The 144,179-nt window shown below is 35.9% G+C and overlaps 1 protein-coding gene and 1 long non-coding RNA gene across 4 annotated transcripts; one reads left to right on the forward strand and one right to left on the reverse strand.

The window, feature by feature from the left end:
• Window positions 1-47,599: 47,599 nt before the first annotated feature.
• On the reverse strand, window positions 47,600-110,494 carry PCDH10 (protocadherin 10). Of its 3 annotated transcripts, none has more exons than XM_058721374.1 (5): window positions 107,424-110,494; window positions 105,789-105,847; window positions 105,131-105,237; window positions 96,674-96,979; window positions 47,600-48,099 (listed from the first exon to the last, which is right to left on the reverse strand). In XM_058721374.1, exons 1-5 carry the CDS (start codon window positions 110,052-110,054, stop codon window positions 48,032-48,034), a joined length of 3,171 nt encoding a protein of 1,056 aa, XP_058577357.1. In that variant the 5' UTR covers window positions 110,055-110,494; the 3' UTR covers window positions 47,600-48,031. The 3 variants fall into 3 exon arrangements, with proteins under 3 accessions (XP_058577357.1, XP_058577360.1, XP_058577359.1); XM_058721377.1 differs by lacking the exon at window positions 47,600-48,099 and adding an exon at window positions 65,575-70,066; XM_058721376.1 differs by lacking the exon at window positions 47,600-48,099 and adding an exon at window positions 90,783-91,059.
• Window positions 110,495-112,067: 1,573 nt separating this feature from the next.
• On the forward strand, window positions 112,068-113,218 carry LOC131507073 (uncharacterized). The gene is made up of 3 exons (XR_009259304.1): window positions 112,068-112,172; window positions 112,463-112,554; window positions 112,984-113,218. It is a non-coding gene; the product is annotated as an uncharacterized LOC131507073 (long non-coding RNA).
• The last annotated feature ends 30,961 nt before the right edge of the window (window positions 113,219-144,179 follow it).

Genomic DNA, 144,179 nt, shown 5'->3' on the forward strand with positions numbered 1-144,179 from the left:
CATTCCGCTTGTTTACCGGAGTCAGGTCCATAATAGGCATTGGACTTTGAACTGAACTTAGAATCGAGCCAACATCAACTTGTTATGTGTAGAGGAAAATAAAATATGTGATGAAAACTTTAGTGAAGATATTACTGACCCTCATATCTTGTTTTGGCCTTGGCCTTCATACATTGCCTATACAGACGTATGTAGGATATTTAATTATCCGTATGCTCTAAAAAATGTTTATCAGCTATCTAAATTGTATTAAATGTGTACTGTCATGTCCCCATATACATTTCATTTATAGATCATTTTACTTTCAAAACCCAAGCTCCTTATGACAAGAAAAAAAAAAAAAAGCAATATTACTTAGGGTATCGACTTTGGAATTATTGCCTCCATGCTCTTAGCTCCAAAAATGATTATTAATTTTGATCAAGTTTACCTCCACAATTACTTTCAATGTTATGCAATTTTCTTCATATCTGTTGCTATCTTATTCTGACCACATTCCCAGCTGTGTTACAGCAACAGCCTCAAACTGCTCTCCCTAGATCCAGTACTTATCTCAAAACTACCCGTCAATCCTTCCTTCCCCCGTCACCAAAACCCCAAACTATAAACTCCAAGCCTAACCACACCAATCTCTTGTTTATACTTTTACAATGTTCCGATTTCAATCCAAACTTTTGAACATGATTTGCAAGTTTTTCATGATCAAGAACCAGTTTTACATGCAAAGTACATTTACTGAATTATTTTCGGTGCCATTAAAGTGCCACGTTCATTCTGTTCTAACTCACCTCTTTACCTTTGAGAAGACGGTTTTCTTTCCTGGAAATATTTTTCCACCACACTCACTAACTTTTCTCTGAGCTACATGATTCATCTATCAGTTTAAGTTTTCCTTCCCTGAGATTGCCTTTGCTGACCCCCAGAACACTCAGTTTTGAAGATTTCATGTGTGAATTTATGCAACCTTAGGACCAAGTCCCTGCCCTGTAAGGGAAGTTGTCCTGTTCTGTGTATTCTTATTGACTTGTTACTTTTTTCTGGGAGAGTTTTTAGCACGGAGTGAATACTCAATGTCCCTTTTGAGAGAAAAGAAGGAATAAAAAAAGGGAGGGAAGAAAGGAGGCAGAAAGGGAGGAAAGGAGGAAGGGAGGAAACAAATGGTTAAAGCAAGAAGAAAAGTAAGAGAGCAATTTTTTTAATTAAATAAGAAGTACTTATTTATCAATTAATAATTATAATTATTAAATTAGTACTTATTTAATTCATCAACCTAATGAAATAAATATATTTTACTTTTATTTAATATGGTATTATAAGAATGACCATCAATGGCATTTTTCAATATGTGAAAATTATAAGCAAGTTTTTACTTTTTTTAGATTGTCCTAACCATGATGTGTTCAACCAATTCATTGGAAGAGAAAAAAAAAAGAAAAGAAAAAGAAAGCTATTCCAGGTGATAAAATTACAATTTTAAGAGAAAAACAGAAAACAGTCTATTAGATACCTTTTTACTTAGTAACACTACAACTTTTTAGCATTTTAAAACTTTGTTATTTTAAGTGTGATAATTAGGTATTTAATTGAGCAGAGCTGACAAAATATTAAAACGTAATATATTTGCTCATTTGTTCAGTACTTTTACTAATTCAATGAGATTCATACTCAGATTAGTAACTTACACTTCTGCGTGATTCATTATAACAGAACACTATTTAATTTGAAAGTCTCTGAGATAAAGTGATGATACTCTGTATAAACATGTAAGATAAATTATCTTGCTAATATCAAACTTAGAAGATGTTAGACTGAGAACATAAGACACAAAGTATGGAAAAGATACAAGCAGAAAATACTAAGTTCGGTTGTGATTTATAAGAGAAAAAATTCCAGCAATATCCTTATTCCAACTTGTTTTCAAATGCAGATACTAGGTCTGTGGTTTGAAGTGTTTAATTCTTTTTTTTTTAAGTTTATTTATTACTTGGAAAGAGAGAGAGAGAGAGAGAGAGAGAAAGGGGGAGAGACAATGGGCAAGAGTGGTAGAGAGAGAGGGAGAGAGAGAGAGAATCCCAAGCAGGCTCTGAGCTGACAGCACAGTGCCTGACATGGGACTCAAACTCTGGAATCATGAGATCGTGACCTGAACTGAAACCATGAGTTGGGCACTTAACTGACTGAACCACCCAGGCGCCCCTGAGGTGACTAATTTTTTATTCACATAATAAATGTTGAATCTGCATAAAGGTGAAAAATATTTGAAATCAGTGCTTAGCAATTCTTTGTGACCAAATTATGAATTCAATTTGGAAAGAAAAACAGTATATAAATCTCTCACAAAATAGCACGTTAGCTAAACTGTCATTTGAAAATCATCATGGACACTGTGGGAATACTAATATAAATTTCAGAAAACTGGAGGTGTAATAGGAAAGACTTTTTTATTCAATTACAAGTGAAGTCAAACTAACTTGGTATGTTCTTAGATAAAAAGGGGGGAGGAATTTCACAGAATCGTTCTTCTCCCTCCCCCCACCCATCACTCCATGCATCTGTTCAGCTTTCTTTCTAGCCCTTGTCTTTCTCCCTGTCCTCCATGCTCTTTTTTTTTCCTCACTACTCTCTGCTGTCCCTGTTTCTGGAGATGTTCCTTCTTTTTTATGAAGACCAGCTTCTTCAACTTAACAGGGGCCAGGACTCCCGAAATTTCTAGCATCACACGTCTCTTTACTTTCGGAAAGGAAGTCTAAATCACTGCCTGAATGGAGGAGGGAATAAGGACTGCCTTAGCTTAGATCAAGTGCCTACTTCCAAGACAGAAAATTCTAAGGTAAAAGCTCTCATTTCAGCCACATGTTTAGGAGAATTTTCCGGATACAGGGGATGCTGCTTTTGTCAGCAAAACGGTAGATGGCATTTCACAAGGTGTGCAGGATTATATAGGAACAGAAAGAGGCAAAGATAAACCTATGACAGTTTTCTGAAAAAATATTTTCTGGAGGAGCATAATCATGTCAATATATCAAGGGAAGAACCAAGGCTATTTCTCTGTGAAGTGATCTAAAATTAACTAGAATTAGTCAATACATCCATTTAAAGCTTTTTATAAAAGCTACTTTCTTCTTGTTCTTTTTTCTACTGTCCAAACTCCTTTTGCCTGACAACAAACTATTATATTTTGGCAAATTTACTTTCTGGCATTCCTAGGGGAGTTGCACACAGTCAAACCGCAGAAGGGCATGTCTATCCCTATTCTAGGTTAGAGTGAAAGCAAATAAAAATGCTTGCCAGGGCACAATGCCTCACAAACCCATTTCTAGTTTGGGATTCAGCTCAAAGTAGAGGATATTTGGGCTGCTGGTTTGCCCACTTCTATTTCCAAGGTTTGTTTACATTTTATGACTCATGAAAACATCAACAGTCTCAGAGTACCTTAATTTTAGATCCACAAAAGTATTACCTTTTTCATTTCCACTTAATCAGCCTGCACTATCAATATGTACAACATTTCGTGGTTTTATAAATTTTCTAGATATTATGCGTACATTTTCTCAGCAAAGTTTTTTCTTAATCATTTCAATGGCTGCATCAGCCAGTTATATTTGTTTTCATTTTTGAAGAAAACAAAGAAGCACGGTTAAAGAACTTCCCCAAGTTCATATAACTAGGAAATATGAGTTTCACTCACAGCCATGACTGACAGTGTTGCCTGTGTTCTTAATACTTCAGCAACAATGACATCCAAATATTTCTTAAACACATTGTTATTGTTGCCTACTGCTGGCCTTATTACCTAATGTTTTCATATTTCGTTAAGTATATAGCCTATCTTAGGTCTTTCCTTAGTTCAGTCTATTCTTCAGGTCCTTGCCATATCAGATTTCTTCCACATTACGGTAAATGGCACTCACTCTCAAAAACCATCAAGACCAAATGGGATAATTTACATACCATTTTCTCGTACATTCCTGATGAGAAGTAGGCATCCAATGTAAGCATTAAGAGAAGGAACACTAGTTATTAATTGCAATCATAATCAAATCCAAACAACCCCCAATTCTACTCTACATTTAACTAAATGGACACCTATTTAAGGCCCCCCACTTTGAGTCTTTACATCTTTGTGCTGCCTGTTCTGTGTCACTCAGAAATCATTATTAGCTCTTAGCTCCTATGGATCTCCCATGAGTGGCCACCTGCTATCTAAGTTTTTCATATTTACCCTTTCTGCAGCTGTTTGGCCCATGTACTTGAGACGTGAGGTTAGGAATTGTGTAAAACTTTTTGTATACTGAACAGCATCTATCAATGGTCTTGGATATAAATACTCCAATAAAAACCTTACTTTCTCTTAGTTGTTCATAACCTTGTTTAACTAATAATAAGTAATTTCATAGCGGGATTAAAATATTCTCAAGTAGTAGTATTTTTGTTTGTTTTCCTGCTAAGATTTTACCACATACCTGCTCAGGGATTTTTTTTTTTTTTAATTACAAGAAGTGAAGGAGATTAATTCAACTGGGAGGAAGAGAAGGCTATGATGATATAGATGATGTCTATACCAGATATAAATAAAAAGTGGAACAGATACTTCCATTCATGTAAGGACAGACAGAAAATGTGGCAGGTGGGTAGTTTTGGGGAATTCATATAATGAGACAAGTATGTTCTGGTTGCTATCCTCTATGACAAAATCCTAGAGAGATGTTACATAATATGGGTAGCAAGGCAAGAGATTGTGCCCTGATTTGCTTTTGGGATTTTGGAGGTGACCACTAAGCAGGCATTCCCAAATGAAACCGGGGGGAGGAGGGGTATCTAAAACAAACTGAAAATGACATCATGACATAGCAGGCTGAGAGAGGAGCAGAATAGTACTCCAGGGGTCTTACAAATTCTACTCATCAGGAAAATCTTCCAATTTTCAGTATGCTTCGAGGCTGAGTTGAGATTCATGGGTCAGTCATGCAAGGGGAGAGGTGACCTTACACTGGAGGGTGATTATGAATGGACATCCCAAGCCAGACTCTCAGTGGAAGACATGGCTAAAACTCAGGAAGAGTCTGCTGAGTCTGTGTGATTACAACTGGGTTTGGCAGAGAGAAAGCACTGGGCACTTACCCAACAAAAGAATGGAAGATTTCATCAATGGTCATTTTGACAGATAAAAGTACAAGCAATTGGGAGACCACTCAAGCCAGCAACCTTGCAGCTGAGTCCAGTTCAAGGACAAAGAAAAAGCTCTGTCTTACGTTAAGGATTTTCCTCCTTTACCCAGGGTTTAAAGAAACTTTCGCACTCAAATCCCTTTTGGGACAGGAACAAGGAGAAGGAAATGGTTATAAGAAGACTGGTTAAAATAGAGAAAAACTGCCTCAAATAATAATAGATCAAAGATACCTTAACTGGAAAGTTTAAGAAGGACTTCATTTTTCTGCTGGTACCACACTGTTTTGACTACTACAGCTTACTAGTATATCTTGGAACCTGGAATCATGATAGCTACAGCTTTGTTGTTCTTTCTCTAGATCGTTTTTGCTCTTTGGGGGTCTTTTTAGGTCAGTACAAATTTCAGTATTATTTGTCCTAGTGATGGGAAACATGCTGTTGGCATTTGGATAAGGCTTGCACTCCATCTGTAGATTACTTTGGTAGTATGGGCATTGTAACAATATTAATTCTTTTAATCCATTTGTAAGTGTCATCTTCAAATTTTGAATCAATTTTTCATCGTGTTCAGAGTACAGGTCTTTCATCTCCTTGCTTAAGTTTATTTCTGGGTATTTTTTTAGGTGCAATTGTAGAAAAAATTGTTTTCTTAATTTCTCTTTCTGCTTCTTTGTTATCAACGTATAGGAACACAACTGATTTCTGGGTATTCATTTTGTATCCTGCAACTTAACTGATTTCATGTACTACCTCTGGTAGCTTTGGGAGTGAATGAATCATGGGACTCAGGCACAGCATAGGGAATATAGTCAATGATATTGTAACAGCGCGATATGGTGACAGACGGTAGGTCCGCTTGTGGCGGGATAGCACAGCATGTAGAGAAGCTGAATCACTACGTTGTACGTCAGAAACTAAAGTAATATTGTGTGTCAACTCTACTCAAATTAAAAAAAAAAATTAAATAGAAGAATTCCTTCATCCAGTAATCAGGAAAGAGAGGGATTCTTGAGATTAAGTTCAGAGAATGTATACAAAATAAAAGTATTTTTTTTTCCTTTGCATTTAAGTAAAGAGCACTAAATTTGGAAATCAGAGGCAGTTTAAATTCTATCTGTAACGGCTGGGTATTGAAGCATTTTTGTCAAAGGTTCTAATTCCAAGTTTGAGGGAAAAAACTGAACAGACCTTTCGGTGTATGTCTACTTCAATGTCTACTCACACTTATTGCTTTAGAAATAAAAACCTCTAAGCATTTTAACTGAACACATAGTCATTCAAAATAAATACTGCAGTTACTGACAACCTCCCTACCAGGGGATGTGACTAAGTTCAGGACAGTAAAATACGTGAATCGTTAAGTGATATCTTCTGGAAAAAAAAAAAAAAATGATTAGCCCTCAGTATAGTGGGAAACATGGTTATCACCAGTTACTATTTGGCTCCAATGGACGCTTAACTCTTCTTTTTACAAGCAATGAATGTCTTATAAATAATGTGCTAGAGTACAAAATAAGGAGTTTAAAGAAGCTTTATTAGAAATATCAATAAAAAATAAACGTAACAAGCTTGTCTGTATCAGATTAGTTTTGGAGCACAAATATTAAAGGCTAAAAAGAGACACAGTCATTTTTCCTTGCAACATGGAGAACGATCCAAATTATTTTAGAAATGTATGATGAAGTCCTTTCTGCGAGTGACTAACTGGATGAGGATATCATTGCCTAAGAAATGTGTATTTCACAAATTAATTCTTGTGTTTGAGAAAACTTAACTAGGATATTGTAGTCTGAGTACTCGTAGTCTGAGATTCCATTTACAAGATCAATTTCCCAGTCACCGTTAGAATCTAGAGGAGTGCTAATAGAATTCTATGAGTTAATATGTAATTTAAAAATGTTATAGTCACATTAAAAATGTAAAAAGAAATAGGTGCAATTAATTTAACAATATATTTTACTTAATCCAACACATCCAAAATATTATCATTTCGACATGAAATAAATATAAATTATAATGATATATTTTGTATCCTTTTTTTCATACTAAGATTTCAAAATATGGTTATGCTCACAGCACATCTTAATTTGAGCTCATTCCAGGTGCCCAATAATCACATGTGGCTATTAATGACTATCAGATTGGATGGTATCTTTCTAGACAATTATTTGGCTCCTTGCAGTTAATTTCTAATAATTGCAAAACATCTAACTTTACGAAGTTTTTCCTCTTTGTCATTATAGGTGGAAAATGCTCATCTGAATTATCAACTGTGTTCAATAAAAGCTCAAAGCAGACTATCAGTTTTCTTTATGCCTTCTTTTTTTTATTTTTAATTTATTTTTCATATTTATGTACTTTTGAGACAGAGAGAGCACAAGCAGGGGAGGGACAGAGAGAGAAGGAGACATAGAATCTGAAGCAGGCTCCAAGCTCTGAGCCGTCAGCACAGAGCCCGACATGGGGCTCGAACTCACAAGCCCTCCAAAGTGGGATGCTTAAACAACTGACCCACCCCGGTGCTACTCTATAAAGAGGAACCCTCTTGAAATAATGATGCAAGACCTGAAACAACTGAGTAAGAACACTGACGGATGGTGATACTATTATAGCATTTTTTTCATATATTGTCTTTTTTTTTTTTTTTTAGCATGGTTTGGAATAATTGATGAGTGACGAAATAAATCCAATGAGGATCACGGCAAAAATTTTCAAGACATGGCAAAAATAAGTTAAGAACCCATAATGTATCTAAAATTGATAAAAGGGTCCGGTAGACACATACAAGTAATTGCAAAATATGAATCTTATTCTACTATCAAAGAAAATGATGCTTTTTCCCCCCTCTGATCTTTAGGAGACCTCATAGAAAATAATAAAATATTAACCGTCATGAACAGTTAGAAGTGTTCAAACAAAAACTGAAACTATGTACAGTGCACACTAATAGTATATTGAAGACTAAAGATGTATGTTGCATACCACTGGCCATTTTGTCAGCGCATTCCTCTCTTGAACTGCCTACCATGTGATGTCGTTTCAGAAACTAGAGCGGTCATCTTGACCCCTGAGCACAAAGATCACACACTCAGAGTTATTAGAATGGTGAGATGAAAGAATCTGGTTACCAAACCAGAAGCTACCTCCTGGCTTTTTATTACTAATATTTGTTTTTACCATTTGGTGGTTGCCCTCAGTATGGCCCTCTTACAGAATGGTGAACAAATGAAGATTATGCCCATGTTTTTAAGGTTATTCTCCCAACCAAAGATACTTTCACATAGGGCAGTGATAAAGTGAATAGTAAATTACACTGAAAAACAAAAACAAACAAACAAAAAACCACCTGTCTTTTTTATTTAAAATATCTTTTACTTAACTTCCGTTGTTTTGTTGTTTGTACTTTGTACTTGTTTACCGAATGACCAGACAATTCAAATGTCAATCAGGGTTTCCTTCATTTTGAAGAATGCGTTGATGTCGCAATGATGAGATGTTATGAATAATAATTATCATGTAAAGTGAACTGTGTTGGAAAAATATTGTAAAATCCTGACGGATTTTTGAACAGATGAAAATTCTATTAGTATGTTTATTCCATCTCCAAATGGTGCTAGTTCATTCAAACAGGACTATAGCTGTTACAGTATGACTTTTAGCTTTTTTTTTTTTTTTTTTCTGCTTGCTTTCTTAAGTCTGGGCACTATGTTTGTATTATCTGTATTTGTTTCATGGTTGACTATGAATAAAACATCAGAAACTAAGTTATATGTCCAAGTAATACAAAATTGCCTTGACCTCTTTGTAAATATCATCAAATGTAGCAGAAAAACACATTTTCTTTATTTCCAAACTAGAGGGTGGTTTTTTTTGAAATGAATAGGTCAAAAAACAAATTGTACACATTTTAAAATATGAATATAGGAAACTACAAAGAAGGAAAGGAACATGTGGGTCAGGCTAATGATCTTTTGCTTATCACAACCTGACCAAAATCTATAAATGGTAAAATATATTTTAGGTTATTTCCTCTGCACCAACTTCCAGTATAGGAAAGCCTGCACAGAAATGTGATTTTAAACTACTGTTTTCTAAACACTCAGCCCAGTTTTCCTTTTGGTGTTCACACATCTAAGAAGATATATAAACACCGCGTTTATGACTACAGGGGCTTAGATGGAGAGAATGAGAATGACTAAGTCAGAAAAAAAAACAATGTTTTGGGTGAAACAAAAAAATACATGAACTTTTCTTAAAGAGAAAAAAAAAGTAACCACAAGCATCACGCATCATTCTTCAAAAGCATTTTTGTCTTAGTAACGTTTAGCGTGAAATAAGATTAAAGGTGAAATTTACAAATAAATGAAGGTCTTGAGAGTTCATGTCTTCATTATTCATCTCTAGTACCTGAAAAATACTTGCAACTTGTATTGTCCTTTTATTTTAAAAATAAACCTATTTGCGAGCAGACTCTAGTTTGAAATAATTTATTGGAAATTAAAGGCACAGCAACAAACACACAGAAGACAATAACCGCCTTCTGAATTCTACCCTGACCTTTACCTTTCAAAACAGTAACTCTCCAAAATTGCTGAAAGGTTAACTAATCTCTTAAAAGGTCACCTGTCTTTAAACTAGCTACAGTATATAAATGCTTTTCTGCTATCCTGGAGCAATTCATCAATAACTCATTAAAATAGCACTGTTTCTTTCTTAAAGTTTTTACTTTCCTGAAAGGCTATTTCCTCTTGGTCAATATAACATTTAACATATGTCATAATTTATGAAAATATGACTATATAAGACTATTATAGCTCAGTTTGTGTAATTAAAACTATTTATTGAGTACATAGTATATGCCAGATGCAGGTCTAGTTGCTAGCAAACGACAGCACAGAAAAAATCATAGAACAGAAGAAATGCTTGCTGCAATATCTGTTTATGTTTAGCGGGTATAATGAATATCAGCATGTGGTATTTAAGCCTAAATAATGTTTCATTAAACACTTTGAAAGATAATGCATTTGATATTATTGAATTGATTTAAACATTTTCAAAACTATTTTTTTTTCCTAACTTGAAAGGCTACAGTGTTTCTTTCTTAACATCTTTAATGTTAAATACAAATCACTGCAAAACTCATCCTTGGAGATCCAACTAGATGTTTAAACGTGATAAAAAAAAATCCCTGAAAGTTTAATGGGTTGAATAAGGTGACTATAGTAGTTGAAAGGGGTCTTTTAATTGGGGACAAAGATAGAATTCTAGAGTAATAACGCGGGATTTCTTTCTATGTTCTGCAATTTGATTTATATATATTTTTTGGTGTTGCTATTTAAGGGGATACAAAATATTTTTGTATAATTTTTGTTTATTATTTAAAAATTAATCTGACAAAAGTCCTTGTATAGGAATTAGGCTTAACCATTGCCCACTCATTAATCGAGGCCCGGTGTGCAATTCTCCTCAGGAAGACCATGCTATGCTTCATGAAGAAAGACCTACTTCTTTCAAAGAAGTAACAGTTTATCTGCCCTGTGGTTGAACAATTACGGTTAATAATAAACGTGCAAATGCAGTTTATAAATCCATCTTGCTTAAAAGTGTTCTCATTTTTGGCATTTATTAAATTCATATTTTTTAAGCTATGGCTCTGACATATATTATGTTTTTTCCCCAGCATAAAAAATTATAGAACAGAAAATGCATCAATAAATATCAGAGTGTACCAACTATAGTAAAGCCAAGAAGTGCTTTATGAAACTTGCGTTTCAATTATGTTTATTGCTGTGTCTCTATATATGTATTTATGTATACTTGGTTGCAGTGTAAATAGCTTTTCCTATGAAGTTTTTTCGTTATTTGAAAGACACTGAATTAGAACATTAAATCAGTCTTGAAAGCATCAATAAGAAATAATGTTTGATTTTCACAAATACTCATTAAGTCCACATCTCTTACTTTTCCTGAGAATAAGCCAAAAGTTATACCATTCATTAAATTGAAGGTATAGAAATTCACATTGATTTGAAAAGAGAATACAAAGTTGTGATTGGAGTTGTAAGAAAAGAGAAAAACAAATGGAAGTTATCGGAAGGCACTTACGTTCAGAAGGTACAAGTTCACTCACCAGTGCACCCAACTTAGCTAAATAACTGAGATAAACTTAAATAATACAGTTCATGCAGAAGGTCATTTACAATTTTAGCTATATTAGCTATCTAAGAACATTGTTTTAAACACAATTTTACATCCCTATGTTTTTAAAAATATATAGTCAGGCTTCTAATTCAATGAGGGAAATTGAAGCAGTCATTCCTTATCTTAGTGCTGTTATTGTTGCCTTTTAAACTATCTGAATGAAAGTCTGTTTTATTTACTTTATGTATTTACTTACTTTTGAACTCTCGCCTATAGGAGTGTCTTAGCTCCAATGTACTCCCTATGAGAAACTACTCTTTTCTTCTCCAAACTGAAGTACTGTCTCCTTTTGCAATGCCAGTCACTAATTAGAATGTCGTTCTGTTTTATTTTCTTGATAGTAATTTTGTCATTGGAATGACAGCACTTGATTATAGAAAACCAACAAAAACCATGAAAGGTTGGAAGTCCTTTTAATGTAAAGACTCTTTTTTTTTTTTTTTTTTAAGGTTTCTCTACAAAAGAACCTATGCAGAGAAAGCAGAGGACAGATCAGTACATTGCATTTCAGATAACCTTCCCAAGAGCCCTTAAACTCCAGCACATTCTATGTTTACCTTCACTGGAGGAAATGAAGGCAATTTATCTGGAGGAGGAGAAATAGGCTTCAGGCTTGCTTGAAGTCCTTTTCTATTAGCTCACCTCACCTATGTTTCAGTATTTTTTTCAACATTTTTTTTTATTTTTTTTTATTTTTGGGACAGAGAGAGACAGAGCATGAACGGGGGAGGGGCAGAGAGAGAGGGAGACACAGAATCGGAAACAGGCTCCAGGCTCCGAGCCATCTGCCCAGAGCCTGACGCGGGGCTCGAACTCACGGACCGCGAGATCGTGACCTGGCTGAAGTCGGACGCTTAACCGACTGCGCCACCCAGGCGCCCCTTTTTAAAATTTTTTTTTCAACATTTTTTTTTTGTTGTTTCAGTATTTTTACAGTACCACCTTTCCTTTCTTATCCTGACTTATCTTTCTAAAATGTTTCTTTTATTTTTCATAGCTATTGTTTTTACTATGATAAACTACATGCATGGCACTACCCAGGAAGGGAAGGGTATTACATTTAATTAAATAAATCTAAGCATTCTACATTTATTTGTGAACTGAAGGTCACTTCTCTTTTTTCCTTTGGGAAAGTAGGCAACTATCAATTGACTCACATGGACAGATGTATATTTGTTGTATCACTCCTTATTCTACTTATACCACTTGAGGATCATTATGGCCCTATAGTCATTCATGAAGTAATCTCGATTTATTGTGTTGTTTTCCTGCTCTAATTGTTAGTAGTGTGTGTGTGTGTGTTTATAAAAATATATATATATATATATATATATATATATATATATATGTGTGTGTGTGCATATATATGTATTATGTATATACATAATATGTACATATGTACATATGTGTATGCATATATATGTATTGTGTATATGTATAATGTGTCTGTGTATATATATATATATATATATACATATACACACACACACACACACACACACACATATATATATGTATATAACATACATACTGTGATTTTGATAAGTTTTTTGGTTTCTTATTAACAATATCTGTTAAGGGCGCCTTGGTGGCCAGTCAAGCATCCGAGTACGGCTCAGGTTATGATCTCACAGTTCATGAGTTCGAACCCCGCATCTGGCTCTGTGCTGACAGCTCGGAGTCTAGAGCCTGCTTCAGATGCTGTGTCTCTCTCTTTCTCTCCGCCCCTCCCCCACTCAAGCAGGAGCATGCACTCTTTCTCTCTCTCTCTCTCTCTGTCTCTCAAAAATAAATAAACATTTTAAAAAATTTTAAAAATATGTTAAGGCTTAGCTCTGAAATCTCAATGATATCCAGCACTTGTACTCACCCCGCACCATTTTGATACATGTGCCACTTGTTTCTCCCTTGAATTTTTTTGTCAGTTCCAAGTCTTCTTTCCTTAATCAGTGTTAGATGCATTTGCTTCTTCTTCTTCTTCTTCTTCTTCTTCTTCTTCTTCTTCTTCTTCTTATTTCTTTAGAGTATATTATACTTTTTTCATGTAACCCCTTAACTGAGGGCTTCTAGTCATTCTCTGTATTTTTCATTATTGCTAACAACTCATTTTCTGAGCTACTTTTGCTTTCGGTTGCACCTGATTCCTTTTCAATTTTTTTTTTTTTAACGTTTATTTATTTTTGAGACAGAAAGAGACAGAGGATGAACGGGGGCGGGGGAGGGGCAGAGAGAGAGGGAGACACAGAATCGGAAGCAGGCTCCAGGCTCCTAGCCATCAGCCCAGAGCCTGACGCGGGGCTCGAACCCACGGACGGCGAGATTGTGACCTGAGCTGAAATCGGACGCTTAACCGACTGAGCCACCCAGGCGCCCCTTGCATCAGATTCCTTTTCAGCAAGTCTGGTGTTATTTTTCTTTTTTTTTTCCTCATGGTCAAATATACATTTATCCCTCTCTTTGCAAATCGATGGATACATTTATTTTGTTTTCATTTTTCAATGACTTCCAAATATTCAATTGTTAGTATGAAGGGGTCACATAAATCTTGAAACATAGTTTCTAACCCTGCTCGCCTATCTCAGAGAGGGACATTTCTCACTCTCTTTTGGACCTAGAAGCCCCTTCCAAAGTCACACGTAATCCCATTAAAAGTATAAAGAATTACTTACAGGGTATTTAGTATAGGTTGTATTTCATAGTAAATTTTTGTTAAAGAATGGATTATAAAGTTCATTCTGGTTCATAATATAATACACTTTCAATAGTGATTTTTTATATTTAATAGTGGCACATTTTTATTTATGTAAATTTAAATTAAATTTATTTAAAGTGTAGATATATTATTAAGTTTGTAAATGGTACATTCTCTTGTATTTTGCCTTTGTGTGGAAAAAAAAGGTTTGCATGCTAATTTAATTTTACATCATGGTATCAAAATAGACAAAAGCCATCGTTATGCTTTGAATTACTTGTTTCCTAACAAATAAAAACTTAATTTATTTTTATAATTATATAGATAATTTTCCACTGAAAAAAATTAGAAAATGGCTTCAGGATGCTATTTGCTAACTCTTTTCCTCAACAAATTTTGAAAAATATTTTACAATTTTATGCACAGTGAAAAAAATCCACTTAGCAGAAATCATCATTTACTCTTACTTTGTAATACCAGTTTTTGACATACAGAAATATTTTTGTTTGATCATATGAATAAAAACTTGAGGTCTTTTGAAGTTTACCTTCAGGCAAATTTTTAAATTTTAAGATCTCTGTTTCTTAATATTGTAGTATTTCAACTTTAGTGTTTTTTTTTAATCTAATAGGCTATTATGGATATGAAATAAATAACACATAGAATTAACAGGGGAAATAAATTTAATGGACTAACACTCAGCACACCACATTGGTGAACAGCTTTTGCCTCAGTGATTATCAAAGTTAATGAGTGTAGCATCAGTTTTCTCAGCTGAAATTCACAGCTATACACGCTAACACAATACACACTTTTAAGCTCTCAAAAGATGGCATGAGGGATATAGTTATACAGTTAAATGTAAATAAAATGTTCTAAGTTGCTTGCATTGTGTGGGAAGTAGAGAAAGTGCCCTTACATTAGCCTTTAATAAGGTAAGGAGCCAACTTGTGGACTTTGAAGCAATATTGAAAAAGAACTACTAAAAGAGTATAATCAGCAAGCTAAAATACAATAATAATAATAATAATAATAATACTTGACTTTTCTGAAAAGAGCAAAAAGTGGGCTACATATTCCAATTAAAAGAGAAAGTCACCATAATGGATTGAACTGTATCTTTCCAAAATTCACACTGAAGTCTGAACCTTCAGGATCTCAGAATGTAACCTTATTTGGAAATAAGCTCTTTGCAGATATAATTAGTTACATTAAGATAAACTCAAACTCAATAAGGTGTGCCCCTAGTTCAATGACTGATGTCTTCATTGGACACAAAGACACACATACTTAAAAGAAAGCTAGTTGAAAATTGGAGACATATTCTCATAAGTCAACAACTACCAGATGCGAGGAGTTCTCTGGAACAGACTCTTCCCTAGTGCCATCAGAAGGAGGGAGCATGGTCCTGCTCACACATTGATCACAGACTTGTAGCCTCAAGAGTAATGAACAATACATTTCTGTCATATGAGCCACTCAGGTTCTGGCACTTTTTATGGCAGCATTTGCAAACTAAGTCAGAATTTTTGAAAAAGAAATCCAAATATATTGAATATATGTAGTTTACAAAATCTATATATTACAATATAAACATTAAATCTAAAAGCGGAAGGAAAGAAAAAGTTACACTATGTAAAAAACTAACCATTGAAACTAATGCGAATTACACAAGGTAAAGAAGGATGTTTCATGTAGTGTTGGAGCAAAGAGACATCCACAGGCAAGAAAAAAGAAAAGAGACACATTGAACTAAATCTCCTACTTTATACCAAAATTAACTTATAATAGACCACGTACTTAAAGTAAAATGCAAACCTGCAAACTTAAGTAAAAGAGACAAAAACTTCAGGATCTCAGGATAAACAAACAGGTCTTGGGCTCAACACCAAAGCACTAGCCATAAAAGCAAAAATTGCTAAATTTGATATCAACAAACATAAGAAAAGGAAAAGAGAAAAGAAAAGAAAGAGAAGAAAAGTGAAAAGAGAAGGAAAGGAAGGAAAGGAAAGGAAAAGAAGGAAAAGAAAAGAAAAGGAAAAACAAAAAAGAAAAAGACAAGACAAGAAAAAAGGAAAGGAAAGAAAAGAAACTAGGAAAGAAGGGAGAAAAAAAAGAATGAAAGAAAGAAAGAAAAAGAAAGAAAGAAAGGTTAAATACTTGCATACCACATAGCTGAGTAAAGATATCTAGATTATATAAAGCACTCTCAAAATTCAACAGTAAAAACAAAATCTATTTAATTAGAAATTATATTTTTAAAGTATTAATTAGACATGAGACATGAAGAGGAATTTCACTAAAGAGGAGATATAGTTGCCAAATAAGTGCATAAAAAGATATTCAATACCATTAGCCATTAGGAAAGTGGAAATTTAAACCAAAAGTACACATCTCTCAGAATAGCAAAAATAAAAAAATAATAATAATAAACGATAGTGTGGATACAGAGAAATTGTGTCATTCATATTTTTCTGCTTGGAATATAAAATGGTAAAGAAAATGGAAAAGAGTTTGGCAGTTTCTAAAAAAAGCGAAAGTTGCAACTACCATATAGACCAGGCATTGCACTCTTGGGAATTTAGGCCAGAAAAATAAATAAATAAAAAGTTGTGTTCACACAAACACCTACACATGAATGTTTATAACAACTTTATGTATGTTGCCCAAAACTGGAAACAACCAAGGTACTTTTCAGTGGGTGAATGGTTAAACAAACTGTGGTGTATTCACGCCATGTAATACTCTCAGAAATAATACTTCTAATGATACTTCTAACTATACGGATGAATCTACAGAGAATTATGCTTAGTGAAAAAAACCAATCCCAAAAAGCTCCATACTATATAAATCTGCATAACATTCTTGAAATAACAAAATTACAGAAATATAAAACAAGTTAGTAATAGGCTGGGGCCAAAAGATGAAAAGAGTCAAAACACAGAGAAGAGAATGTGGCCAGAAAAATTCAACATAAGACATCTTTGTAGTGATGGAAATGTTCTGTATCTTGATTATTAATGTCCATACCCTGGCTTTGATATTGTACTATGATTTTGCAAGATGTTTCCACTGGGGCAAACTAAATAAAGCGTCCATGGGCTATTCCTGTATAATTTCTTACAACTGCATATGAATATACAATTATTTCAAAATAAAAAGTTTAATTTAAAAAATTTACCCTTTATAGGAACATGGAAGAACATCACATAAGTAGGAAAACATCTAAGGAACAGGTATCTACAAATATAACAATAGAATGTTACTGAAGAAGACCTAAATAAAGAAAGGGTTAGGGGCGCGTGGGTGGCTGAGTTGGTTAAGCATCCAACTTCAGCTCAGGTCATGATCTTGCAGGTCGTGAGTTTGAGCCCCAACTCAGGCTCTGTGCTGACAACTCAGAGCCTGGAGCTTCCTTCAAATTCGGTGTCTCCCTCTCTCTCTCTGCTCTTCCCCCACTCTCACTCTGTCTCCGTCTCTCTCTCCCAAAAATCAATACACATTAAAATTTTTTTTAAAGGGTTATACTGTATTCATAAATTGGAAAACTTTATATTGTAAGGATGAAACTTTTCCAAATACTGATTTCTGGAATCAAAGCAAAGCTAATCAAACCTACAGCATTGTTTTCTGGTTTTGTTTTTTCTGGAATTTTAAATTTTTATTCTAAAATGTATGTGGAAATGAGGCTCCTGGGTGGCTCAGTGGGTTACGCTTCTGACTTCAGCTCAGGTAATGATTTCAAAGTCTCTGAGTTCGAGCCCAGCGTCGGGCTCTTCCCTGGCAGCTCAAAGACTGGGGCCTGCTTCAGATTCTGTGTCTCCCTCTCTCTCTGCCCCTCCCATGCTCATGCTCTGTCTCTCTAAAAAATAAATAAATATGAAAATTTTTTTAAAAATAATAGATTGCATGTGGAAATACAAAGGACAAAAGAATGGCCAAAATAATCTTTAAAAAAACTTACCTAATATTAATGGCATTGCTACCAGTTTTCAGGATACATTATGAAATTATAGTAATTAAGGCATATTAGAGTTGCCCAAGGAAAAACAAATTTGTATCAAAGATGCAACTCCAGTTTAGTGGAGAATACATGGTCTTCCCAAGAAATACGGTTGAGTCAACTGGTTATCTGTAAGAAAACAAAAACAAAAACAAAAACAAAAACAAAAACAAAAACAACTATATGTATGTATATATACATATATATGTGTATATATATATATATAAACTATATGTATGTATATATATGTGTGTGTGTGTGCGTATATATATATATATATATATATATATATATTCCTGGCACATACCTAATACAATACATTTCATGTAAATGAAATACAAGTAGACTTTAGATACAAATGGAAAAACCTAAGTAATAATGTTACTAAAATATATCATAATGGAGAAACAGGGTAACTACAAAAGAACATATTGATAAGCTAGGCTACATCACAAGTAACAACTTCTGCTCATCAAGAGTCACCTTATAGAAAATGACAAGACAAGCAACATGATGGAAAATGTTTTTTTCAATACATACCTCTGAAGAAATATGTGAAATCTTCTTTCACAACTTTTTATAAATAAGAAAATGGCGACCAGTCACATCTGAAAGGAAAGGTATAAGAATAAGACAGAATGTAGCATGCTCTACCCAGATCTGCTACTCATTTTGGGTAAATTATGCTTTCTCCATCTTTGAAGGGAATTTCAATTTTGGCTATGTTAGTGGGGTACTCTAGAAGGGTGCAGTGTGCTAACTGTTACAAGTGAGAGTCCTGTGCAGAGGCAGATATATACAGACATGCAAACCTAGATCCTGGATCTAAAGAATCAGATAGTAATAATTTATTTTTTTTTTACATCGAAAAGTAACAGTTGGAAAACTATTGGGAGTGACCTCTGTCAAACAGACCTTCTTAAACTTTTTTGGTAGGCAGTAACAACCACAAAGTAAGATCTAGCCCAGGTGTACGGTCCAATGTTGAGTAACCGATCAATTATTTTTGTACATTCTACTGGATTTAATTATAAAAATAATCACTTTAGTAGCAGTAATAATGTAAAGCAAACCATATAAGATATTATATATTCCAGCATTTATAAAAGAAAAGAATACAATTAAAATCAGAGAGTGTGCAAATAAAAGAACGTTCATATCTCTAACTTCATGTAATATAAAACAAAGCATGAAGTCTTTCTTTTTTTTTTCAATATATGAAATTTATTGTCAAATTGGTTTCCATACAACACCCAGTGCTCATCCCAAAAGGTGCCCTCCTCAATACCCATCACCCACCCGACCCTCCCTCCCACCCCCATCAACCCTCAGTTTGTTCTCAGTTTTTAAGAGTCTCTTATGCTTTGGCTCTCTCCTACTCTAACCTCTTTTTTTTTTTTTCCTTCCCCTCCTCCATGGGTTTCTGTTAAGTAAGCATGAAGTCTTTCTACCAGCCACTATAAATTAGATTGAGAGTCATGAAACACAAAGTCTTAACCTATAAGTTTTTCTTCCTGTTGGATGATACATAAAAATGTTGATTACAGTATAGGTCCTCTGATTTTAAAAAAATGCACTTTTCCTTGCAATGTTAGAGGAGCAGTCTTTGGAAACTTCTTTTCCTACTGAAGTATTTTCTAAATAGACATAAGATTTTTCAAAGTGGTGTTACCTTAACATCATCTTGTATTAGAAAACCTAAAATATACATGTAAATTAATTCATAGAGTGGTCTGCTCACTCTGAAACTTAAATCACTGCCTGGTAAAAATATAGACACTTCAGAAGGCACATTTACTCTTAAAAGCTACTGCCACATGTAAGTTAGCTCACTGTAGCAATAGTGTGCTAAATGGCACCCATTAATGTCTCATTACGTAGAAACCTATTTTAGAAGAGCTTCTAATCTCTTTCAGAACACATGCAAAAGACTCAGAAAATCTTCATTTTCAGTACTAACCACTAAGCAAAGTTGCCAAACTTAAGATAAGTACTCATTATCTCTGCAATCAATTTTTTAAAAGAAAGGAACTAATTGTCAGCTTTGTGGCCAAATCTTAACAGAGACGAACCATTGAATATTTTTAGAAACTTAGGGGTGATATATAAGCTCTCAATATAAATTTGTTCCTCACTCTTACTGTTAATTATTCCATAAAAAAGGAATATAAAATACATTTAGGGAACTCTATAAATCAAATATTGAATGAAATGACAAAGCTTATATTCACTTCTCTAAAGAAAAGGCACAGCAATGACCTTACAAGAGGCATTACACAGTCTTTTCTATAGTGTTACAAAGATGGAATTGGAACATGGATTATCTTCCATTATCTCCACTATCTACGCTTTCTTGGATACTCAACTTCTATACAGCAAACAATTTACCAGAGATAATTTTGATTTAATTTATTCAATATTCACTTGAAGGAAAGTGATCAAGTGCCTTCAGTTTTAATCAAGTTGCATTTGGTTGCAAAGAATAGATCGAATACTATCGTAAAATAATTCATGATAAAAAGATCATTTATCTCAGCTGCTTTTAAAATTCAAATAACTAATAACATCAAATATTTTTTTCTCTCATTTATTTGCCTAGTTTTGCCTGTCTTTGGTATTCTTTATTTCTTGGTTGTATTACTTTCTTCTTCAAATAGGCTGCATCTATTTTCTGGGAAGGGTAGACTCCCAGCAGCCCCCGTCTTAACATCCTTGTGAGGTAAAACCCTAAAAGAAAAGGAAACTACCTTTTCTAGCTACTACCTAAATGATAGTTCAGAAGAATCTAGACAATGGGATATTTGTCCTACTTTTAGACCAAAGCCTATACCCCAAGTCTAGGTTCAGTGAATGATAATCACACCAATACTACAGGAGATGGGAGAGAAATTCTCTAAAGAAAGCATAGTGGTTTTTTTTGTTTGTTTTTGTTTTTTGTTTGTAGACCAAAATGTGTGGGAAACCATGCTAAGCAGATAAAATGAACAAACAAATAAAAAGCACAGTCTACTACATCTTTCATATCCAAAGAATTTAAAATTTCTATTTGGCCTTCTATGAGATATATAAAGCTAATTTATTTTTCATATAGTGAAAGGTACTTATAATTTTATTTTGTTTTAGATAAATGATAATATGCAATCATAATAATCAAGTCGAGCACTTTTAAAAAACACACATTTGGCAAATTTCAGCATTTAAAAAATTATCATTTCTGTTTATGATTACCACATTATTTTATTAATTTAATATTAATTTTAAGAAGTATACGAAGAAATAAAATATTTCCCTTAACATTATCATTCAAAACTTCTTGGTGTACAAACCATGATACTTTGTATATACAAGGCCATGTCTGAGGTAGTGCATGCAATTTAGAGGGCCAAGATTTAGGAAATATGTGGGTAAATTAATTTTATTCAGAGGAGGCTGCTGATTTAAAAAAATGTTTAAAAATAATATTCTGTGAGAAATTTGAAGAACAGAAAAAGTAATTCCTAAATGTTAGAATCTTTAAGCATAAAAGTTTAAAAATATCTACAAATAGTTGAAGAATCTTTTGTTAGAAAAATATATTCACTGCAGTTCCAAAGGCCACTAGAAGAAATAAATGCAAGTTGCATTTATAGGTTGAATTTGACTCCAGCTATAGATTTTAGTAGCGTGACGAATAAAGAAAAATTAAATGAGGGTCTCTTGCAAACTACCTCTCATTCAAAATACTTTGTTTTTAATTTTTTTAATGTTTATTTATTTTTGAGACAATGTGCAAGACAGAGTTGCAAGAAGAAGAAGAAGCAGAGGGGCAGACAGAGGGAGACAGAGAATCTGAAGCCTACTCCAGGCTCCGAGCTGTCAGCCCAGGGCCAGATGCGGGGCTCGAACCCGTGAACCGTGGTGAGCTCATGACCTGAGCCGAAGTCAGATGCTTAACCCACTGAGCCACTGAAGTGCCCCTCATTCAAAATACTTAAACAGAGACAGAATGAGTGTTCTAAGAGCTAAAGGAAGACTTCAAGCAGTTAGAAGTTAGGAAAATAATGCCTGTATGGTTAATAATTCTTAAAAAAAAAAAAAAAAAACCGAGATGTGTTATTTCTATTTTTACCTTGTGTAGGTCACTGAAACTGAAATAAAATGAATGTTCATCTTGATCAGGAATGGAATAAATGATGAATATTTTATTTGTATTTTTTTATTTTATTTATTTATTTATTTATTTATTTATTATTATTTTTTTTTTAATTTAAATTGGTTTCCATACAACACCCAGTGCTAATGATGAATATTTTAGAAAGAATGCCAATTGGGGCGCCTGGGTGGCTCAGTCCGTTAAACATCCGACTTCAGCTCAGGTCACGATCTCTCGGTCCGTGATTTCGAGCCCCGCGTCGGGCTCTGGGCTGACAGCTCAGAACCTGGAGCCTGTTTCAGATTCTGTCTCCCTCTCTCTCTGCCCCTCGCCCGTTCATGCACTGTCTCTCTCTGTCTCAAAAATAAAATAAACGTTAAAAAAAAAAAAAGAATGCCAATTAATTATTGTATGTCTTAACCTTTTGACCTCATACATAGATATTTTTGAGAGTCAATTTTGTTTAAGGGAATAATGCCTGAATTACAATCAACCTGATTGATATATTATTGATGGCAGGAAATGATACTTATTGTAACTTTAGTAAAATGCTAAACGAATTAGTTTTCCCATGATATATAACAAATTATTAAAACATATTAAGTAACATGTTACACTAATAGTATGGTAGCATTACATTGTAGAATTATAAGAAGACACCAAAAAGGACCTAAAGGTAATGTCTAGATACAACTTATCTCACTGATGAGAAAACTGAGTCAGGTATAAGTTATTTATTTCAAGACACCGGTTAATAATTTATTCCCAATCAATGATAAATTCAAGTTTCTTCACGTTTTTAATGATCTCACATACTGCTACTCTTTACTGATCCGCTCACTTTGGGATTCTTGTTCTTTAGGACCGCATTTACAACATTATCAAGTTAGTGTTTCCTCCGGGAAAGTGTGGCCAACATGTAAGAGGTTTGGAGGACGCGACACGTTGGAAGCAGTTTTGGAAAATGAGGGATCCCTTTACAAAAATCAGCAACTAAGTCTCAGGTAATGAAACGTTGAAATTTGAGAGCTCAGGGTAATTTATTTTCTTCCTTAAATCCAACAGGGTCAAACACCGCTGAAACCAGCACTTCCACAGCCTTCGCTATTTTAGCCCCTGACCTCCCCAACCTGCACTTACTTTAGTGTTGTGGTCTCTCAACTAGCTAGCCTTCCTCATTGTCATCTTCCAGAGCACCTAATGCCGTGCCCAGTACATAATATAACCTGCTTTAAAATTACATGATTCTTGAGGCGCCTGGGTGGCTCAGTCGGTTGAGCGACCGACTTTGGCTCAGGTCACGATCTCACGGTTTGTGAGTTCGAGCCCCGTGTCAGGCTCTGTGCTGACAGCTCAGAACCTGGATGCTGCTTCTGATTCTGTGTCTCCCTCTCTCTCTGCTCCTCCCCCACTCGTGCTCTGTCTCTCTCTGTCTCAGAAATAAATAAACATTAAAAAAAATTAAAAAATAAATAACATTACATGATTCCATCTGCCAGTGATTCTCAAAGAATGGTCCAGGAATTCCCAGAGTCCCTGAGATATTTTCATGGGGTCCACAGTATCAACGCTCTTTTCATAAAAATAGAATTTGAAGAAGTTTATTGATATAGCTTCAGATTCTACATTGCCACATGTGGAAACAACCATCTGTCAAGTTTTAGTGTGGTATCAGAGAAAATACCTACAATTATCTGAAATACCCCTTCCTTTTCCAACTGTATATCTGTGTACTTTATACAGATGTTACTTATATTCTTTTTTTTTTTTTAATTTTTTAATGTTTTATTTATTCTTGAGAGAGAGAAAGAGCGAGCATGAGTGAGGGAGGGGCACAGCGAGAGAGGGACACAGAATCCAAAGCAGATTCCAGGTTCTGAGCTGTCAGCACAGAGCCCGACGTGGGGCTGGAACTCACAAGCTGTGAGATCATGACCTGAGCTGATGCTCAACCGACTGAGCCACCCAGATGCCCCTCTTTTTTTTTTCACATTCTTGAAAGCCTGGAAATGGGTCAAGCTTGATGTTTTAAAGACCACTGTAGCTGTTGCTCTGTGAAAAAGAGGAGAGTGTTAGAAAACATAGCTAGGCAATCAAAAGCTATATTAATAGGGCCTTTATACTTAAAAACTGATTTTAATTTGGATACAAAGAGAAACCAATGGACATTTTAAGTTAGGCTAGGACAAATAAGGTTTGGAAGGTAGTGATATGGTCCAAATCAAATTCTAAAGACTTCCAGTGACTAAGTGGAGGATGCAGTATAGTAAACAATGGAAGCAGGAGAAAAATTAGTATAACTTTGCAGAAATCTGGGAGTAAATTGGTGTGGCAAAGAAGTCATCCCAAAAGATATATTTTGAAAGCAGAGCTGATGCATTGACTATTGTATTGGATTTAGAAAATTCTTAATGTTTATTTATCTTTGAGAAAGAGGGGGAGACAGAGCAAGACCAGAGGAGGCACAGAGAGAGAGGGAGACACAGAATCCAAAGCAGGCTCCAGGCTCTGAGCCATCAGCACAGAGCTTGATGTGGGGCTCGAACCCACGAACTCTGAGATCATGTCGGACGCTCAACCCACTGAGCCTGCCAGATGCTCCTAGAATTCTAAGAAAATTAACAAAGAAAGACTTCCAGATATTTAACTTGTGAAAATGTGTGGACAACAGTTTCATTAACTGATATGAGAAAGATATGCATAGCGACAAGGGTTGGGAAAAAAATTTCCAGATCTTAGTTCTAAACACATTAAATTTAAGTTACATACTAGACTTCCAAGTGAAAATGGTAATAAGTTTGATAGTCAAATCTATAACTTTAGGGAAACCTGGAAGTCTGTACTGTCTCAGCTGTGCATCTATCTGTAACCTAACAGTGCCTGACCGATTGTATGTACTCTCAGAGTATTTGTTGACTAAATGATGCAACACCTAGTTCCCTTACTCTTAATCTTAACTCTTCATATAGTCTTCTAATTAACTCATTTATTATTAATTATCCTTCAAGCTTACACCTTATGAGGATGAATGATGACATAAATAAGAAATCTGAGCATTTCCCTTACTGAAAAGAAAGCTCCTTGAATAAATTCTTAGAGTGAAATATTTCATGTAAACTGAGATAGCGTTAATACTTACCAAACATATAACACCGCCGAATAACTAAGAAAACTTAAGTTCCTGGTGTTACCTGTCTTGTCATTGCTGTTTACCATCAGAAGCTCTGCCTATGAAGAACGTATGTATTTATTTATATGTTCATTTATTTCACTGATTTTGACAAATATTTATTGCTCCGTGCTCTCCACTAAACATTTCAGGTGGTCATATGGAAGAATAATGTCTCTGCCTTAGAGTCTAGGCACTGGGGTCTAGTCATATTCCAGAATTACAATCAATACCTTGCATCCAAGAGAATGGTATTCATAAGTCTAATGGAAGCAAGACGTGGGATGTTCTAGAGAGTTCCTGGGAGTTAGGAAACATTTTGTAATATTTTACATGAAACTAGTAACAGAGAGTTAGAAAGGGTAGTCCAGGCAAAGGGTACAGTGTATCTTCTAATTGGAATGTTATAGAAAATACTGTGGCAATATTTTAAACAATAAACTGAAAAGGTCAGCAGTAAAAGGAAGAGAAGGAGGTATGAAACTAGAGACAGGGAAAAGGATAAGAAAGCTATTTGAATAATCTAAGGGAACTCTCTGAACTAAGGCAATGACACTTTAGATAAAATATGGCTTCCAAATTTCAGACTTTGACATTTTGGTTGGCTAATACCATCATCTAAAGGTGTTAAGGAAAAAACAGGAGAGAGATCTTGAGACATCCATGTGGGGATGTCTAGAAGGATAGGAAGGTCTGGAGGAACACTGAAATTTAATCCATAGTGAATAGTTATATCAATGATCATTTAAGACATAAGTGTGACTATATTTACCCAGCAAGAGTAAAGACAGCCTCTACCAGAGGCAGAGTCCAAGAAAAGAAATGTAAAAATAAAGGAAAAAGGGCGTGTGTGTGTGTGTGTGTGTGTGTGTGTGTTGTGTGTGTGTGTGTGTGAAACTGAGTTGATATAGACAGAAATACACCTACAGAAGTAATAGGATGCAATGTCATGAAAACCAAGAGAGCAGTGTGTAATGAGAAGTGGAGACTTAATAATGCCAGAGGACACAATCATAAAATTGAAATGCAAAGCATTGAAATAAATTATGATATAGTGACGCAAGATGGAGGAAAACAATAGGGCATTTCTTCTGCCATCATGAACAATGGTCAAAGTTTTCATAGGAGAATATGTAGCTTTTTTGAACAATGTACTTCCAAAGAAAATTCTTTGAGGAAAGTTTGAAAGATAGTTAAAAGACTGCAAGATGTGGCACAGCAACAGATGATTTAAAAAAAGCCGAGGTCTTTAGTCTATAAGAAATAGGATTTAATGTAGTTTTCCCAGTAGTCCTTAGTTATATGAAGGGATCTTACATGGGATCTTCTCTGGAACATATCTGTGGGAATTAAGAAGTTAATACCAGAATAATATCTCACTGGGAAATGCCATACTCTAATTTGGAAGAAAGGAACAAGATTGTGACTAATGAAGTAAAAAAAAAAAAAAAAAATGTATTTGAATTTGTTTGGCTTTGGAAGAGGTAGGGGTCATAAAATTATAAAGATACATGTTATGACACCAAAGGGAATGCCAATGTTTAATTGAAGAAAATAAAGTCTTTTTTTTTTTTTAATTTTTTTTTTCAACGTTTTTTTTAATTTTTTTTTAGGACAGAGAGAGACAGAGCATGAACGGGGGAGGGGCAGAGAGAGAGGGAGACACAGAATCGGAAACAGGCTCCAGGCTCCGAGCCATCGGCCCAGAGCCCGACGCGGGGCTCGAACTCACGGACCGCGAGATCGTGACCTGGCTGAAGTCGGACGCTTAACCAACTGCGCCACCCAGGCGCCCCGAAGAAAATAAAGTCTTAATGAAGTAGTTTTATTTTCAGACTAATAAGTATGCATTAGGGTTTTGTTTGTTTGTTTGTTTGTTTGTTTGTTTGTTTTTGCCGACTACCCTAATGTAACATTTCATGAAGAGGAAACAGGTTTTGCTTCCAGTTATAAGAGAATATACTGTGTCACTTTTATCTTTTCTTGAAATTTGATGCAGTTTCATGTTTCTAGAATGAGCATCATAAGCACAGTAAATTTTTGCTTTTCATTTCCGATTGTTTGCAAACCTGGAAAATATTATACGTATTAGAATCATTATTTAATCTTTATTAGGTACTGAAACTTGCATACTCTGAAAGCATATGAAGATTGAAATTATACTTCCATGACAAAAGAAAGTACAAGCCTCATCAATTGCGTTTTTTAATTCAGGAAAATCATGTAGATCTAAATTATCCTGATAACTCCAAGTTTTAATATGTATTTTTTTGTGATCTCTTTAATATGAAAATGACAAGAAATACTCTCCTTGAATATATATGAAAACTATTTAGACCGTAAGTGGTATAATAGTATATTTTAGGAATATATGATTGACCTTTCATGACTAATGGTTGGTGATTTATTATTTTACCTCCCTTCCATAAAAATGGACTGTAAGACAGTGACAGACACTTAAAAGGAATCGAGGGTCTTTCTCCTGGCCAAATTTATGATAGACTTTACTATCCTTCCAAGAAAGAAAAGGATATCTTCAAGGATGGTCATCTTGGGCATAAATTTAGCCATTATTGATTATATTGTCCTCTAGTTGAAGTAACTAATCCTTCAGCTGATGGCAAATGGAAGTAAAATGGTCTGATTATTTCACTTTGAATTTTAAAAGGCACACAGTCAAGTTTAAACTTAGCCAGCTAAAAATAAAATAATGGAAAAAGGTGTTGTCAGCTAGCTGAATAAAAATAGAAATGTTTTCATTACTTCAAAAATAATGAAAATATATTTTAGTAAAGAAGAAAATCAACACTCCATTTCCCAGCATTATTTTGGAAACAGATCATAGGATGATAATGTAAGAAGACCAGATGGGAAACACAAGAAACAAGAATTAGACTTTCAAAATACTTCAGTATAAGGTACATGGGAACCTGGAAAATAACTCCATGCTTTATAAGTAATTTATTATTAATTACACAAAAATTTGCCAAGGACACTTTATATTAAGACTCACATGGAAAAAATTAAAGCATATATATATATATACATATATATATATATATGTATATATATTTGTGTATATATGTGTATGTTTATACAGTGTGTATATATGTGTGTGTACACATGTGTGTGTATTTTATATATATATATATATATAAAATACACACACATGTATATAAAATACACACACACACACTTTAAGCATATTTTGGTCTTAATTAAATGAAACATAAAACGAAAACCATTCAGTGGTTTTGCAGAATTTATTAAAATATCAAAAAAAAACCTTTGTGAATGTTGTAACACATAGTATGGGACTGAATGTAATCAACTGTAGCATATTATAAACTTTTCCACAACTAGTTCTCTACTTTGACTCTAAGAAAAATTACTGCTAATATTTTCCTCATTGGAATTTGTGCTTTATATTTGAAAAGAATTCAAAAGAACAGTTACAAAGAAAAAAATATACTACTTGATGTAAGGTGTAACGCTAGTTGCAATTTAGCATATTGCTTTTGAAAATAATAAGGTCAATCACTTCTTTTCAGTTTTATGATAAAAATTGCACACCACCCAAATTAGGGCTAATGCATCACATATTCAGTGTAGCATTTGTTTCAATAGGCCATTTACTCAAATTTCAGTGGCCACTTTTAAAAATCAGAGTCTGTAATTTCTTAATCAAATACTATTGAATAAAGTTATTTGTGAATTTTTCACAGCTGTGAAATATCAAATATGACCAGAACTCCACAGTTAAAAATAAACAGAAAATTTATGAAATTATTTTGATACTTAAGAACTGACATGCTGTATATATATATTTTTATATGACTTCTTTTGCCAAAGCAAAGCAAACTGAGACAACATACATAAAGAGGAATTATGGAATTGAAGCGATTGACAATTAAAATTAGGTTTCTATGGTTTCAAATGGCATGATTAATTCTAGAGAAATCTATGCTGAAAATAAAGAAGACCAGTCACGAGATGACTTTGACCTATTAACATAAGTTCCTGTGAATACAGGTTAAGTTATTTATAAATAAGAAAATCACAGAGCTCTTTCATATATTTATATAAAGCGTTACCCTTAATTCACTCATAGGAAAGAAAAAAAGAAACTTACTATTACCCTAGGACTGTGAAAGGTACTTAGAATAAAGAATTGTATAAAAAGTGGTTTCCTCATCTTAAAGTAACTGAGGATCCTGTGCAGCAGACAGATATTACAAGGTAGCCTTTGTACTTCTGAATCTGTCACTTCCACACCCTGTCCTTCTCACTTCTATCCAGCCACTGATAGCCTGCCTTTATTTTTCAGATGCACAAAAGACTTTCCATTTCAGGTGCTTGTGCTGAAGTTTCTATCTGCCTGGGGTGCCCGATGTGACCAGCTATTTCCCAAACTAAGGTCTTTGGAATTCACTAATAGTTGCCAACTCTGTATGCTTATCTCCTGTCTTTTTGCCTAAAATTTTACATGGAGGAAAAGATGATGCTTATTCCAAGCCAAGTATAATAAAAGCTGTATGCTTTCTTAATTTCCTGTCTATTAGGGCATATATATTCCCCAGTTGTAATACAATGTAGGCAAAAATCTGTTGGACACTACACTGGGAAATCTGTTGTTTCTCTAAAAACATACAACAAATGTAACTACTCCTTCTTTCTTTCTGCTTTGAAAAGAGGTGGGATAGATGGAAATGAAGAAGCTATTGGGTAACCATGAGGCAGCAAGCAGGAGGGAGAAAGCAACAAGCTAACAATAAGTATGTCTCTGGTTGCATAACTGAACCCTTAATCCCCTGTAGCAGAGGACTACTTCTAGAATTCCCAATGAGAAAAAAAAAAAAAATATTTTTTTTTTTCTCATTGGGAATTCTAGAAGTGTGTATTTATTTAGAAGTGTGTATTTATTTTTTTAAATAAATTTGTTTTATTTTTTAAAGTGTATTTATTTATTTTGAGAGAGAGAGAGAGAGAGAGAGAGAGAGAGAGAGAGAGAGAGAAAGAGAGCCAGCCCAGGCAGGAGAGCGGGGGGGGGAGAGAGAGAGAATCCTAAGCAGGCTCCACACTATGTTTAACTGACTGAGCCACCCAGGTGCCCTTATAATTTTTTTTTAATTTTTTTTTTTTTTTTTTTTTTTTTTTTTGAGAGAGAGAGCAGGGGAGGCGCAGAGAGAGAGAAGAAGAGAGAATCCCAAGCAGGCTCTACCCTGACAGCACTGAGCCTGATGTGGGGCTCTACCTCACAAACCATGAGATCATGACCTGAGCCAAAATCAAGAGTGGGACACTTAACTGCCTCAACCACCCACGCACCCCAAAACTATCTATTTATTTTTATGCTACTGTAGTTAAATGCCATTACTGACTGGTACAAAGCCCCAGTTCAAGTTCTCTGTTCAAACCATAGAGGATGTTCTCTAAAATTCCTTCCCCAACTAGTTATGTTTAAGTACCTGAACTTTTTTATTTACTTCCAAGCATGTATAATAACATGTGATTTTCTCATTTGTTTTATGTGTTCACTTGTTTGTTGTCTCTCTCCAACTCTGGATGGAATGGAATCTCCACGAAGGCAGGGACTTTGTCTTTTCCCGTACCCTTGTATTGTCAGCACTTGAACCTATCAGAGAGACAACACGGCGCAAGTGAAAACTGCCCGAATCTAGGAGACAGAGGAGAAATTGTGCATGTGCATGGAAAGGAGAAATATTCTAGGCAAGACAAACTAATTTGGGAAAAGACAAGGAAACTTGAAGTGGCAAGCAGTTCTTCCTGGGTGGAAGAGTGTGATTGAAAATAGTACAAGATGAGGTTGTAAGAGATGTCACGTGGGCAGGAGATTATCCCTCACCTGCTCTAACATGGGGACTCTCTGATGGAATTTAGTCAACAAGGAATGCGATAGTTATGCCTTTCCAACAGGTGAGTTTGATGCCTTGTGTCTTAGGGAAGAAATGAGGTTGCTACCAGTAAAAAAAAAAGAAGAAAAAAATTCTGCCACAGTGAGTTATGCAAAGAAGCTTCAATCAGGTTGAATATACTGGGATGGAAGAGGACAGGCGTATTAAGGAGACTTGGAGCTAGAAACTATGTTTTGGTGATGAATTATAAGAAAAAGTTAGTTTTGTATCGGTATTTCAGAAGAAGGAACACGTTAGGTATAACAATACAATTGATTTTATTCATCTTGATTATGAAGTGCCTGTAGAACAGTAAGGTGCCAGGATGTAATGATAATCAATAGGCGGTAGTTAACCTGGACTGGAACTAAGATAAACCATCACGTCTGAAGATGCATACAGGTATGAGTTTAAAAATGTGAACGTGGAGAGATACCTTTCACACAGAGCATGTAGAAAGAGACGATGGAAAGGCCAGAGGAGAACTTTGGAGAAAACCAATATTGGATGGAAAGGAGGAAGAAAAATGAGAGAAGTTATAGTTAAAAAAAAACAAAAACAAAAACAAAAAAAAAAACCTAAGAAAATCAGAAAAGAATAATTCTTCAGAATGCAATTAAAAGGACAGGTCGGCATCTGGTGAGATAATATTTTAATCTCTCCTCTTGGAGCACTAGAAGACTCTCTGTTACATTTAAAGTTTTTCTGCCGATATGAGTATACGTGCACAACTTTCTGCTCTTGTCAAAAGAGGAACAGAAAAAGAGGAAGGATCTCCATTAGTTGGACATCTCCCGACTGTGGTAAATGTGATAGGAGAACCAAATTCAATCTAATTTAGGAAATCATAAAATGTGCTGCTTCTGGCACACACATGTTCTGCACCATAGTATGCCTACGGGGTACAAATCAACAGCACGACTAAAGATGACTACCTCGTGCACAATAAATAGAATACATCTTGTCAGTGGATATAATTCCATCAGGAGCAAACCATCCATCCTTAACTTACCATTTCCAATTATTTTTAAAATCCGAAATGACAACTGGTAATAAATGTTACTGAGTCGGGAACAGTAGCACTCACTATTCTCTCAATGAGAGAAAAGACTCCTCTATTTAATGAGGGATATTTCTGACTTACAGTTACATGGTAACAGCTGAATTTGTGCCTCCATGCTACATGGCAACTCATGCACAAACGATGATTTAGTTTTGTCATCTTTTTTTTTTGTCCTTAAATTCTCTTGGCTACTAACTGTTTCTGCATTTATTCCCACAACAGAATTCTCCAACATTTCTGAAAAGGGGTTTCTTGTTTTTGTATGTCTCTGGGATAACTGTGTTCTTTGGTATGTTTGAATTTTTGCTGAAATTAAACTGCATTGAGAAAACTGCACGTCATGGGGTCGCCCACAAACAAAGTGCCCCTGAATGATCAGCACCTAAAGCAAGACCTGGAATTGTACCAGATCCTAATCCTTCCTTATGCCTCTTCAGATATTACTGAACAAACTATAACCATTACCCTGAATTCTAACATCATATATTATTTGGTCTTTTCTTGCACCCTATCTACACAGAATTTTACAACGTGTAGTCTTTTGTGTCATATTTTATTAGCATAACATTATGTTTGTGACATTTATCACATTATTATATGTAATTATAGATTATTCACTCTCATTGCTATATAATATTTCATTGTATACCTATAACTAAAATTTATTTAGCCATCTATTTTTGTTAGCCATTTGAATAGTTTTAGTTTGCTTTCTGTTTTCTTTTATGAGAGTTACCTGTTTGTTTCTTTTTTTTTTTTCCAGGTTTTGTTTTTTGTTTTAATTGTGTATTTGTATGTCTGAGTATATGTTTCCTACAAATAGAGCAGGATCTTAAAATATGTTTATGTTCTTTAGCAAATATTGCCCATATTTCCATACTGGATGAGAGTCCCCATTGCTCTAAATCTTGCCCCCAAATTTGTATTATCTGTTTTTCATTTTAGCCATTGCAGTGAATGTGTAATGTATCCCATTGTGGTCTTAACTTGCATTTATCTGATGACCAACATAGCACCATTTGTATGTTTACTGCATTTTGGTTATTTGGATTTTTTTCTTTTGTTAAATATCTGTTGAAATCTTTTACCCATATTTCCACTGGATTTATGTGTTTTCACTATAACTTTGTAAGAGTTCTTAACTTATTTAAAAGTCTTTTATTTGAATACATGTACTGTAAAATCTTCTCCGTTGTATGGGTTGTTTTTTCACTCTGTGTCGAATGTCAATTGAAGGTAGACATTCTTATTTTTAATGCAGTCCAAATTATTTTCACTCCTCATTAGGTCTGTTTAAAAAATCTTATCTACTTCAAAGTCACAAAGATACTACATGATATTTTCTTCTACAATACGACATCAATCTACAATTGATTTTTATGTATGATGCAAAGGAAGGGTATGTAGGCATGTGTGTGGTATATATGTGTATGTACATATATATGTGTGTGTGTGTATATTAGTTGTGCAACATAAATGGGTGAAATTCTAAAGCTGCAGATTATACAATTCTTTACCCTTAAATGTTAACCTTAACCCTCTGAAACTTTCTTACAATTTTAACAAGGAAAAAAAAATGTTGCAGTGAAAGCAGACCTTGCCATCCTAAAACCTACTACAGAGAGTTAATTACAATAGGACGCAGAAAATCACAAACTAAATCTGCATCTTCATCAGAAAGATCCAGGAGGGGTATACTCACACAGAGAACAGTGGGCCCTGGATGAAAGGAGACAGAAAGACTGGAAGGCAGAGTAGAGAGCTATATAATAGAGATATATTTACATATATTTCACAGGAAATCCAGCATACTATATAATGTAAACATTTTAATATGTTTCCCCTACAAAAATCTTTGGTAATTTTCTAATAATGTTCACTAAATAAAGAATATTTATTTTATCAATCTGCATTTGGCAGCTCTATTTCTTTCTTAAATCTTCGTACATATTCAGGTCGGCCTTGTATTATATATTCCATCATGTTTCATATTTGTTAGCCAAGAACATGTAGCCTAATGCAATGTCTGATAATAAAAAAAAGAGATATGAAATGACAAATATAATACCATATTTGCATAAAAGATTTCAGTAGTCTTCCTTATTAAACACATAATTTGGTCTACAATTCATTAGATGGCCCAGGATATTTTTATAGCAAGTAATGAAATATCAAAGTTGTATTGTTTAAATTCTGTGAGTCAAATGACATTGATGGCCTAAGTTATCTGTAATATACAAATACATAAAAGTCAAATAGATTCTCAAAAAAAAAAAAAATCTGCCTCTGAACAACCTGAGTTAACTATTAAAGGAATCAATGAATTTATCATTATCAGAGGTTTCTTTTGGCATTTTAAGTCCATAGATCAATTACCATTGATATTTAACTTGCTTTGATGGGAAAATAAAGTCAGCATTTGTAGCCCATATAATTTAATAAAAATTTCATTGGGGTATTCGTGTTTTGCTTCATTTCAGATTTGATTTCAGACTTGAAGAATGGTTTGTCTACTATGGAGCTCACAGCAAACCTCAAACCAGAGAATATGCTCAAAAAACATATTCCATAGTTATTAGGAAAGAATGCTACTGAGCACACTATCCTTGACTATACAGAAGATAGATTCTTCCTAGTGGCTGTATGCTTACATGTATATTGTAAACAAAATGATATGTTCATTCGTTTATATAGTTTAGAGAACTTTTTGCTCATTAAAGCTTCCTACTCCAAAGCAGTGGTGGTTTCTTGATAACGGCATTTTCCTGACTATGGCAGTGACAGAATTGATACACCTGCTGATCACGGACAAGACAGTGTTTCTCTTACAAACTTGCTCTTGCAATGTCGCATTAAAAGGGGTTCCTAAATTCTCACCCAAAGATCTCTTTTCCTTAACTCTACTTAGGATTATGTGAGACAGTTAATAATCTGTAATAAATTCCCTCCTGCTTAAAATAACTAGAGAGGATTTCTTTCTTTCTAATGTACTTTGACCAATAGTATGTGGTGCAAAAATTAAGTGTGTTGTAAATTGGTTAACACAGTGACTGGGATATAGTTTATGTACAACAAATGTTAGTATCATGATTATTGAGGAGTCCTTAAATATGTATGAGGTATAAGGTATAGCTAACTATACCTTGTATATTAAACTATAACTTGTAGATTAAACAAGCTTTTGAGCAAAGTTTAAAGGCAAAGAAAATTCCTGGGAATTTTAAGATACCTTTGGCTATCTTTTACAATCTTTCTTATTGTCAATTGCAATTTACAATAACCTGGGGATGTTGACCTTATTCTTATCTTCATAGATGAAAATTTTGATGCCATTCTGCCTCAGTTACAGTTCAGAGACTCTGTAAACCTCATTTGTGATTGCCTTTAAACAGAGTCTGGAACGTAAGATATACTTGAAGACCAAATGAAGGAATACAAGTCCTCTTTGGATGTCCTCTAAGCTTATCTAAGTATTTATTTCTAGGGAAAAAAAGGATATTATTCTGCTCCATCTGAAATGAAGAGAAGGTGAAACCTTCAGACCAGATGAAGACAATTTGGACAAGCTTAGCCAGTTTGCATCATAGTATTTTTCATGATTATGGAATACTCATGCAAGCAAAGGAACATTTGAATATGATGTTCTGAACTGCCAAAACTGCCTCACCCATCAATGAATCCCTGATCTTAGCCCAGGGCTGGTAGGGCGGCTCACTTGAAAATTATCCTTGTCACCATTAACACCATAGCAACCAAAAAAAATCTACCAGTTACTGCCACTTTATAGTTTGTCCATGTGACAGTGTTTGGGGAAATATATTACCAACTCAAATTTACCCAAGTAGGCTCTGAGAATCATTGAAATTACCCACTATTACACCAATAGAAAGTGGCAGAACCAAACATTGAACAGAGATTTTTCTAAAAGATCTCAGTGAGTGAATGAAAGAAACATCCTTCAGTATGAAATATCGTTCTCCCTCCCCCCATGGCAGTTCAGAGATGTTGCTACTACTTGCCTTCCCCAACTATCATTTTTATCAACTGAACACAATGCGGATTTACTGACCCCTCTACTTCTACAACTGAAGATATTGTGTCTCTTCAAGTTTCTTCTTTGCCTTAAAGAAAAAAAAAAAAAAAAACAGACCTACAGGAATTCCTTCTTGAAGCCATTTTTTTCTCTATGATTAAATGAAATAATTGTATTTATTTAAAAAATGGCATTGTATTAAATAAATAAATGTCAAAAAATAAGATAAAACTGGGGCACCTGGGTGGCTCAGTCGGTTGGGCGGCCGACTACAGCTCAGGTCATGATCTCGTGGTCTGTGAGTTCGAGCCCCACGTTGGGCTCTGTCCTGAGCACTCAGAGCTTGGAGCCTGCTTCCGATTCTGTGTCTCCCTGTCTCTCTGCCCTTCCCTGCTTGCTCTCTCTATGTCTCTCTAAAATAATAATAATAATAATAATAAACAATAAACAATTAAAAAAAAGATAAAACTAAAATGATAAAACAGATTCCATAAGAAAAAATGGCAAATATTTCATATATTTTGTTTTTGTAAACACTAAAATAAAACAAAAAAATAAAAATAGATAATGAACATTCTTTGAAAACTATTATATGTACAGTTGACAATTGACTTTTAAATAAGGTGGGGTAGGGGCGCCTGGGTGGCTCAGTTGGTTAAGCGTCTGACTTCAGCTCAGGTCATGATCTCACGGTCCGTGAGTTCGGCCCCGCGTCAGGCTCTGTGCTGACAGCTCAGAGCCTGGAGCCTGTTTCAGATTCTGTGTCTCCCTCTCTCTGACCCTCCCCTGTTCATGCTCTGTCTCTCTCTGTCTCAAAAAAATAAATAAACGTTAAAAAAAAAAAATTTAAATAAGGTGGGGTAGAGGGACCGAACTCCTACACACTTGAAAATCCACATGCAACTTTTGACTCCCTAAAAACTTAACTACTAATAGCCTACTGTTGGCCAGAAACCTTACTGATAACACAAAAAGTTGATTAACATGTATTTTGTATGTTTTATGTTTTATATACTGCATTCGTATAATGAAGTAAGCTGGAGAAAAAGAAATGTTGTTAAGAAAATCATAAAGAATAAAAAACACATTTACAGTACTATACTGTGTTTATTTTTTTTTATAATTTTTTTTAAACGTTTTTATTTATTTTTGAGACAGAGAGAGACAGAGCATGAACGGGGGAAGGTCACAGAGAGAGGGAGACACAGAATCTGAAACAGGCTCCAGGCTCTGAGCTGTCAGCACAGAGCCCTACGCGGGGCTCGAACTCACGGACTGTGAGATCGTGACCTGAGCCGAAGTCAGACACTCAACCGACCGAGCCACCCAGGCGCCCCTACTGTGTTTATTTTTAAAAATCCACGTATAAGTGGACCTGCTGTTCAAACCCAAGTTGTTCAGGGTCAGCTGTAAATATAATTGTGTCTGTAAAATTAAAGGAAACAGTTATTCAAAGAACTCATATCATTTCGTGAAGGCAATTAAGTCACACCGTGGAGATAGAGTTGGAAACCTATCCAGATATTCCTTCTGTTGCCAAAATAAACTTTCTCTGCTTTTATAACATTCTATGAAAAAAGTCACATTACTTCTCAGATTAATGCAGATCATCACCTGAATTGAACTGCTTCATTCATAAAGGCTTTTAACTCAGAATAAATATTTAAAGTATACTAAATATTGGACAAAGTGCTAAACTCCTAGGATGATAAAAATTAATTCTTTATAGTTCCTGATATTGATATCATTACTGCTAAGCCAAATGCTGGAAATAGAAAAATCTTTCCCAAATAGTTTTGATGAACATGGTTAAGAAAACTCAAAATGCCTTTTATTTCAATATTCTAAAAAGTCTAGGCTGTACTTCAATGACAATGTACAGATAAGATGGTAACGTATATATACATCAATAATAATAATAATAACTATTCATAAACAATTTAAAATCTATGGCTGTTATATTAAACTGGTCACTTTTTCAACATATTGCTTTAATGTATAAACATTACATTAACAAAATTGGAGCACTTGGGTGGCTCAGTTGGGTGAGCACCTGATCTGATTTCGGCTTAGATCATGATCCAAGGATCGTAGGATTGAGCCCCATGTTGGGCTCCACGCTCAGCATGAAGCCTGCTTAAGATTCTCTATCTCTCTCTCTCTCTCTCCCTCTGCCCCTTTCTCCCACTTGTGCTCTCTCTCTCAAATAAGTAAATTAATCAATTAATTAATTAATTAATTAAAGTGGTCTTTACCATAATACAAGATTTATGAAGAGCATACATACAGCTTATTACTAATAAGTGATAATAGAGATAAACTAGTCACACTTAGTATACTTTCCTTTGTTTTCTGTAATCTCTAAAACTAATCTCTATAAATAAATCATCCCCAATAAACTCTACATAGACTTACTCCATAATTTCTCACTTCATAACATATCTTTTTTTTTTTTTTAATGTTTATTTATTTTGAGAGAGAGACAGAGAGCGGGCAGGGGAGGGACAGAGAAAGAGGGAGACACAGAATCTGAAGCAGGCTCCAGTCTCTAAGCTGTCAGCACAGAGCCCAACATGGGGCTCAAACCCACGAACTGTGAGATCATGACCTGAGCCAAAATTGGTTGCTTAACCAACTGAGCCACCCAGGCGCCCCACTTCATAACATATCTTACTTAAACAATGCTTGTAAATTGTCTTCTTCATTCTTAAGCATTTTGCATGTGACTCTCAGATATATCTAGATTATAAACAACATAATGGCAAAAGTCATTCTTCGATTTATTTTCAAGTTACTTCTAGAAGAAGTGGAACAGAATCAAGTAAAAGAAGGGTAGACATTTATCTACAGCAGTAAAGATGTCACAGAATAATCAGCATTTGAATGATTAAGGAGTGAAGAATGAATTGGGGTTCCTTAGAAAAAGTGACTGAGACTGTTCCACACAAAATGAATATCAAATGCCCAGGGCAAAGAGATTGAGGGAGGTTTGTTCAACTAAGAAATACAACTCAGGGTTCCTAGACTAAAAATGTGACGCAAACTTAGGGAAAAGAAAGGTTGACTCACTGGTCAGAATATGCACTGAAGTTGTTTATGTTTTATCCAGTAAGTCAACGGTGTTAAAATATTTTAGAGGTAAAAATATTTTGAAATATTCTTTGGTATCCATGACATAAAATAGACAAAAGGGAACTGCCAATAGTTTCTGGATAACTTGCTGTAGCTTTTTTTTTTTTTTTAATGTTTATTTATTTTTGAGAGAGACAGAGACAGAATGTGAGTGGGTTAGGGGCAGAGAGAGAAGGAGACACAGAAGCAGAAGCAGGCTCCAGGTATACCTCAGAGATACTGTGGATTCAGTTCCAGGCCATAGCAATAAAACCAATACTGAAATAAATCAGGTCGAGTGAATTTTTTTGTTTTCCCAGTTTATATAAAAAGTTACATTTGCACTGTATTATAATCAATTAAGTGTATGATAGCTTTATATCTAAAAACAGGTACCTACCTTAATTTAAGAATACTTTATCACTAAAAATTACTCTCATCTGGGCTTTCAGCAAGCCACAATCTTTCTGTTGGTGGAGGGTCTTGCTTCGATGTTGATGGCTGCTGACTGAACAGGATGGTGCTTGCTGAAAGGTTGGGGTGGCCGTGGCAATTTCTGAAAATAAGACAACAGTGAGGTTTGCTGCATCTACTGATTCTTCCTTTCATGAATGATTTCTATCTGATAGCATTTTACCTGCAGAAACTTCTTCAAAATTGCAGTCAGTCCTCTCAAAGCTTGCTGTTGCTTTATCAGTGAAGTTTGTATAGTATTTTAAATCCTTTGCTGTCATTTCAACAACCTTCACATCATCTTCACCACTAGTGGTTTCCGTCAAGGAACCACTTTCTAATTCTAGTGCTTCTGCTATTTCCACACCTGCTCTTACTTTTCCCACCGAAGTCTCGAACTCCTCAACGTCATCCATGAGGGCTAGAATCCACTTCTTTCAAACTGTTGATATTGATATTTTGACCTCTTCCCATGAATCATTAATGTTCCTTGTGGCATCTAGAATCCCTGTTCGAAGACTTTTTCAATTTACTTCATCCAGATCCATCAAAGGAATTGCTATCTCTGGCAGTTATGTCCTAATGAAATATATTTCTTTTTTTTAAATTTTTTTTTCAACGTTTTTTATTTATTTTTGGGACAGAGAGAGACAGAGCATGAGCGGGGAGGGTCAGAGAGAGAGGGAGACACAGAATCAGAAACAGGCTCCGAGCCATCAGCCCAGAGCCCGACGCGGGGCTCGAACTCACAGACCGCAAGATCGTGACCTGGCTGAAGTCGGACGCTTAACCGACTGCGCCACCCAGGCGCCCCTGAAATGTATTTCTTAAATCATAAGACTTGAGAGTAGAAATTACTCCTTTGTCTGTGAGCTATAGAATAGACGTTGTGTTGCATGAATCTTGTTATACCTCTCCATCAGAGCTCTTGGATAATCAGACCCATTGTCAATGAGCAGTCATATTTTGAAAGGAATCTTTTTTTTTTTTTTCTGAGCAGTAGATTTCAACAGAGACTGAAAATATTCCGTAAACCATCTTATAAAAAGATGTGCTGTCATCCAGGCTTTGTTATTCCGTTGACAGAGCACAGGCAGAGTAGGTTTAGCATAATTCTGAAGGGCACTAGGATTTCCAGAATGATAAATGTGCATTGGCTTCCATTTAAGACACCATCTGCCTTAGCCCCTCGCAAGAGACTCACCCTATCCTTTAATGCTTTGAAACCAGGTATTGACTTCTCCCTTCTAGCTATGAAGGCCAAGGTGGTATCTTCTTCCAATAGAAGGATGTTTCATCTACACAGAAAATCTGTTGTTTAGTCATCCTTCTTACTTATCTTATCTAGATCTTCTAGACAACTTGCTGTAGCTTCTCTATCAGCTGCTTACCTCACACTTTTATGCTGTGGAGATAGCTTCTTTTCTTACACCTCATAAACCAATCTCTACTAGCTTCTACTGTTCTTCTGCAGCTTCCTCACCCCTCTCAGCCTTCATAGAGTTAAAAGAGTTAGGGCCTTGCTCTGGATTAGGCTTCGGTTAGAGGAAATGTTGTGGCTGGTTTGATCTTCTATTCAGACCGCTGAAATTTTCTCCATAATCAGCAATAAGGCTGTTTTGCTTTCTTATCATTCATGCGTTCATTGGAGAAGCACTTTTAATTTCCTCCGGGAACCTTTTCTTTGTATTCACATTCTGGGTAAGCGTGTGGCACAGGAGGCTTAGCTTTTGGCCCATCTCCGTTTTCAATAGGCCTTCTCACTAAACTTAATCATTTTAGCTATGGTTTAACGTGAAAACCACGTGACTCTTCCTTTCACTTGAACACTCAGCGGCTATTATAGGGTTAATAATTGGCTTAATTTCAGTATTTCAGGGAATAGGGAGAGGGAGAGGGGTGGGGGAATTACCAGTGGGTAGGTCAGTGAGAACACATATTTATTGACTCAATTTTCTGTTTTATCTGGGTACTGTCAATAGTGCCTCAAAATCGTAGCCTCAAAAATTACTGATCACACACACTGATTACATATCACCGTGACAAATATAATAATAACAAAAATGTTTGGAGGGCACCTGGGTGGCTCAGTCAGTTAAGCGTCTGGCTCTTGATTTCTGCTCAGGTCATGATCTCACAGTTCAAGAGATGGCGCCCTGCATTGGGCGCTGTGCTGACAGTAACAGAGCCTAATTGAGATTCTCTTTCTTCCTCTCTCTCTCTCTGTCTCTCTGCCTCATCCTCATGCACTCTCTCTCCCTCCCAAAATGAATAGAAACCATAAAACATTTTGAAATATTGGGAGAATTACTAAAATGTGACACAAAGACATGAAGTGAATAAATGCCATAAGAAAAATGGGACCCCAAGACTTGATGGGGTCCTTTGCCACAAATCTTCAATTTCTAAAATATGTACTTATCTGTGAAAGGCAATAAAGCGACTTATACCTGCTATTCCTTTAGTAAGAGGAGGCCTTGGCTCATTTAAGTTGGAAGTGAATCCACAAAATTTGTTAAGTGTGAACAGAAGAGCTGAAAAGCAAGGATTCTCAGAGACTAAATAGTGTTTGGCTCTAGCTTTGGAGAGTACCTTGATCACTTTTGTGGCAGAGGTAAATCAGCAGTACCAGGACAAATTCTGTAGGGTCCACAGTGAGGCTTTAATTTTCTGGTGTGTTGAGTTTGAGAAATCGGCGTGAGAAACATGAGGGTTTGAGGTGAAGGGACATCGGAGTGGTTGAGCTAGGATATACAGAGAGAAAGTGAGAAACCACACATATATCAATCCAGATGTTGTGTAAGTGTGTATTTTTAAGTTAGGGTAGCTTGGACATGTTTATATACCGAGGGACAAAGTTGAAATGTTACTGGAGAGGAGGAAAGAAAGGAAGAGATAATTGATGGAGCAAGATGTCTAAAGAGCAAGCAAGAAGAAATGGGATTAAAATCGTAAGTGAATGGATCAACCTTAAATTTAAGACTTAGTCTTGTTTCTCACTTGGATCATTGAATACACCCATGCATAGACCTTTCAGTTACCTGAGCCAAAGTACTCCTTTCCTCTTAAGCCAGTGTAGGTTGACATTCTGTCGCTTACAAGTCTTGACAAAGACAAACAGTGACAAAAATTTTCCTTTTAAGACGTAAGGATGGATGCAGATGATGTTGAGACCATGAGACATTTAGAAGAAGTTACAGGATCCTTTCTGATGGCCAAACTATTTCTCTAAATTAGGAGGCAAGCTCACCCCTGAAACGTATGGGTGAGACAGGCTTAGGGTTCAGGCTTGAGTAGAGTAGTGATGGTTTAACATTGAGCAGGGAAGGAATAGAAAATAGTATGAAATGAGATGGCATTGCAAAGCTTAGACTGTGTGATGCCTGATTCGAGGAAATTTAACTAACTATAGAAGGTATTGTCAGATTATCCAATTTGCTAAGAACCATTTTTCAGAAAAAAACCCACATTTTTATCAAATGTTATGTTAATTCTGATATCCCTTGGTTTTTGAATTGGAAATCTAGGTATCCTTACCCTATATCAACTCTTCAAACTTGAAAATGTAGTTACATGATCTGGTATTCCTGATAATTGCACACATCAAACATTAACTAGACAAATCATATTAGAAAGGCTTCCCATTAGAAAGGCTAAAAAAAACTATCATTTCCTCCAATGCTTATATTAATTCCCCTCTCTCCATTAAAGTGTGTTTTCGATTCCTTTTAATTAAGAATAAGTAATGAATACAATTTATCAGTGTCTTAAAAAGTTCCTGATGAGCCTTGATTTCATGCAAATCAATTACAAATAATTTGTTTTTAAACAAAAAACACTGTTTTTCACTGCATTTCTGAAGGATGATATACTTTTAGATCATCAGGTAAAATGTTTATTGCATTTTATATATTGTATAACATGCAGGTCTGTATTTATATGCGTGTGTATACATATGCACATACTTGGCTAAAAAGCATTAAACAGGACTTTTTTAAGTTGTAAGACTCCTGTGAGACTTTTTTTTTAAATTTTTTTTAACGTTTTATTTATTTTTGAGACAGAGAGAGACAGAGCATGAACAGGGGAGGGGCAGAGAGAGAGGGAGACACAGAATCGGAAGTAGGCTCCAGGCTCTGAGCCATCAGCCCAGAGCCCGACGCGGGGCTCGAACTCACGGACCAGGAGATCGTGACCTGAGCTGAAGTCGGACGCTTAACCAACTGAGCCACCTGCGCCCCAAGACTCCTGTGAGACTTTTAACATGGCAAGGTGAATTATAAATCTTTCAGCATGCAATGTCTACTTGAAAATTCCTGGGGCTCCTGGGTGGCTCAGTGGGTTAAGCATCTGACTTTTGATTTTGGCTCAGGTCATGACCTTACAGGTTTGTAAGTTCAAGCCCCACATCCGGTTCCATGCTGACAGTGCAGGGCTTGCTTGGAATCTCTCTGCCATCTTAAAAAATGAAAACCAAGATTCCTATACTGTTCCCTTTTCCCCCACTTTCAATGAAGCAAAACTAAGTTCATGTAACACGTTTTTGGAAATTTTAGACAAGGAGATCTCTAAATCCCGTTTTACTGCAGCATATTCTATGGAACTTTATACTATTTTGTTCATGTCCAGTATTGTGACCATGAAGTTCCTACCTCATTTTACACACACACACACACACACACACACACACACACACACGCATACAGGGTCTGTATGCATTGTAATTTAAAGATGTAGCAAAAGCATACAACCTACAATTTAAATCTGCTCATCTTTTTCCTCATTTCTAATACGTGTAATACACGCTTTGTTTAAACCACAAGGATACGTGGTTTAAATGTGAGAGAAATATATATATCTTAGTTTATATTTAAAATTTGGCATGTATCTATTTGGGGCATTTCTAATGAAACATAATATACTTAATTGCCTCATTTTATTTTTTCTTCTTTCCATATTATTTTTTTAAATTTTTTAAAAGGTTTATTATTTTTGAGAAAGAAAGAGCAAGCAGGGGAGAGGCAGAAAGGGAGGGAGATACAGAATCTAAAGCAGGCTCTAGGCTCTGAGTTGCTAGCACAGAGCCCGATGCGGGGCTCGAACTCACAGACCATGAGATCATGACCTGATCTGAAGTCAGACACTTAACCAACTTAACCACCCAGGTGCCCCATTCTTTCCATATTATTTAAGGTAGCTGATAGCAGGGGTCCATATGTCAGAAGTTATTTTTAAGTTTCAACACTCACTAGCCTTATAATTAAGAAATAATCAAGTTTACATGCTTCTCATAGTTTCATCATCTGTAAATTGATTAAAACTCTCATTTTTTGATATAAATGTGAAATGTTGTTTCATATAAATGCACAATACTTGTCACAGATGGAATATTTAAGAAATATTAGTTTTCATTATAACCTTAAAAGCATCATAGTTTTGATTTTAATGTGAGCCCTATAGGTTTACCTTGGTTTGTGCAACAATTTGGAATTGTAAAAAAATTCATGGTAGCAATAGTTTATCACCTTTATCAAGAAAAGATTATTTGTAACACCCACCAATATAACTTAGAATATAACTATTCTCCATCACTAATAACTAGAACCATTTTAGTAGGTCCTTCACGGGATTGACAGAGTTTTTTAGTTTGTTTTTTATGCTACCCCAGAACTTCTACTGAGCAAGGAGTTTCACATGAATTTCTGGAATGAGTATGCCCCCCACCCTGATCATAAAAGATTCTCTCTAGAAAATGAAGATTGTTTTCTTCTTTAAAAAAAAAATAATGTTTATTTTTATTTTTATTTTTGAGGGAGACAGAGAGAGAGGGAAGGAGAGAGAGATTGAGGGAGCGGGAGAGGAGCAGAGACAGAGGGAGACACAGAATCCGAAGCAGGCTCCAGGCTCTGAGTTGTCACCACAGAGCCTGATGCAGGGCTTGAACTCACAGACTGAGAGATCATGACCTGAGCCGAAGTAGGATGCCTAACGGACTGAGCCACCCAGGCACCCCGGGATTGTTTTTTCTTAAATTATTCCCAAGTCAATTTTGATTCATGACCCTAATTTAGATATGAGAACTGATTTGAGTCTCCAGATCAACTTCAGAAATTTACCTAGGTCACATGATTTTCAGCAGTAGACCTAGCAGAATCCAGTTTGAAATAATTTCAGAGGTATCCTGCTGCTGCTTACACACTGTGTATTTTCTACAGTATCAAAGCTAAGAGTGGTACTAATCTAATATATACATTAAGTATATACATTAAGTTACATGACATATATATATATATATACACACATATATTTTTTTTTAAATTATAGCGCCAAAGCTAATTAATGATTATGTTTTTCTCAACTACTGCTTGAGTTATCATTTCCTTTCATATATATTTTGCAGATTAATAAGTGGTAAGCTTTGCAAAATGCCAAACACAGTACAATTCCCTAGCTGTATTGAACACATAAATACTATATTCATCATCTACTCAATTCTGCTTGAATCAGTATTAGTATCAAAGTGTCTATTTTGTCCAAAGTTTTGCCCCACTCTTGTTCTGATTTCAATTACACTTAGTATCTCTGCACAAGCTAAAAACACCAGAGTTTAGGCGATTTTCATCTTCAATTTTAAGACATATTTCCCTTTACTGACAAAACCAGATGAGATGAATATTTCATTCTTCTGTTTGGATTATAATTTCAAGAGAGCATGTGCCCTTTAAGAAGAAAAAAAAAATCTTTATTCATGACTGATCCAAAGAACACTTCTAAGATGTACTTTTACTTAACGCAAAGCGGTTGGGATATTAAAAATGAGCAGTGCGTACTCTTTCAACATAAAGTTAGGGTTTTTAGAGTCTCCTCGTAAATAAACATAGTATTGATTTTCAGGTTTGGAACATAGAAAATGCACTGGTTTCCTTTTATGCTTTTATCTTCCCGCTAGCTGTAAGGAAGAGTGTGGGAGCTTTAAATCCTCTTGATGTGTCTGTCACTGGCACAATAAACTCCCCTCCTGTGAGGAAGAGACCCTTGTCTGTCACTGGATCTCTACGGAGGTGAAGATTGCCAAGTGGGTTTTCTGTCGACTTCCTAAAATGTAACCTCCTCATCTAGGCTGCCATCTCTAGCGTGACAGATTGGGTGGATGATTCCATCATCGCATCACACTATGTTTTACCATGTGGGGCCAGATGTCATCTTTGGGGAAGAGAGTTAAAGCTTTTGTCAGAGAGTATTTCTCTTGTTTCACTTAACATCTACTCACCTTTTGGTATTGAAAGAATAAAAAATACAAACTGATAACACTATCCCCAGGCAGAGTTTTCATGCTACCCAAAGCAGTCTTGGCAGTTATAAAGATCCTTCAATAATCTGTCAAAAACTGACATCACTGTGTAAAGAGCTGTTCATTTCTATATCTCATTTTGGATTGATGTACGTGCACTTTTATATCCTTCAGTTCGATATAACATTTGGCCTTTCATGTTCTCAGTTTAAGCTACAGGGAATTCAAAGCTATTTCAAAGCGTAATTATATCAATCTGCATATAAAAGGCTCTATGTCCTACAGAGGGTTCGATGGAAAAGCAAACTCTTTCAAAGAAGAAAATTAGAAGTAATTCCCACAACTAAAATTCACAAAAGTTAATACATTTTTCATCTGATGAGAACAGTTTTATTTTTTTTAAGCCAATAGAAGTCTAATCAAGAAAGTGATGGGGACTTTTGTGTGAGGTAGGGAGGAGACGAGGAAGAAAGGAGAGCAGAAAATTGGAGAGGAAGGCAAAGAAACGATGCATGTACATTATACATATTGTTCGATTATACACATCACATCAGAAAACATCAAGAATTCATATTGCTGTGGCAGACAATAGGATTCTCACTTCCATATTGTATTAGTTATCTATTGCCGCATAACAATATATTCCAAATTCAAATTCGTATGATTCAAAATTCTTAGTGCACTTTAACTGGGTGTCTCTGACTAAGGTCTCTTCTGGGACTGCACTCCAGATGTTGGCAGAAGCTCTGGTCTCCTTTGAAGATGCCGCCTGGGGAAGGGAGTCTGCTTCAGGGCTCACTCATGTGTTTGTTGAGAGGCCTTGATCTCGTGCCACGTGGGTGTCACCACAGAGCTGCCTCCAGATCTCTGCAAGCAATCCAAAAGAGAATGAGAGCGTGTATAAGAAGCTTCCCAAGATGGAAAACATAACCTTTTCATAACTTAACATCAGGACCGCATTCTGTTTCATAGAAGTGGGTTCCGTATCTCAACAAGCTTCAAGGGAAGGGGGGTACTCAAGCGTTTAATACCAGGATATGGAAATCACGATGGGCCATTCCAGGGGCTGCCTACCCTGTGTATGTACATCCATGTGAAGTTACTTTGGGCACTTTTTTTATATTACCAAAGACTTTTCAAAATAGAAGTCCTGTGAATATGGTTTCAACCTGAAAGTAAATGTGACTACACGAATTTATTTTTTCCAAATATTTGCTCTCCAAATATGATCTTAGTAGTTTTCAAATGTTTCATAACTTGAAAATCGCAAGTACAGTTGCTTCAATCTTTAAAGTGACCCTTTTTGATTTTTTTTTAAATCATAGCATAAGGAACATTTTTTTAAAAAACCTCCCAAACAAAATTCTGTAAATTCTGGAGCTAGCAAAATACTTAGCACCGAAGTTATGGAGCATATGGTTATCCTCGTCCCAAACAGTAAAATGCGTCTGTCTGTGCCAGCTCTTAATTACCGGCTCATTAACACTCAGGTGCCAATTGCTGGTGGCAAAGGCAATACCCAAATGGCCTAGTGTCTGTCATGCACAGTGTAATTACATTGACCTCAAGTCCTAAAGCTTGCAAGTTGCCTGATACTATTTGGACACTAATTTCAGGCACTATTCAAAGTAGAATGATATGGTAAACAAACCAATGTAATAAGAGAAAAGCACTATGAGGTTTCAAGTTATTTTTTTCATATGAAACTGTAAACTTAAAGACAGTCGACTGTTCTGTTACATACAAGGACACATAGGACATGTTTGGTTTTAACATTACTGATCTAAAATTTTGTTAGATCTCAAGATAATGATAAAGTTGTTACAAGCCAAAAGCGAAAACTAAGTTGTTGTAATGGTCACATTTGGGAAAATAGAAATTCCATATCATAGTTTATGATCTCATTTATTGATATGTAATGGGAGCATTATTTATATCTTACATTTAAATTATGAATTCCCAGGGGGGCCTGGGGGGCCCAATCGGTTAAGCGTCTGACTTCGACTCAGATAATGTTCTCACGGTTCATGAGTTCGAACCTCACGTTGGGCTCTGTGCTGACAGCTTAGAGCTGGAGCCTGCTTCGGATTCTGCGTCTCCCTCTCTCTCTGCCCCTCCCCACTCTCACTCTGTCTCTCTCCCTCAAAAATAAATAAACATTAAAAAAATTTAAATATTAATTTAAATGTGACCAAATGTAAAGCAAATCTATATAATCCTAGCAACCAATAAATATGTACTTCCAGCAAGAATTACACCATCTCTTAATAATCTAAGAGCAGATTTCTTCATCACTTTCTGTTTAAGACTTTGCTATTATGTGCAAAGCTTATTTTTAAGGTTCCAGTTGAAAAGAGAGAAGGGATGAATTCATGCACGAAACTTAACTTTTTATAAAACTTCACAGAAACGAAAAGAACATTTTATATGGAAAAATCTACAAGAACCGTTAAAAGACAAAAAAACAAAACAAAATAAAACAAAACACCCACCACCAACAACAACAGTGAGAAAACAACCGTAACAATATTTTGGAAGTTTGGAAGTGGACCACCAAAATGTTATCGACTCACTAGTTTTGAAAATGTTTAATTTTGAGCTGAAAGTTAAGAGTTTAAAGAAAAAAAATCTGATTTATCCCACAGAATATTCCAAAGTCTCAGGAATTAATAGAACAAATTAGTTCTGAAGTGGGAGTGAATATAAAAATAAAAAGAAGGATCAAAAATGTCATTGAGAGGCAATTAGACTCCCAGGTTTCCCTCATCCACTGTGCATAAGTAGGTGATCAATTATCCCCTCTGGTTAGAAGACAGGAGATTTATTCTCGAAGGAGGTTAAAACAGAGGTGTCTACATCAGAAGACAGCAGGTACAGTTTAATGTGAGATCATCATACCCAGAAAACTTAGGATTTTGAGTATTCCAGACATCTTTCCCCAATTAACTTTCAGAATGCATGTGCCCAGGCAGAAGACCCAAAAATACTTCCCTGAATATCTCTAACTAGCCTAAGAAGAAAAATACACTGAACATATTTACGCTGGGGTTTCCTTAACTAAATGATCCAGCAAGATCACCCTATAGACAAACATATTCAACAAGCTTTCCACGCAAAACAGTTTTACCTTCAGCAATTTTGAATACTGTTTTTTTTTTTAAATAATTTATTGTCAAGTTAGTTAACATATAGCATAGTCTTGGCTTCAGGAGTAGATTCCCGTGAATCATCACTTATGTACAATACCCAGTGCTCATCCCAACAAGTGCCCTCCTCAATGCCCATCAACCACTTTCCTTTCTCCCCCAACACCCATCACCCTCAGTTTGTTCTCTGTATTTAAGAGTCTCTTCTGTTTTGCCTCCCTCTCTGTTTGTAACTTATCTTCCTGCTCTTTTTTTTTTTTTATGTTTATTTATTTTTGAGAAAGAGAGTGAGCAGGGGAGGGGCAAAGAGAGAGGGAGACAAAGGATCTGAAGCGGGCTCTGTGCTGACGGCAGAAAGCCCCATGGGGGGCTCAAACCCAAGGACTGTGAAATTATCACCAGAAGCTCAACAGACTGAGCCACCCAGGAGCCCCTAGAGTACTGTTCTTAATTATGGGTACACAGCTAAGTGTAAATGTCACCAGACATCTGCAAAAAATCCCTACCATAATTCCTGGAAAGAGATATTATTCAGGGAAAATGAAATGCAATATAAACTATCATCACTATTTTCAGATGAATAAGAGAAAATATTGAATACATGAAAAGAGTTCAAAATACCTTAAAAAAGAATTTTGGGAAAACATGAAGAACTTTTATACTTAAAATAATAATAAAATAATGAAGTTAAAAACTCAGTAGAAGGTTGGAAGATAAACATAAGAAAATCACTGAGAAAGTAGATTAAAAAACTGTAGAAAGTAGGGAAGAAAACATGAAGAATATTGGTAGGTCAGTAAAGGAGGTTCTATATTCAAATAATAAAGGATAAAAAAGATGAGAAAAATGGAAGAAATGATGAAAGCAATAATTCAAAAAAAAAATCCAAAACTTGAAAGGCTTGGGTTTAAAGATTGAAGAAACTTAATAAGTGTCTGCAGTTCAGATGGAAACAGATCCACATCAAATTACATGATATTATGAAATTTCAGAACTTGATGACAAATAGACCCTCCCATAAGAATCCCATAGGAGGTGGGGGACCTATGTTCATAAAAAGTTTAGTTTAGTTTTACTTTGGAAAATGTTCTACTTTAAAAAACAATATAGAAAACCTTTCAAAGAATCAAAGCTTAATATCTGACAAATTTGGTTTGAATCTAGTGACCAAGACCTACATCCTTCAAGGGGTCTCAGGGATTTTGGTCCTCTGAAACAGCCTACTGTTCATTCTTGCAGTATGACCAAAATTAAGCCCAATATATGTGTTGTCTTGACATCTGGCATAACCAGGAAGACTTGAAATAACCTAACTCCAAGTTTCTCTCTCCATTCTGCTCCCAAAGATAATATTCCCTAGCAGGACAACCCTACTGGCCAAAGGGCTCAGGTGAAGCCTATCCTATCTCATCAGAATCAGGGAGCACCTTACCCTCTTGATGCTACAAAGACTTGCCTCCATGACCCCTGGTTGTTCACTCTGTTTCTGAGTGCAGCCCTGTGAGGCCTTGTGCAGGATCCTTCCTGCCACCTTCCACCCCAGGGTTGTGATTATATGAGACTAACAAATTGCTGTTGGTCTATTCTGTCCTATGTCAGGTGCTACATAGTCTCCAACTCCATTCTGGAGCAGAAATTTTCCCCTCACCAATGGAGTGATTAGGAGGCAAGTTAAACAACCCTAAACAAGATGATCCAACAATGACCCAGTCAGCTTGAATTAACTGCTCTTGGATAACTTAAATGGTTTCATGATACAGGGAAGGCTGCCTGGGACTAAACTGCTTGTTACTGGTGGACTTGCACTTCGGCCTACTGGACCCTGTGTTGTCTTTAGCAGGTATTTCCCTCCCTTTCCACCCCAAAATGCTCTTGTTCTAAAGAAGAGAATTGTGGTTAATTCCCTATACCTCAGCATGATGTTTTGTCAGTTTTAGTCTACATTTGGCAGGTGTCTCTAGGACCTCTGCCTGTAAAAGCAGTGATAACACAGCACCATACCTGGTCTTCTGGTTCTTCAGCTCTAATTACCAAGGAATAAGCTAGAGCTCTCTGGTCACTGGATCTAACTTGGGAATCATTACTAGCTGCTTGGACAGCCATCTGGACGTTACTGTGATTGCACACCATCAGAGGGATTCCAGGGATGGCTCATTATGTGGTTCGTGGAAAAGAAGGACATCACTACCCTACAGAAGATTAATCATGGGACCTAAGTCACTTAATAAGTCACTTAATAAGAGTCGTTCAGGCAATGGCAGCTACCTTGCCCATTTCTTGTGCTACTGTTTCCCATGCTGTTATCCCAAGTATTTTCCTGATCTCCAAGTATAGGTATACATGTCTGGCAACCCATGGACCAGGCACTGATGAAAAAAAAAAAAAAGGAAGAAGAAGAAGAAGAAGAAGAAGAAGAAGAAGAAGAAGAAGAAGAAGAAGAAGGAGAAGGAGAGGAGGAAGGAGAAGAAGAAGGGGAAGGGGAAAGAGCATTGGCTACCAGTTCCTCCCCAAACAATGGAGGAGGTAACACAACTGCCATCTCAATGAAAAGGCCCTACCAGGGATGCCTGGGTGGCTCAGTTAGGCATATGACTTTGGCTCAGGTCATGATCTCACAGTTTGTAGCATTGGGTCTGTGCTGATAGCTCAGAGCCTGGAGCCTGCTTTGGATTCTGTGTCTCCCTCACTTTCTGCCCCTCCCCTGTTTGTGCTCTGTCTCTTTCAAAAATAAATAAGCATTAAAAATTAAAAAAAAAAAATAAGACAAAAGTCCATAGACAATGTGCCTGGGCTTGTCTTAGTGCTGCTGGCTACTAGCATGCCAAAGGGCTAACTTTCTAATCATAGGGCTTGACTGCATGACTAGCACCATAGACAGGAGGATTTTACTAGAGGTGAACCCTGACCTTGGGAACATCGCTTAACCCTGGAAAAGGAGATAGCTGTCTACAGGAGTTGCTGGGCTGCCAGGTTTTTCTCCTCCCCTATGCAGAAGGTCTGCACCAGGTTGTAAGTTTCCTGTGGACTTCTGATAAAGGAAACTGCTCTCCTTGGCCTTGCACTATATACCATTAGAGTGGTAGTTCTTGGCCACACACTGAGCTCTTCTGAAAACGGTCTCTCACAGCCCCCTGCACATCTATTCCTCCATACCAAGCCAACCATTATGCCTTGGGTCGTGGAGCTAACATGCTCCATGCTTTGCACGGCTCACAAGCTTTGCACAGTTATCAAACCTTCCGTTCTACAAGCTGGAGTCAAATCTGACCCTCTGACATATCCCATCTGCAGGGTGGTGTAGCCCCACCTCTCCTCAGTTCCTTGACACATGACATGGTGGTAGAGGAGATCAACCCTCTCCTAGACCCCTTAGCCACATGGAGAGCCCCTTCAGAGCAATTGAGTGAAAAATTAAAGGGAGTTTATATACTTTATGGGCCATATTGCCACTCTTCTCATATATGATGGAACTTGGTGGAATGTTGCTGGGTTTCATTCTTTATTCAGGATGTCCTTGTAAAACAACAGGATCTAAGGGTCAGTCATACATCAGGTAGTCATCTTAGCACCACATACCCTGGACAGCAAATGGCTCCATACGTACATATTCATAAACTCTTGGTGTATTACATAAGAATTGCTTCCTTTGAGGTAAAGCACTCTGGGAACCGCTTGTCTAACAGAGACCCAAAATATAAATCAAGGTAACAGATGTCACTACCTATACTAAAGCCACAATTCAAGGCTTTGCCGGTATACTCTTCATCCCCTTTGGAACTTCAGAGATTATTGATAGTGGCCAAGGCATTCATTTCACTTCTCAAAACAGGCAATGTTGGACTCTTGAAGAAGACATTCAATACAACTTCCATGCCCTCTATAGACCTAATGGCCCCTTCAAAGAATTCCAAATAGAGCAAATAACCCCCCGTGATTGCCACAGATATGGTTTAGTCTCAATCCACATGCCATGGGGACATGCAGTCCCTGTACTAATGCCACCATCTTCCTTAATTTCTTTGATTGGTCATAAAGGGAAGACCTCTAAAGTTCCTGTTTTTGAAGGTCACCTCGCTATGTGGCCCTCTGTGTTGGGGGGCCCGTAGCTGATGTATTAAATTAAAAATATGCAGTTTATGATCTGCTGAATGAGGAGGCATAAGTCATCCATACACGTTTGGCAGATAGCTCCCTCAGCATCTGAGCTCCCACTTTGGGGAAGTAAAACCCAGGATTATTTTTTATCAATAACACAGTGTCAATACACTCACACAAAGGAAATAAAATCACAAGGTTTAGTAGTTACAAATCTCAGGGTGGGGGGCAAAGAGCTAGGGAAAAGGCAGTCCCCTGTCCCAGGCCATGAGTAAGGAGACAGAGAGCAGGGTAGTAAGCACCTGGAAGGTGGTTGGGGTGGAGATCACTAACTTTTCACTGGCTTGATTCTAAGTGGTTGTTCTAAAAGGTGCCCTGGGAAAAGCAAAGCAGGAACTTTTGACGGGAATCCTAAGCTCAGGTCCTTATCTAAATGTCCAGACTCTGGGTCTATGCAGGGTTATCATACTGTGGAATGCTTAGGCAGCAACTCAAAACAGTTCTTTTTCTCATCACACTGCCTCTTCCTCCAGGTCAAGTGCCTACTTCATGTGTTGGAGAGGTACTTCTCTTACCCAGAAATCTCAGTTCATCACCAAGATAAAAATTGATGTCAAGACATCGGGGAGTCAATTTGATATGAGGACTAAAATTAAAGCTCAATATTATGTGGTGCCTTGACACCTGGCCTATCTTAGAGTGCCTTGAATGGTCTAATCTTACCTCCCTCATTCCCCTCTGGAAAAGGAGATCCAAAGAGCCGAACAGCTCTGCTGGACAGAGGAACCAGGCCCAGTTCATTCTTAAGTAGTGAGGTTTCATTTCCCTGCTAGCTCCACTGAATTCTCCCTGGTCACATCCTCCAGCAGGAACCAGAGAGAATCCCTCCCTCTTGATACCAAAAGAAAGCCTGCCTCTCACGGCCCCTGGTAGTGTCGCCCTGTGTTTCGTGTGATATCCTTCTTCCCCAGCCTGTGAAAATACATGACTCATAAATTGTTGTCAATTTCATCTGTCTGTCCAGTGTCAGATGTTGTATGTTCTCTGTCCCCATAACTCTAGGATGGAAATCTCTTCCTCTCCAACAGGGTGAATAGTGGATGACTAAAACCACCCTTTACCTAATTTCTTCTTTTTCTTTCAGTATTTCACTAAATTAGTTGAAGTTAGTTGACGATGATTTTATAAAGTCCAGTTATTCAGACCTATTCTTGGTGAAGCAGCAGTTGCTATATGGGATTTCTCTGGGAGATGTACTCATATTTGTTTGACTTTAGTTTTGCTTATTCACTGCCAACATAGCATGTTGTTAAGAGGAATAAAAATGCATATGTTAAAACAACATTTTATTCTAAATATAAACCATAAAAGGACAGTCAAAACTGTCTAGTTCTTTAGGCCACATTTCATGGTGCCTTATACATGAGAACCATCCTTAGAAATGAGCATGTGGCATAGGGGGAGCATTGAAATTTAAAAATATGAAGTGGAGTTCTAGATGCTATAACTTATTTTTGTATTTTTTAAATATAGTTACTTCTAGGATTTCAAGTTAAAATAAGACACAGGGACTAGAAATGCAGCCTGGAACAGGTGAAGAATTCAGTCAAGAGATAGGGTTCAGGCGTTAAGTTCATGGTTATGCTCTGCCATCATCTGGTCTATATTGGTCTCATTTTCTTCATAAGTAGGTTAAGGACCAGAATATTTTCAAAGACTTGCTCTGCACTAAAAGCCTATTATTCTGTGGGGCCCACTTAAAAAGAAATAAAACATAGAAAATAACATTCATTGCTGATAGTAGTTGATGAATAAAGGTCAAGCACCACGAAGGTGTTTTGATTTAAAAAAAAAAATCTGCTGAAAATGTTAGTTGAACTTAGATGGAAAGGAAATATAAATAAATAGATTTTATGATTCGTATAACTTTATTTTTATTTATGTATCTTCCTCTTCATTATGTAGTATCATGCATGTGTCGCAAAAAGAGTGAGAGGGTTTTTGACTTAATCTGCATCCTTTTTAAATTAGTCAAGACCCCTTTTGGCATATACACTAGCCAAAGTTGCACAGGGAAAAAAAAGAAAACCTTTAAAAATATTTCTAATTTACATATTACATATGTATTACATATTACATATGTAATTATTTCTACATAAACATAATGAAAAAATTCAGGTTAGGAGACATAATTTAAATGATTCTAGTTATATTACTACATGGAGAATAAACTAGAATACAGTAGAGAGACTACTTTTGATATAAGGATAAAAATCTAAAATTTTATGGTATGTTTAAATATAACTCAGTTCAATTTCCACTTGGATAGCAAGCATAGCAAAAAATTGAATGATAAAAGGAAATTAGCAAACCCTGCTACAAATAAGATTACCTTCCTCACAAAGCTTTTACTTTCTTTTATGTTGCCTTATTTAAGTACAGCATGATCCACTCAGGTGCACACAAAACCCCCGTCATAGTTACTTCTCCCTCTCCTTCATCAGTCAGGGAGCAAGTATAATGTTTTCTGAAATGTCTCCCAGTTGTGTCCTTCTTCTTCCATTTTTACTAGTCCAGACTGAAAGTTAATTGTGCTCACTTGCTTCTTAGCTAAATATTTACAATAGATCTCTGTTATCCCAAATTCTTTTTTTTTCTGTTTTTTTTTTTTTTTTAATTTATTTTGAGAGAGAGAGAGAGAGAGAGAGAGAGAGCTGCATGAACAAGGAAGGGGCACAGGGAGAGAGAATCTAAGGCAGGGCCCATGCTCAGCACAGAGCCGGAGGTGGAGCTTAATCTTATGACGCTGGGATCGTGACCTGAAACAAAATCAGGAGTCAGTCGCTTAACCCACTGGCCCCCCTTGCCGCCCCATTTTTCTTGTTTTTAATGTTATGAATTATCTCATAACATTATCTAAATTAGTAATGCTTTTACATTATGTGCAGCATTTATTTTTATCTTTTCATTATTATTATATCTAATACTGGAATAGACTCTTCTAGAGTGCCAAAGGAAGTATTACATTTAAACTAAAACTGTGCTTCATATGTAAACTTTAAAAATACTAATAGGGGCGCCTGGGTGGCTCAGTTGGTTAAGCGTCCGACTTCGACTCAGGTCACGATCTTGCGGTCCCTGAGTTCGAGCCCCGCATCGGGCTCTGGGCTTATGGCTCGGAGCCTGGAGCCTGCTTCCGATTCTGTGTCTCCCTCTCTCTCTCTGCCCTTCCCCTGTTCATGCTCTGTCTCTCTCTGTCTCAAAAATAAATAAACGTTAATTTTTTTTTAAATAAAAATACTAATATACTTTGTTCACTTCACCCAACTGATGGGCGATTGAAAACACTCTTCCCACCTCAGCAGCAATACTCTTGACTAATAATCAGTGTTGTAAACTTGCCATGTAGCTTTATGAAATGTTATGCCAGTGTCACCTGATTCTGCATGATCTGTTCACAGTATTCCCAGTTTCTCCCCTGTACTGGTCCGTATAATTGCAAATGCATTTTCTTAAGATGATTGAGACACCTTTGAACCCAGTAATATTTGCACACATTGTCATGTAAATCCATACATCCTTGTCAGAGAAGCAAGGCACACAAAGCAAGCATCTACAGAGGCATCCCAATGAGATAGCTTGGTATTCTTAGATTTTAAAATAAAATTTATATATCCTTTCTGTGTTTTACTCCTTTCTAGGGTATACCAGGTCACTTCACCTCATTCTTTATTGTATTTTAACTAGAAATACTCAACCATCTTTTATTTTCATTACTTTTCTCCTTGTTTTAACTTATATATGTATACGACCACATGAGCTTTGAAAATCATAACTGCTTCTCAGTCTTTTAAAACTTACTGGAGAATGAAGGAAGACAATGGTTATATTCTCTTTCCTTCTTTTTGGCCTCACATTTCTTACTTTCTCTCTCTAACTCAACTTTACTTGGTACATTTTATTATAAACATTGTGTTGTTTCTTTGTGGTCTTTGTCACCCGGTATAAAATAAGGGTTCTTATCAGAGAGTGTCAAAAGAAATTGACTATTGATTGCTCACCAGTGGAAAAGCCCATGGTAGGAGCGCCTGGGTGGCTCGGTCGGTTGAGTGTCCGACTTTGGCTCAAGTCGTGATCTCGAGGTTCGTGAGTTCGAGCCCCGCATTGGTCTCTGTGCTGACAGTTCAGAGCCTGGAGTCTGCTTTGGATTCTGTGTCTCCCTCTCTCTTGCGCCATCCCTGCTCATAGTCTCTCTCTCTCCCTCTCTCTCTCTCTGTCTCTCAAAAAACAAATAAACATTAGAAAAAAATTAAAACAAACAAAAATAAAACCAGAAAAGTCCATGGTAGCTTGTTGAAGATCAACCAGGTTTTCTGATAGTCTAAATATTAATTAATAAAGGGGCACAGAATGTGTGTGTTTGCATATAGGATGATTCCCTTCATGTATTCCTCCATGAGTCTCCTTTGTGTTGCTTAATACCTCTCTCCATCACACACACACACACACATCAATTTTGAGAAAAATGTATTGCCAGAAAACCTTGAAGTTGGCCATTCTCTCCATTGTTAATTAGGAAACACAACTAAGAATATAAACACTCTCACACTATGAGGATACAATTCAGTTTCAGGCTTATGCAATTCACCACACCAACGCTTGTTTTCTTCGTTTTTTTCATGATTAAAAGAAGAGTCACTCACAATGATAAAGGGAAAAAGAGGATGGTGACTGTGTTCCAAATTAGATAATTGCAACATTCATTAAATGCTTCTTACGCCCAGGCAGACTGGTTGAGCAATGACCCAATGATTAGCAACTGCTCTCAAAGAAAAGTAAATATGTAAGATGAAACAAAACAAAAACTGTCTTCAATTACACAATATTCTCAATAGAAGTTTTTACATGGATTGATACATTTCTTTTAAAATAGAAATGCTCCCTCTGAGACATTTAGTCACAGATTAATATGAACTGGTTTATTTGATAAATTTAAAACCCTAGCTTTCAAAATAAGGAAATAAAAATTGCGATTGATTAACAGAGAAAAGCGGAAAATAAAATAATTTTGAACAACCCGAGGACAGCTCTAGAGAACCGGGTCTGCCGAGCTAAGAAATTATAAGTTCAACAAGTCTACAGTTAGAACCACCAGTGAAAAAATCCATTTGATAGAGCAGATACTAAGTACTGCAGATTTACAGGGCACCTCTTTAACTAATCCTGATGTAATCTTGATGTTTACAGGTCATGTTGTAGAAATGAAGAAAGACATTTCCAAGCTCGCCAGGTGCTTGCTTTCCAATAAGGACTATTTGAAAGGGGGAATTTCCCAACGAGTGAAGTTAGACCAACAAGCAGATCCCAGGCCCTCACCAGACCATGTCAGTTATCAGAAGGACAAACTGTTAATATTTATACTAACAGCAAGTATGTTTTGAGGGATGTTATGGAAACAAAAGGGTTTTCTTATGCTCTCTGAGACCCCAGTCAAAAACAGAGAAGTAAATGAACTATTATTTTACTTTCTGAAATTGCTCTCATCAATATTGAGGCCCACACTGAAAGGACTGAACCTGAATCTCAAGGAAATGCCCTGGCTGACTTTCCTGCACAGACAACAGCAACAGAATCTTAAAAGTTGTGGCTCAGGTGGTGGACTTTATTCTGCTTCGGCAAAAAATTAACCCTCATTGTCAGACTTTTTTGTCATCCTGATGTTCTTGGCACATGGTAATTGTTCCTGATTCAGAAAAATAATACTAATAATAAGATAGGCAAACAGTGGTTTAAATCAAACAGTTTGGGGCTATGGGAGACCCAAGATGATAGTTTATCCTGGCTCCCTAGTAAACCCCAACTTTGGGTTTTTGCACTCCTTTATCTGCCATGGTGCATTTAAGAGGACTCAAATTATGAATAGACATTGGTATAGCAACTTCTATACAATTGAGAAAACAGTTTACTACCAACATCTAACCTGTCAGATCCATAACACTGGAAAAACTATTTTTGTCCCAAGAGGCCTCAGACTTAATCCTTCTGGTCCTTTTCAGCACTGGCAGCTGGAATTTATTCAACTGCTACTTATTATGGGTTATTGATATGTATTTCTTATTTTATTTATGTTTCCACATGGTTTGGAGCCTCCCCCTGCCACAATGCTGATGCTCTCGCCATGGCAAAGAGATTATTAGAGACTGTGTTTCCCACTTGGGGCATACCTTCCACAATCTCCAGTGATCGAGGCACCCACCTCACTGGATAAATCATATGAGCCTTAATAAAAATCTTGCAGACTTCTTGGAATGATTGCTGTCCCTATTATCCTCAGTCATCAGGCAAGGTCGAGAAAACTAATAGGATCCTCAAACTCAAAATCTCTAAACTTGTTGGAACAACTGGGCTCCCTTGACCTAAGGTATTGCCTCTGGCCTTGCTGACTGCTCGCAGATCCCTTTCGGGAAACAAACTAACTCTACATGAGATAGTCACCAGTAGACCAATGTCTGTTGGTATACAACTTTCTGCTGATCCCTTGTTGTCATGATAGTATGACTCCTTACCAAAAGTATTTAATGCCTTATATTAATATATAATAATAAATATGTAAATAATGTCTTATTTAGTGTCTTATATACGATCATTATTTAACGTTTCTAAGTATCAACAGATTAAAGAAGACTTCCAAGTCTTGGGATCCAAGATCCCAATTCAAAAGATTCTGTTTGTTGGTCATTGTCTGAAGCCTAGTGACTGGGTATTCTGGAAACATCAACCTGAGCCCCACTGGAAAGAACATTACTGAGTCTTCTTGACCACTGACACTACTGCAAATCTAGAAGACACTGAGTCTAAGGTACACATCTCACAGCTAAAGAAGGCTTATCTGACATCTTGGCCTGTACAGACGCTGAAGACCCCCAAATCAAACTGACGAGGAATAGAAGCAGCTGACATGAGTGTAGGCTCCTTCCACCCAGGACACCAGATCCACATTTCATACTTTAACTGAACATGAAAGCTTTTTTTTCTTTTTCCTTCTCTTTCTTTTCTTTACTCTGACATTGGTCTGGAAAGATACACAACACCCCCATCCATATTTCTTACACCAATGCTAATGGGTGTGAACTCGTCAATCTTGGAAGTCTCTTATCAAGTTCCACTTTTATGATCAGAATATCCAGTGCCTTGTTTTTTTTCCCTTTCTCCAATTATAGCTGTATTTAGGCAGTTAGACCCATATACCTATGTAAATATTTGTACAATCCCACTCCCACATTGCCATGAGCATCTGGATCAGATCTGCCCACTAAGAGATCTCTTCAGCAGCACCCATCTTTGCAAGGCCTTTTTATTTCAGACAATGAGATTTACTTTCTGAATGTGCTGAGAACCTAGTTGAGCCCTGGGTTGAATGGGGCAAATGCATTAATCTCTGTAAACGAATCCATTAACAGAACCTCCTTAATGGGAATGGTTTGTGCCCTAATTGGCTTTGTCTTTGTCTATGATACTTATCATTCTTCTTGGACCTGAATACCTAGTTATGACTGGTACATAACTGGGCCATGCCTCTTGGGTTATCCAACTGTGCCTCTAATTTTCCACAAACTAAGATACTTCGTGAATTGACTCCCCTGAATTCACACCATCCAATTAGAAAGAACCTCTCAGGAGGCACTAGTGACTCAGGATTTGCTTCCTTTGGCAGGGCCATACTTCCTTGGCCAGGAGTAAATGTAAATGAGAATATGATGGGAAACCTCTCTCTAATTCTTGAAGATATTGTAGAATCTGATACTAAAACAATAGCTACCCAAGAAAAATTTTTAGACGTTTCTGACCAAGGTAGTTCTTAAGGACAAGATAGCTCTTGATTATCTTTTTTTTTAATTAAAATTTTTTTTTAATTTATTTTTGAGAAAGAGAGAGACAGAGCATGAGCAGGGGAGAGGCAGAGAGAGAGAGGGAGGGAGACAGACAGAATCTGAAGCAGGTTCCAGGTTCTGAGCTATCAGCACAGAGCCCGACACGGGGCTTGAACTCACAGACTGTGAGATCATGACCTGAACGGAAGTCAGATACCCAACCGACTGAGCCACCCAGGCGCCCCAGCCCTTGATTATCTTCAAGCTCAGCAAGAAGGTATCAGTGCTATGGCCAACACCAATGTGTTGTACCTGGATTAATACTTCTGTGGAAGTTGAAACCCAATTATATAAGATCATTGAGCAAGCCACTTGGCTTAAAAAGGTGACTCTTTTAGGGGGGTCTTTCTTTGACTTTTTTGATTTTGATTGGTTTGGGTTTGGGGGACCATGGCTCCAAAGTGCACGCCACACATTAAAAACTATCCTGCCTATTATAATTATAATAATCTCCCTAGTGCATTCTATTCTCTCAAAAGCTTTAAATGTATGTTCACAGCTGCTAGCCACCAAGAAAATGATCTCCCCAAGACTGGGATTTCAAAAAAAGAAGCAAAGAGAATGATGAATCTAAGGACTATGAACCTGGAACAGTGACCTATGGAAACCACACAAAGAAACAACAAAAGCTGAGATTGGTAGCCGAGAGGGGTGCTAATGCCTTCAATTTTGATGACATATCTCAGTCAAGCTGACAGTCTGATCTAAAGGAAGGAATTGTTAAAAAGGCAACCACACATCCAAAATGGAGTTGCTTCTGCTAGGCCCGCATTGCCAAACAGGGGCTTTATTCCTAACCTAATTGTAGTTTCAACCTTCCCCAGAAATGCAATCTTAGTCAGTCTGGAATTCTCTGCTCAGCACCAGTGAAGTAATCCACATAATAAGGCCCTGTTAGCCCCCAAAGGGAGGCGATCTTGCCTATCTTGCCTGAAATAGCCCTTTGTTTGGTTTATGAATCCCTTGTTCTGGATTTATGAAACCTTTCCCTTTCTGTAGCCCTTTGGAGCTCTTTTCTACTTGCTAGATGAGATGTCAGATTTCTGAATTGTTCGATAAAGCCAGTTAGAACTTTAAAATTTACTCAATTGAATTTTTGTTATTTAACACTGTCCAGACTCATTTTATGATATATCATATGCAAAAAAATATGATTCTGTCAATTATTCAGTAACTCCAACAAACATTTATTTGCATGGAAATAGAAAGTTATTCAAAAAGCACACTGGGGGTCAAGGGGAAATATCAGGTAAATATATCCTAGTGCAATCATACATATATATTTTTTTCAATAGTAGGGATAGAGGGCTATTTGAGAGTTGCAAAGGGGGGCGAGGGAAACGACTGGAGCTCAGCAGCTGTGAGTTTTACTTCCTGGACTCCATACCACCAATAAATAGAGAGGCAAAGGTGAACTGAGCTGATGAGTAGATACCAAAGGCAAGTTAACTTTCATCTTGCAATTTTGCAATCAGCGCTGCTTAAATACAACTCAGAAGCAGACTAGAGTTTTGAGAAAGGAATGATTTCCATTTGTTGCCTGTATTCCATACTTTTGAGCATCAAGAATAGCGACAAAGTGATGAAAAGCAATATTAATAATTAAATACACCACTTAATGTGCGTTAGCATTGTGCTATGCATTTCACACATGTCAGTTCACCTAATTCTCATAAGAATTTCACAGCTAAGTGTACTTCATATTTTACAAAAGTAAAGATCAAAATTCAGATGTGAGATAACTTTTTGAAAAGATCTCCCCTGACTTTCTATAGCATTAAAGAAATTTAAATTTGAAATAGTGATCATATGATGCGGTGCTTTTCAAACATTTGGGTAATGATTCACAGCGAGAAATATATTTCACATTGTGACCTATTTTACACATGTATCGGAAAAAAAATGTTTCACAAAGAACTATTTGTTTTTACCATGAGTGACGTGTTTTCATACTCTTCTACTCTACTTTTTTTCCTATTCTATTTACTTCTAGTTTTATTTTTATGTTATCGTCTTAATACACTGAATTACTCTTGTGACCCACTATTGGGTTTTGACCACAAATTTGATTACTTAATTATTTGACTGTTGAATTATTTAACATTTTCCTATAGTTTCTTTGGTTCTCAAAGCAAACTAGAATTTTCATGAAGGCAGATATTACTATGCCATTCCTACCTCTCCTCATTGTTGGACCTTAATAGAAGTGTGTAATTTAACAAAATTTAATTTTTACATCTGAAAATTCATAATCTTGGTTACATAGAAGAGTCCATGATATGATTCCCAAAAAGGGTAAAAGTAAGGGACAGGAGGGACAGGTCTAGGGGAACAAAGCAACTTGTAACTATCACTGTTAACATTCTCTTGAGAATCATTCCTGTATATTTTTATTAGTTTTTTTTCCACCATAGGGCTGGCTTTATTAGACATAAAGAGCAAGAGAAATACTTAGTCCTATCCCTATCCCTTGTTGCTTCATAAAATGAGTTTCTGTCCAGGTATGTGTAGTTTGAACTCAAGAAAATTGGTTACGTAAACCACACATTAGGTTACAAAGCACACTTTTCTTTTACCTTTTAGTTATTTCGGAATATAAATTTCTGTAAGGTTTGTCCAGATTATTGTTATCATTATTAAAAAACACTATACCTTAATTTATGTTTTCTTCTTGGAATATGATACCCATATGAATTTTATTTTTTTCTTATGTGTCCATTGATTTTAAATATGAAATAATTTGTGTCTAAAATTTTAGATAAAATATTTTCCTTTTATTGCTCGAAGACACTCATATCCTGTGTCAAACATCTACATTATTCCTTGTGGGCCCTTGGTATTACTACAAATCAAAAAACTTAAGAAGAAAATATAACAATAGGTGGAAAAACATATACATTTAAAACATTCATTGTGGGTCTCATGAGAATCATATAGAATTAAATGCCTACTTTCAAAAGTGTAAATATCGCAAAATCCTTTAAACCTAGCATATGTTTCTTCGAATGAGACTCAGTTTTGAACAGATGTCCCCTTAGACCTGTTATATTAAGACTGAATTTACTAAATCAGCATTAGTTGTTTTTAAACTTAGGGCCATATTTTGCCACTGATTTTTATTCAAAGCTCCCACGGGCGTCAGTGGAAGATCCATGCATGGAAAAATGGCATAATATGTATCCTAGTTTTATTTATTTCATGTGTATACAGCAGTATAAAATAATATATTACATTTACACTCATTTTACTTATGTATTATTATAGCATTCACAGTAACAAACACTATAGTTAAGATTTAAACTCATCTTTTGTTATAATACCCTGTTTTCACTCACAGATAACTGTCTTGAAAATGTGTTTAGAGCTGAAATTCCCTGCTTACTTTCAGCTCTATGATGTACGGATGTATTGGAAGTCTGAGTTCTATCGTTCAGAAGTTTTTGAGTCTCATGCGAGATTTTAATATTTGCAACATTAATGCAAAAATTGCACGCAACTCAAAAACGTCTGAAGTGCAAAACTTCAAACTAAGCATGTGACAAGTTTTCAAGAAATAAAAGTCATTTTTCTAATTTTACAAATACTTAAAAAATAACAGTGGTTAGAAATACATGCATGCACACTAAAGGTATTAGAATTTTAGTCATATTATTGCCTGCAATACTCTGGCGGCACCCATCTCCCAGCATTCTCATAGAATGCTATAATCTAAAACCTATGCCAAGTTTTAGAAGAAACAAAAATATTCTATTGAACAGTAGCTTCACAAATTACTGTATAAGGATTTTGTTCGACCTAGCAGAGGGATATTCCTTGAAGTGCTAACAATATATATAAAATAATTTTACTACTCCATGGCATAAAAAATATGGAATTTTGTCATTTTCTGTTTTTCCTTGTTAAAAAGGAACATAAAAAGGATGTTAAGTGCAAAGCCTTTACCACTACAAAATTAGAGTTTTGAAAAAGATAAAGAACCCAAGAAATTGCAATATGAAAAATATAAGATTTTCAGAAAAATTATCAAGTATACCAAGATTTTAAATGTTTTTGAGTTCCTCGGGTATTAAAAGCACACATAGAAATATGAGGGGGAGAAAGAAAACCACATGTAATGACAAATAACAGTGCTATGATCAGTCAGCACCGTAAGTAATTTTCTTTTTGCTGCTTAACATTTGCAACATTCTGAGTCAGTGGTTGTATTAAATATTAATTTTACTCCAGTAAACTATTTTTGTAAAGTTAAAACGGCATAATTAATAGACAGTTATTAAAGTTTATGTTGAGAATTGTGAGGATGTTTTTTCTTCCTCTTATTGAAGAAATAAGAAGGTTTCTACAGTACAGGAGATCCGGCGGCAAATTATAACACTATTAAGAAATGAAACAGGAGGAAATTAAAAGGAAACGGGAGTAATTAAAATATTTAAATCCTCTACTATAGTACTTAATTTGCAATGTTTGATAAAGGCATTGCATTTAATATCTTCAAAAAACAAAATATACATATTTCTCAATAGTTCCCAAGAAAGATGATACACTTAGAGTGATACCATTATATCTGTAATTATGATGTGATACTTAAATATTGATTTAAAATGATTTCACAAAATTATGTTTACAAGATAAGAATTAGAATTTTACACGTGGAGAAAATACTTCTAAAAATTGTCGTTTGACATACCTTTGAAACATTAAGACACTGTTTCCACAGGAAAATATTTTGACATTTTTACTACTTTAGAACGAACCGTGTTTATCAAGGAGTAAATGTCATGATCATTCGTTTCTGAAGTAATTTATTGATGAAATGTCATCTGATAATTTAGATAGTATTTTTGATATGTATGAAATTATGTAAGACTGGATATTAAGATGACTAGATTAAACAGGAAAACTATTCTAAAATTCCTTTTCATGGTAATCTAATACATGTTTTTTTGTAAACCTTTATTATTGATTGGTTGCATTTTTCTATTTTATAGTCCCCCTCTCATTGGTAGAAAACATCCTAGCCAAATAGCTAAAATTATATCATTACTCTCTGGTAACTTCTGATTTATTCTGGATACAATACATGATTAATAACTGTTTAGCATTTTAGCAAATTCTATCTTTCCCACAAATTGGGTAAAATTTTCTTGTTTTTGTTGTTTGCTTTTGTTGATTAATGATATAATTTAATAATTAGAATGTAAATTAGAGTAACTGTTACTATGATATATAAAAAACGAATGCGTAAATATATGGCATAAGAAGTTTGTTCAAGGGAGATGATATACGATGACATAAAAGTTTAAATAATTAAAGAAACCTTCTTAACATTGAATGAATGAATATAAACATAATACATGAAATGAATATAACCTTATTTTTAATGCATGTGATAAGGCAGATGGATGTGTGTTTTCCGCCATAATTGGAAAATGATGAATGAAAGGTTTTAATTAAAGCAGTGATTCAACAAGAAAATCATTTTCTTGTTTAAAAAGCAATTACAACAAACAGACATTTTTCCAGCTAAATTATATAGAAACATATCCTTATTAAAATAGTCTATCATTCAAAATCTTAATGAAGTAGCGCCAAAAGTTTGAGAAAATGTTACTGCTGCACTTTTGTGAACATATGTGCTTTTGTGTCATAGGCGATGGATTGGTTTTACGTATTTTTAAAGGGTCCCCAAAAGACTGGAATATTACACATACTTCAGTAGATAAAATGATTGGGATTACGACGTATTAATCTCTGTCATTTGATAAGTCAAATGAGTGATGCCAAGATATCACTCAAATCTACATATCAAGGTCCTCTGAAAATATGTATGCATTTTATTGTTAAATCGAAGGAAAATATTCCCATTTACATGACCATAAAACTAGGTGGGAAACATTTGTTATGTGTTAAGCTTTAGTCTGCTCTTTAATAACATAGCACAGCTCAAACTTTCACTGAATCCAGAAGATCAGTTAGCAGTTAAGGTAAATGTGTCAAAATTGATCTGTAATTTGGATTGGGCAAACATTTAGAAACGTTGAAGGCTTTCTTAGGAGGGAGCTTTGAGAATTCTGTTTTTTGCTAAGATTATCTCATATCCTCTGATTTTTCTCTCTTAATTTCTCTCTTAATTAAGCAATAAACAACAGCTGGTAAAAAGAAAACTATGTAAAAGAAAGGAAAATACATCTAAATGAATTTAATAATTAACTTCGTGGACATGAAAATAAAAGGCAAGCTTAACTTTTCAAGGCTGACTGAAAGAATTTTCTCATTAATAAAACACTGACTATATTTAAGCTATAAAATCTTCACATGTAAGATAATACTGAAACAATAATGTACCATATTTCTATCTCCAAATTTATTTAACTTATTTTAAATTTAGAGATCACTTATATCTTATAGTTACTCTTTACCAGTTCAGATACTTATATATCTCTATATGTTCATATAGAGTTATAAATAGATCTTATATTCATGTGTTAGTAAGAGTCACAAAACTATGTAAAACTATGTAAAATAAAATTCTGTGTGAGTTATACGGTTGAGGACTTCTTAAAATAGTAATCTCAATTACGTATTTTACACCACAAAATGTACAGACACCCAGTGTTTGTTTTTGTTTTTTTTCTAACAACAAATACAGGTGGATTTATAGATTCTTTATAAAAGCTTTAAATGATTCTAAATTCAAAGCCATAGAAATAGAATCGAAAGAATGTAGGTTGTTAGATATTCTGATATTACATATTCAGTGCTCTTCTGATAACATCGACAGCTATATCTTTGGCATTGAAAATTCAGTACAAGTTCTTGACAAAATTGTGTAGCTTAGAGCTTCATTTTCTTTTAAACAAGGAAAAACAGGGTTGTATAAGATGAAAATTGGGAGGAAACTATTAATGATTATTCTTTTCTTAGTAAGTTTATCTTTGGGACCCTGAATTACCTTCACTTTACTATATGATGTGGACTGTATGAATCCATTTAAAAACCAACTGAGTTGTACCACATTTTAGGAAAATTATATAATATAATATATATATTTTATATTTATTTAGAAGCTTTGAAATAGTACAGTAAACACTTTGCAACACGGTGTATAAACTACAGAATGTCTTTGATATTTTGTGGGTCTTCAGAATACAACATTTTTTATAACCCACAGGTGAAAAGAACATAATCACAATCTGTCTTGTAAAGTTGGAATAGTTTGGGGAACACTTGATCACACAAAAAGAATATAAAACAGTCAAGTTTAAAACAGTGATATTGCATTTATAATGCACAAATTTCCTTTATCTTTATGACTGGCTTCTCGTGGTGAATATAAACATGTAAAGGGCTCAGTGACATTTGGAGAGAGAAAGATATATAGTGCTGTAAACAGGCACACACTGATCGGAGAGGCAAAAGCAGTTGCCTCTAAAGTTTCTACAGTTCTGCACATTTCAACTCATTTCTCAGGCCTGCTGAGAGCAATTAGGTCCTATAATTGGCCACGATGACTCCGCCGGCAATCTAGTACTCGGTTACACACAACTAACTGATGGCCAAGATAATGAAGTTGAAAAGTTGATGCTTTTGTTGGTCGACTTTGTGCAAATCATGCTGCTTCAGGTAAATCCTGTAGAATTGACTAGCATATCCTTTTCCGTGCTGTGAAAAAGAAAGAAAAATACTCTAAGAAAAGGAGCCTGCGTTTGGGAGTTTAGAATTGCATGTTACTGGAAAAGAAACAAATACAACTGGAAATAAGTCGTCTCCCTATACCAGACCCACGTCGTGTCCACGTCTTTCACTGTTAACCTTGGTTTCTAACTGTCAAGTCAATCCGTTGCGTGGGTTTCTAAAAATGTCAATTTTGGTATTTTAGAAAATGAGTTTTGTGTGGGAAAGGTATGTTTTATATATCAAGCACCAATTATGTGGAGATTAAACTTTTGAAGTTACATACAGAACAATCCCCACTTCATTACTTATGCATGATCAGAGTAGAGAAAAAAAAAATGTGTGGCCTGTAAACATTCTAGAATGAGTCATTAGAATATCTACAAATAACTGGTTATATGTTTAATTGAAAAAATTCCAAATTATATATATTAAATCAACATATCATACAGAAACCTGTACTAGAAAATGTTGATGTAATTAAAAAGTTAAAAAATGCTTCACATTTTCTGGTTTTACTTTACTTCATCGTTTATATTATGTAAAAACCAAACCTTTTAATGTGTACAAAAATAATAATAAATTTATTCCCTAAAAGGAATCCGTTTTCTTATAAAAGGGTGACAGGAAAAAAGATATTGAATTTGTTCCAGTCTTACAAAATGTACTGAATTATGAGGTAGAATTTCCAAATCCAATCATTTAGATTTTATGATTTTAAGTATTTTATTTATTTATAATGATAACGGATATTTCTTCCTACCTTTCTATAATCTTTATATTAGGCAATGAGCACAATGAGAGCAGAAACTGCATTGGCTAAGTCAGCATCTGGCACGTAATAGATATATAATGAAAATGTGCAGAAAATAGTGTTCAATTGTGATAAAAAGCAATTCTTTTGTGTAAAATCGATTGTAATAATATATATACATATATAAATTAAAATATAATTAAAAATTAAGAATTACACTAAATGGCATAACTGGATTGTTTCAATCTGGTAAATAGTTGGCTTTTTTGTTTCTTTTGTTTGTTTTTTTTAACACAAACATAAGAACATACTAATAAGAATAATTTTTCTTCTGTGGTATTTCCATTTATTTCAAGTAGATTATCTAGTTAATATATTTTTCTTAACTTATTTCTCCAATTCTCACATTTATTTTTCCTTACAAATTCAGTTTCTGAACAAATCACCAAACGTTTCTTCCCTAGGTCACCATTTAGCAGACACATCAATTAAAATTGGAAAAGTCAGGCACCATAATTGACAGAAATAAAGTGAAAATGAATATTTACATGTCCCTGGTGGTAACTCATATTGAGCAATCAAAATATATATATATATTTGTAATATAATATCATGAATTATAAAACAAGTTAGCTACAACCCAGGATTATATGGTAGTTATTATAACTTACCTGGTCATAGTGCTATAGAGAATATTCTATTAAAGAAAATAGAAATTTTCCTCTTTTTAAGCAATCAAATCTTATTTTCCTATGTTCTTGAATTCGAATTCCCTGTTTCATGATAAGTGTGAATATATATAGTTTAAATATATTTTGTTTATACCAATCAGAATTTAAAATTCCTCAGTAAATTACAATAATTAAGCACCATGGAAATTCAGGTTTATAAAATGAATTTGAACAAATAATTGCAGGGGTCAAATAATTTACTGTCTAATCCAAATAATTGTGTGAGTAAAAGGAAGCACGGGACATAATCTTGTGCTTTCATGGATAACTCAGGACACATGAACATTCTGCAAATAATACTACTTTTCTCAAAATAAGGAGGGGATACTACTTACAGGATGAAACTTTTTTTTTCTTAAAATACTGATTTATAAGAAACAACTTTCTAGTAGTTTGAGGACAAAACAAACTCGTGTGACCTATCCACAACCCATAGAGTAATTTATTATGTGTAAAAATTAATATACCGAAAAGCACATCGCAGTATAATGCAGAAATTAGTCAACCTAACACATATTTAAATCAGTAAAATGTTTCTCATTAGGTTAAAAAATACTTATGGAGAAACCCTTTAGCATGGATACTACATGTTTATTTCATGTAGTCAAAAGACAAAAACAAATTGTTTTTACTGAAATAGTCCAGAATTTTAAGAACACAGAAGTTTAGCACACATTATACTTGATACCTTAAATTCCAACATAAATTTAAAATGCATATTTTAGTTACCTCTTAGGGTTACTTGTGTGCCGCTTTTATTTAAAGTGCACCTATTTCAAGTAGTTGTATGAATAATATAACCGTCTTTTATTAAATTACCACCTCCCACCTATCTGTTAAGTCAGGAATGCAAATCTGAATAGGACAAGTGTAAAGGCTGAGGTTGAAGGTCAGAACCAAGTAGGATGGGAAGGAAAGATTTCCTCTATTTCAGCATCAAATTTCCCAAATGTGAAGTAGTGCCAGATAAACTAGAGAAAATGAAATATTATTACTAAAGTTATAGTCACATACATTTTGTTTCAAGCCTTTTAAGAGCTGATTTTGAATACTGAATATTCATTGTCCTTGGGGGCTGTCTGGGTTAATGTTGGACCTGCAGCACACAAATATATATACATATATAAAAGCAATGTTACTACATTTTAGAGTCAGTGCCAAGGACAGTTATTCCACAGTGTTAACTATTATGGGTATGCATTTGCTGAAACATTTCAGGCTAGAGAGAATGGGTCAAATACGCTGAATCTCTATGCTTTATGATATATTCTACATATGTTTTGGAATTATGAAAGCGTACTTGATTTTTTTTTTTTTTTGCTTTTTCTGTTCACTTCACAAATGCATTTTTCCCCTAGTTATTCATCAGCATACATAAGGAGTTGGTCACTTGATATAGATGAAAGATTTTCTTTTCTGTCAAATCTAAAGTAAAGGCAAAGGACTGTTGGTATTCTTTTTATATCAATTTATTCATTCACTTCATTTATTCTTCAAAGTGAGTCATAAAAATCTTACATTTAAGACCTTTATATTATTTTCTGAACTATGGATGAAAAAATTACTCTTAATGGAAAAGAGATAATCAAATATCTCCTTTTTTATAATTTTGCATACATGTATGTATGCATATATTTAACATTATAGGTATGTATATATTTAACATATATGTTTTTAATGACACTTATGATGCATATTTTTCTTTGTAATTTTTTTTAAGTTTATTTATTTTTGACAGAAACAGAGTACGAGCATGACCTGGGGAGGGACAGAGAGAGAGAGGGAGACACAGAATCCGAAGCAGGCTCCAGGCTCTGAGCTGTCAGCACAGAGTCTGACACGGGGCTCAAACTCACAAACCGTGAGATCATGACCTGGGCTGAAGTCGGATGCTCAACCAGCTGAGCCACCCAGGCGCCCCGATGCATATTTTTTCTTTATATTGCGTCATCCTGTTATTGTCTTTGATCATCTGTAAAGTATATTAAACTTTGGGACATTTACAAATTCTGATTAATGACGTAAGAAGAATAACTATAAGCATGTATGCTGCAGAAATAATTGTAAAAATAAAAGTGCTGATAATCTATTTATACCATGAATAATATTATAATTTGCCTGCCGTAAAATAATTTAGTATAATATATTAAAATGAAAATTAAATAACTAGAATATTCACATTTCTATATTTGCATAACAGGAAGCAAGTTATCCTTTATACTTTATGACAGTATGAACCACAGAAGCTAAAGAAATATATAAACGTGTGAAGTGATCTAACCTACTTCTGTGACTGAAAGAAAGAACAGCCTTCAAATATCCCAAATGATTGAGACTCCACTGCAGTGAAAAACTTCCAGATACTGAGATCAGTAACCTACTCCAGAGCGCATTCAAAAGTTTAATGAGCCTCAAGGTCAGGACACTTCTTTGTAAGTAAAGTGAATCTAGCAGAGACAAGTTAAAGCCCATTACCCCTTCTAGAAGTCAAAAACACCTGCCCTCTGTGTCCTGAGTAAAAGCATACCATAAACTGAAAGATCGTTTAAAAGGAAGTCTCCATTAGAGATCTGTCCAGCTGAATAATCAATTCATTTACCTTTCCTCTATCTTATTCCTGAGATATTTTTGAGGATTCTCTTTAAAAATCTATTTTTTTTTCTGTTTAACAGTAAAGTCCAGAAATAAGCATAGTAGAGGTTACTATTAAAAGTGGGTCACTGCTTGATTGGTCTTTTATCTTCCCACTTGAACAGTATTATATTTGTTTTTATATTTTAAGATATAATCGTACATTGTCCATATTGTAAATGCTTTCCTTTTCACAAAAAAAAAATGACAAAAAGGTTTAAAATTGTAAGATCCATATAAGGCAAAAACTGATTAAATGTTATAATCATTATGAATTATAAAAAGCTTGAAAGCCTTCTGTTAATATAATATATATTGTCTTTTGTCTAATAGTACTAGCTTAGTGCAGCATAGTCTTGAGGTCTTACATTTATTTCGTAATATTCACAGCATCCTCGTGTTAAATTTCCTTTTTTCCTTTCATCAAACAGTATGCTCTTTATTTTAGGTTGACAGAGCTAAGAGATTATAGAATACATTTAGAAAACGAGAGTTCATCTGGAGAAAGTGGTTCCCGTATGTAAACTTGATTAGTTTTTTAGAAAGAAAAATTTATAAAATGAATGACTCAAACAAGCCTTCAGAACATTCATGGGAGAAATATGTATTAAATCCAAGTGTTTAGTTTAGTCTTTAGATTTATGTAATGTTTACAATGTAGTTTACAATTAATAAATGTTTATTAAAAGTTAAATTCATGGGTGTTCGCAGAGATAGGTAATTGGCAAGCGTAGTTTTGTGGTATAGAATTTTACACCAAGAATGAGCAAAATGGATCATTTCTGAGAGAAAACAAGCATGTTGAGCATATTCTTTTCAGAAATATTAAAAAGAAAACCATTGCCTGCCGTTTTCATCTTTCAAAATGGCATCGCTTGGACCACATTCCTATACAGGAGCCTCATACCTAATCTATTTGCAGTTTCAACCTCTCCCTCCCAGAAATCCAGTGTTAATCATCAGTCAGAAGAAACTTTTCTTTTTGATTAGCGATTAGGGACACAAGGGCCCTCTCTCTTCCCCAAAGGAAGATGAGGTAATTTGCATGATAAATCCCTTTCTTACCTCCCCTATGGGAAAGCAGCCTTGCCTGGAACAATCCTTTCCTTCCTTCCCTTCCCTTCATTTTGCTAATAACTTTCTTGTCCCACCTTTCTTCTATAAAAACCTTCCATTTTGTAAAATTCCTCAGGGGCCCCCTGTATTTGCCAGATGGGATGCTGTCCAATTTGTGAATCATTTAAAATTTTTTTTTTAACATTTATTTATTTTTGAGACAGAGAGAGACAGGCATGAACGGGGGAGGGGCAGAGAGAGAGGGAGACACAGAATCCGAAGCAGGCTCCAGGCTCTGAGCCATCAGCCCAGAGCCCGACGCGGGGCTCGAACTCACAGACTGTGAGATCGTGACCTGAGCTGAAGTCGGACGCTCAACCGGCTGAGCCACCCAGGCGCCCCTGGTGAATCATTTAATAAAGCCAATTAGATCTTTAAAATTTACTCGGTTGGATTTCTGTTACTTAACAACAGTCACCATCTCCCCTAAAAATCCAAAGTAACCAATACTGCTATATTTCAGTTGTGGTAAAGACTATATACCAATTTGAGGCTATGGATTAAAAATGAATTAGGACTCATATTCTCACTAAGAATGGTTATGTACAAAGATACTTTATTTTATAAGCTGGAATGTGCTCCCAATATCAAGAAGAGGTTGATGTACTGTGCAAAGCCCTGAATTTACTACCAGGGAAAATTTCAGAAATCATTGCTCAAAATTTATTTTCAAGCCAAACTTTATCATTATTTAAAAGATTTAACAACCTTCAAAATAGGAGCTTCTATTTGTCTACAAGTACAGGTCCACAACTATGACATATATCATGACCCTCACACAACTCTGTATGAGGATGTGAATCTCCTGAAACATCATGGGTTCTTTCTAGATAGAGGATCCATAGGCTTTTAGAAATTTCTATATACTTGCGTGTGTTTATGTGCATATGGGTATGTGTTATTTAAAATGACCTTCTCACAAAGGTCCATTTACAACTGGTTCACTAGAAAATACCCTGTGGGTTACTGCAACCATGTCAACTATCACTATTATTTTTAACAGGAAAGCTGTACAATTATAGTAACTCAATTTTGTTTTTAAAATCTTTAATTCTAATTAGCTAAATTAATTAAGAGTGCTTTGAACTCTACAGCAAAAACCAGTGATCACGTATCAGCTCCTTTAATTAGACAATACACTTTGATTATTATCATTATCTAAATTGATTCAAGCTAGATATCTAAAAACACAGTAATCATGCATAATTTTTCCATCTAAACACAAGAGTGGTCAGTATTCTAAATATCTGTTCTTTAAATATTAAAACCATTAAGCTTTTAAATTATTTATGAAAAAATAAAAACCCATATGACAAGGTATTGCATAAAAGTTACAGATTGAAGGAATCATCTAGAAATGTGGAAAATTATGCCTTAGAGGCTTAAGAAATTTTCCCTGAGAGGGGAAAAATAGTAGAAGGCGACAATACCTAGCACACATTGGCCACTCTGTCAGGCTCTCTTGATGAATAAAACCACCTTGCATCATTGGTATCTTAAAATCAAAGCTGGGGATTGAGTTAGTTTTTTAATACTTCCATCCCACATCGGCATATATTTAGGCAAAGGAACTCTAATGTATATTGCCCTCTATGTTTATAATATCATCGAACATTTTTCTGGAATCCTTTATCATAATCCACTAAAATATGAACACTATGATTTGTTCCAGAGTTATTTGAAAACCACATTTTTTTATGTTGGTAATAAAGAAGTACCCTTGAAATATCTCTTGAAGACAAGCCACTCAGTTATCTTGCTTTAATAATGACAAAGGATGCTTTCATTTAAGTTACACAAATACCATTAGTTTATGTATCTAAAATTCTAAGAGGATATCCTTATACTCCTTTACAGAATAAATGGTTCTTTTTTCTTTGACAATCATGAGCATAACATTTACTGACATTTAGACGCTTGTATTTCAACTAGTTTTCTTCAAAACAACATTATAAGGAGATCAAATTAGTTGTTTCCCTGTAAGGTTGCAATTAGCATTAATTTTCAAAGCAGAAGACATGAAAAATGCCTGAATGGGATCGGTCATTCCTACAGGTATAAGGATCTTATGTACATAGACCTATCTGCAACAAACATCATTGTACCACAATATTAGATCAATTACTAGTGATGTGTGCACCTTTGTCTTTTATATGAAAACTAATCATAAATTCCAGCAATGAAATATAGGAAAAACTTTAAAAACAAATACATAAAACCTTCATTTAAAAATATATAGCTATGCATCTAATTTATTAACCACTAATAACCTACTTAAGCCAAATACAATTTCAAAATAATGTAAGTAAAACCTTAGATAATTAAGCCATGAAAATAAATGCAAAATCTTCAGGATTGGGAAATAAAATACTTATGACACAATTCACACAAATTTATTTTCAAAAAAGACACACACGATATACACAGCTTAGAAATTATGTATAAAAATATGGCTGTATATTTAATATACTTAATGATCCAATTTCCCCTAACATAACTCAGTTGCTTCTATGTGTAAACAAATAGCAGATTAAAAAGAGGAATTTGCAGGCTCAGATAGGGGTTGAAATGCTGACATACTGAGAAGTGAAAGCTGACCACTGTTTTTCTGTATTCAGAAAACAACCCTCACACTCAACCATGTCAGAAACTCCAAGACTACGTATGGGCTTCCATAACACCTTGAGCAGGATTGCCAGATAAAATACAGAATGCCCTTACATTTGAATTTCAAGTAAATAATGAATAATTTGTTAGTATACATAAGCTCCATGCAACATTTAGGTGTCGTGTCATTTATTTGTTAAACCTGGAAGCCCTATCCTAAAGCATCTGCTTCATGACACCACAGGTGACACTAGTTACTACTGAGGTAAATGGCACAGTGTTTTCTAGAAAAAAAATGTTGCGTTACATTGTCTAATTATTTTATAACACTGTAATTCCTAAATTTCATATGTATTTCAGTCTACAATGATTTACAATTAAGATAACACATTTTTTAACTTAAGATTGAAAATTCAAAGAAGAAAATAAATAAATAAAAATAATAAAATTCAAAAGACAGAGAAATGAAATGCAGTTATCTACAATATAAATTCATATGTAATGAATTTAATATCATACACGAATGTAATCTTTATTGTCATTTAAATTATTTCTTTGTATCATGATTAAATTGTAACCTTGGTTTTGAATGAAATCTGTTTTTATGAGATGTGGATATAGCATATTAGATCAAATCTTCTTTCTCTTTTTGCATAGTAACATAATTTTTAATCATTTATTCTAAAATCTAAGCCTACGTATACATTTTAATTTTAGTTATCTCCTAGAAACTCATTAAACCACCTCCCTCTTGCCCTTCCAATTTAACCTATCATCAGATAATTAAAGATTTGAAAACTGGTATGCAGTGAACTATACTCACCTTTAAAATAATCGCAAACATGCGAATTGTTGAAACAAGATTACATTATGCTTGTGAAAGGTTAAAATAATTTTAGTTATGTACTAATTAAATGACAAGATTTGGATCCTTAAATAGTTGTGTTACATCTCATAACTTTACACTTTTGTTTAAATAGGATTCACCTTAATTACTGTAAATATTTAACCACATAATAAATAAAAGTAAAAGTCATGTTAGACACTTAGTATTTATGAAAAATACCACAATAAATCTAGAAAATAATTCAAATTTTAAATAATCGTCTTTGCTGGGGCAGCAACAGATTCTGGTTAAATAGTATCGACAGTGTATGTTTATATATAAGATATCTATATCATTATTAAAACATGACAAATGTACAAACCTACCTACGTATCTTACGATAAAGTTCTCACACAAAAAAATCAAAATTCTACCTTATGAAAAAAGAAGTATGAGATACTCAGTTGCCACAAGGCCATAGAAAAAGAGTTGTCTAAGAAAACAATTTGAAAATAACTTTTGCAATAATGATGATGAGTAAAGATAACAAAGACTTAAAAACTGTTAGTTACATGGAAACCCCCCCAAACCTAAAGGAAAGTCAGTTAAATTGCCTGTAACCATAGTTATCCTGTATTATTAACAAGTTCCTGCCCTTGCCCATAATCATGTATTTATTTTTTTTTTTTAATTTTTTTTTTCAACGTTTTTTATTTTTATTTTTGGATAGAGAGAGACAGAGCATGAACGGGGGAGGGGCAGAGAGAGAGAGGGAGACACAGAATCGGAAACAGGCTCCAGGCTCCGAGCCATCAGCCCAGAGCCTGACGCGGGGCTCGAACTCACGGACCGCGAGATCGTGACCTGGCTAAAGTCGGACGCTTAACCGACTGCGCCACCCAGGCGCCCCCCATAATCATGTATTTAAAGTGGATCTCCTTTTATGTACATGTTTAATTATCTTATATTGACTTAATTTTTACAAATATGTTTGTAAATTATATACAACAAACCATTGAAAAAATATATTAGTTAAACGAGCAGTTGGTGATGGTGAAACATGAGGCTTAGGGAGTTTTTAAAGAAAAAGTAATCAGAAAAAAAAAGAATAAAAAGACTAATACAGTTAAGGCCAGAATAAAAAGGACAAAGAAATTATGGAAGGTTAACAATTGATGAAACCCAGGGGAGAGTATGTTAGGAGTAGAAATGGTTAGGTTCGGGGATTGTTTGTTTGCTTTGGCATTAAGAGATTATTACAATTCTATTAATTTGCATAAGTCGGGAAGATGCCTAGATAACCAAACAGGGAAAAAAAAAAAAAAAAAAGTTCTCAGTTTCAAGGTGTTTCATTTATTGATTCATTGATGCAGTCTATAAGTATTTATGGGTGTTTACTTTGCTGTAGACATTATTCTGCGACTTGAGACTCTAAAATGAATACACATGGATTCTGTTCCAAAAGATTTAACAATTCAGTGGTAAAAACAATGTTTTACAAGATATTTTAAAAATAACAATCATGTATAAAAATCTAGAAGAAGTTACAAGAAGAATGCATATCTCTTTTTGGACAGGCTTCATTATTAAAAGTAAAATGAGGGACGCCTGGGTAGCTCAGTCGGTTAAGCGTCCGGCTTTGGCTCAGGTCGTGATCTCATGGTTCGTGGGTTCGAGCCCCGCACTGGGCTCTCTGCTGACAGCTCGGAGCCTGAAGCCTACTTTGAATTCTGTGTCTCCCCCTCCCTCTTCCCCTCCTCTGCTCATGCTCTGTCTCTATCTCTCAAGAATAAATAAACTTAAAAAAAATTAAAAAATAGAAAGTAAAATGAGATGAATCTTAATTGACGAGTATGAGATGGCCAAACAGATGTGGTGAGGAGTAGTTTTGTAGGTGAGAGAGCATTCCAGAAAGAGAATAGAATGTGTCAAATCACAAGAAGCTGACAATCACTGAATGACATACAGCAAAACTACAGGCAGGGTTTAAACATAAAAAGCTTATAAAGCTACTGAACATTATTGTGGTCACAACAGGGAACTTCTCAAAAATTTTAGAGGACTATCGAAGTCAAATGTCTATAAATATAAATTAATACTCTACTTAACAGTAGAAGCCAGATGGAAAAACGGAGGGATCTTCGTTAATTTTGGTGAACTAAGCACATAGGACCGGGCTTGGAGAATGCAAAAGAAAGTATACCTGTGTCTCCTCACAGAGCCCAGCAGAGAGGTTTATACTTTACATATCTGGAAATAATTTGCATTCCACCCTAAATCTCCCAAGTGTAATAAATTATTTTGCAATCAAATGACTCCCTGGGTGTCTTGGAGCTGGTAATTCAATATTAAAGATAATTATGAAAGACAAAAATTGGTGAAAGGACCTGCTCAAAGAAGTGATTCTGTCCCAAATCTCAAGCCTCGGGTAGTGTCAGCAGCAATAAAACTAGGCGCCTAGAGAAAAGTGTGGGATGTTTTTCACACCCATTTTAACAAAGAAAAATTAAGGCAGATGATGCTCATAGCCTAACATTAAATTTACTCTATAACCATGAAACGGAAATTTTGTAAATAAAATATGGCTCCTGAGTTTATTCTTTCAAAGAGACACTCACAAGTAAAGCTCACCCTAAGAACATCTGGGTCCGCAATTCACAGAAATAGTGAAGACACAGGAACAATTTTAATTGTTGCGTTTAAAATAATATATTTTAGGGACGCCTGGGTGGCTCAGTCGGTTGAGCGGCCGACTTCGGCTCAGGTCATGATCTCATGGTCCGTGAGTTCAAGCCCCGCGTCCGGCTCTGTGCTGACAGCTCGGAGCCTGGAGCCTGTTTCAGATTCTGTGTCTCCCTCTCTCTGACCCTCCCCCGTTCATGCTCTGTCTCTCTCTGTCTCAAAAATAAATAAACGTTAAAAAAATTAAAATAATATATTTTAAGTGATTAAAGGTCACAGGCATTTGATCAAATCTTTCCTATCCAAAATTAACCCCTGTCATATCTCTGCCTACTAGAATTTTCAGTTATCACGTTACCTTGTATCTACTTTTCACTTCCAAAAATCTTGATACAAAAAGTACACATTTTTTACAGTCTCACAATTAACTGTGACACTGTGTAAAAAATTTCACACTTTTGATATATATTTTGCTTTTGCTACATAATTTTTCATCTTTTTCCATTTGATTGAACTGTCCTTTCAAGGGTGTTCCTAGCTGGTTATTAGTTTTTCAATCAAAATGTATTCCCTTTCCTTTAGTAGTTGTATATAAGAGGGATGCAACCTTTTCCCAAACATTCAGTCAGAAGATTTCACAACCATCCCTGATAACTATTTTCTTTATCTTTTATTGCTACATTTAGAATTCTAATACTTCCTTTTTTTTTTTTTTTTTTTTTTTTTTTTTTTTTTTAATTTCTCTAAAGGTAAACTGCAGTTGTCATTCTCTTCTGGGGTCTTATTGCCACGAAGTTTGACGACTGGAATACACTCTGCTGATAAAACAAAATGCAAAATAATACCATACAATACATCCTTCCTGACTTCTCTCTGAATAGTGTCCAATTTCTTAAGCCTGGGATTCAAGTAGTGAATTGGTTACAAGTAAATGCTTACTCTAGAATCAGGTGGTCTCAAATAAAAAGCCTAGCTCTCCCTGGCTAGCCATCAGACCATGGACAAGTTACTGGACATCCCTTTTTCTTAATTTTATCATCTGTAAATGGAGACAGAAAACTTATTTCATTTGCTTATTGAGTAAGGCTTCAATCACTAGTTCATCACTAGTGCTAGGCTGACAAGTTCTTAACAACTCTTAGCTACTATCATTATTAGCATTATTATTCAAAACATGTCTTCATCCATCCTAAACATAACTTTCAAACTTTAACTTCCACCATTCCCTCTGGATTTATCTTATAGATTTGGCAACTCAGAATACTCACTTCTTCATATTTATTTGCTGTCTAGTTCCACATTTTTGTTCATTCAACTTTGTCCTCCTAGAATGCCATTTTTCTTTATCAGTTAAAATCATTCAGATAGTGCTCCAATAATGGCCCCAAAGTGGAGGTCTATAAATCCTTCCTTGGTTATACTCTAAGAGATCTTCTCCAAAGATAGCCAAAGACATTTATTATAATAAAGTAACCATCTTATTTATCTGTTAATGAGATAAGAAACTTAAAGTACAATCACCGAAAAACTGCATTTTGAGAAGAGAGAAATGCTTAATTGCCGTTGACATTGCAATTTCACAGATATGTAAATGAAACAAACAATTAAATCTGCTTTAACATTTCATTTTTGCCAGAGTTGGGCAAAAGTACTATTAAATGGAGGAAATTTCACCATTTTATAAAAAAAGATGAGAAATTTTTGTTTGCATATGAGGCATGAACATAAAAAGACATAAGAAAATATAATGCTGGATTGTAATCGGGCACTAAAAGTTGTTAGGTCTCTTGTTATTCAGGCAAAATAGCAATGTACATATAAGGCAGTATATATGGGATATGTACAGGAAGGCAGAGGACAGAAAACAGAGAAACATAAAATCACGAGAGTTACGTAAGACAGCCCGATGAATAAACCGTAAACACAAAGTAAAGTTTGGATAGTCTTTTAAGAATTTCTCCAAACAAGGCTAGGTAAGATCATTTGCTAGTCTTATGTTATTTTTAAAAGACAAAGTTACAAAAATATAAATATAATGCTGGGTGAGAGAATTCGGTTTATCAGATAATAGGATTTTAGGGCAGAAAAAGAGGCAGGGAAATATTGGAGTTCCTGCATGTCAAATACTGACTTACGGCAGGCAGAGTCTTTGGGATATCTTCTAGAAAGACTCTATTTTCACATAGTAGCAGACTGTTCTCATTTACTTTGTATGATGATTTGGGGGCATCTGTGTCATCTACGCAGAGATACCAGAACTTTTTGGAGTAACAATGTCCTAAGGCCAGGATTTACTCTAATGGGCTAGTATAATTGTCGAAATGCAGATTATGTCAAATTAGATACGGGCATCTATTTGTACCACTTAAAATTTGGAGTGGGGTGGGGAGCCCCAAGAAACATATTCTTTTTTCAAATATAATATGCTGCTTCTTACACCGAAATAAGAATCTGTTGTCTCAAAAGTGCATTCTTTGTCAAATTATTTTAACTGCTTGTTGTACATGATCAAGTATATTTACTCACTGTAAATACACAAGTTAAGTAAAATAATGAGAATATATATATTTTTTTAATTATAATCATGTTCTGTGACTAACATCACCACAAAATGAATACAACCCAGTCTTTAGTGGGCATCATACCTTTGGTTCTATTCAATCTGTCTCATTGGTTTTACAGATGAAAAAGAAAAATACGGATGCTGTCCTTTGAAAACATATGTATTATATGGAAGAATATATACTGCAGATGTAACATAGTGATATATCGTGAAAAGAACATTTGGAGTCTGATTTTTCTCTGGGAGTAAAAGAAAGCATAATTAGTTCTATTTAAGCCAGAATTTTAATTTTCTCCATACTCAGGCTGATGTCATTGTTCCAATTTTAACTGAATATATGGTTGCCTTGAACACTTAATGAGCGCTTCCTTTGGGCCAGGCACTCCCTGCTTTAGATATGATAAATAATTTAATCTCTACAATGAGCTTTCGAGGATCTATGTCACAGATGAGGAAAATGAGTTACAGGAAGGTTAAATGAATTCTAGAGGTCACACAGCTAGTAACTGGCCGGATGAGTATTGGAACCCCGGGTAGATTGGCCCTGTAACCAGAGCTCTTAATTATACCTCATCACATCTCTGATATGAAGACAGACAGAAAGACCTACTCTTGTAATTATGTAGTAGGCTATGAGTCCAAAGCAAGTATGCACATACCTTAAGAACAAAATCAGAAAGTGATATTTGCTGGAATTAAAAAATTCCATGTTCCCATATAGTCAAAATGGGAAAAAATTAGCGATGCTTAGGAAAACCTACCTGAAAATAATAAGACTAGAGTATTTTCCAAGTATTTGCTAAGACCACGATCCAACTAGGTAAGTAGGCTGTGTTTCATGTACATTTTAAAGGAAATGGAGAACTTTTCACTAGTGTTGGAAAATGCCAAGTTTTGGTTATTCATTTTTGGTTTTTTCAAAATTATCTCAAAAGAGGGCTGGTAGTTAGCATGAAGTATAGCGTGGGAGGATATCAATAATTAAAAATGCTTTTGCGTATTTCTGGAATGGTGCAGAGTAGGTGACACTGAGATGACCTGATCTGAGTATGTTGATCTATGCTCTAGGGCGAACAAAACTGAAAATCACTGTGCCTAGAACATAGTTGGTGCTCAACTGTAAGTTTTCTTGAATGTGTGTCATACTGTTTTTGTCAGTAGCTTGGGAAGATCTGCCTAAAACAGCTGGTTAAAAACTTTTTTACAGTTCTAAACTGCCATGGCACTACTTTATAATAAATAATAGTATTACAAATAGTAGGACCTATTGACATCCTCTGAAATTAGAAAGTAATTGAAATATGAAAAACTTTGAAGAATTAATGAAGGGTACAGAATTAAAATTAACTTCAAAGAAATATAATATGCCCTTCATAAACTACATTAAATGTTTTTATTTAAGAGGAAGATAACATTTCCCCATATTAGATATATCAGCACACTTTCTCTATTAGCATTATGAAAACATAATTTCTATGAAGAATTCCTACAAAGCAAGCAATTGAAGTTCTCAAGGATTATGTCCCTAGATCCCAGGCTCAATTTTAAATATGAGAGATGAAAATTAAATTATTTAATGTCAAGTATTTCCTAAAAATAATTCTAAGTAAGCCTGCATTAAAAAAAATAAGTTTCTTAGTAATTTTAATGAGTCAATATTTTATTTTTATAATTTGAGAAATAATTGTCTTCATTCCTTATATAATTTAAAAAATATCATTTTCCCAAATCCTTAGCTTAATTCAAGTTCAAAGGAGTTAGAATTCACTCCAATCCATCAACAAAAGCCATTTCTACATTGTCTAATACCAAACAATCCCTTTGTCTCTATAAAATTAAGTATATTTGTATAATCATAAAATATGAATATATCTAATTCAAAAATTATTTCATGACCCTTGATTGATAAAAAGAGCTATCCCCTTACAACACTGGTTGTATATTTATGAAATCAGTGTCTTTATTGTGTCTTATTTCATCTTTTCGTGCCTACAAAATGGGCACTCAGTAGTAGCTAGTACTGTTATTAAATTTAGACTTAATGTTTAGCTAATACAATTTACTGTTACACTGTTCTTTTCATTTTCTATTCTTTTTTTAAATTATTTTTAATGTTTATTTATTTTTGAGAGAGAAAGAGAGAGACAGAGTGTGAGCAGGGGAGGAGCAAAGAGAAAGAGAGACGCAGAATCTGAAGCAGGCTCCAGGCTCCCCATTGTCAGCGGGGCTAGAACTCACAAACAGCAAGATCATGACCTGAGCAGGAGTCAGACGCCTAACCAACTGAGCCACCCAGGTGCCCCTCATTTTATTTTCTTAAGTGCAGAATTAACTCCTGTTTTCATGTTACCAAGCTAATGCTACATTTACTTTCCAAAATAAAACCCAAAATGCAATGATCACATATAGTCAGCTTGCTATATCTTCCAATATAATTAAGAAAGCTTGTATGACTACTAGGTTTAAGGAGTAGGCAACTTGACTGTGAATCATTATTAACGGCTGTTTCATTTTTTGTTTAATTGTGAGCCATTTCACAGTAACTGACACCAGGGATTTCCTTAAAATTCAGCAGAAGATAATATGATACCAAAAGGGGAAAATTCTTATTATAAGAGAATTAAGTCAGCTTGATAAAGATTCAATATTTGACAAAGTAAGCAATTTAAAAGCTATAGTCATCTGTCTTCCTGTTATAAATTATCATATATAATGTGAAGCTTCATATTTTTTAAGTTGTAATGCATACTTTTAATAGACACAATCTATGTTATATATTTCATATAAACAATAATTAAATAATTATTCAATAATTTAATAAACATTTTACACTTAGCTTTTGCCCTCTACACATTTCCCCAAACTTCCTTCTAAAACTATGATTTCTCAATTTCTGTTCTTGGATAGTCAATCATCAATTGCAATTAATTGTGTGAGGGGGAATCAAAGGCTTTAAGAAACCAATTTTTTTCCCTTTCAGAATCTCTAAGAAAGAATAAGAAGTCATCTATATAGAAACAGGAAGCGAAGGAAATAGACAAAAACCTAGGCTTCCTCAATTGCTTTTCCTTTGTCCTCCAGTAAAATTGGGCCTCATCCCTTTCACTCCTTCACCAGCCCCAATGCCGGGAAAAGTGTTTTGCAGGAAGTACATCACAGGGCTAGAAAGTGCCATTCTACCAAATCACAGTTGACATATGCCTACGTTTGTAGTTTGTAAAGCTTTCTAGGTAAAGTGTTTCCATATCTCTCAGGAGAAAATACCAATGTCAGGGTCAGGATATTTCCCATAATGTGCAATTTACATCTCTCAGGATGCAATATAGATCCATTTTCTCTGTTCTGCTCTCAATAAAGACAGATTAACCGATCACTATCTTATCTGTGTAGTATTTGTTTAAGCACTTAACATTTGTTAAGTCACCTCTCCCCTTTCTTCTCAATTCACAGTCCCTCAATCCTTTTAAACTCTAGTCAGATATGCTGTTTTCCAAAATGTTAATCTCTTTATTTTATTAACTCTCCCTTCAGCATCATGGGTGCCAGTTTGCCACAGTCCTCTAACCTAGACTCAAAGAAATGTGAAATACAGACATTACGATTTTTCTACTCTCTTGTTTTAATCTGGTATTCAAATCAAAATACTTAAATATTTGTTTCTATAAAACACCTCTAAGTTAACAGATTATGTTTCAATCAAAAATAAAGATATAAAGACAGGTACCAAGCATTTCTGAAAGACTAGACAAGAATTCCAAAAAATAGCAAGATAAATCATGTTCAAGGAGAATACATGTTAACTGGTCTTTTTAGTTTACACATTTTAGGCTCTGCTGATTGCTTTCCCTGTATTAACAGAGAGAATAACTGGCTATTACATTTTAGTGAAACAAATACATTATACTATTCCACTTATTCAAATTATATAAAATTGAAAACCCAGAAAAGCTAAATTTGATTAGGGGCTAGGATAGTGGCACTCCCTGGGGTGGTGATAGCTGGAAGAAGACAGAATACAGGACTTTTTTAGGTACTTGTAATGTTTTAGCTACTCGACCCAGTTAATGTGGCCACTGATTACACATGTGAGCTCATTTTGTAAAAAGTGGAGTTATACATCTGTGATTTTTGTATTTTTCTATATGCATATTATACTTTAATAAAAAGTTTAAAAATAAAAATGAATTGCCATGTATGGAACTTATTTCAAGCATGAATCAAATTAATTGTAAGTGTAATAATATTTATGAGAAAATTATGGAGATGGGAACAATAATTAGACAATCAATGATAGTAAAAACTTTCTTGTTAAAGAGGAATAGGTTCTTGTGGTGATGTTAAAAATAAACTTCATCTTTAATAAACATACGCTGAAATAGTAATGGATTAAGCAGTCAGAACCCTGGATTTGCTCTAAAAATGTGAGGAAAAAGACAGTATGTTAGCATTTGGATGAAATAAATTTGGCCAAAACCTGATAATTGTTTAGGCTGGAGAACATAGAGAGTTTAGTACTATTCTCTCTATTTTATATGCTTGAAATTACCCATCATTTTTTTCTTAATGTTTTTTAACATTTATTTATTTTTGAGACAGAGAGAGACAGAGCATGAACGGGGGAGGGGCAGAGAGAGAGGGAGACACAGAATCTGAAACAGGCTCCAGGCTCTGAGCAGTCAGCACAGAGCCCGACGCGGGGCTCGAACTCACATACCGCCAGATCATGACCTGAGCCGAAGTCGGACGCTTAACCGACTGAGCCACCCAGGCGCCCCTACCCATCATTTTTTAAAATGTTTAAAAGTAAAATTTAGTGGAACTCTACGAGCTCCAAGTAGTATTGTTTTCTATTACCATAGTTCTCATAAAAAAAGGTTGAGGTAAATCAAGAAGCAAGATACATCTACCAAAACAAAACTAGGTTTCATGCTCTCCAGTGTAATCATCTAAGGAGTATTTCTCTGGCAAACAAAACTTAAACCCACACCATTAGTAACTGGCAAGGGGACGAGTTCTTGTATAAGGTTTATCAACAGTGGGGAAAACAAGTACCATGGTTTTATACTAATTTTACAGGTTAGCCTCCAGATTTTCTATACATTTTCTAACAATAAAATGATAGCAACTGTCAAACTAGAACATTAACCTTCCCATCTATGGACCTATTCCTAAAACTATTTTGATTAAACCTACAAGTGAGATATTTCATCTTATGTACACCATCAGGTATATACCATCAAGACAACATGTATGCTTATTCTACTGTTGCCCTTGTTGACTCCGAACTTTCTACCGTGTGTTGTACTTTGAGACAAAACCCAATGATGTGTTCAGTGAGATATGAGACAGACCCTTCCCCATAGCTACTTCTTTATCCGGGGTGATTCAAAATTTAACTCAAGAAATATACATTTGATACTGGCATTATTTATGTATTTCTCCTAGGCCTGGGTCTTTTCATCCTTTTTAAGGCACTTATTCAAAAATTTTAACAAAAACACATTTACAACTATGCTTTTTATGGAATAATGCAGTCATTGGCCAACTTTCAGCTGAAATATAGTGACTGGCATAAATATAAACCTTAGGACACTTGATAACAAACGAAGTCACTTTTCTAGGAAGTATAAAATATATTATTAAATATCCAACACAGGTAACTTGGAATCTGGTACAGGATTCTGGCTGATAGCAACATTAAAAGAGGAAAAAAAGTCCTATTCATTACAATATTTTTGCAAACAATAAAAATAATGTTTTCCTCGTAATACAGACACCTATTTCCTCTACAGGTCAATTTTGCTCTAATGTGCAATGTGAACTGGTCCTCAAAAAGTACAACAAGCACCTTAAAAAATAAAGAAATGGACCGAAACCGATTGCCACTTATCTGTTTCTCAAAAAGTGCCAAATTCTCATGTTTAACAGTTTCTGATACTGAAGTAGCCATTAGTTAAATAATCATGCTCTGTTCTTTCTTTGGTAACTAACTGATAGATATAATTAAAAATTAAATTAAAAACATAATGCTTCTATATGGGAGGGATGTCTATATGCATAAATGCATCCATATAACAGAATCATGACTACAGAACACAGAAAAAGGATTTACAATCACTTGTTGAGCTCATTGTTGAGCTCAATGACTTAAAAGCTGTCAGTGGTATTTTTTTTGTTTTGGTTTGGTTTGGTTTGGTTTTGGGTTTTTTGTCATTGATTATTTAATAACACTCTACTGGCCAGATTATAAAAAAATTTGTTGAAATGAAGTTCACTTATACTCTTTTCAATCCTCACAGTTAAAAGAAATGTATCTCCAGGAGAAAGAATACAGTATGTGCCTAGGTATAAGGTACAAATATAATTTCATGCAATGTATCAGTTAAAGAATCAGAAATAAAACCCTGAATTTTATCTGCGAAAATTTCTAGCTTATAATTTGTTTTCATCCGTGTCCTTTTGTATGTAATTACGTTTTCGGGATTCAGTGTTTCCGAATCTTCTATACTGTCCCCACCTAAACTGATGTAGGTGATTAGGGGCCACTAATGCAGTAATTAGGAAGTCTTATGAACCTTGATACAAAACTTCCAGGATTTTATTACACTTTGGGAAACATTAAATTGACTCACATTATGTTAAGTTCAGTCTTGATTTGAGAGTATTATTTAATCTTAAACACTAAACCTCAGAGTACAAAACAGTTTCCAAGCTCTATTACCTAAATGACACTATCTGATTCCTATTAAAAGGACTTCAGGAGACGCAGACTCACCCAAAAAAAGTCTGGCACATTGAGTATTGAATAATGTTTAATGATATTTATAAGCAATTGAATTTATATATTCCAGACTTCTTTACAATATCTTTATAACTCAATGCATTTAAAATTTGACCCACACATCTTCAGTATGATGAGGCAGGAAAAAATCCCAGGTAGATAATCCTTTTCATTGAATAATTCTATTTATATTTTAATTGATAATCTTCCTTTGTTAGGCTCACATGGCGGACAAATGCTTATATGGATTTATTTCCAATGTACAAAATAAGAAAGAGGATGGAAATGATCTGTAATATAAAATCAGGTATATAAATAATATTAATATGCTAAATGTTTGCTCAATAAAATGCAAAGTATGCACCAAATAAACTGCTTTAAATAACTGATGGACACTCACACATGGAGTGTAAAATACTGAATAAAGATATAAATTACTTTTAGCAATTAAGTTTTTTCTATATACCGTTAAATATATATTTTATTGAACTATATATCTGTGAATTCAAAAACAGAATTAATAACATGCAAATAAGTAATTCCTACATGGGAATTATATAAGAAAAACAAGTGATGATACCAGAGGAAAATTTGGATCTATTAACTTTACAAAGAAATGAAAGATGGGACCGAAACCATGAGACCTGTTAGTAAATAAAATATGTCCAAAAGAGCTTATCTCAATGACCTGGTAAGAAAGGGGAGTACTTAGAATTGTAAGAGAACTAACAGGTATGAAACAAATTTAACACTTTTTTAGGATATAAGTTCTTAGAATGAATCAAAGGGAAGCCTCAAAGCATAGAAAAACTCCACCTATATACATAACAAAGCACCTTGGTTGGGTGCATTTCAATATTTTGAATGAGTTCACGATCTACTTCCCCTTATAAAAACTTGGAGGTAATAGCACCAGAGAAAGACAACTAATTTAAAACATATTTTAAAAATTAGAAGAGAAGAAAGTTTGCCTGGAGATGAAAAACAACTGCAGACGTGTGTGTAAATGAAAAGTATAATGAGAGCATTAAAGATTATTTGGATACTTTAAAAACACTCATTCAGCCAGTCATTCATTTTTCATCACATAATTATTTAGCATTTATAATATGCATAGCCGGGTAATGAGTCTCAATACGCCAAGAGAGTATTGGATACTAACTAGTTCCGATGCACCCAAAGGCACACATTTTAAATGACATGTGATAAGTCACAGAGAAGCACTGATGTCTGAATAAGTAAAAACAAATTGCCTACAGAAATTGCCATATGTATAGATGTACAAATGAACTGTTCACCTCAGAAGATTTTTACAGCGTCCGATGTAAATCATATTAATTGAGGTAGACCATTACTTAACGAAAGAAGAAATAAGATTATATTATAATATCTCATTTATCTGGAGTTAACAGGAAAGTTCCAGGCAGCTGCTGCATCAGCTAACTGGAGTAATGATACCAGTTGTGAACAGATTATCATTTTTCAAAGAAGTAAAATATCATAAAATTCAGTGAACATTAAATCTAACAATAGATATGCAGAGGATATGAACTGGGATTGAGTTATCATTTGTTTCCTGTTCACGGAGTTGAGGTGCGTAAATTATGTTGATTATGAAAGATCAATTCTTAATCACTGAACAAAGGAATTTAATGAAAAATAGAAGGACTGGTGTGATTCAAAGACTAGAGATTTGTCACAAAGAGATAAACTAAAAAAGTGAGAAAGTTAGGTTCACAAATCTAGAGCTATTCTTATAGAGAAGAGTGAGAGGAGCAAAAGTCTCAGAAATAGGATATTATAGAAAAGTAACACAACTTGGAGACAAAGGGAACAGAAATTAACGTAAGTACTAGGAAAAAAAATAATCCTGAAAAAGATGTGCATCTATTTAGTGATGTATGGAGCTAGGAGACAGGAATGTTAAAAAGGCCACATACAAGAATGCTTATTTGTGGACTTTAATATTTGAAAAAGTGATGCTATGTTTATGACATTATAGGAATATACAAATCCCAGAGAAAACACTATATGAAGATATGTAAATATGAGGGTGCTGTGTGCCAATAAGAGAAGTTGTTTATTTTGAATCCTATGTACACTCTTACCACACTATTGAGTTCAACAGATTAAGAAAACTCACAGAAGGCAGATTGAGATAATGAAGGGATTGAAAGAAATGTGACTAAACAAAACATGGTCTACAATTTTAATCAACTGAAAACTTGAAGTGCACCATAGAAATAACATCGATGCCCAAAAGAATTTTCTCAAAATGACGTTTACTGAAAAGAAGTCTACGTAAAGTGTCAGCAATTTTTCAAATGGAATGTTTCAAAAGTTCTGACACCTTTTCTTGTGTTAAGAGCAAATTGAATTGAAGTTTGAAGGAGATTCAAAAAGTAGGCAAAATTAAAATTAGGTCAGGAGACAGCTCGTAATTTTTTGGCATGCATGGACTGGTCTAAATGACGTGTAATACGAAGGCAACATGGACCATGACACTTCAGTAAATCGTTCTTTACAGTTCTAGAAACCTAGAATATTTCATGAATACAGTATTTAAAAATTAATTATGTCACTGTATTTCTTCATTTCATTCAACATAATTTATTATCTCATGACCCTTCAAATTAATGAAAAAAAGATTTTCACAAATATATTTTTGATGAAATTTCATTGGTTATTGTCTTTTGACTGTTGCCAATTCTTAGGCACTGATTATGTTTATCAACAAGAAATCAAATTTCCAAATAATGAATCCTGAAATCCTGAAATCCTGAAATCCTTTGTTTCATTTAGGCTTATTTGAACCCAAAGATATGTCTCATCCACTGACAAAATCAGTCGTTAAGTGATGATGTTCAAAATGTGTAGCCAAAATCATAAGCAAGAATGATTGCCAAAATAACATAATTGTTTTAACTACTGGGATTTTCTAAAGTACCTTGATAATACAGCTTTTATCAACTATTCTGGAACTTAAATTATTTTTATGCTCCTTATTTGCTGATATTATTCAGAATGTGTCATTGGAAAGACTGATTTTATATAAGGTGTCTATAATACTAAAGAATTTCATGAATTCTTCACTATAAAATGTGATGTTATTTTTAAAGTCCAGGTAATATTTTTTGTGTTTCATTTTAATAAATGTTCAAAACAATGATTAACTTTTATTAAAAGTTAAAGGGATACTTTAGAATTTTTTATTATTCTAAAAAAGGTAAAGCCAAGCTAAAATTCATCAGCATTTTAAGATAAAGCTAAACACTGAGTTTTGAATATGACCATATTCTACATATTTACATTTATTTCTTCAGTCCTTCAGTGTATCCCTTTGGTTTTTACCAGAGCATTAACAAACTACAATATCGTAACAAAAATAAGAGCAAACAAGCTCATAAGGTGTTCATGACTAACGAATATTAATAAAACTTTTAAAATCGCTCCTGATTTAAAAACGAACTTTCATTTCATTAAATGCATCACATATATTCTTCACAGATCTTTTCTTACACATTGGAAAAAAAAAAGAAAAAATATAGCTGTATGTGAGCATTTCTTTAAAAAAAGAAACACAGAAACTACTTTCTTTAACATGTGCATACACGTACTTTTATGTAAAAGTTGGTTTCTTGCAAGTTTAAATTTTAAATTTTGCAATCACAAGTATAGAAACGGGAAGTCCTTGGGCACAGACAATGATCTCATTTGTATTATTAAGCATATTACCATTTCCTCATCATTTTATAAATGGCAGTGGTAGCTTCATTAGGCTTTATTTTTAGAGTTCTACAAAAATAACCAAATATACAGTTGTTTTTCTCAACATCAAAATGTACGTTATGTTTACTAAAGAACGAAATGCATGTTTAGCAAAATAAAACTCTACCTCAATAATTATTTAAACATTCTGATTCAAAATAAGTTATAGATGTCAAAATTTTAATTTAGTTACGTAAGGGACATGCTTTCAATTTAGAAGATGAGAATACTTCCATTCCTGATGATAAATAATACAAATATGAATGACTACCACCATGTGAATTTGGAGGGCAAAATGGTCAGGCATGGTTTTGATTTATAGTTTATACTATTAAATTAACCATAAAATTGACTATGTCTATTAATATCAGGCTCATGATGTAATTTTAAGTTAATATTAAACACTAAAAGTTGAAGTCATACGAATAGCTAAGGAGAGTATAAGTAAAAACAACAAAATACTTATATTTTTGCTTCTTTTTCACCTAGGGCACACTTCATCCCAAACCCTAAATTTTGAGTGGTGTGAGCTGGCTCAAACAGAAAAAAAAAATAGTTTTTTAAAACTAATTTATTCTACCATATCTGAGTAATATGGAAAAAAATCTTAATTTTCTTAATTAAATGATATATGAATTCTTTGATTTCTAGCAACACACATAATAACTATTTTAGGTTATTTTAAATCACTAATGTGTGTAGATGTGTGAGCTAAACTTTAGGACTTTAGCATCCAAATTTCATCAGTTATGATGTTGGACATTTCAATACTTTCTAAGTATATGTGGTCTCCTTGCATTTTTATAACGCCAAAAAATAAAGCAAAATAAATATCAATAGTTTATAGACAGGAGTAGTTATTTGGTTCTGAAATGATATGGGGTAATGGTATTTCCAAGAAATCTGAAAAGTTGAATTGAATCCTTCATAAAACAGTTTAATCAGTGTTGCCATCACAATGTATATTTCCAATGGCAGATCCATTCCTTTATCAATGTCTAGAGTAGTAGTCTTGTCCTCGGTGTATTCAATTCATGCCTTTCATATTTACATCCATGAGTTAAAATATATGTTCTTCTAGTTTGTCTTTCCTTTAGGTATTTTTTTTCTATTTCCCTCCCATTCCTGAAGTCATGAAAGTAATGATACATCTGCAAACTGTTTTATTTTTGTTTCTAGCTTATGATCCCATGATTTTTTTTTTTTTTGTACTAGGGGATGAAAGTAAGAAAACACCATGTACGTTAGATTTGCAATACAAAATAAAAGTCATCTTTTCATTGAGTCTTTATGAGTTTCATCCTTATCAAGTATTAGTTTATGTGGTTTGACCAAACTATTGAATTGTCAGTGGTATTTACCGATTAACTAAAAGAAAAAAAGATTCCTATGTAGCAGAGAATAATAGGATAATTTCATTACCAAGACCCTCAAAGAAATATACTACAGAATCTCTAAGCATTTTTATTTTCACTGTGGTTGTATAAAATAATCCACTTAGAAAATATGGTCCCAATATTGAAAGAGAGGAGTACAATTTTGAACATCTCCATTGTTAGAAGAATGTATTATTTTAAGTAAATGAAGAATATTGCTTTATTCGTATGTTTCCATCACATAGTTCCTCTGATTCTGACCATCTGAACATATTACTAAATCACGTTGAATGGTCAAAGTGATAGCTGCGCTGATTTCTTAATTTAGCCTAAAATGTTTAATGTCACTGTGGGAAAAGGATGATTATGTGAAAATGCTGGCATCAATAAAAAAATGAGATCTCCCAGTGACTCAAGTGTCAAGAGATGTTTTTCCATCTTAATTAAGCCCTTCAAAACACATGGAAATCAAGTAAGCAAGCGAGCAATATTCAAAGGAAATATGAAATGCATTTGAAAAATGTTTTCAACATCAAAAGTTATGTTTGATTGTTGTCAACAACCATGTCCTAACACAGAAACCTGTCTTCCTGTTAAGATATTCATTTTTCCATAGTAAAGGACTGCCTGCATCCAAGAGTCACTTTTATCTTTGTTTCTGAAAAACAACCTGAGCTCTATTTTCACTAAGAAGAATAGCATGTTGAACTTTATTCCCTCAAAGGGAATACTTTGATAAAGGCTTTTATGTAATACTTACTCAAATATGGTGGTTTGTAAGGCGCTCGTGTATTAGACAGCAGTCCATCCAGCTCCTTCCTCTCCAGGGTGCTGTGAAGGGCCTTCTCTTTGCCAAAGGTGGAGAAAGACCTCTCCGCCCCAGGCTGGGCTTCTGGAGTTTCAAACACCTCAGTGTCTGGAACAGAGTCCATGCCAGGAACATGCAGATTGCTGCGATAATCCGCAGCCTGGCGTCCATCCGCGGGGACAAAAGAAGGCATCCAGCACCGATCTGAATGGCCCAGCGCTTTACATTCCTCAGTACAGTTGGAGAAGAGATCCATGCCTGTAAACAAAAGGGAAACTATGGATCCAGGTTTCACTAATGTGAAAGATTACAGGTAGCATAAAGAGTGCTGGGTGAATGCGTTTTAACAAATTTTTCTTGCCTTAACCTCATAGATATCAAAAATGTCTTTGTACTATTGTGCAAAGGGTTAGACTCTTCTAGCAAAGAGGACCTTAAGGTAGATAGATCTTTCTAAAATTCTCAGAGTTGGGAAAAAGCTGTGGGAAAAAAACTAGGGAATGGTGAGTAGAAAAAGAATGAATATTTTTAAAAATCTCTGGTGAAATTCATAATAGAGAAAAATATAAGTATAAAGCTTTTATAATCCATAATCTCTAATGATGATAAGGCATCCAACATGTTTATTTTTCCCTTAGAGACAAGAACATCAGAAATACGTAAAGCACAAATGATGATATTTAGATTAAGAAATCTAGACATTAAACAGAAAGTGAAATTCAAGAGAAATACGGCACACATATTGATAAACCAATAAGTAACAAGAATGAAACAACATTTTGTGAGTGGCCAAGAGCATGCTTTCTTAGGATCTCAGAAAATGACCCTAAAAGGTATAGCTCAATGACATTCTGGTAGCCCATATTACTACTTATTATTCGCCACTGCAGAAAAACCCAGAACAAATGACTATAATTAGTGAAACCAAGGTAATCAAGTGTAATGTGAGTCAGCTGCAGATACTATTGACAAATACCTTATTACTTTTTTCACACTGGAAACGCTTGTCCTAGTGAACACAGAACTGTTTCCTTACTAATCCTAGGATACTAAGATTTCAAATGACACCTTCAAGTTTCATCGTCTCCCACAGATTGACAAGACTATTAAATATTATCTGATTGTGACTCAAGAAAGCTCAGTTTCTTAGGCAAAGCATAATAATTTTGAGCATTATAGAATACTATTTGACATTCATTTTGGTAACTACCCCTATTCAGAAAAACAAGTACATAAACCATAATCACATTTTAATATTTTTCTAAACATACTAACACATTTATTGTGCATGTTTTTAAACAGGATCAATTTAAAATAACTCAAGTATGATTATTCTGCATAAAAGAAGCTCTCAAATGCATGAGCAGTCTGGAAAAACGATGAATTTCTTTTTTAATCAACAGAGTCATATTTATTTAATGAACCCATCTGATTGTTTCTTCTTACAAATATCAGGAGTGATTTTGAACTCTTGAGTTTTGGTTTTTAAATTCCTAATGGCCTTTTGTCACAAACTGCTTTACTTGTTTGTGTGTGTATATATTAACATCTGTATATAATAAAGTATAGAAAATAATTTTTTCAGAGTATTAATCTTCTAGATTGTCCACGAGTATTTTGGAGATAAGAACAGTTAATTATGTAAATTATGTTTAAAGAAATAAAATGAATCTTCTTATCATATATTAATCTTACTTTATGACTTTTTTATTTTATTTTTTTTTTTTTTTTTTTTTTTTTTTTTTTAAATTTTTTTAACGTTTATTTATTTTTGAGACAGAGAGAGACAGAGCATGAACAGGAGAGGAGCAGAGAGAGAGGGAGACACAGAATCTGAAACAGGCTCCAGGCTCTGAGCTGTCAGCACAGAGCCTGATGCGGGGCTCGAACTCATGGACCGCGAGATCGTGACCTGAGCCGAAGTCGGACGCTTAACCGACGAGCCACCCAGGTGCCCCTGACTTTTTTATTTTAAATTAAACTATGTATAATGCCGAGTCTGGCTTCGATTATAGTGTTCCATTGATAATTGTCATGCATAAGCCTTGAAATAAATTACTGATCAGTGAACTGTTGAGGAACTTAAACGTGAGCTGAAACCTGGATAAGGAACCAGGTTAAGAAAGCATGTAAAATATGTCAGTGTTTTTTTGACACCAGGGTAGCTGAGGTTTTTTTTTTTTTTTTTTTTTTTCCTATTTCATCACAGAGATATTTAGAAAGAAAAAGAAAAAGGAAAGAAATTGATACACATTGACATCCTAGGTTGGTAGAAGCTATAGAACCAAAGAGATTTATATTTTGAATACTGTACTAGAAACACTCCCTATTTGAAATATGATAGAGCAAAAAGAAAAGATTTTTTTGACAGATGGAATTACTGTTCAAAGTAAAATGATTGTGAGCAATTATTTATTTTAAAATTAAATCCAAATCATAATTAAGTTTGAAGTTGGTGGAATTAATACAAATATTAGGATAATACTACATTATTAAACCATAATAAAAATGGGTATTAATGCAAAATTTGGAACACAGTTTTTTTCTCACATGACCGATGAATATCATTTTAAATATACCACATGATACCATTAACAATCTTTCCCATCTTTTTGAGCAGCTATACTCTCAAGTTCTCTCATAATTTTCAATGTGATCATCTGTCTTAAATTTTAATAAACTAGTCTCTCAACATTAGTAAGATGCTGTATGTGTTAGGAGGTACTTTTAGTAGAACTTGTTTAATTAAATAGTTTTTACTCAGTTGTGCCCATTTTCTTTTCTTGAAGTGTCTGGTTTCCTGGTCTTCGGCTTCTTTAATTATTAGAAACTAGTTAAAATTCTCTCAGATGATGTAATCAAGTTCTCACGAGTCGAGAACCTGTACAAAAATGATATCATGTGCATAACAAGAAAAATGAGAAATAGGATGAAGTTTATGATGGAAGAACAATTTTACTCGACAGAGAAAACACTTGTAAATGATGTTCTTACTGAATTTATGAACTAGTCTTTTAAAAGTGTGATTCCCACAGTAATACCACGCAGCTATATGTAACCAGAATGAAAGATAAGGTGCTACAAATTGTGCATGAACATACTCCACCAGTTTTACTGACAAAACAAGTGTACCAGTTTCTCATGAGGAAAATGTCAGACTCAGAAGCAAAATTAAAAAATAATAACATAAAAACCACATCAATACATGTCAAATCATTTGTCTTTTAGATGCATGATTTGAGAACCAAGTAAATATACCTGTTACCATTCCTCACTTGAGGGAGTCACTGAACGACTAACTATTCTTTTCTTTTTTTTTCTTTTTTTACCTTCTTTCATTTATCGCCAGTCCCATTAAATATACTATTTAATGGCCAAATAAACAGAAGTATATTTAAGTTCTGTTGTGATAAATGACTACATGATACACAGGAATGCCAGGTCTTCCGGGACAGGTGACGTATTAAAATGTATGCTTTTCACATTGCTCTTGGAATTTTTTAATAGCTCAAAGTGAAGGCCCCAGAGAAAATAAATTTAAGGTGATTTTTATATTTTCTCATTCAAATGCCCCTAAGTATAGAACCTGTGAGATTTGTTTAGCAGAAAAATACAGGCCAAACCTCAGTTTTGAAGTTTTGGTAATTTCTAAGAATCATCTCAACATACACACACACACACACACACACACACACACATACATATATATACATACACATATACACATATATGTATATGCATGTATATATGTATATACATATATACACATATACATACATACGTATATATATACACATATACACATATACATATACATATACATTACTTGAAATTTCTTCTCCTAGTTATTTATTTTTCCCACTTCTCAGAAATAATCTGTTCTACAAGGCATGACAGCTGACGTGATAGACTTCTTGTTATGCAAAGATATATTTAGACAAATTTTAAAATACGTATTTTTGAACTGGCAAGTAACTTGTTCTTTATAGTCAGAGGCAGTGCTATTACCATTGAGAACAAATCATGATTTCAAAAATATTATAATTGTATTCAGTTTGTGCTGTCTTCTGATGAATGTAACAATATAAAGTTATGTGTGCATTTCTTTCTCATGCACCAAGACTTCATAAAAATGTTTAATTTTTCGTAACACGATAAATTAATTTTAAACAAAATCAATATTTAATTTTTTGAGGAAATTTCCAGTCTTCCTTTAACCACTTACCAACAACAAAAAAATGGAGAGATATTAATTATAACCACAAAAATTGGCATAAGTTTTAGGAAAAGATAGCTTGGACGAAGATATTTATTAACATGATTCACTCATGAAAAAATCAAAACATGTACATCAAAATTTCTCCTAATTTATCAATCTTCCAGTGTGTTGATATTTTTCTCCATTTTCTCTAATATTTTGTCATATGCGTTTTTCCAATTATAAATCTCTCTGTAGCATCAAGTGCAGTTCAGATTTTCACCAGTAACACGAATAAGCTTTTGCAAACAATCATATAAATTCACTTTATTTACAAATCCAGATGCTAATCTGCCAGTATCTACATTCTGAGTGGAGCTGGGAAAGGGAAATTTGTATTGATGATAAATCAAGAATTGTCTTGTTGGTCTTGTAAGAATGGTGCAATCGCTGAATATGTTTCATGGTATACTTTACTAGTTTGGAAATACTGTCAACTCCAGTCACTTTGTTTTTTTAACATGTAGCCAAATTTTGACCGCATATCCTGCATCGGTCTCAATAATTAAAATTAACACACCTAGTCTAAGTTTCCTTGTAACTGAAGGTCAAACGTACAAGGAAGAGCGGTTTGACAATTTTCAGGTAAACTATAACACGTAACATTAACAGAATCATTTATTAGATTGTCCTTTTCAATATATTTTTAAGAGGACACAAATATTAGAAATAAATTGATAAGTCTAATAGTGTGCATATCACAAATATTTAATAAGCGAGGCAAAAAATTCTTATAACTAAATATATCTCCTTAGATGTGCCTGTAATAATGTTAAAATGTTTAAGGATATGCAACTAAAATTTTTGTATCAGTATTCCAAATCAGAAAAAGATATCTTAATCTCATGATATAATAAACAAAATTGAAACCATATTTCTTTTAAGTACACTTTGACTTATTTGTGGCTATTTAAGCTGTGATTAATCAGATTTTCCTCTTGTGATGGTTTATGCATACATTTACCACATCTCCCTGGACTTCTGCCATATCTAACCAATACATCAATAGCACACTGAAAAAAACGGAAAGCACCTTGACAAGGCTATAGAAAGAAAATGCCACAGAGCAGTGGTCAAGCCGAAGAATTTCACACATGGAGCCAGGTGCAGTAGAAAACTGAAAAAGCTTATGTGATTCTCTGTGCAGCTGCCTCCGTGTTTAAAGCCCTTCTATGAACAAGATTGGTGACTCCAAATGGCTTAGAAAGGAGAAAAGCAAGGGGGGGGGGGTGGAGAAAGAACAAAAAAGAAAACTATTCATAGTAGAATAAATAGAAGGCATATCGAAATAAATAAATACAAAATAATGCTAACAGAAAAAGAAATCAGGGATAAATAAAAAGTTAGCAAGTTTAAACAGGTGAAGCACTGAGCTAAATAGTGTATATAATGAAATATGGAAGAAGGTACAAACTGAAGTAGAGATTTCAGAGTCTGTATCTTTCTAATGTTATTTTTCCATGGCAATCTGGTGTTCTTCCCCTAAAAACTAGCTCAGTGAGATTTGCTGATGTGTATGTATTTTTTTTTTCATACCCTAAACCTGGATATAGATGTGCTATGAATAATATTTCCTAAATATTACACAACTAGAAGATCATTAGTACCTGGCATTACAAGAAAATAAAACAGATGTACTTATTTCCCTGAAATGGGCTTAACTTTTAGGAAATATTATAGCCACTTGGTGTGAAGTTTATAGGACACAACATCAGTAGGGACTGGAAAAAGTCATTAAGTAAATGGATTTCAATTCTCTGCACTTAGGGTTTCATACTTAAAAAAAGAAAACACTTCAAAATCATTCTTACCATAAAATTAGACATATTAAATCTGATTGCAATTCAGCACACAAAGGTGAGATTACTTCTTAATACAAGCGTGTCATTACAATTCTAAAAGAGCAATTATCGCACACAGTATGTTGTGCCTGCCTTGTAACTGCCAAGGAAATACAAAAGTAAATTGTTAATTCTGTGATACTTTTCGTGTTTAAGAATGTAAAGGCAGAGGCAAATTTTACCACTGATAAAGAAAAATACAAACTGCCTTGCTTTTTGGAAATTTTTCCAGTACACAATGTAGCATTTTAATTTTCCTTGTAATGCTTTGACATCTCAAATAATTTGAAAGAAACATTACCGAAATGGCAACACTGAGTGCCTGTGAAATAAAACAGCTACTGGGAGGACGCATTGATAAGAATGTATTCCCATCCATCTTCCAAATTTAGCACTTTTTGCAGATGTTTATTCGTTTCTCTTTCTTTGGTTAGGTTATTATGGCTCATTATGTCTGAGGGACTAAACTAATTGAAATGTTCATTGAGATTGGAGTGCTACAGAAAAAACAACAACAACAACAACAACAACAAAAAACAAAGCAGAGGGTGGGGGAGTGGGAAAAGAATAAAATGCACCCAAGGAAACATGCACCAGATACTCTGTTTTAATATTAAACATTTTGTTTTAAAAGTTTAAAAAAGGCTAACTTAAATTAGAAACCCTGGAAAAAGAACAGGAATGAGCAATTCTACATGTACAGCTTTTTAAAGATAACAATAAATCATATGCCATATATAGGCCAAAAATGAAAGGGACTTTGTACTCAAATATAAACTTCTGGCAAGATCTGGTTTGTTGTCAGGTTCCCAGACACTAAATAGATGCTCTGTTCACTTAGCGTGAAGGCCCGCAAGGGGCAGGGACCTCCGGGGATTCTTGGCAGTTCTCAAGTCTCATTAGGTCTGCATATTAATGACTTGCAGCAATATAAAGAGACCCTTGAGCAGCCTTTCCCCCCCCTCCTCCTGCCTGTGTTTCCCAAGGCTAAGTCAGTCTCAGACACAGCACACATTGGCCAAGTGGGAGGCTTGCAGTAACCACTGCTGCCAGGCGACCGTGGGGTGTGGGCTGCCCTTTGACACACTGCCTCAGCACGGTTTAGAGGTCCACCAAGTGTGTTAAGGAATGTGTGCTCTCTAGGACCAATATTACCTTGAGAATCAGGACTCTCTCACTCTAGGGTTACATCGTTAACCAAAATGGAGCTCAAAAGCATGTGACCAGAGTTGAATCCAGAGATGGCCCAATGATGGACATTTTTACAAGTCACAAAAGTTAATTCATTCACCTTTCCATTTCTTTTCGCATGTCAGAAAACCACAAACCTTAAAAAAAAAAATTAAAAAAAAAAATACAACAATCACCCTTCTTGGTTGAAAGGCCAACGAGGTAGAAAATCCAACCTCATTTAATCCAACCTCAAATATGAAATCATTTTCATCATTGTAAGGTACATATTTTATTTTTAAAGTGTCTTCTTTAAGTATTAGTAAGCAGAGTTATCAGCATCCTATAAAACTTAACAGTTAAATTTATATAGACAAAAGTAAAGCAAATAAACAATGTAAAACATCTGTGTCACATTGCAACCCCATCAGTGACTATCATTAAGCTCGTATACAAATACACACAGGGTTCAACTTTTGACAGGTCATGGACCCTATTGAAAATATGAGGAAATCTAGGATGCTCGAGAAAATACACATTATCAAATGTTTCCTAATGTCCTGAAGCCTAAGAACCCAGCATTGGAAACCCTGCTTTCAGGCTATTCGTGACTTTTCATCACCATTCCTTCTACCATTCAATACTCAGTGGCTTACAAAATGCACTGCTCTCAAAAGCAAGAAATTTGGATTCTAGTTCCCAATCATCCAATTATTCTCTTGTGACTTTGTACAGTTCAATCAATTTCATTCATCTTCAGTTACCTCATCCATAAACAAGTCTAATAATACCTTAATTGACTAAAGACTGAGGACTGGACCAGGTGAGAAATCTATAGCTCTTTGTATGCAATACAATTGCACTAAAGAACATTACATAAGGAAGAAATAGCTCATATTCTAACATATTTCACAATAAATCTCTAGCTTTACCTCTCTGAAGGAACATCAAATTTTTATAATCCTCTTTGAATATACACTTATCAACATAACATGACACCATTTTTTCTGTGGATTTACCAAAATTAAACCTACAGAAAATTACCTAGGACATCATTCTTTCTAGATTTATTTAAAACAACAACAACAACAACAACAACAAAAACCATAAAAGTCAGCATTGCTCTTTGAACACACTTACCAGCTGACTGGCCGCGGTTGGTGGCATCGTGATCACTATCTCCTTGTTCACTGTCTCCATGACCACTGTCCTTAGAGCTTACTATGTCGGCTTCCTGGAATGCAGAACTAGAAGTACAAAAACGTGAATATTAGAATAAAAAAGGTGAAGAAACACAGAAAACATTCTTCTGCCACCACATGGTCAACAATGGTGCTGCAGATTCATAGACCTCTCAGTTGTCTTTATTTCTGCATAAAGCTGGTTTTCATCACCTTAAACTTAACTCTTTAAAACTGAGCATAGCAGGTGGTTGAGCCCTTAAGGCATATCTAGTTTAGCCATTTTCTATGATTAGAGTTATGTATATGTTTATATGATTTTCATAAAAGAGAGTATCCACCTGGAACAGTTAGGGAGACTATCAGAAGCAGCGTAGGCGTGTAAATTGATAAGATATTCAAATATATTCAGAAAGTTGTATATAAATGAAATATGCCCAGATTTTAATGTATTGTCTAGGAACCCCAACATAATCAGCATGTATGTTCTGCCTTAACTGGAAATGCTTTATACATTTTATATTTTAATATTGAATAATACCCCTAATTCCTAATTTTAGTAGGTTGTAAATTGTCCACACACCAAGGTAGGAAAAAAAAAAAAAAAGAGTCCATACCTGTTAACTCGGCGAGGTCTGTCAACTAGATAGCTGAGCTCTGCTCGCTGGTGTTTAGTCTAGAAAAAAAATAAATAAATCAAGAGCATTTGAATGCTAAGGGTTTAACTAACAGTCCTTTTTTTGAGGTAAGGAACTGAGTCTAGTTTAAGTAATTGTGTGCATTTTTATGAATTTTCAAGCTATTCTAAGACCTCACCCTAGTGACTGCTGGGTAAGGGGTGGGGGGGATATGCAGAGACACTCAATCTAGACTTTCAGTAAAGGTTAAAAAAAAAATTCCAAAAATAAAAAGCCAATTTTAAACATGTGTTTGTGTGTTTTTAAGGAGAGAATGCAAATGACCTCACAGCTAGGGCTCATAAACTATTGTCCCTAATAGAGTCAACCTAGGTAAACTTTACAGTCTTTCTTTCAGTGGCCTAAAACAGTGTTTAGGTGCATACTGGTTGACACAAGAAAAACAGCACGCTCAATAAGCAAAAAGTTTGGATATTTTATGGAATTATTTTGTTGTTTATTTTCAAAATGTGCTTAAGATACAAATGAACTGTACAAATATTCATGAAAGTCAATTAATAATATCTAAGACTCAAATAAAATAACCTGCCAAGAAAGGAATTCATAAAGCCCCCCCCTCCCCATTCTTTTCCCCCTCCAAACGCCCTCTGCATTCTCCTCCCCCCACCTCCGGCATCCACACACCTTTTCCGGTCCAAACTTTCTAGTACATAAATCAACCCTGTTCTCCCCCTCCCTCCCACCTTCCAACTTTGCCACTTCTCCATCTTTTAAATAGAAATCGGAATTGACAAGCCAAATTCTTTGAGGAAGAAAGCCAACAGTGGTGATTTATCAAGAACAGTGGCAAGAGGTGATTATTAGTTAAAAGATATATTTAAGGTAACAATTGTTTAAGCCTTTCTTTAGTTTACGCTTACAGGGGTTTGTGCCAAAGTAACTTCATTCAAATTCACACTGTGTGGGCCTTGGGTTTCAAGAGCGTCTGTAAATGCTGTCCAGAGCAGAACTGAAGGCTCTTCTGCAACCCGAGTTCAGGGGACAAGGATCTGATAACTTATTCGCTAAAACATGCATTCGAGTTTAGACGACTGTGCAAAGTTAAACAATCTATAGCTTACTTTTACACGCGACTGAAAGCATCGATAAACAAAGCAAACAGCATTAACTTTATTAACGCCTGGGACAAACGCAAAGAGAAAAAGACCTTTGCCGGTGCCAGAAAGTCCCTCCATCACATTTCCCTCGGTCCCCCTCCTACTTTTCCCTTTACCCTCAGAAAACTGAGAAGGGAAAGGACTGAGAAGGGGTTAGGATTTTAAAGGAACGATGCCCGAGGGAAGAAGGAAGGTACAAGGTGGCAAAGCACCAAGGGGAGGAAATGAAAGTAAATGTGGAGGGGTGGAGCGCAGAAAATTAGGGACAACACGAAGTTTAGGTTACATACGAAGGGGTGGGATAGCCTCCCCCGCCCAATTCCTGCCCCCACAAAGATACAAAGAAGTTAATATCCTAAATATAAATACAGAGTGCACCAGAGATACAAGGGCCGGGCTAGAGGAGGCTTTCAGATGGAGGAGATGAGAGATGGTGGTCCTTTCGCTTCAGCCTTACCTCGTTGGACAAAATGCTTCCGTTGGAGATGATGTCGGGCTGCTGGTCTGTGTAGCCGGTGACGATGGCCCCGCAGGGGTTGTGCTCAGTGTCCGTACTCCGCGAAGGGCTGCAGGGCTTAAGGAACATCAGGTCGGTCTTGGCGGACTCAGGGGTCAGGCAGACCTGGTAGCAGTAATTCTGGTTGTGGTGGTGGGAGCCAAAGCCCCCGGACTCCTCCACCGGCACTTGGGCCGGGTTACTGGGTACGTTGGAGCTTTGCACCAGCATGATGTCCGACTTGCTGAGTTTTTTCTTGCGCGCCCGGGCTTGGCGGCCGCAGCAGGTCGAGCCCCCACCGCCACAGCAGCAGCAGCAGAGGCAGCAGTCACTGGCCAGACAGGTGTAGATGTTCAGCTTCTTCTCTTTTTGGCAACGCACGGCAAGCACGATCATGGCTAGCAGGAATATGAAAGACACCGAGCCCAGCGCAATGATGAGGATGAGGGTGAGGTCCAGCGAGGTCTCCCCGCCGCCGGAGCGGCTGGGGCGCTGATGCTCCCCTGACCCCCCGCTACCGCCCCCGCCCCCTCCCTGGGGCTCCACGGCTCCATCCACCAGCTGCACCACCAGTGTGGCAGTGGAGGACAGGGGCGGCTGCCCGTGGTCGCGCACCTCGATCACCAGCTCGTAAGGCCGCTGGGGGTCGCGCTTGGCCGGCACCCGGCGCGCGGTGCGGAGTTCCCCGGTGCGCCAGTCCATGCGGAAGAGGTTCATTTCGTTGCCCCGCACAATGCTGTAGGTGAGTCGGGCGTTCTCGCCGTCGTCTGCGTCCACTGCGGCCACGCGGGTCAGCAGGTAGCCTGGCTCCGCCGACCGGGGCAGCACCTCCCGCGCTGGAGTCCCGTTGCGCCCAGGCAGGGGCGCCACGATGGCAGGGGCGTTGTCGTTCTGGTCCACGATGAGGATGTTGACGGTGGCGTTACCGGCCAGAGCCTGGGGGCTGCCGGCGTCCCGAGCTTCCACCTGGAAGCTGAAGTCCTTGAGCTGCTCGTAATCGAAGGAGCGCAGGGCGTACAAGTAGCCGTTCTCAGAGTTGATGGACACGTAAGTGAAGACGCTCATGCCCTGGATCTGGCACTCGAGGATAGAGTAGGCTAGCTGGGCGTTGGCGCCCTCGTCGCGGTCTGTGGCGCTTACCGCGTAGATATAGGCGCCGGGCACGTTGTTCTCGGTCACATACACGTCGTAGACCGGCTGGCTAAACCGCGGTGCGTTGTCGTTCACATCTGACACTTGCACCTGGATCGACTTACTGGTGGAGAGCGCCGGCTCGCCCCCGTCCCGAGCCACAACGGTCAGGGTGTAGGAGTCCCCGGCCTCTCGGTCCAGGGGGGCTTCGGTCACGATCGTATAGTAGTTCTTGAAGGAAGACTTGAGGCGGAACGGCACATCCCCCAGCAGCTCGCACTGCACCTGCCCATTCTCCTCGGAGTCGCGGTCGGTCACGCTGAACAGGGCCACCACGGTCCCGGGCGCCGCGCCCTCGCTCACCGCCTCCTTCACCGTGCTGAAGCTGATCTCCGGCGCGTTGTCGTTAGCATCCAGTACTCGCACAAGCACCTTGCAGTGCGCGGGCACCGCGTTGGGGCCCAGGTCCTTGGCTTGTACGTACACTTGGTACACCGGGCTCTCTTCATAGTCTAGCTCTCCGCTCACCTCCAGCCGGCCAGTGCGAGGGGAGAGTCCAAAGAGCTCCCGCGCCCGGGGCGAAATGTGGCTGCTGAAGGAATACACGACTTCGCCATTCTGGCCCTCATCTGGGTCTGTGGCGTTGAGCTGGATTACGAGCGTGCCCGGCGGCGAGTTCTCTGGTAGAGACACAGTGTAGACGGGTTGGTCGAAGGCGGGGACGTTGTCGTTGGAGTCCAGCACTCGGATGGTGAGTAGGGCAGTGCCGGTGCGCTGCTGTTGGGGGGGCAGGCCCCCTCCCCCGCCGCCTCCCCCTCCTTCTCCTCCTCCTCCCCCTCCTCCCCCGTCCACCGCGGTCAGCACGTAGCGGTGCACCGCTTGCTGCTCTCGGTCCAGCGGCTTCTCCAGCACCAGCTCGGCGAATCGGTTGCCATCCCCCTGGGTCTGCACGTCCAGGGAGAAGTAGCTGTTGGGGGTGATCTCGTAGTCGCGCAAGGAGTTGGTGCCCACGTCTGGGTCGAATGCGCTCTCCAGCGGGAAGCGGGTGCCCGGCGTGGCGCTCTCAGAGATCTCCACAGTCAGGTCCGGCTCCGGGAAGGAGGGGGGGTTGTCATTGATGTCCAGCACTTCGATCTCCACACGGAAGAGCTCGAGGGGGTTCTCCAGGAAGACCTCCAGGTGCAGGACGCAGGACGGGCTCTGCTTGCAGATTTGCTCGCGGTCGATCTTCTCGTTCACGTACAGCACCCCGGTCTCCAGGTTGAGGTCCAAGTAAGGGGTCCGCGAGTTGGGCACCGTTTGAAACCTGCGAGCTGAAAGTTTTGTAATGTCCAAGCCCAGATCTTCAGCGATATTCCCCACGAAAGTGCCATGTTCCTGCTCCTCCTGCACTGTGTAGTGAAGCTGGGAAAAGACTCCTTCCACCATCCAGAGCAAGGCAAAGAATAATAGCACAATCATCTCCAAAGGGAAAGGAAGCAGCTTCCCGCAGCCAGTCAGCCACCCAATCACCTCCCCCACCACCACGAAAAAAAAAAAAAAATCTTAAAAAAAAAAAAAAAACAAATAAAAGTGCGCTGTGTGGGGGGCTCCTGTGGCTTTCTGTCCTGAAAAATCTTATTCCTTTTGCTTCATTTTAGGGCTTCCCCCAACTCAGCCTCATTTTTCAATCTTAGCGCAGGAAGGGTGACAGGCGTCCCCTTTCCTCATCGGTAATCTTCCCACTGACCAATTAATAAAATAATAATACAATAGTCAGCGTCCTTTATTCCGACAGTCTTGGCGCAACGCGGCGCTGGCAAATCCCAAGGAGGAAATTTCGATATTTCAAGACTGTCCTCGGTTTGTCTTCTTGCTGATGGGAGGAGAAGGAGGAGGAGGAAAAGAAGGAGGGGGAGGAGGAGGAGGTGGTGGTGGTGGCGGCGGTGGTGGTGATGGTGATGGTGGAGGAAGATGAGGAGGAGGAAGATGAAGAGGAAGAGGAGAAGGAAGAGGAGACGCTGCTGGCACCGCTGAACATGCCTCAATGTCAACGGCTGGCAAATGCAAAAGGGCTTAAAAACAGCAAGAGAATTTTTTGCCGGAAAAACATAGAACGGCTCTGCAGCATAAAACTTTCATTCTCTTCATTTCTCCGGATGGATGTTCTTCTTGGCATTTTCTCCTCTTTCGTTTTATTTGTATTTTTTGGCTCTCATAGTTTTGTCTTTCTCTGTCCTCATCTCCAGCATCATTTGCCTCTCTAGAAGTGTGATGAGCGGCTTCTTTCCTGCTGTTTTCTTCCCAAGCCTCTTTCCCTCTAACCTGTCTCTCTTCCTTCCAGTCTTTCCCTCCTCCTGCTTCAGTCCTAGAGACTGTGATCTCGGCTGGCAGTTTCTGAGCTCCGAGCGCTCCGCTTTTCTGTTTTTGCGCAGCGCCCTCATTCTGCCAACCAATCGCTGAAGAGCACCACCCACCGAGCCACCGCTAACTGGCAGATCTGGCTGTCAATCATGAGCGTCACTCGGCAGCCGGGAGGGGCGGGATGGAACGCGCGTTCGGGCGGGCTGCCGGGGTGAGTGTGAGTGTGAGAGTGAGAACAGCCCGGCAGGTCCCGAGGCGCTGGCTGGGGACTCTGCCGCGGAAAGTTCCCAGTCCCCAGCCGCAGGTAATGGAGAGGGAATAGAGAGGTTCCCCTGTTTGCATCAGCAAATGCGAAAACATAATAGCAACAGCAGCGGTATCCTCTCCCAGGAGCGGGGTTTCCAATGACGCTAACATTCTTTTTCCTTTAAGGTGTTTTCCTTTACTACCGATCGTGGAAATAAATCACCGAGAAGGGGAAAAGTTGCAGAGGGGCCGCTAACTGACAGGGGTTACCTAACGAAGGGGCTCTGGCCGAGACTGCCTGTACGATTTTAAAAAAGGGATATAACATGGGTTGTGTCAAACTAAGCGGGAGGGTCTATCGGGGCTGGATGCAGCGGAGTGAGGCAGTTGGGGCGTGGGGCGGAGGTGGGTCCTGAAAAGCCGAGGAATTCACGTCGGGAGATGTGGGCTGGCAGCTACTATAGATGTGCAGACGCGTTAGACGTGCCTCTGCCCTTCTTCAGTGTATATCCGTAACATTCTTACCAAACAGATTATTTCCCCTGGGGACCTAGTTAGGGCTACGAGCGCTTTGATCAATGACTGAGGAATTCCATTTGAGCACTACCTGCAAGCACGCCAGCCTAACGCCCGACTCGCTGGCAACCGAGCGCCGCTGGGCGCTGTAAGGCGCCTCGGATATCCCTGCGCCTCGCCCTGCCAAGTGCTTCGCTGCGGCGGCGCGCACGGGCTATTTTCTGCTTTTTGTGACATTTGGAGATCCCCTTCCCCGCCCCCATTATAGACCCGGGCAGCGATTCTTGCCCAGTTTGGGGCAAGACCGCTAGGTGAAAACGGCCGGGCTGCTGAGAACACGCGCAGGGGTGGGGGTGGGTAGGCGGGCAGGGGCTGAGCACATGCGGGGCCCGAGTCTGTGCCTCTGCGGTTATCAGCGAAGGCGCTCGCACACTGACGGCGCTCGCATCCATCCTCCCCCAGCCCGGAGCACAGGTCTGTGAAAGCCCCAGCGGAGTCCCGAACCCCCCACCCGGATCTCGAAGGATGCGCTTGACGAACTCTGAGGGCCCACTGCCGTGGCGCGGGGGCAAAGCAGAGCATCCATGCATCCACTTCTTGTGAAGTTAAAATACAGCGCGAACTCTTGTTAGAGAGTGGAATGGATGTCCATTCTCCGAGAAAAAGATTTTTTAAAGCATGTTTTTATACTAATTAATGGGCTGTACGGGGGTTGTTTATTCACTAAAGCTGCCCCAGTTTAGTCTTCTTATGCCACAACATAGGACGGTCCCTCGCGGCTTCCTGGTAATGAATGACCCGAGGGTAACACCAACACAACCTTCGAGAAAAGGCGGACCATTTCCCCAAGCCCGAGGTACGTTTTCATCTCTTCGTGATAGGGAATTAAGGAGAGCAAGTGTCCACGGGCGTGATTGCAGACGGAGGCATGCCTCTGTGAGTCCCGAGAGTGCGTGTCTACTGCCCTGCCCCCCCCCCATCCGCCACCACCCCCCCTCCGCCCCGGGCTCTTTCATGGAGATGGGTCGTGCCTTTGAGCGGTTGGAAGGAAAGGATGCCAGCAAAAATGGCTAATCCTTTTTCAGCTGCAGTAAATTGACTACTGGCCATAGCCAAGAGAAAACCGCTGCAGTTAAAATGATTTTAGCATCACGTCTACTGCTGAGAATGGAATGGCAGTTTATAAAAACGACCTGTGGATCAATGAAAAGGAGATTATAGTATATCTGAATATTAATAACGGCATTGCATCTGTACTTTCCACCCTTCCCCCCTTTTTCTTTAGATCTGCAGGACTGAAATGAAATATTTTGAGCTCTTCTAGCTGACTCATCAGAATCCTGGAGCATTTTTTAAAATGACGGTAATTTTCTAATGTTTTCATTTATACATATGGAAACACTTGTGTGTGTGCGCGCGTGTGCACGCGTGTTTGCGTGTGAGAGACATGTGGCTGAATGACAATGCAGATCTGAAACTGTTTGGGGAAGAGGGTTTGTGTTTTCAAAATGTAGATGAAGTTTGGGCGGACTTGAGGCGTTCTCTGCGAGCCAAAGAGCTTCCAGAGGTGGAGATGAGAACGTGGAGAGATGGCCAGATTTGCCTGTAAATAATCACTACATCCACTGTAACACTTGAGCTGCTTTTTTTTTTTTTCTTTTTTTCTTTTTTCTTTTTTTTTTTTTTTGGAGCTGTTGTGTTTGAGCCGGGAACTCTCTCGCAAACGTGGGTTGCAGGCGTCTCCTAGCGGCGAAAGCAGCATAGGGCAAGCCAGAGAATTTTGCTTTGGAGCTCCCATTCCGCAGGGTTCGCCTGTTGGGGGCTCTGCAGGATTTCTTGGGTCACAGAGGCCTGTGTCCGCGCAGGCGACGCCGGCCCGGGCCCTCTAGAGGTCTCGCCTCTCGAACTTCTAGTCTCTAAGGCTCCCCTGGACCCTCAGGGTGACAGCGGGGTCTTCTGCTAGGGGGAACAGACCCGAGCCCGGCCTTGTCTTCCCTCTAGGTAGCTCCAGCCAAAGACAACTGCTAGAGCATTTTGTTCCGAACAAGATTCAGATACTGGCATTAATAGCCTTTTCCGCTTCTTTATCCTGGAACCATTAAACAGCCCCACCCCGTCACCCACAAAACAACAGCCTTTTAAAAATGCCTCTTAATTCCTTTTTCTTTTACGTGCCCTTCGGTGGACCCCAGAATTTAGTGAAGCCATGATTAAGTAAATAAGAGCCTCGGTGGTGGGGTTCACGACCTCTTTGAAGTGCGGAACATCGTGTAATAAACCGCGTCCCCTCTATCCCCCTTCCCCCATTACTGGACCAGGAAGGGAGCAGTGATACCTATGGAGCACCTCCCTACCCCTACCTCCAACACCTTCTCCAGGGGAGCCAACCGTCTGGGCTAAAACAAATTGCATCCTAAATCAGAGTGGAAAAGCAGTAATTATTATTTCGAGAGGTGTATCAAAATCAATTTTCATAAAGTCCTGGTTGGTGTATGAGAGTGATAATGCACATTCGTGTGTTTCATTGGCCTCTAAGTGCATGAGAAATTGGGGGGTGCAAAGGATCCCACAAATGCTTTTTATATACATAGTTAGAAACTTTGAAACTAGGTAACAGGGTTGCTTTCTTTCTCACCCTTTTGTGGAAAAAGCGGGAGGGAAACAAGTTTGTTAACCAGCGGTTGGATAAATGAGTGTTTGCAGTGATTTAACTTGACTTGAAAGCAATTTGTTTCTAAATCCTCTTATTATTGCAGTGTGCCCAGAGCTTTGAGAGAAGATTTTTTTTTAAAGAAATGAAAGAAAAAAAAAATTAAATTGTCAATAAGAAGTCTTTCAAACACCAGACCTGGCCAGGATTGAGGTAGATGGTTCCTGGCATTTGCCATTCGCAGCAAGGAGAGTGCAGAGAGCAATCACAAAGGACCTGGACTGCGTTGCATCTCTTACGGCTATGAAATAGGTTTATTTGTGGTAGTGCAACCTAACTTTAGAGGTGGAAAGTTTTGGAGCCAATGCCAGGGACGCTGATATTTTTGTTCATCTAGTTATAGACAATGTTGACTAAGTTTCTAGAAAAGATTGATAGCATATTGTAAGCATTTAGGTAACTCCTTAGTTACTGTGTTGTAATGCTCTCAACTCAACAGAGAACAAACTAATACATATTTTGGGGACTGGGAATACTAGATATTCCATTAAAGCATTACTTGATATTCAAAGTAGAAATGTTCTTCTCCATTTTGTTTAACCTCGTTAATATTGGTACGGCTTCACATTTCAGTGTCTTTTCAGTTATCAGTCAGGGCCAGCATTTTGTTAAACTCTAAACAGTGAATTAAAAGCACTGATGAGCTGAAGCAGCCCTCTAATGCAAAATGACAAATTGCACTTAAGCAATACATGAAGAAGAAAATGATTTATGGATTTTTACAATGGTCTGAGCAAATGAAAGCAACATGAATTATACATCCTAATGCTCACGATATCATTTTCTAATAATACTGTTTCAGTTCAGATGCTACACTCTCATCCTTTCTATAAGAGATATTGATCAATAAGAGGTCCAGGAATATTTTTAAATTAGGCAGTGGTGTCCGATATGGGTTCCAGATATATATTTTTTCCCTGAGTATGGGTGGTGAACATTGAACATACTAACATTCTGGTCAGTTCCTTCACATACTGTATCACTGAGTGATAAATAGTCTTTGGGAAACTAATGTTTTGTTCCACACCTTCTTTCGGAATGCAAATAAATAGATCTAATTTAGAATGACAATCCTTATTATGTCATGACCTCTTTCTCTGAAAATCAAAGTGTGTAATCTCATCTTACCTTTTTCTGTCATTGCTTTGGATATTGAAAAATCTGATTTCTCAAAAATGTCTCTTATCTTCTTCATCTTTGTTTCATCCTATTTTTCCAGAACATTGTTTACTTCCTTAGTGTGTTAAAGACACACCTGAATTAGTAAAAAGGTCATATGCCTTAGTTTTATTTTGGCCTTAGTAGACAGAATAGTTCTTTTGGCCATCTTAAATTACAGGAAAAAAAAAAATCAATCAGATAACATTTTATGTGATGCTTGTTTTTTGAATCTGGAAAAAAACATCTAGTTACCTCTATGTTATGATGGGTGACTGCTCCCAGAACTTTTATTTAACCATTTGTGTCTTATGTAAGTATTTTAGCGTGTGGGTAGAATTTTAAGAGAAGATAGTATCTTTGCTGTATTACACATTTAACCTCAGGAAACTTCTAATTACCCAGAGGCCTCTGCAGTCACATTATTAGGACTAATCTTAATTGTCCAGGTAGAAAAAGAAAAAGACGAAGAAAAAAATGAATCACAGCTTCTGGTTTTGATAGCATTCATATCACTCTTACTGAAAGTTTACTGAAATCAATGATATTATTAGGATTGTGAGTAAGAACTACAAGACATCACATTTAAAAAGCAAGCTGTTTTGCTAACATGAATGCTATGTGGGTTTTACTGATGGGGTCCAGAGGTAGAAATGAAGGTTTGAACATTTAGATCGGTTCAGAACAATTTCAAAAATTAATTGCAAGCCCTGATTAAGTTTGTCTGAGTAAGAAAAAAGGTATCTAGAATTCTGTGTTTTTTCTTCACCAGTGTGTTTGCTTCTTATCTGACAGTGATACAGTCAGCATAATGCTAGTGTTTATTTGGCAAGTATAAATTGTTTTCTTAAGGGGAAGCCCCTTGAGTTTATAAATACAGAATGAGATTATCCAAATTTTGATAATCCACAAGCATCCACATTGATAATCCACAAACCACAGCATTATTTTCTGAAGAGTTTTAAAATGTTGTTGGAGACAGTCACCATGCAAAGAATATCAAACATAACTTGAGAATTATGTTAGTAATTAGTAATTGGAATTATAATAGTAAACAGAACAAATAGATACTTCATTAAAAAAATTATCTATCTCAGTTTGACTGGCTACTTAGTGTAATTTTTTGTGTTAGAAACTTGATTTTCATGATGCCTCATTTAAATGGGCCTGGGAACACTATACTGTAATATTCTTTATTTTATTACAGTTTTGATTTTTTTAAGTGAAACTGGATAATTAACTTTAAAGAGCCAATGTATTCCAACCATTCTTACATACGTTAGCATAACCTCCCATATCTAAAGGTATTATCATTTCAATATCATAGGTAAAGATAATAAGGATGTTCAGAATTTAAGTAACTCACCAAATCAATACAAAACTCAAATCCAGACCTCTTGATGCTAATGTTGAAGCTCATTTTTCTACAACACGATGTTTCTCTAGTTCGAGTTAGATTTACTTAAAAAGTAAAAAAAAAAAAAAAAAAAAGAACTAATTTAGAACTGGGGTTCATTCAGATTTTGTACTGACAAGAATACAGCTTTCATCATAGTCAAACGGCTAGTACATCATTGAGTTGAGCCATGGAAATGTATTTAAGGAGGTGTTTTGTGTGTGTGCATGTGCGGCGGGGGGCACAGGGCATTGTCAGGAAACCGAAACTTGAATATGTTTTTTTTTTTTTTTTTTCACTAGTGAATAGACTATAAGCAGCCATCTCTTTCTCATGCAGACCAGCCTGAAATGGAAATTGTAGGTTTTAATGATTGAAAATGGAAATTGATAGAACACACGTGCCCAAGAGAAATGCATCTCCACTTCTTCCAGTCCTGAAAGATAGGATGTTGATCAGCGGTCCCAAAAGCATTGCCTTGATTTCTCAGAGTTTGTTAAAAGCTAGGGAAAAAAAAAAAAAAAAAGTGTAATCACTCTATACAGTGCAAGTATCTGTGTTTATTTTGTATATATTTCTGGTCTTTAAAAGGGAAATTCTGTTTCAACTATCATTTGATACTAACTTCTTCAATGTTGCTCAGAAAAGATTGTTTTAATTTGAAATTTCAAAGTTAAACAAATTTATTTGACCATCTTGTGCCAGCAGAAAATGGAAAGAAACAACTTTAAATGCTCTTAAATGCAGAAAGAAATAATCAAAGGAAGATGATTTGGAATCTTATATACCTACTGTAAGTAAAATATGTATTATTATTTTGATAATAAGTACTGACAGAGGAACAATATTGTGTTTCTTTTAGAAGAGCACTTGGTAATTCAGGGTATGTGTATTGGATGTCCTACAGGGTAGGTTCTCTATGTGACTCATTTCTAAAGGCACCCAACTATGGCAGACAATGATACAGTAAATTATGAAGAACATAAACTTGAGAATTAAGCCAAATTGGGCTCAAATCCCTGCTTCTCAAAATATGTGAACTTGGGCACACTACTTAACTTCTTTGAAACTCTGTCAAAGTGTGTCAAACATGCTGAACATCTGTTAAAATATGATGATATATTGACCTTGTTGAGTCATTGTGAGGCTTACCTGAAATGTTATATGTAAAATTCTTGGCCTGTTGTAGACTCTCAGTCAGTGTTATATATTTTGATAGCCAGATGTTTTGAATGAGGTATCCTGAAACAAGATAATTATGGAGAATAGTTGGCATTGATTTTCCTAGTGGTTTTATTTCCTTCATGAAACACAAACTAAAGAATTTACTTTGAGGTGCAAAAACAGTTTAACATTGTTCCTATTTTACGGAAATTACAATATAATTTTGAAGATTGGATGCAAATAATGAATGAAGAAGACTAAACTAACAAAATTTTAATTAGGCACCAAGACATAAAAATCAATAATGACCTTTATTTCATAATCATGTTTTATGTTGAAACTTTTATTTACTTTTTTCCAGATAAGTTTACATTTTCTATAAGCTTTAATTTATATGGTAATACTAATATGTAGATAGATTTTTAAAATCATCTTGATAAGAACATGGCTCTTTCGTTGCAAAAATATTTTTCTTCTATATGTGTCACAATTTTAGGATTAAAGTACTCTTATTTGATAGATTCGCTTATCTTTCTTCCAGTTCCTTGATGTAAAGCCTTAATACCTACTACTCTATCCATGCCGTTGAGTACTAAAATTCTCAAAACTAAAAACAAATTAGTGAAAATCAGTGACTGAAAATAGAATGAGTTTATTAGAATGACCAATTCTGAGTGTCAAGCCTCAATTGTATTTGACTTTCTCTTTAGCATTCTCCTCCTTGCAATTTCTCTGCCTAGTTTTGCTGTTAGTATTCTCTTCAGTGGCTTCTTATAAGTTTAGAAGCAAAAGCATGCACTGGTGCTTTTATGATAGGAGCACAGCCATAGGAATACTGAAATAATAGGAAAAAAAAATGTAGGGGGAGCCTGGGTGGCTCAGTCGGTTAAACATCTGGCTTGGGCTCAGGTCATGATCTCGCGGTTGGTGAGTTTGAGCCCCACATTGAGCTATGTGTGCTGACAGGTCAGAGCTTGGAGCCTGCTTCAGATTCTGTGTCTCCCTCTCTCTCTCTGCCCCTCCCCTTCTCACGTTCTGTCTCTGTCTCTCTCTCAAAAATAAACATTAAAAAAATTAAAAAAGAAAAAAATGTAAATCATGGGTATATTTTTTTAAGGATTCACCCTCAATGTGATAAATAAAGAATATACATTAACAGGTCTGAACTTTGAACAGTATGAAAATAAACCTGTTAAAACATATAATGACTATAAATGTTGAATGCATGGAGAATAGAGAAAAGACTAGAATAACACCAATTAGTTTAACAAAAATTTCTAGAAAAGGGCAGTTTTGTTACTGTTTTAAAGACAACAGTGATATGGGTTAGTAGAAAGACCTATCTGAAGTAAATGAGAAGGACTTGCGCAGTGACGAAGTGAAGGCAGTGACAGCATAAAGCTTTTCTTACAGAGATCATCAAAGAGTAAATTAATCTTTTCAATTACGGGGCAACATCCTGGCTTTGGACTCAGTTTATCCTGGCTTTGGACTCAATCTCATTGGAGATTGGCTTAAATCTCCAATGTCAGAAGGCCTTAATTTTATTTCATTAGATTTTCCCCTCCCCATCACCACGTGCAAGAACTTGACCAAATTTAAGGTCAGCAGAGAAGGGTGAGATCCTCATTCAGCATTCATACCTGAGTAATGCTTTGGGTATGATTTGGGCCAATAGCCAACTTTAGCCTTAGAATTATGATAAAACCTAATATTATTGCTTGTTCATTAGCATATATATTTGAGGACCTTGGCCGCTGTTGCTAATCTAATGATGAAGTGCTGATTGCTGATTTTCGCCAACCATTTTTTAACCTTGCCTAGTCAGACTACCTAAGTATCGAATTTATCAAGAACATATTGTCGTTCTGCTGAACAGGATAAGAGAGAGTACTGTTTAAGCCCAAGGAACCTAACAAACGTTCAGCTGAATGGTCACATTTTTTTTTTTAATTTTTTTTTAACGTTTATTTATTTTTGAGACAGAGAAAGACAGAGCATGAATGGGGGAGGGGGCAGAGAGAGGGAGATACAGAATCAGAAGCAGGCTCCAGGCTCTGAGCCATCAGCCCAAAGCCCGATGCGGGGCTGGAACTCACGGACCGTGAGATGGTGACCTGAGCTGAAGTCGGACGCCCAACCAACTGAGCCACCCAGGCGCCCCTGAATGGTCACATTTTTGATGAAATTGTTGGCTGCATAACCAGTACTTAATAAAGATGTGCTGGCTAAACACATGAATGCTTGACCTTTTCACTTTCTGCTATTATTCATCTTAAAAGATATTTCTAAGATACTTCACTCAATTCCACAATATATGTTTTTAATAATCTGTATTTGAAAAAGGTCTTTTCAAGTAGATTATTGCTAAGAAACCTAATACGGAAAGCCCATGGTACGAGTGTGTTAAAAACACTTTATCTCTTACTTTCCACTAACGAAATGCATGTCTTCTCTCTCCAATTGCTATCATTATGATTTTCTTGTCTAATGTTAATCTTATTTTCTATTTACTTCATTGACTGTATGAATATGAATAGAGTAAGCAAAAAAGCCAATATTCTGGATTGTTTTATTCATTTTATAAGGTCATGATGATAAGGTAAGAAGGAGTCCTCTGTGATTAGAATGTTAGATGTTAAGGGTAAACAGAGAGGGAGATGGGAGAACATTTGCTGCCTTAGGTAGAATCGGGAGATACTATAATTTAGAAGAGTATTTCAGGGTTAATTTAAAAAGAAATGTTGATTAACTTTGTGGACTCAAAGCAATATACTGAATTTCAAGCCAGAGGGGACACTGTCTTGCTCCTAGCTTCTCATTTCTTCGATCTCCTGAAATGGAATTATGTCACTTCAAAAAAAAAAAAAAAAAGGCTATTAGTTGCATATATATATATATATATATATATATATATATATATATATATGCATTTCCATATTCCCCAGCTTCTTCATTCCATATTTGACACTTATATTATGGTTTAGATATTATGGAGTTTGGATATAATTCTGTAATTAGGCTCACAACTATTTTGCACATGCAAGATTAAGAGTAATCCTGTGAGGTTTTTCACAGTCTAATGAAGTCAGGATTAGTTGACCAGAGTGAAAGGATTTAAGTATAAAGGTAAAGTACACACGGTAGGAAAAAAAAAAAAAAAAAAAAAAAAAAAGGTATAGTAGTTAAAACTATGTTTTTTGGTATAAGAAAATAAAAACATATCAGTGAAACAGGGCAGATGACACAACTTCAGGTGATGTAGAAGTTTGCATGGTTTAAAATGGAGAAATTTTGTGTCTGTTGTGAAAAGAAAGGTTTAGTTTTTCATCTTTCGTGATATACAAAGATGAATTCCCACTAATTTGAGCATTAATTAAAAAAATATAAAACCATGGGCTAACTAGAGCTATGATAGCATCTGTGGAAAAAAAAAAAAAAAAGGAGGTAAATGGAGGAAAGTGCAACTACCAGAAATTTAGTTCATTCAGGAATAGCAGAAGAATTGCACAGGGAAGGCAAAAGGTAGGAACCTTTTGCAAAGTCTGAGCGCCTGGGGAGGCTGCATTTATCTGGGAGGAGCCCAAAGAATAGGGAGTCCAGCCAGAGTCCAAGCAGTGAGTTTATTGGCTTAAGAAGGGGGATAGATTCTTTGCAGATATTCCTTGGCTGGAAGAGAAGTTTCGGTCTTCTGTAAAGAGGGGATTTACGGGGGCAGCCTTCTAGTTCTTCAGTTGTGTGTCCCTTAGAGTGCATGGGTGAGATGCTCCATTTCAGATGCTCTGTTTCAGAGGCTCCATTGGTGCTTTCGATTGGAATCCTTTCACATGTGGAACATTTACATCACTCCAGGTTCTTGTTACAGGGCTTACCATTGGGCTGTTCAGGTCCACTCCTGAAGGCAAGTAAGAGAATTTCCCAAACAAATATGTGAGAGACAGCAGAAATTTTGCTCTTCCCACGAAGTGAGGCACTCAAATGGTGAGCAGGAGCCCTCTCCTGAGACCTGCTCATTCACTCCTAGGAGCCCCTGTTCACTGAAACCACTGATGGTGGCAACAGATGGAGGTTCTGGAAGGGGAAATCAAGGTTGCAATTATATGGACCTCTCTTAATTGCAGTATGAGGTGTTTTTTTTTTTTTTTAAGTTTTTTTGTTTGTTTGTTTGTTTATCTATTTAGAAAGAGAGCTAGCATGTGCACACCCAGAGAGAGGAGGGAGAGGCTCTGTCAGCTCAGAGCCCAACATGGGACCTCAACTCATGAACCCTGGGATCACGACCTGAGCAGAGATCAACAGTCTGCCTTTAACTGACTGAACCAAGTGCCCCTACAGGGTGAGTTCCTTTTGACATTGATGTGGGAAGACAGGAATTAAGATTGTTACCCTTTCAATAATTTCCTCATTAACAAGATTTTAAAACTTCCCAATTTTTAGTGTTGACATCCCAGAAACTCTAAGAGGCTTGTTTCAGTTAGAGAGTCCTGAGATAATAACCCGTTTTTCACATTCCGAGTGGAGAGTATTTCTAACCTGCATAAAGAGCTTTGACAATGTCTTCTGATTGGAAAACTAAGTTACTAGTTGTTTTATGGTTCTTACTGAAATTCACATTAATATTTGTCTAAAAGGTTTTTGACTTTTCAGTTATTTATGTTTTAGTATAGCATTCCTTATTTGAGTAACTATTTTTCTAGAATTAAATGTATAAAATAATATTTATCTCTGAAAGGCAAAAAAAATGAGTAAATATCAACCAAGAGCATGTGATTTATTTATCTTAAAAATCTATTGATCTTCGTCATAATTCTTTTTAATAACACACCCAAATTAATCTGGGATGAGAAAATTCATTTACAATTTTAAAATAAATGCCCATTTAAAAAGTTCCCTTCTTCCTCACCCTTAAAATTAGTAGTTTGGATTTAGCTGGTTTTCTCATAATTTATGTAACATTTTTATGTTTAAAATAAGGACATGCACGAGAGCATAAGATCCGATTCATAGATTGGAGAGTCTAACAAGAACAATTTATTTCTGTGCACTTAAATTTTACATATGAAGAATTTTAGATGTAAAGGCAGCAATGTTACTGACTTTATAGTTTTATTCCAACTTTAATAATTGTGGGTAAAATGGATTAAAAAGTAAAGGTCACAGCATTTAAGAATATCTTTTTAATATGGTGCTGTTCTCTTAAATTGCTGATGATCACAGAGTCCCTGCTGATTTATATTGTGTTCAGCAACATTTGCAAATTTTCTTTTTTTTTTTATCTGAGAAGAATGTGTTATATTTCAGTGAATTATAGGTGGCAGTATACACAGCTAAATTCCATGTTTTATTGCAGGTAGATAGAAAATATCTCAGTTGGTTAGCAATTTCATATTTAAGCTCATTGCAATTTTAACTCCCATTCTAAACTCCCCCTTCCTCTTTGTTATTAATATAAGAACATCAAGTAAACTCTCACAAATAAGAGAATGCTCTTGGAAAGTATTTTAAATCTCAGGTTTATTCTGACAGATACAAAGTATTTTTTGTAATGTTATTAAAGATACATTACAAAGAGTGTAATAGTCACTGACCAGTTGACTTAATATTAACATCAGAATTTTAAAGCTTAAAGCCTTCTTAGAATTACATATCAAGCCAGTGACAAGAGAATTTTTTATTCTGTCTCCACCTCTTCTGTCATAAAAGTTACAAGCAAATGTGTTTTGACTGCTAAGTTGTAAAAATTCAATACTTTCTTGATTTACTATCTTGAGGTGTGATATCTATCTTTGAGAATAAGTACAAAATTGCTATTCTTTATGCCTCATATCCACTCCAAAAGCATTATATCCATGAGTATAATAAAATTATACATGATATAGAGAAAGAGAAAACTTTAAATTGATGATCAATAGCCAGAGTGTGTCGTCTCATGGAGAATAAGAACCTTAGGCAGTAAAGTGGTCTATTGACACCATGCCTTCCAGAACTTTTCACAAGTGAATCCAGAGGTTTTAGGAAGGTTACTGAGAGACACGTGGGGTTGGAAGATGGGGCAGAGAGAGTGGAGGTGAGAGCCAAAGAGGCAAGCAGGTCAAACTCTGGTGCCCTGCAATTTTCCTGTTGTTTTGTTTTACATATTGAACTTTGTAAACTAACCTCTTTCCCTTCTAAACTAAAATCATCTTATCTAATTCAAAATCCTCATGTTTAGAGCAGGTAATTGAGAATGGAGTAGATTCAGACACTTGCTAAGGGTCAAGTCAATAATTAGCAGTGTAGGGCTGACATTATGAATACTAACCACTGTACTGCTAACCAAGTAAGCGGTATTTACTTTGTATATGTGTTTTCTCCAGAGTCTTTATTTATTTATTTTTTTTTACGTTCATTTATTTATTTTGAGAGAGAGAGAGAGAGAGAGAGAGAGAGAGAGAAAGAGGGAGAGAGAATCCCAAGCAGGTCTGGATCCCAGGAATTGCAAGAACATGACCTGAGTTCAATGCTTAAGCGACTGAGCCACCCACACGCCCCTCCAGTGTGGCTTTTTATGTCTGTTTGCTGACTTGCTTTGTTTGTCACTTTCCCCACCATAACTTGTTTATTCATTTTAATGCAGCCAATTACTTTGCAAATTTTGGCCTATATAGTAGCTTGTAACTTTCAAATAGATATGCTTGCTTGCAAATGTTCATGTTAATGCTGGGCAATTGTTTTAGGATCATTTGGTTCTCTCAAGCTGATATTTAAGCATTATTAATTCTAATAAGAAATAAGTAGACTTAGAGAAATTCAGAGAGAAACTATTCATTTTTTTTCTCTTTCAAGGTCAGTAAGATAAGTTCTCAAAACTTGAATGTTTCTTAAGTACTTGCCAATTGATTTTATTGTTTTTTGATAAGATGGAGTTCTCTAGCATTTGGAAGTATGAATACCCTTAAGCATTTGGAGTTTAAAATAGGCATAAACCTGTAGAAACACAAGAAGACATCAGCTAAATGTATTGAGCTAAGTTCATTTGAAAAATAAATTGAAGCCATGAAAATGTTGGGAGACCAACCCCAAATCTCCTGTTTGGGTGGGAGAAATGCAATGGGCCCCAGGTTGTAGCCTCTTTTTTTTTAAATAATTTACTCTTGAATAGCTTTTGAATCAAATAGCATGTTAAGAATGGGCATCTTTTCACCTGAAAAAAATATGCTTGGAGCTACCGTATTCCTATGGAGTATGTCTAAGAATTTTTCCATTATTATATTAGTTGAGATCTCAATCTTTCCCACTACTGATGCATATGTTTAATAAAAAGATAAACATCAATGGATATTGCAGTATGAGTGCAGCTGACTTATTTTGCATGTGTGGTTAGAGCCTAGGAAAAAATCATTTATTTAGGTTGTGCTTGCATGGTCCTATGTGATAAATAGTTCAAGTTTATGAACTCAAGTTTATTAAATATAGCCCCCCCCAGTAGTTAATAACTTGTAATGCTTCATGTAACTTCAACTTGAAATTAAAAAAATGGGAAGAAATTTTGGTTGACTAATTCATTTATTTATTCAGGAAATACATATTCAACATCTGTGCCAAGCAAGGTGTTTAGGATACAATAGCGAACAAAACAGACAAATGTTCTTGTCTTCATTTAAGTGTGTATAAGTACAGACAACAACAAATGAACATATTAAATAAATAAGTCATCTAGCTTTTCAGAAGGTGAAAAGTGCTATGGAGAATAGGAAACGTTGAATAGGTTAAGAGGATCTTTTAATTTAAATTGAGTACCTCTGAAATTTGTGAGGGTTATGGAATTCAGAGATGAAATACAGAGGGTTATTAGTAAATGACTATGGTTGTTTTGCCATGGGAAGAGAAAACAAACACAACTTAAGCTGTTCTTTTTAAAGATTTCCTTCAGGAGTTGCTTTAAAGTAGATTTCTCATTAGCCATTAAATTGAATGTTTTCCCACTAGGCAATTTGCCCCAAACACTAAATTAGTGGGAGACCCACTAAAATAACTTTGTCATTCTAATGGCAATAAGGCTTTTAAAGCAAAGGTGTAAAGGGAAGTCTGGATATAGAGTAGGTTTCCTTTTTCTTTTTTTTCTTTCTTTTTTTTTTTTTTTCTCTTGGCAGAAATATAAGGTAGGATTTAAGAACATGTCAGTGGAAGCAAAACTGTGGTTTAAGATGTTGAGTCCCCAGCAGGAGACATTTGAAGAATTTCTTGGTTACATTAACAAAACCCTTATCTTCCATGGGGAATAACTAAACAATAATAAAAATACAGGCAAAAAAGAAAATGTAGTTATTGTCACTTGAGCAAGTAAGTTTCACATGAACACTGATGACAAAAAGCTTTGTCAAAGTTGACTGCTCTAAGAGTCCACCTTCATTGCCCTTTGCAAAAATACCATTCTTACACAAGCAGTGGTCTTAGAACAAGTAATGTCTTCTGTGAATGCAAAATCAGTGATTACAAAGTGCTCACTCTTGTTTTATCCTCTGAAAGATTTTCTCCTGCCTAATTTTCCTAGTTTTATTTTAGAAGAATGCGTATCTCCCAAGCTTATTTATTTTCTGCTAATGTCATATATGTATTTACTCACTTGTTTAAAAATGTGCAATGAAGTCTTCTATGTTTGGGACATTGTGACATTGTGCTATAAGTGCATACAAAACCTTTTTCTGGTTAAAGAAATTCCTGTGAAAGGTGGCGAGGTGATATGGCTAGTCTGAGTACCTGATTTAAGAGCCATTGGTTAGTTCTTTCTAGTTTACAGCTGTATGACATACAGCTGTGAGTCAACCATTTGATGGCAAGGAAGATGTGCACACAAGTATCACTAGATTTGGAAGCAGAGAGCCAGAAATCTGGGTGAATTCAGGTAGGTGCTACATATGTGATGGTGTACACAATAAAGAAAAAGAGAACAAGTTAAATGTTGTTTAATAAGAATAAGAGACATTTTTAATACATTTCAAAATGATTTCAATACAGTGGCCCACATTTATAGAAAGTTAATAACAAATTACATTAATGATAGTGATCCTTTATATATTTAAGAAGTTTATGAAGTCCTTGATTAGCTGTTTTTTTCTTAAATGTTTATTTATTTTGATAGAGAAAGAGAGGGAGAGAGAGGAGAGAGACAATACCAAGCAGGCTCCATGCTGTCAGTGCAGAGCCCGACACAGGGCTGAAACTCATGAACCATGAGATCATGACCTGAGCTGAAAAGTCAGACACTTAAGTGGCTGAGCCACCAGGAGCCCCTTTGATTAGCTATTTTTCCAGTTCTTTTGTAAAGAAAATTATTTTGTGTGGATTATTTTATTTTTATAATTTGATGAATAAATTACGCCATTATAGATTGCATTTAATCTATTTTTTGAAAAAGATGCTCCATAAATATTTAGCTTACTGATTTGCCATACCTGTTTTGCTGCAAACCTGTTATTTCCATAAAGACTCTCCTATATTTTATGGATTCACAGTGCAATTAGTGAATGTATTTACAACCCTAAATGCTAAAAGAATCATGTTTAGATCATTCTTTCATTTACATACAAGGAGCTCAGTCCAGTATACCATATCTTGTACATACTAACTTGTGGATATCTTGTTTCCAACAATTTCATCATGTGAAATTGGAAATGTGCACTTAGTTTCTATAGAATGACTGTTAAATTTCACATAATATCTTTCTGTGAGAAATGTGAGTAATTAAGAAGCATGAAGCTTCCTATTTAATTAGCCTACTTGTATCCACAGAAGAATGTTTAGTTGTAAAAAGTCAGAGGGAGCTTGCCTTTAGTTAATTGAATCAGGGGATATTTTACCTTTTTATATTTCCCCCCCATTCATTTTATTTAGTTTTATTCACTCTACATGACTCACTGAAAAATTCCAGACTGTATACTTTTGTCTCAGTAATATTTTGTTGAAGCCTCTCTATGGTCAAATATAGGGTCAATATCAATCATATTTTGTGACCAAAAAGTCATGAATATGTTTTTATGATAAAGAAGTATTCAAATATGAAAATAGAGTTCATTGATCTTTAAAGAGTAAGGGATTTAATGTTTTGACATCTAATGAATAGTTCAAAATGCAGTTTGATTGCTGCTTAATCTTTCTTTCGAGTGGATATTGCTAAACCACAGGTGTGGAGAACTTGGCTTACATATAGATCCTTCTATCCCCAGATAATTGTAGTATTTACGGAGATGAACTTTATCTGTTTCAGCTTAATATTTCTTTGAAAGGGCAGTCCTAATTTAGAAGCAAGTGAATCTAAAGGCATCATGCTTTTAATTACTTTTTAAAAAGAACCTGATTCTTTCCCCTTTGAATACCCTAAATGAGATTAAACTTTTCGGGGAGAAACAAAGCACAGGGAGTTGTCAGTGGAAAAGTGTTTTGAAGCCAAATAGAAGTTACCACTCCTTTTACGGAATGAAGGAAACTAAGGAAAGCAGCAGCTGCCACCTCAGCTCAGTAAGTCCAGTAGCTCCGAGTGAAACCATTTGGAGACTGCTGAGTAGAAACAGTTTAAAGGTCTATTGTAAAAAACAATAATTTTATGCATTAATTAGACTTGTCAGAAACTGCTTTGATTTTGCAAAAGTGAATAACCTTTTATTCCCTGGTTATAGTGAAGTCCTTAAGCTCATTTGATTTCCTGTGCCCCACTCGATTTCACTTTAAGGTTTCACTTTTGCAAATGCATTATACCAGGCCAATCCCATTAAAGTTTTCATTTCCCTCTCGCTTTAATAAAAAAGCAAAGAATAACTTTTCTTAAAATGAACATAAGACGGGGTGGGGGGGTGTAAATTGCAGAACTGAAGGCACGAGTAATAGTATGAGTAACATTTTGTTTGCGTGTTTCCTACCTCAACCTCAGACAGATGATGAAGACTGCTTCCTTTTTTCTTAGGAGTGATTTTTTTTATGTTGCACCATATTGGATTTTTATGGAGATTGTTTTCAGTTTTGCCACTTTTTAGTTGAAGTTGATTCAAAGGCAGAATTTATGCCAGCATTTGGGATTTTGCTGTCTAGCATCTATCATATGTTAATTCACACTCGATTACTGTAGAATTTCTGAAAATTTCAGTGTAGTATTGGACTTTTTTGACACAGTGGAAAAGAGTACGCTAAACAAATAAATAGCGTAAAAAATTACATAGGAAAAGTATACATACTTGGAGATCAAGCAGTTTTCAAAGTTTTAAATATAGCTGAAAATTTTCAAAGCATTATTTTTCAATCATTTTGACATGACAGTTTCAACTTGCTTATTAATTATAGTATTGATGTTCCTAAGAAACATTGCCTTGTTTTAGGTTTTAACATATTTCAAGTTACAGTTTCTTAAAAATAACTAATTTTTAATTTTTTTAATGTTTCTTTTTTTTCTTTATTTATTTTGAGAGAGAGAGAGAGAGAGAGAGAGAGAGAGAGAGAGAAAGAAGTGAGCGGGGGAGGGACAGAGAGGGAGACTGAGAATTCCAAGCAGCCTCTGTGCTATCAGCACAGAACCCGAGCCCACTTCGGGGCTCAATCCCAGGAACCATGAGATCATGACCTGAGTCAAAATCAAGATTTGTATACATTTTAACTAAATAGTTCAGTGTATAAAATACAGAGATCTTCTGCCCCCACCCTCCCCGTCTCCCCATCCAAAGTACCCAGGTTTTTTTTTTTTTTTTGATAGTTTTAGTTACATATCTAAACATCTCATTGATATTTAGTTTTCTTGACCTCTCAATTTTAGGCTGCTTCTAGCTATTAATGTCCCAGAGTAGAAGCTCTTTTAACAATCTGGGTATACATATAAAAACACGCTCCTACTGCTTCCATTATCCCACTAGAGTCTTATTATAATTTTTGGTTAAAACATTACTTGGTGTTTACATTATTACAAGTATGTAAATGTTTTTATATCTGAGTTAAATGCCATACACTAGGAAAATAATTGCTTTCTTCTGCAACTGTTTTTTTTTTTTTTTCTGGAGTTGATGATAAATTATGTCTTTAATTTGTATGTACCTATCATTCCAAATTCTCCAGATACACTATGAAATTCTCTCAGTACATACACATCAGATAATCTTCTAGATTTTTTTTTTCACTGCCAGCTTCTTATTTTATTCTGCAGCTTCTGAGCTGTAGGTCAGTGATACCGCTATCAATCCAGGACTTCCTTCACTATCATCCCAATATTTCCTGTGTGTAGCTCTTGTGTTCAGTTTATTTTTATTCTCCTTCCTGATTATCCCTTAATTTTAGGTGAATATGTCCTCCAGAAACATATGAGAAAGGGATCTTGGGAGTTAACATTTTTGAGAGCCTACAATTCTGAAAAGCATTATGGAACACTGTATTTTCCTGAAAATATAATTCTAGTTTAAAAATGTATATTTTTCCAAATGTTGAAGATTCCATTTCTTCCCCCTTCCAGAGTTGCTCTTGAAAAATCTTACTGACATTCTGATTCTAAATCTAGCTCTTTGTGATGGGACCTATTGTGCTTATTTATGTCTCCAGAAGATTTTGGGATTTTCTCTTTATCTTTGGTATTCTGACATTTTAAGATGATACAACCTGTGCGTTGCTCCACACAAAATATGACATTTCATTGGGCTCAGGACTCACTAGACCATTTTGCATTGTAAAATGTGTGTGTGTGTGTGTGTGTGTGTGTGTGTGTGCTTAAAAAATATATATATTTATATATATTCATACATATATATATATACATATATATATATATGTATATATATATATGTATATATATATATATATACACACACACACACACATACAATCTTTCAGTTTGGGGAAATATTTTGATAGTATTTCTTAAATGTATTTTCTTCTCTTTTGTTGTTCTCCTGTAATGCCCCCGATTTCGAATCCGAGAGACCACCAAGGAGCCGATATGGATGCAAACGCACGAGGGTTTATTTGCAAGCTTGAGCTTGGGCCCAAGTATACCCTACACAGCGGAGCAGGAACTTGGACCCCTAGGTTAAGAGGTGTAGCAGTTTTATAGGGGCCAGTGGCCAATGAGATTGTAACACACACAGAGAGTTGCATAGTCATGCCAGTCCACACGCAGGTGGCCAATTGAATTACAATTTGCCCTATAGTAACTGTTTGAACTAGCCTATCACTCTGGTCAGAATTGGCACGCAAGTTTGGCAGGCAAAAGGCGGGGTTTAAGAATTGGCGCAGAAGTTTGGCGGGCAAAAGGTGGGGTTTACATTCTTTGGCGGTTAGGGGTTCCGCATTCCTATATGAGCCGGTTTCCAGTAAGGGTGTGCTCAGCGGCTTGACTAGGGTGGGGGAGTGTCTTAAGCAATAAGCAGGTCATGTGGGGGTTATACATGAGATGGTGGGTGTAGCACAAAATGGAGTTAGTCTTGCTCTGCTTGTCCAGGGGTAGGGGATTTTTGTTAAATTCCTTGGGCCCCACACTCCTTTTTCTTGAAACTTAATTAAATCGGTGCCTTAATTTTATTACATTTTCCTATTATCCATGTCTTTGTGATTTTTTTCCTGCTGTCTAAACTTTTTTTTCAATTTGGTCTTCCAAGTCTTCACCTGGTTATTTTCATTTCTGTTATCATATATTTAATTTATAAGTGGTGTTTTACTCTGAATGTACCTTTTTAATATCTGAAAAAAATATTTTCTTTTGAATTTTTTCAATGTTTTATTTGTTTGAGAATGAGCAGGGGACATGCAGAGAAGGAAGGGACAGGGGATCTGAAGTGGGCTCTGCACTGAGAGCACAGGACCCGATTTGGGGCTGGAACTCACAAACTGGGAGATTACGACCTGAGCTGAAGTCGGACACTCGACTGCCTGAGCCACCCAGGCACCCCTCTTTTGAATTATTATCCTTCACCTTTATTTATTCTCTTTCTTCTCTGATCCTATTTTCTGTTTATTGAATTTGTTCACTGTTTTTCATTTACAGTATTCTTTTTCGTGTGATGGCCATTGACCATCCATTCAGTTTTAAAAACAGAACTAAAATGTTGCTTTAAATGATCGGAATAAAAGAGTTCATTACATGCTCAGCATACAAGGGTCAGTTTGAGAATGGTACCTGTCCCTTGCAGTAGGGAGAGCCATTTAATCAGGGATTTTTAAATATCAATGTCAAGGGATCATTTATCCTCAACTAATCTGCATAAAACAGAATCTTCTAATTTCTTCCAGATAAATATAAAATGGGCTGGGGAATGCAACTTTTGACTATGCGGACTTTCATGTTAAACCTTTTGGTTTTTGGGGGGTACCTCACCTTCACCTCTGTCACCTTTGGTGACCCAGAGACAAAAGCCTTTTTCTTTTTAGGTTTATTTATTTTGAGAAAAAGAGAGAGAGAGAGAGAGTACAGGCAGGGAAGGGGCAGAGAGAGGGAGAGACAGAATCCCAAGCAGGCTCTGCACTGTCAATGCAGAGCCAGACGCAGGGCTCAAACTCAGCGAACCGTGAGATCATCACCTGAGCCCAGATCAAGAACCAGACACCAACTGAGCCACCCAAGCACCCCAATAAAGTATTTTTTGTTTACCATCTCCATAAAGTTAATGCGTGTTAAGAAGAGGTAGGGGTACTTTTAGGACTGGCGGGAAGGTTAGAAAGATCTGAGAAGTGATCTAGTCCATCTTTTGACAAATCTCCCTATTTTCAGTTTTATCCTATATGCTTTACTACTGGTAAATTCAATTCCTGAAAAATTCAGTGGCCTTTTGAAGTGGGACATGACTTTCCTCCTGTGAGGGCACTTCAGCATTGGCTTTCTTTGCTGTCCTATGTCAGTTATCATGTATCCATCTTCTTCACCTTTCCCAAAAGAATTTCCTGACGCTTCTCATCTGCTGTTTCTTCTCTTTCTCTTATGTATATGTATTTTTTTTTATTCATTTACTTGTCACTTTATTTTTTTAATTTATTTTTAAATGTTTATTTATTTATTTTGAGAGGGAGGAAGGGAGAGAGAGAATCTCAAGCCGGCTCCACGCTGTCAGCACAGAGCCAACACGGAGCTCAATTCCAAACAACTGTGAGATCACGACCTGAGCCGAAATCAAGAGTCAGACTCTTAACCCACTGAGCTACCTAGGCGTCCCTTTTTACTTGTCACTTTAATAGTTTTAAGAGGCAACAGAGGAAAAACCATGTTCAACCGGAAGTCACATAATATAACTTCAATTTGTAAAACTGGCAGTTCAGAATTTTTATTATTTTATTTTAGTGAATTCACACTAATGACTGGTTACATTAGATGAGTGGCAAAATGTTCTCGTGAAAAATTATTACCCGCTGACTACAGTATTCACATCTGATCTTTTCTCCGCTAGAATAAAGATGATTTAAAAAAACATATATTTATATACTGATTGAATTCCTTCATCAGTAAAAGTGCATCACTGATCATACCAGAGCGTTCAATTGATTTTCTATAGTACTCGGTTTCAAATGTTAATAATGTATGGATGAGATGTCCTATCGTAGTATTGGTATCTGTGTTTAGCCTGTTGATAGAATAATTGCCACTGTCGTTGTAAAATGCAATGTTGTTGCATTTTAGGCCTTGCTAATGCTTATAAAAATATTGATATTATTGGCCGATATCATAAAATGTCCTACTCAAATGTATAGAATTCAGTAAGCATACTGACACGTCACATTAAATTTCTGTAATTGAGGTAGAGATAAGAACATACTATTCTTTTTTTTTTTTTAATTTTTTTTTCAGCATTTATTTATTTTTGGGACAGAGAGAGACAGAGCATGAACAGGGGAGGGGCAGAGAGAGAGGGAGACACAGAATCGGAAACAGGCTCCAGGCTCTGAGCCATCAGCCCAGAGCCTGACGCGGGGCTCGAACCCACGGACCGCGAGATCGTGACCTGGCTGAAGTCGGACGCCCAACCGACTGCGCCACCCAGGTGCCCCGAACATACTATTCTTAGTATGGGGGCAAACTCAAAAATGAGATGACGTCAAGTCAATTCAAGGTAGTATCATTGACTATTCTGTATTACAAATGAGAGGAAGCTTCCTAGGAAATGTAGGTTTTGAATAAGGGGGCAGATACTGGTACGATTAATTGAGGCATGATGTATATAGGAGAGAAGTTTGCGGGAGACAGATGTTTTGGTTTCAGATGGATTAGCCTTGAGGATCTTTTGAAATGTTAAATAATCTGTAATGTAGGATGGGAACTCATCAGAAAGGTCTGGTGTAAATATATAGAATTGATCCACTTAGCTAAGCTACAGCGAACAGGAATATGCTTACATCACAGGTGCGTAAACAAGATAGAGAATTATTCCACTCTTGGGGGAGAAGCATAGTGGAAGGCAACTAGGGCTGAGGTGAGCACTAAAAATTCATCGAGACTTATTTCAGATCTCTATTCTGCCATTTGAAAGTGTGGCACTCCTTCTGCTCCAAAGTCTCTGGTGTAAATGCTTCATCACAGTGGTGTCTCCAGTAGCAAAATGTAAGAAGGCAGAGCTCCTCCCTTTAAAGAGACTTAGCCAGACTTTCACCCCATTCTGTTTATATCTTTTTTATGAGAATTTAGTCATATCTCACCAAACTACCAGGAAGCCCTGAATATTATATTTTATTCTGTATGGTAACATGGAAGGCTAAAAAAAAATTGGTGTTTTATATTTAAATAGAAATAAGGGAATGGTAAATGGAGTATGCATGTCGCAGTCCTGTATTAAGTCACTGGCATATAGATTGCATTTTGAAATGTGGATATGTATGAACCACAGCGTGTATATTAAAAACCTTATTTTGAAGTCAGATTTCTGTGGATTGAGCAACGAATGGCAGATGAGGAACTAAAGAGAAACAGACAAATCCTTCAAAAGGCTTGGATGAAAGACGAAGGAGAGAGGACAGTAGTCCAAACATTTAGGATTTGTGGAGAATGAAGTGAACTCAGAATGAGGTGAATCAAGAATGCAGGGTGTGATAAGGCTGATGACCAATTAATATGTATTAAGTGATCCTATGTATTGGTGCTGTATTGAATGTTTTTATATGCACCAACTCCTTGCATCTATCATCCCCATTTTATAAGCAAATAAACTTAGGCCCGAAAGATTAAATGACTTAAATTGAGACCCAGAGTTGCTAAATACTAGCGCTAAGAATTTTACACCTAAGGGACCCTTTGTCCACTCATAATTACAATCTACCTATTTCTTCTTACTTAAACAGGATCTCTCCTCTTAAGGACCATCCAACTTAATTACCTTTGTTTTTAGTTAGGAAGTTAAAGAGCTCAGGTGAATGGATAATCTTAGAAAGGACAATGCATGAGCAAGCTTTTGGTGGAAAAAGCCTTCCTAATGATGACAAATTTCAAAACAATTTTACCAGGAACCTAGATTAGGTGCCAAAGGTACATGTTCTAGTTGTGTTTCCAAAGCAGAAACTGATCATCACATTTTAAATTAAATTAATGCTCAATCCTCTTTGAACGATAAATACTGCCTTAAAAGAGGGAATTAGTATTTGTGTTTTACATTTCATTATTTTTTATTTTTGTTTGATCTCTCATCATTTAAAATTTTCACTCCAGCACAATTTAATAACTATGATAATGTTATAATTACAGTTAATTTTGTTTATGTGAAAATGATACCATGGATGTCTATGTAGTCGGTGACAACATTTTCAGATGATTTTATTCTTTAGAACCATGCTTTACACTAGAGGTTCAAATAAGTGTACAGAATAGGGAAAGGGTGTGCTTTCTCCTTGGAGAAGGGCCGATAGTTTATTTCCTAAAAAGTCTTCATTTAAGTGGACTTTTCAAAGTTGCTGAAGAATGTGATTCTTTGAATATATTATGTCTGTTTCTCTGGTATCATTTCTTATTGACTAACAGTGTAAGACGGATATACACTAGTAGAATGTATTTAAGCCCAATTATAAGTAATTTAATAGAGAGCAGAGCTGTGTTACTAGAAAAGCTCCTTTACTTCATGTGGTTAAGCCTCTGCTGGGACCAGTTGCTAGGTGTTTCTGAAATGAGACTAAGGCAAGCTAATTTAATTTTACAGTATTAGTCAATTCATTCATCTCTCATATGATGGCGTTTTCTGAAGAAAAGTCCATTATTTGTGGTGCATTGTGAAGAGAGGATATAAATGTGTATAATTATCCGGGCCCTTAACATGTACCAGTGTACTGAGGTCTTTTTAATGCTTTTGTTTTCCCTTTATTGCAACCTTTTCAGATTGGTAATGTTATTCTCATTTGACAGATGATAAAACTGAGGTTAAAAAAAACATTATGAATCGTTCAAGGGTTGTAAATGATTGACTCAGAATTGTCACCAAGGCCAATTCCATAACCCGAAATGGAAAGGACTCGGTGTACAATATTGCCTATAGCATGCGTTTATCAGATTCTTCAGAACGCTGTAACAAATTGTCACCCACTTAGTGGCTTAAAATGACAGAAATTTGTTCTCTCAAAGGTGTGGAGGCCAGAAGTCCAAAATCAAGGTGTTGGCTTCCCACAAAGACTGTAGGGAAGAATTCTACTTTGCCTTTTCCAGCTTCTGTGGGCTCATGGTTTTCTTTGGCCTACACCCATGTAACTCCAGTTTCCTCCTCCATTTTTTCATGGCCGCCTTCCTTGTATCTCTGTGTCTCTTCTTTTCTGTGTCTTGCAAGGAAATTTGTTATTGGACTTAGGACCCACCTTAATCCAGGATGGTCTCTAGGGATTCTGATCTTAACTCCATTTGCAAAAACCCTTATTCCAAATATGGTCACATTCTGAAGTTCCAGGTAGACCTACCTTTTTAGGAGATCACTTTTCAACCCAGTACAATGGACATGGCCACAATTTTAAAAACATTTAAAAATTGTAAGATAGGGGTGCCTGGGTGGCTCGCCGGTGAAGCGTCAGACTTCAGCTCAGGTCATGTTCTCACAGTTCGTGGGTTCGAGCCCTGCATCGGGCTCTGTGCTGACAGCTCAGAGCCTGGAGCCTGCTTCGAATTCTGTGTCTCCCTCTCTCTCTGTCCCTCCCCCACTCACACTCTGTCTCTCGCTCTCAAAAAATAAATAAAACATTAAAAAAAAAATTTTTAAACATTGTAAAACATAGCAAAAGGACAGAAAAAAATATAATGCATCATATACAATATAATTAATAATAATACAGTGATCACCTGAGTAGCCACCACCCACATTAAGACATAGAACTTTCCTAGCAATCTGAAAATATACTGTTTCCTTTAATGATTATCTCCCCATCTCTGTTCATTAGAACTGTTTTGACTTTATGGCAATAATTTCCTTACTTTTTAAAAAAAATGTTTGCTATTCATGTAGCAAAATAATAGTTTTATACATGTTTGAATTTTATATAAATGAAACATGACTACATATTTTATTTTGTGTTCTGCTCTTCAAAAAATGTTTAAAATGTTTATTTATTATTGAGAGACAGAGAGAGCCAGAGCATGAGCAGGGGAGGGGCAGAGAGAGAGGGAGACACAGAATCCGAAGCAGGCTCCAGGCTCTGAGCTGTTAGCACAGAGCCTGACGCCGGGCTCAAACTCACAAACCGCGAGATCATGACGTGAGCCGAAGTCGGACACTTAACCAACTGAGCCACCCAGGCGCCCCAAGTGTTCTGCTCTTTTAAAATAATACTGCATTTATAGGAATCATATATATCATTGAGGGTGGCTATAGTTAATTACAACTTATACATTTTATTTTTGTTGCATATGTTCGTTAAATTCTCTTTTTTGGGCTATCACAAACACTATTGTTATGAACATTTTTATTATATTTATCCTCATATAATTGCACAATTTTATGTGAGATATATGCTTAGTAGATGATAACATATTTTCTTTTTTATTTATTTTTATTTTTATAGAGAGAGAGTGTGCTGGGGGAGGGGCAGAGGGAGAGAGAGAATCTTAAGCAGGCTCCATACTCAGCACAGAACCCAACGCAGGGCTCCATACGACCACTGTGGGATCATGACCTGAGCTGAAATCAAGAGTCAGAAGCTGAACCAACTGAGCCACCCAGGCACCCCTGAGAACATATTTTCAAAGCAATTGTAGCAATTTACCTCTTATCAGCAGTTTATGTGAGTTCCTATTACTCATAATAACCCATGGCGTCAGCTGAAATTTTAGTTATCTGATAATTTCATAAGTGTGCAGCCAAATTCCATGACAGTTTTCACATAAGCATCCCTAGTTACCAGTGAGTATCTTAAATTTACTGGATTTGTACTTTTGTGAACTGACAGTCATTTCTTTTTCCCATTTCCAATTTGTCTTTCCTTATTATTTCTTTTTTCTTATAATTATGGATAGGAGCCCATTTTTATTACATGTAATGTAAATATTTTTCTACCATATAATAGTTGTTTTTGCTCTCTTTTAGTGTATGTTTTGATGAACAGAAGTTCTTTTTTAATGTAGTCATTTCAATCCACCTTTTTCTTTATGATTAGGGCTTTAAACTTTTTTTTTCTATTATTTTCTACCAATATTTCTGTTTGCCATCCTTTTTTGTTTGTTTGTTTCTTTCTTTAAACAACCAAATCCTTTTCTGACTGACATATTCTTTTTTAGACATGGTATATTTCGACTATAAACAAGCCTTGCTTATCAGAAGCAATTCTTTCATTTTCAGGTGTGTTGTACATTTAGTTTGTTGATTTTTCTAGGCTAACTTAGAGGCCAGTCTTAATTTTCTCATTTTACTCTTCTTGGGGAATTTGTTTACAGTGGGCCTTAGCTATCCAGTAAGTATGGATAAAAGTGGGTTGGCTTTAAAATTGGTTTACTCTGTGCTTTTTGTATAAAGAATCTCCTCAACTGATTTCAGTGTCGGTCATACTTCATATTAGGTATCTGACTACATGGAAAATTTACCTTTACCAAATATTTGACATGTGATATTTCAATTATATATCATAAAAGCTATTAATATATATAATAATTATCATATTATTGATGGAGATTACGAGATTGAGTGACGACATTAACTAATATACTCAAGGACAAACGAGGAAGTTACAAATTAAAAATATGTACTCAAGCTTCATTTCTTTCAGACTCCTTCGATGTCTCTCTTTAAATGCAATTTCAAACTTTAAAGTTACAGATTCCCGTATTTTAAATGACATCGCCAATTTAAAAATAAGTTAAAGAACCCTGCTCTAATTTAAACTACTTCCAAATTTCCCCCTATGAGCATTCTTGCCTTATCCATATTCAAATAAAATTATTTACATTTATAATCCTTTTGAAAGTTATTCCTGTGGTTTTTCATGTTAGTTAATGTAATGTATTTTCTTTTTCTTTGAGGAATTTTGGGGTGAGTCATAGGGAGTCTTTCGAGGACAATTTGCTTAGCAAATAAACTTTCTCCCTTGTTTAATACTTTTTAGCAAGTATTTTAGATAAGAGAAAAAAAGGCAAGATGGTCAAGGCCAGAAAAAAGATCCAGTTAGAGAAGTTCACTTACCATTTGTCTGCAGTAGATTTTTGACTACCGGTGCTGTTTTGAAAGTTTATTCCTAAGAAGATATTTATTTACAGTTAAGTTATTACAGTTTTAGAATACATAAGTTTTATTTGCTTTAAAACCTTGAAAATCATATTTATAGATTTGTAGTGGGATGAGTTCCAACCTTATATCTCAGGAATTATTCTTCAAAAACAGATTCAGTAATTCTAAATGCTTCTACTAATTCCAAACCAATGGTGAAGGCTACATGTCTGAAGTTATGGGATAGGCAAGGGAAGTGGTAAAATGAAGTGGGAATATCTCTCTTTTGAATCTATTAACACAAAGAGATGAAAATATAATAATTAACTGATAAATGTTGAGAAAAAATTTAAAGTGTAGTATCTAGTTTAATAGAGTATCTTCAGATAAATGTGCTCAATTTGTGAGATTTTCTAATCCTCATTTGTCTTCTAGCAATAAGGCTATGCATAATTTATTGTGTAATTAATTCTTAGAAATCATTGTATTATTCATACAATGCTGAATTCTAATGATAATTTAGTTATTTAAAATAAGACTGAACCTAGACCAGTATTAGCCACTAAATGTCTATATTAGACACTATAAGCTGTCTTCTGCCCATGCTCCTACCTATGGTTGCTTTTTAGTATGATTTCTCATTTTGAAAAATCTTTTGTAGTTCCTAGGTTTGAAATCTTAGAATATATATACTTCTTTCAAAAATTACTTGTACTTTGTAATTATAATTACATCTCTTTCAGAAAAAGAACAATAGAAAAGTTGGCTATTATATGCTAGTCTCTCAGATGGATTATGTTCTCTCATGCTGCTGTTGTCTAAATACAAATACATTGTATTACTAGTTGATATAGATTGAAATCTGAGTAATCTATATTATCATTCTACTGGGTGTTAGGGTTTCCCCTTAAAATCATGCTTTTCAATTTCCTTTGAGTCTCTTTGGTTCAATCTCCTGCTGTTGTAATCATTAGAAGTCCATAGAAAGTGAAATTTCTCAAAATATAGACAGCTTTATTCAGAACATGAGCCCTCAGGCATTTCTTTTCATTTTTACTTAGCTTGGGATATATAGATGCACCTTTGACTTTAATGTACTTATAGAGCCTGAACGCAGAGTATGCTCTCTTCCGCTTTCAGATACAGGTGGCAAGAATTCTTGGTCTGCCAAGGAATTTTATTTGCTCCTAAAGTCTCACTGTCCCATTATATGACTTTGTTAGATTAAGATTTTAATAATGCAAATAAGGGTCAAGCCTTCTTTGTTGATGAAATATTAAATCACTCTTTGGTCTTCTTACATCTGACAGTTATTTTCTACTTCATCTTTAAAAGCGGAAGTGTGAGAGCTTTTCACCCAGTGGAGTAGCTGGAATTTATTCATATGAGTTCAGACCCATTGAAACCTGCCAACCGTATAAAAACAGTTGCCAATATGGAAGAAGTCTTCCTTGTGTTGTGATAGAAAGGGTTTCACTGTTTAGATGTGAGCTTAAAATAAAAATGTATCCCTCCATTAAAAAAAAAAAAAAGCATGTGCCTGCTTGTCCCAGATGGCTTTCTACAGGAATTAGGAACAAAGATTTATTTGATAACAACTTAAATCTTAAATTACTTTTCAACTTATATGTGTATGTGCTTACAAACATATTTTAAATGAACATATACATATATACGTGTGTGTGAGTATGTGTGTATACACACATGTAGATATATATCTAATGTTAGAAACAGTCTTAATTTAATGTCAACTTTAAATTGGATACAGAATTTATTTGGACTTGTTTTTTGACCAACTAGGCAAGCAAGCAAAGATTTTTTTTTTTTTTTTTTATAATTTATGGATTTGTTTTTTGGACTGTGACTGATACTTTGGCATGTGGATTTAAAAACTATTCAAAGTGATCTGAATTTTTATCAGTGAATGTTTCTTGACATTAGTATGTTTTTTTCTTTGCTACCTGTGTTCTTTTGTTAGTCGTGTTGTTATCATTCTAATCACCTGTAGCAGCAAACATGGGGTCACAGTTAAAAACATCAAAATCCTGGCTCACAGCTTCCCTGTCCAAGATGCTGGGAGTTGGTGAAGCCAAGACTCAGCAGGCATGACTGAAAAGGGAAGTCCCAATGGTGCTAGAATGGTGCTGCAGTGGCAGAAGATAGCTCATGGGTGAGGTCTAGAAGAATGATAGGAAGGACATCCATCATTTGCTCCAAGGTATGAAAGTCGAATCCTGGGGAGAATCATGACAATCCTGATCCCTGAACCGTTACAGAAGCAGACTCTGGACGAGCTGAAATGCACATGCTTCAGCATAGTTTGATAAAAGGCCAGTCTTCCTGCTTCTCCACACTCCCCTCCCCTTTGTTTTCTGAGGCCGTTTGTTGCTATTATTTCATCCTTTCCCTGTGCTGTAGGAGTTATGGTACTTTTATTGGAAGAGACCTCTAAAGTCTCAAAACCCAACAGAAAAGGAATGGGGAGGGTATTTTTTCCATTGATAGAGGAAGGACACCAAAATGTCGGTGAAGAGGGGTTTGAGATGTTGAAAGATGTGAATTGTTGTTTCGGATTCTGTGTCTCCCTCTCTCTGACCCTCCCCCGTTCATGCTCTATCTCTCTCTGTCTCAAAAATAAATAAATGTTAAAAAAAAATTAAAAAAAAAAAAAGGGGGTGCCTGGGTGGCTCAGTCGGTTAAGCGGCCGACTTCGGCTCAGGTCATGATCTCGCGGTCTGTGAGTTTGAGCCCTGCGTCGGGCTCTATGCTGACAGCTCAGAGCCTGGAGCCTGTTTCGGATTCTGTGTCTCCCTCTCTCTGACCCTCCCCCGTTCATGCTCTGTCTCTCTCTGTCTCAAAAATAAATAAATGTTAAAAAAAAAAATTAAAAAAACAAAAAAAAAAAAAAGGGGCGCCCGGGTGGCTCAGTCGGTTAAGCGGCCGACTTCGGCTCAGGTCATGATCTCGTGGTCTGTGAGTTCGAGCCCTGCGTCGGGCTCTGTGCTGACAGCTCAGAGCCTGGGGCCTGTTTCAGATTCTGTCTCCCTCTCTCTGACCCTCCCCTGTTCATGCTTTGTCTCTTTGTCTCAAAAATAAATAAATGTTAAAAAAAAAAAAAAAAAGATGTGAATTGTTTTACACACTCACTTTGGGAAGACAAGAAGAGAACACTTAGGAGTTCCTAACATCCCTACTGCCCATGAATGGCAGGAGTAAGCTCGAGAGGGCTTCCTAGAAATCTCCATCCTGAACGTAAATCATGATGGATATTCTCTCTCTCTTAACCTTTGTTTGAGATGCAGACATAAAACAAAACAAAACAAACCTCAAAATCCTGTTTATTTTGTCTCTTCAATGTTTCCCAATCATTTATTCCCCCTCCATTCATCCTATCACCACTCTCATTTGGGTCCTCAGTCGCTAACATTCAGTTTTTTGCAGTTTCTGTCTATTTTACTTTTCCATTTCTCTCTATCCAATTCATTCTAAACATTACCTTCACTATTATTTTTCAAAAATATAGCTTTTATCCCATTATTTTCCCTGCTACAAATTTTCCATAGATCTTTGATTTTGGAATAAGTTTCAAATGCCTTAGAAACTTCTCAGCTCAAGACAGTAGCCACAGCCAGGTGCAGGCCTTCACATTTAAATGTAAACTTAATTAAATGTAAGTAAAAGAAATTAAGTTCATCAATCACAGCTTCATTTCATGTACGCAAAAGCCACTGTGGCTGCTGACTACTGAACTGGTTAGCATTTAGAATATTTAGAATATTCTATTCTAATATTTAGAGTTATCTACTTAATTTAGAATATCTCTATCCTCACAGAAATTGTTATTGGACAACTCTTAGAATGTTGTCCTTCTAAGGACATGTTCTAGCTTACCTTTCAGCCTTATTTTCGTCTACACAGTGTCAACACACCTCAATGATCCAGTCATATGGGTCTACTTATTGTTGAAAGCATCAACCATCCAATCTACAAACTTTCATTGAGTTCCTTTGGTATACTAGCCATCATTATATTGGCAGCACTACTATGAATTAAAACAAGACAAAAAAAAGACTTCTCTCATGGAGTTTATATTAGTGGGGAAATTATAAACATCCAAAATATTAAAAATGTAAAATACGCCATGATAAGGGGCATGAGGAAGAAAAATAAAAATGATAGTGTTCAGTGAACAATAGGTGAGTGTTTAGATGGGGTGTTCAGGTAAGGCCTTTTTGTTGAAGGGTATTTCAGCCAACCCTGAATGAAGTGAGGAAATGAATCATGTAGTTCTCTGGGGAAATATGTCTTTCATTCTATTACCTTCAAGATTTTGCCCCTCTTATGTTTGTGGGAATATCATTTATAAAGGACACATCATCATTAACTGGTAGCCTTTATCTTGCTCTAAAGATTTTTGGTCTCAAGTCAGGATGTAATTGGGATCATAGACTGCTAAAACAAGAGGC

The sequence above is a fragment of the Neofelis nebulosa genome, chromosome 3 (genome assembly GCF_028018385.1).
Source record: "Neofelis nebulosa isolate mNeoNeb1 chromosome 3, mNeoNeb1.pri, whole genome shotgun sequence".
NCBI lineage: Eukaryota > Metazoa > Chordata > Mammalia > Carnivora > Felidae > Neofelis > Neofelis nebulosa.

What these genes read in the sequence shown, in the direction of transcription:
- PCDH10 (XM_058721374.1), bottom strand. Translation starts at nt 110,054, where the DNA reads ATGATTGTGCTATTATTCTTTGCCTTGCTCTGGATGGTGGAAGGAGTC. An exon ending in AGACCTCGCCGAGTTAACAG is followed by an intron (nt 105,238 to 105,788) that starts GTATGGACTCTT and finishes TTGTACTTCTAG; the next exon opens with TTCTGCATTCCAGGAAGCCG. An exon ending in TTACAAACCACCATATTTGA is followed by an intron (nt 48,100 to 96,673) that starts GTAAGTATTACA and finishes GATTGCTTGCAG; the next exon opens with AGATCTGGAGGCAGCTCTGT.